At 39.2% G+C, this 121,896-nt stretch overlaps 2 protein-coding genes across 4 annotated transcripts; both read left to right on the top strand.

Annotated features, from left to right (window-relative positions):
- The first annotated feature begins 64,739 nt into the window (after positions 1–64,739).
- GPR149 (G protein-coupled receptor 149) lies at positions 64,740–93,942 on the top strand. Of its 3 annotated transcripts, XM_052804116.1 has the most exons (6): positions 64,740–66,203; positions 67,232–67,424; positions 70,376–70,929; positions 92,155–92,253; positions 92,390–92,469; positions 92,603–93,942. In XM_052804116.1, the coding sequence occupies exons 1-6, from the start codon at positions 65,235–65,237 to the stop codon at positions 92,628–92,630; spliced, it is 1,923 nt and encodes a 640-aa protein (XP_052660076.1). In that variant the 5' UTR covers positions 64,740–65,234; the 3' UTR covers positions 92,631–93,942. The 3 variants fall into 3 exon arrangements, with proteins under 3 accessions (XP_052660076.1, XP_052660075.1, XP_052660074.1); XM_052804115.1 differs by having other exon boundaries at positions 92,155–92,469; XM_052804114.1 differs by having other exon boundaries at positions 92,155–93,942.
- A 5,240-nt stretch (positions 93,943–99,182) lies between these two features.
- DHX36 (DEAH-box helicase 36) lies at positions 99,183–121,323 on the top strand. Its single transcript, XM_052804112.1, has 25 exons — positions 99,183–99,446; positions 99,740–99,861; positions 100,688–100,889; positions 101,601–101,639; positions 102,901–103,071; positions 103,993–104,072; positions 105,071–105,145; positions 105,282–105,448; positions 106,035–106,116; positions 106,599–106,739; positions 109,187–109,289; positions 110,879–110,966; positions 111,854–111,909; positions 112,011–112,075; positions 112,577–112,720; positions 113,375–113,492; positions 114,129–114,227; positions 115,233–115,406; positions 115,692–115,778; positions 116,450–116,533; positions 116,635–116,734; positions 116,821–116,911; positions 118,534–118,654; positions 119,216–119,368; positions 120,411–121,323. The coding sequence occupies exons 1-25, from the start codon at positions 99,183–99,185 to the stop codon at positions 120,594–120,596; spliced, it is 3,012 nt and encodes a 1,003-aa protein (XP_052660072.1). The 3' UTR covers positions 120,597–121,323.
- Positions 121,324–121,896: the final 573 nt, after the last annotated feature.

The raw sequence follows: 121,896 nt of genomic DNA on the forward strand, positions 1-121,896 counted from the left end.
TTTCAAATCTCTTCAATTTGAGAGAACTCCTCGTCAGTGCTTTAGGATTCTTTTATGGCTAGGTTAAAGCACATGCAGAAATTTCCAAGGTTTTATTAGAAAGAATTGCTTGTTTCCATAAAGAAGTGTAAAAGAAGTAACACAGTGGCCTAAAAGTAGATGAGAGACCGTAAGTTTCCTTGTTAAAAATAATGAACACACTGAATCATTACGAAAGCCTATGTAAGTTCATAAAGTTGAGATTAGACAAGAAAAATGCTTGCTGAATCACAGTGGCAAGTACTTCATCTCTCCAGAGGTCGGGGATATTTTAAAAAGAATAGTGTTTTTTCCTCCTTATTAAAACCATGTTCTCTGTGTTGCTGCTTATGCTGAGTCCTTTCTGACAGCATTCAGTTTCTTCCATGCAATAAGAAACTATTATATGTTGTGGAATGTAAGGCCTCATAGAGGTTATCAGTCTTTACCTGCATGACTGATGAAGTGTAAGAATATCCAGATTTCTTTCCATATGAAAAACTATTTAATTCATATTTACCTGTGTCAAAAAATCCTCTCAATGCTGCTGGTCATGTGGAGATCTCCTCAGGTACAAAGGCAACATCCTGTTCAGCAGAATTATGTATGATGCATAGCATTAACTGCAGCTGATGTGCAGTAATGAACATGAAGACACAAGCAGGATTATCAGTTATTATCTGTGTAATCACAGAAGAGGCAGGAAAAGCTCTGCTCTATTCAAGGTGGTGTTGAGAGGCAAGGTGCTTGGTCTGCCTTTAACTTTATTGTTGCAGTTCTGTCTTCTAACTTCTGCAATTTGCAACTAATGTTTTAGTTAGGAAGAATGTTAATGTGACAACATGTCCTCTTTTGGTGAGGAAAAGGTGATGTGAAGCAAACAGCTGTTAAAAATATTTTGATAGAGATCATGTCAGTAGATTTAACCTGTCAGACAAGACTTAATCTCTGAATGAAAACTTGAGGGTCCAAGCCAAAAACCTTCTGCTTTGAGGCACCATTTCCTTGCTGTTACGGTTTTATGCTTAACACTTATTATCTGCTGCCGTCAACAACTCGCCAACCTAAAAAAATTTAAGCTTCTAAGAGCAAGAATTGTGACCCCAGATCCAACCTGGATCCAAGCATTTTATGTATCCCATGTGTTAATCCCACCACACAGAGAGGTTTCTTTATAGTACCATGACAGGAGGTGGGAGCAGGGATGTCCAGAGTGTTGTGTTTATTCCTTCTTGGGACTCAGAAGAGCACAAAGGCAGCTAGGGGAAGCTCTATGAGATGCCTGAGAGACATAAGGCCAGGAAATATGCACATCCAGGTTTAAAGGATATGATTCTCCATTCTTCTTCCCATTCTCACAAGAGGTTCAGTTCAGGCTTAAGGTTTATGCCTGTAGCATGTGAAGCTTCTCTAAAAAGATGAGAAAAAAACATACTACTGAATAGTGGATATTGTGCCAAAAGGGTAGAAGAGACTCCATCAGACAAAGATCAGTGTGTTGCTGAAAAAAGACCTAGAAAATTACCTTTCCCATCTGCTTATCCAGAAGAATGAAAACACACCAAGAGAAACAAATAAAAAATACATGGAAAATGTTGATTTTAAACAAATTTCTTATACTATCCAGGCTTATTTCAGTTCTTGTGTATACTTGATTTTGCCACAAAACACCCTCTGTTCTGGGTTGCCAAGAGGAGGTAGTCCATCTAGAAGTTCTGGCAGTTGTACTTTGCTTTAAGAACTGAAGGACGTAAAAGGTCTCACAGACGTCTCTGGGACATCTTGATTTGAGACATACGTCCCCTGGGCATCTCTGATCTCCTGCTGAGCCCCAAAGGCAATGAGAAGCTGCTTTCCCTTGTCAGAGCCTTTGGGGATGGGGAGGGAAGAGAGGTCCTTATTGACATTGTTCTCTTGAAACAAAGGGGAGTGTATTTAAAACAAATACTTTTTTATATTGCTAAACTCCCCCAGCTGCCTTCAGAACTTGCACAATACAGGCATCTCTGATTTGGCAGACATGATTTGTTAAGGATTGACTTCACAAATTGGTTTTGTTTTGCTCTTGCTATGGGGTGAAAAGTTTGAATGCCACAATGAAACAAAAGAAAACATGCCTTCAGCCAAATTCTCGTCTCACAGCCCTGCAAACCCACTCAAGCCAACTCAGTAGCAGCAGAACTGAGAAAAAATGTTTTAACTCCACAGATGCCTGAAGTATATATATGTACTCTTGGCAGGATTAGGGAGGCAGAAAGTGGTTTTACTGATCAAAGCATGGAGAGGTCAAGCACCAGACTGAGTCTCACAACACTTCCAGAAGTTATGTGTTGCAATGCAAACAAAACCTGTGTTAGTAAATTCCCCGGCAATTTACCACCATGTCACACAACCATAGGCGGAGCTAGTGTGCTGGTCTGTTTTGTAAATAAGGTAAAAGAAAACATCATGAGATCCATTACTCAAGGTAACCTGCAATCTAATTAAATATGTCACAATAAGTGTATCATTATATCACCTCTAAGATGTAGGGGATAGGATGCAACTCAGCCTTTCCTCTTGATTTCCTTACGTGAGTTGGAACCTGAATAAATGATCTGCTTATCTGTGGATGCAGAAACATGTTGAGTGTCACATTTTTACTGATAAAGTAACCGAAAGGGAGGGTATAGGCATTGCATCTTCCAGTTACTCATCTTTGTTACAAAGAGATGAAAAAATGGCTAGGGTTAGACTCCTCAGCATCCAAAAAAAGCATTGTGTGTGGTCCCTAATCTTCCCATTCCATGCTGAGTGATTTTCCCTGCTACCTAATTTTGTATAATGAGGCTCCGAGCAATTAAATCAGTTGTTCACCCTATAGCAACCTTGTATAAGCTTGATTTTTGTTGCTTTGAAAGTTCAAGGACAGGAGTGAGAGTTGGGGGTAAAGTTCAGTGATTGTCTGAATGTCATCAACGTTATCAGTGAAGATACTGCGTGCACACAACATGGAGTAGACCCCATATGGTGATGACAAACTGACTCTGACCGCAAGGGAAACCCCCATCAGAACAGCTGAGGCCAGGCCGTCGGCTACAGGTTGAGAAATAAGTATATAAGTTCTTTCTGTTACCACTCATCTTAATTACATGTTTGGAGGTCATGAAGCATCTTACTGGGCAAAGAAACTATGCCCTGTTAAAGCATCTTTAATAAAACAGCATCTGACAGTCTTGCTGAATTTAACTTGTGTATTTGTTTTGCTTCTTGTCCTGTGTGCTGTGATGGAAACCACCGATGCATTTTGTTATTGCCTGTAGAAAAACAGTGATTCAGCCATAGCTGCTTTGACTTCTTGCTGCAACAGAGATGGAGAGGGATCTGAGTTTAAGCATGGGGTTTGTGTACAAGAAGGAAGGGAGAAATCTGACCCCAAACTGTGAGCTACAGAAAATGAGAATAATTAGGAAGATGTAGTTTTATATCTTTAGCAATAAATAACTGGCCAATTTCTTTATGGTTTGTCATTATATGCTGTCCCCAGTGATATGTGGGCACAGCACACATAAGAATAATCTGTAACACGTAAGGACAGACAGCCGTGGTACATTTCTCACTGCTAAACTAAACTAAACAGGAAAGACAAGAGATGTAAAAAACAACCCCACAGCTTTTACCTTCCTAAAGCCTCTTTTCAAAGTCAGTGAACATAAACTTTACCCTTGGACCCATGAGTTAACCCCAGCTCTGGTGGACCGTGCGAACCAGTCAGTGTGACTTGCAATTTGTGCAAAGATCATCCAATTTTTTCTATCAAGTGTTCGCATTTGTCCGAGTATTAATATGGGAAAGTAGCTCCCTCTAGTGATGAGAAGCATTCATAATTTGCATCTATCCAATGCGAATGCAGTTGAATAAGAAAAAGTTTGGAAGTTGTGACATTGATGCCACAAATGTACATACAGCTCATTCAAAGATACATTGACTTATGTAGGTTGCTTTCATGAGCTTGCTTACATGACTTGCTGAACTGGAACCGAATAGTTCACACTCTTCATTGTTAATTAGTACAGTACAACAGTGCTTATAGAATTTTAAAAATAACTTAAAATGGAATTTTAATTGTATTAACAATTGGACAAAAATATTTAATGCTTTTTGTAGTTTCTATTTTCTTGTGTTTTCATGAACTCACTTCCCTAGTTTTACTTCCTCATACTGCAGAAGAAACCAGTAAAGTTTTGCTCGTTTGCTCACTCACTGTGTTGCTGAGGTTAAAGTTGCCTATAATTAACATTCCTCTTTTTCCATGGAGCACAGAGCCTAATGTGTACTCTTAGGAGAACCATAAAACCTTTGAGGACTTTGTGCTGAAAGGTACTGGGCATTCTGCTTGGTTCCAGCAAAGCAGCTAGATGCTGCTAGATTTGTCATGTGCTTGACTTTAAGCACATAAAGAATCTGGATGTGATTAATAACAGTAATCATGGACAGAGTGGAGATCTTTTTTCCAGGATCATTTTCCCCTTAGGCAGAAAATCCTAGTTATTCTTAAAATGCCCCTTAATGTTGACATTTAGTGGCATTTATTTAAACCTCTCTGAGTCTTCAAAAATAATTTGCACAATAAGTTTCACCCCTTAAACATTTTAAGCTTGAGTCAATACCACTTGTAAGGAATATGTAAGTTTATGCCTGAAACTTTTTGGTTTTATTGTAGCTTTTTTTTCTATTTGCTTGTGTTTTTCTGCTCTAAGTCATAGTATGAACTTGGTTTTTTATAGAAATTATATTCACTCTGCATTAAATTTTAAATTCCTTCTCTTTCACATGCATAGATTTAAATGATGGTATGATTTTGTGAGAAATACTTGTATACTCTTTCTCTGTGATGAAGATGATACTTTTTGTCTTGTTTTTATCACTAGCATAACAAGAATTATGACTGCTGGTGATACATGAGGAAAAATACTCTGCTGTCAGGCCCTTTCTCAGTGTCCTGTCATGAATACTGGTGGCATTATAGCTGAAAAAAATGGCTGTCTGAAACCCACAGGAACTGATCAGTATTTAGCCTAGTTTCTTCCAATTCAAAGCATTTTTTTCATACTGTGTATATTTATTAGCAGTCCTTTAAAGCATCATTGGTCTTTGCTGTGATTGCTGCTCTATTCTTGTGGCGTGCCAGTTGATTATTTGCTGTTAAACAGCAGGAGAATATGCAGGGAAAAACATGATCAAACACCTGCTCTGGAAAATACACAGAGGAAATACTTAAATTGAGTGGACACTGAGAAAGAAGGCATTTTACCTCATACTGTGTCAAAATGTCATTTTATTTCATTATATAAAGCCAAACATAAGAAGTATGTGGTAAAATCACCATTTCTCCAGCTAACTTTTACTAATCCATCACGTGCTACTTTTTATGCTGCTGCTGAGGGAAGAGCAGCTTACACAACTTAGTGCAATGTGAAAGTCGCTTTTATCCACATCCCTTTATTTGTTTGTGTGGAAAAAACAATGTGTTTAGGCCAGCCAGTTGATCTGAGCAGCTTTTTTAGCTTGATTGCTACTTGTAATTTTTCAAAGTCGTTCCTACCCTCCAGCCCTTTGAAGTAAAAAGCTTCTTTATTGAATATGCATCTAAGCTTTGTGGCATTCACATGACTTCACAGACAGTTGTTCCATTTGTCTTGGCTGTATCATGTGAAAGGATTTTTTTAACTAGAGAGATTCAACTGCATTCAGGATGTCAGATGACCATGGTCAACTGGAAGTCTGCACTTGGAAAATTAACATGTCTCAATTAGGAACATTTTGTTAACATGACTATTAGCACTGTGTGTTTTCCAAGGTAGTTACCAACTTCAGACCTCAGTCGTGACTGGAAGATTTCATTTAAGAAAAAGCTGTCTCTAGTGAAGAAATGCACCTAACTCTCACTCTTCTCTTACTTACTCAGCCAGATCTCTTCAGCCGAATTTTACCATTTAATCATGAAAATGAATGTGAACTCCATTGTATCCAGTGGTGGTACAATACCTTACCTGGGGTTTCTGTCACCCCTACGAAGGGGTGACTAAGAGCAGAACTTGGCATTTTTAGGACAGGGCACGTGAGCAAGATCTGTTTTGTTTTGTGAGTCATACCTATTTGTTTTTCTTTGTACATACTTCTGGTGCCAGGCTTTCTGCTGAAAGCAGCTAAGTCAGAACTCAGAGACATTTAGAGTGGAAAAGTTGTATCAGTGGTATAAATTTACAGGTAATTAAGAGAGATAAAAGAAACAGAAAAGCGAGCTGGAAAATGAGCCCATATTCTGTGCCAGTAGTCCTAGCAGTGTGTGAAGAAAAGGACAAATATTGCAATAACCTGATGCTCACTAGCTACTGAACTAGGAAAGAAATAAAAAAAAAAATTAAAAAATGGCCTGTTGTTCATCTTCTCACACCTCAGCCACTACCCTGAATGTACACCATTCACCTGTAGCCCTTTTCCCTGTGCTGGAAAAGAGATAGCTCTGTAGTGCCAAAACTTGTAGACAGGTAATAGCTTAATAACAAATCCAGAGTAGTTCAAGGTTACACTTAAAGGAAAATCCTTCAGTATTCCCAATGACAACTTGCCAAATGCTTTCCTCCATCCTTAATTTTTGCCTGTTTTTTTTTATTTCCTAAGTAAATTCAGTTAATCTAAGGAGTAAGGATTCCCCTATTTTGAGAAATCTCATTGCCTCTTCCAAATGCTATTATAATTAGTTCAAGACTATCTCAAACTGTTTCCTGAGAGAAAAACTTTCTTTGGCTTCAGGCATCTTGGCTCCACTTCCCTGAAATCTTTTAACAGCATTGTATCTCTTGACAGGATACAGGTTTCTAATTGATTGCTTCGTGCATTAGTATTGCAAGATAGCAAGTCTAAAAGCCATTTTCTGGCATTACTGCATGTACTGAAGAGCTTTTTACAAAGATTGGGTTCCTTGATTCCAATGGCTGAACTTTGGCTACAAAAGTTGTTTTGATGTTCTCACTCTGCTTTTAGGGATATTATCCTATGTTTGAGAAGATAAAAATAGAACAAAACTGCTCAGTATTGTCAAGAGAAACTAAACTCAATATATCATGACTGAACAAAGCAGCAGCAAAATATGCTTATATCTCAGTAACCCTCACATGATCTCCAGCTTTTTGGCAGAGAGGTAACTGTATGCGATGAAGATTAATGTTTCTTTAATTGCTCTGTTTTAACCCTTACTTAGAAATATACTGGGCTTTCTTTTCAGAATATGGAATCAACCTTGCTGTCTGAAGTCAGTGAAATTTTATGCAAGTGAAAATGACAAGAGAGCTATGAACTATACAACCCTGAACGAGTTATAAAAAGCAACAAATAAGGTACACATGAGTAGAATGGAAGTTAAAAGTGTCATAAGAGACACTGTAAAGCTTTGATTTTCTTCCTTTTATCATACCAGAACCTGCTCTCACACACAGTAAATTCTTCTCTAATTCTGTCTGAACAATCACATTTAAAATCCCAACAAAATACAGATGTTCAGGCAGATTTGAGAATGAGAATGAGTAATGAAAATTCATTCATGTTGTCCTGTTGTAGAACAGTCAGCTTATTCTGAGTACTAGTTTTGAGCTTTAGTCAGTTCTGAGGCTTTCTAAATGAGTTTTGTTATAGGAGAAGACCACAAATACTCTTTTCATTTATGAAGTCCTTGTCATTAATAAGGGAAAAGTTTCATGCTTGTTAAGGTGCTATGAGGTCTCTTCTGAATTCAGCAGAAAGGTGTGACTTGTCAGAGGTGAGAGAAAGTGTTTAATGCTTATCGTTCAGTGAACTGAGCCTGAAATGTTTACTTTTGATTGCAGTTTCCTTTTATAAGGGATTCTTTACAGAAACTGTGGCTTTAGTCACCCACTACCCATATTGTCTGTTTCTATGTCTTCCTTGGTAGCAGTGCGTACATGTGCACGACAGCTCTACCATTTGTTGTCTTCATTCTCAGTGGCACTACAACATGCCATTTGCTGTTCTTGCCATTCCAAGCCTCTGAAGCCAATGCTGCCTATTACAAGATAGTAAGAATGGTGTACCCTCAGTTTGAGATTGCTGCTTGAGCTGCTGTGACTGTTCTGCACCTTGTTTTTGCGTTCCTGAACACTGGGGGACACTGCTTGCTTGCCTCTTTCTAGCTGCACCATTGAACACACAAGGCATATTGTTTCTCTTAAACTCAGGGACCTGAATTCATGTTTTATTCCTCCAGATGGTTCACAACTCCTAAAATTGGATTCAAAGGAGACAGAATTCTGCATAGTATGATTTTAGTTTAATCTTATTAATAAAATTAATGGATCAAAGATAGGATTAAATAATGTTGCAGTGATGCTGATGAGAGGCTAGCACTTAGTTTCCTGCAGGAAATACTACTAGAATAACTGAATTTAGCAGCCGTATACCTAGATCAGACACAGGGATGTGAGACTAAGCTGCATTTGTCACCTCTATGTATACAGTTAACCAACTGTACCGTACAACTTGTACCTACCGCATAAGGTACAAGAACTTTCTGCATAATAGAGGAGGAGACCTTGTACTTTCAGTCATTGTTGTTTTCAAACCAGACCATGCAGGAGGAGATAGCAGTTCTGTTTCTTTCAAAGGACCTTCGGGTTCTAGCTTGAAGTGCAGAGCAGCTGTGAAATGCAAAGGAGAGGAAAAGATAAGGTCTTGTGATAGTCTTGAATATGTTTTGGTATGTTAATAGGATTTAAATTACTAACCAAATGCATTGGAACCAGTTGTGTCCAAAACCTCAGATCTTTTATGTGTAGGTTTGGCTCTTCTTTTCCCCTCAGCTTGCTTAAATCATTCATGCCACCACCAACTTTTTACTATAGTTGAATTGTGTATCCACAATACGCAAATAGCCAAAGCCAAACTTGCAGGGAAGGAAATTACATATGTGTATATAAAATAGCATAAGTCTCACTGGCTGATGAATCTACCTAATCTGCCGCAGATCATGGCTTGTTTTTGTAAGAAAAAGAAAGGACACTTCTGCTTACCCTTACATAGACTGCATAAAAGCAATGCATGACTGTCAGGAACAATAGGGATTTCACCCTGCAAGAAGCAGATAGTGAATATACAGTCTCTCCCCTGTAAGACCTCACTAGAAGACAAAAGATACTCAAGAAACTGTGAGTTAAACTGAGAAGTACACCTAGGACTGCAGCTAGTACTGTCATGTTACCAAGGCTGTAGACCCATATGTCTGTATGGTTACTGAAGGTCCAAGATTTGAGCATTTGGGAAGGTTCCTTTGTTTCAAGTCCTACACAATTTTTTTATTAGATCACTCAGCATATCATTTTTATTCAAACAGAAACTGAAAGATACAGGGTTGCATGTAAATAAGCAGCTGGATTCCTACATTTTATTCAAGATAAAAGCTATTTTTAGATCAACAGTGAGTCATTGCCTATGGCATTGAGGGAAGCAAGGAAGTGGGTAATAGCATGGCTTTTATTGATACATGTTCTATGCGGTACTAAAAAGCGGAATCATCTCTCATTTGACCAGCAAACTGTGCATAATGTAAATTATATTTCTTGGATTTCTTCTCTGGAGTAAAGGGTGGATTCTGGAAAAAATGTCAACAATTAATGCATGGAAACTTTTATCTGTGTGGTATATATAGGTCCACATTGACTTCTGTTTTTCAGATGTCATGGTGGATAAAAACTCAAATGGGTTGAAGGCATAAACAGGAAACCATTGGGGATGCTACTGATTATTCGGCATGAAAAATCAGACATCTCACTTTCTTCTCAGTTGCTACCCTTCTTACAGTTCACGTGTCAATCCCTACCCATTGAATAAAGCAAGCAGTAGATTCATGGATTCTATAACCACTTTTTTTTGAAGCTTCTCAAATTGTTATATTTCATACCAGAATGAAGAAACTGAGACGTAGAATTGACTAATAAGAATTCTGTAGAGGAGCAGCTGTTAACGCTCAGCTGATATAGGAAATTATAACTTTTGTCTCCTTGTCACAAAACTAATACCAACTCTGCAACTGTGTTATGCCCACCCTGCAGAAAAAGAGCACTGTGATGCTAACATGGACTGGCATCACTTGTGTTTTCTAGTAGGAGCTCATACTCCTGCAGCCTTAAGTGTAAATCCAGTTTAAGTCTTTGCAGCTATGTTTTCCCAAGTGAGGATAAGAAATGCCTGCTTTCAAAAGATGGCTTTTGGGAATGAACAGCTGAATTTTTCCTTAATGCTTTTAAAGATTATGTTCAGGACAAGCTGATGAACTTCACATAGTTTTATCAAACTCTACCAGCTGAAAACTAAATGATTATTAAGAGATGGAGGCTCCTGACCTTAGTTGCGGTTGCAGAAGACCTGAAGAGCATGCTTCTCAAAAAAAAGTGCTATGATTCTTTGAAGACTAACCTCTCGGAACAGTTCTAAGCACCAGCTACTGAACACTGCAGTAAAACCCCTTCTGGGAGGTACATTTCTCACTGAAGACATGATATTCTAGGTGCTCCCTACACTGAAAGCCATGAAGATGTCTTACAGCACGTAGAACGAAGCGTATCACAGGACTGCAAGCAGATGCAGTGCAGGACATTAAGGGGTCTCTTAGCATTTCAGCCTCCCCCTGTCAGATGATCTGGAACATACATCACATTTAGCAGTTGTTAGAGGTTGTCAGTCTGGTCTGCAATATAAGGATAGTAAGTTTATTCTTGGGTTTAGAGAATGCAGTTTTATAGGGGCAGGGTGGGTTTTTTTCTAGGAAGACAGTTAATAAGTGAAGGATCTTTTTTTCAATTTTTCTTAGTATGTTGGGGAAAATTTAATTTTTCCGATTTACATTTTTCTGGGTAGTGAGATGGAAGGGTGCAGGCTGTAAGGATGGGAAGCAGGACTGTGCAGCAGTTTCCTCACAATGTGCAGATCTTAAGACAGCTGCTATCAGGGGAACAGTGTGAATTTCTCATTCATATCAATCCTTTTCGCATGTACATATGCCTTTCATTAAGTAGACAAGATGGATCATTACTCTTCTAGCAGGCAAAGAGTATTCTTTAAGCCCTGAGGTTGAAGACAGCGTTTGTTCATTTTTGCTATAGATGTTCCTTCTGTTGTTTTAACTGTAACTTGTTTTGCAACTTCCAGTTGCTTTGGGAAAACATCTGCCTTTTCTCTGACTTTGAAAAGACACTAGTTTTTATTCTTTCAGATTATGATATAATTGGTTCTGGAATTTGTCTTAGTTCTTTTATTTCTTTTTTGCTGCTTGAATGTCTTGTTTCTCTTAAATATTTTCATAACATTTATATAGACCAATATTTATTGCCTGCTTGTGACTGCGTTACTGCACTTGTATTAGATAGCTGACATACACCACAATAAGTTGCTGCTCTGATCATACAGTTAAGCTGAATGTTTCACCAATATTGCAGTAAAATTTGCCCTTTTTACTTGTTGACAGACTTGTTTTAGGGTAGTACAAGCTGAAATGACAATAGGTAGATTTGTTTAGATTCTATTTCTTCCCATTGTAGGCAGGGAAAGAAGGAGGGCATGGGATAATCTTATCCCAAAACTCCTGGCTGGGAAATACTTGCAGTAATTGGACAATATAAAGGATCACATCCCAACACATTTTTTCTGACCTTCATATTCTTTCCTGTTTTCTTTGCAAAACAATGACAAATAATTACTCTCAGGGAATGTTTCTGGTTTTGGAGTTAATTTGCTGTCTTTGAAATAATGAAAATTCAATTGAATCAGCCATTTCTGATACATCTCATAGAGCCAAAAGTTCAAGTCTTTTGCACGCTTTCTTGATGACACATTTTCACTGCATGTAGAATGGGAGAATTTCCTTGTGTGTTTGGACAGAATCTCTATATGTGTAGATTGTATGAAAATGTATCTCTGAAACTGCCTCATCTTTCCTGGCACCCCATTCACTCTAACTGCCTGTTAAACCGTACTCTTATTTTAGGCTGTCTTTCTCTGTCTGTACAGCACTTATTCCACACAAATGAAAATAATAACCTTCCCTATTATTATTATTCTCTTCTAGAAGGATAATTACTGACTCAGATCTTTTAAAGAAGGTATTAAAAGAAAAGCCACTTTGACCTGCTTAAAACTGTATAGTATTTCGGTTCAAACGATGTAAGACCATTAAGAACGATATAAATACACAATTACCATGGGATTGACTGCATGTCACCTGTACCTCACCTCTCCCCATGAGACAGTTCTCCTCTAATTTCCTGCCTATTCTTTCCAGAACGTGGGACAGCAGAGGCAGTAATGGTGATCTTTACAGCTGTTGTTGCCAGGGAGGGACAGCTTTCCAAGGGCTGTGTATGCATATAAACACTTCCTACTACGAGCTTTGGGGTGTTCAGTATATTCAAAGCTATTGATCAAAAAAAGAAGGGAATGACTTTCGTAATTATACACGAAGAATTTCAAATGTGCCTGTGATTTTTTTAGGGTTTATTTTGTGTATATGAAAACAACAAACAAACTGGAACGATATCTCCTCTGATGTCTTTTCCCAGCAGATACTTTGCAGCACAGTACACTCCTATCAAAAATATTGAAGAATTGCATTATTGACAGACTGCCTTATATGGTGGCACAGAATGAGCCCTAATTATCTCTTGCTTCTCCTGTGGTAAGAGATACATCATCTTACCCTGATGTCTTTGACCTGCTAATATACTTTTTCTATGTATTTAGGCATCATATCACTTGTACCAATACTATGTATGAATGGCCTATATTTTTGAAGGCTTTATTGCAGTGTTTAAATCCCTCACCTCTCACATAGCACCACAGCCCATCTTCATTATTTCTTCACCAACTTCACTGAAAGGAATATGAAAATCTTTCAGCAGCTCTGAAATATATAAAGCTGTTAGGTCTTCTTATTGCCAAGTAACACTTGGCTTAGTGTTGGACCTGAAACGTACTGAGGAGTGTCTGCAAAGTGCTAAGCGTTTGTGGGGAGGCGGGGGGCAGAATATCTGGAAAGTACTCTCCGAAGGGGTTCTTAAGACTTTCCTATTGCTGGCAAATCACACTTCAGATGCACTGTTGTATGTTGTTTTGTAGGGATGGTATGCAAATAGCTAATTCCCAGGGATATTGCTACAGTTGCTAATAGCTAGTGGTAAGGTGTTTTCTGTCAATGAATGTTGAAGCCCAAACTGCAGCCCAGCGCTTTCGCTGACTGACTGTATTAGTGCAGCACAGAGCACAACTTTATTTTGACCTGTTTGACCTCGAATTGCTACCTAAATACAAGAATTAAATTATAAAAGTGGCATACCTGTTCAAACACAATGTATGGTTTTGGTACCAGGAATGTGTTTGATGACTCAGAATAATTTCAGTGAAATTTGAGTGAGAAAATAATGTGTGCATGGGCGCTAAGCTGTGCCTTGCTCGGGCTTGAATAGTTCACAGCTTCTCAGCACTAAGATCAAAAGGAAGTAACAGATAAAAGAATGCCAATTAATTTGGGTTGGGAAAGGCCCTTCATCACCCCATCAGATGCTATCAGCATCTACTTCAGGACTGCTTCACTCTTTTATGAATACATTTACTGTGAATTTGTACATCAGAAAATAAACTATGATTCTTGGAGATGTAATTATGTTGAGTACTCTGTGGGCAGTATAACTGCAGTGGCAGGACTTGGGCTACTGTCATCTGTTAATTTTGTACTTCGTTAGATTTTTCTGCCAAGGAAGGAACCAGACATTCTACATAAATGGCTGAATGCTGAATTTATACTCCATTGCACTGCAGATAGGCCAGAATGTAGTTGCATTTTGCCATGTTGTAATTCTGAAATAACTCCAACAGGTTCTCTGTAGTTATTCTGGGTATGTGCTTAAGGTAGAATCTAATCCTGTATTTCTGCTTGATTCTGAGGAGGCTTCTCAGAGGCTGTTCTCAGAAGGCTGTAGAAGTTATTGAGCCATTGCTTAAAATTTAATTTAATCCTGAGTTCTTCTGAGCATTTCAATCTGACTAAAGACCCCAGAATTAGTCCCAACTTGCAGAGCTGCAACACTGTGCATGAACTGTGCTCTCTCTGTGTTCTTTTATTAAAGACTTGTTTTTGTGAAGAAAAAAGGTAGTAGACGAAACAAAGCAGATACCTGTTGGTATTGTGCAATGCTATATCCTTATTGTGTCCTGCAGCTTTCTTAGCTTGTCGATTTGAAAATAATACTGGTACACCCTAAAAACAATTTTAGCCACCATTCTGTGTTTGCATCTCTTTCGTATAGATAACTTCCTTGCTACAACACAGCTTGGTGTGCAATGAAGAGCACAAAATCTTTTTGGCAGGCATGTAAGCAAACATTCAAATGCCTGCACCCAGCCTCACATACACACTGGGACAGATCCTTTGCTGATTTTAATCACTGCAGTTCTGCTGACTCCTGTGGATCTTTGCAGATTGGTCAGTTTCTTACTTTAGTTTAAATAAACCTAGCACACTTTCTTTTAAGTAAAAATCTGTCACTTGGTATGCCTTTCCTATACTGATGTAAGAGCTAAGTAGCATTATTCTAGTGTCTGTTCTATTCTTAGTTCAAACCTTCCATAACATATGAATTTCCTTAGATTTTTTTATGCTAAGTGAAACATAGTTCTTCCTTTTGCATGAAAATTTGTATGTTTCTGTGTTACAGCTCCTCCTGAAGTTCTGTTAAAAAGCTACTCAGCAGTTTTTAAGTTGGCTGAAAAAATTATATGGAAGATGTTAATAAAAAATGGAGAATAGTTGCTCAGAAAGCCTGTTTCTAAAGTCCACTGTAACTGATAGAAAAGGTTTGTGTTAGCTTTAAGAAGATTTATGTTCTAAGGTTTCAACTGATTATAATTTTCATGCACAGGAGCAGGGTGAGTTTAAGGAAAAACTGTTACGAAAAGAGAAGGCTTGCTTTATCTTTGTGTGTAAGACGAACTTACAGTGTAGGGGAGTCTGCATTTGAGAGACGGCAGGAAATTCAGGATGAAAGTCACAGCCAAAGCAGCGGAGTTACTGCAAGAGCCATGGTGGATCTGGGCAAAATATTTGGCTTTGCCTGTAAAAGTTACCAATATTGGCCATCTTTGAATAAATTCACCCCAAAATTAGTGATGAGGTGTGATTTACTGGAATGATCTTTGCATCTCTAGCCTTAGTCTGACACAAATGGAGGGGACTTCTGGCCTGGTCTAAGGCCTGATCTAAAGATCCATGGGGGGCCACATTCTGTCATCATTCCTGGCTGAGCTATTTTCACTGAAAATGCCACCATAATTGACTGGCATTTTCTTACTGTACACACTTAGTCCTATTGCTGTTGTCAGTGAACAAATCTCTCCAATTCAAAGCACTACCCCATCTTCCCTTATTTCAGTCTACACTGTGAGAAGATTTGTGGATTAACTTCTTCTGATAATAATTTTTTTGATCCCACCACCATCACTTCCACATGACTCATTTTTCCAGACAACTTTTTGCCTAGGAGGGCCAGTGAGACTGCATGTGTAACTGGACTTTAAAAATGCTGAGCACATAGTAATTCCCAGATATTGCCCATTCTATTTCTCCTGTAAGTTATTGCTGGAGAAACAGAAATGCTGAATTAAGCCAGGAATGTTTCAGGATTGGATTTACTTTCTCATCTTTTATTTAATCATGATTTATGTCCCCAAATAATAAAGCTATTTTGCTTCAAATGTTTTAATCTTTAAATTAAAAGTTCATGGCATCATTTTTCACGGTTAGATTCCATCCAGGCTAGGCTGTATGAGAAAGGTCAGAAGCAAGCTTGTTTTAGTAGATGGGTAGATAACTTAAAAAATGCTTTCTGGTTGAAAATTGATTTGTAAGTCTTCTTTTCATGCTGGCACTGAATCTGGGTCAGTGCTTTTCAGACAATACTCCATCTGACTCAAAAATAATTTCCAAATTGCATACCTTTTTCATTAAACAGTGAGTTTCTAAAAAAGCTTTCTCTGGGGAAAGAGAGGGCCAAGCCTATCTTTGTAACCAGATTATTTTCACAGTTTGCTTGTAAAATGAACATTAACCAGTTAAAGCTATCAATATTTCCCTTGCTTTCCCTCCAAAAAACCCACATAGAAAGCTTTCTGTCCCTTGTACATCAGAAATGAAAGTCTAATGTTAGTTCTTCCAGTCTTCCATTAATCATGTATTTCTGATCATCTGATGAACTCACATGGGAGGCATCTTGAGCCCAAAGATGTTCTTAATGTCTTTGCTAGCATACTTCTTGTATGACTTCAGATGCTGTGGACTTTCACTGTGTTAATCCATCTCCTCCAACATCACGCATTAATGTAGTGTCTCTGGGGGGAGGAAGTAAATGTTACTGTGACAGTGATCTATCAAGAAGGGTTGTTTGTCTTTCTTGATGACTATATTGGCTGTAGTAAATATTCTCCTGTTTGCACACTGTTCATACAGTGGGAAGTTTCTAATATGCTTTTGCTTATTAGAATAAACATGGCTATAATTTGGAAATCAGAACAGATCTAGTATAACACCTATTAGGTTCATAGTTGTAAGAGCATCCATTACAGCTGAATTTTTTAAATTTTTTTTTTTTTTTTTGCAAGGCTCAGTGCTATGTATGCAAATACATGCAACTGCAGAACACAATGTGAGTTTTTAATAAATAAATGTAATTAACCAGAATTGCCCAGTGAATAGCATTATATTTTTAATAAATTACAGAATTATATCTGATATTGTCCTACTGGACCTGCTATTCATACAAGTGTATCTGCTTTACCTGCTGCCTGCTGAGCTTTCAGGCAGATGCGTATTCCCTCTAAGCTGTTATGTTCCATAAGGCAGAAGAGTTAATAATATTTTCTTTATTTGTTTTTTGTTTTAATAAAATTCATGTTTTTATAAAAGAAATAATTACATTTAATAGTGAAACATGAATAAAAATAAGATGAAAAACAACCACCTGGTCCTTCTGCCACTGAAATCAGTAAGAAAGTGAACACTAAATATTGTGGTAGTTAAGTAGTAGGCTTTCAAAATAATCTGATTTATGATCAGACAGAAGAAAAGTCACTTTTCCCAAATGAAATCAGGACTTTTCCATCACAGACTTTTTCAGGACATTGGAAACCTAACGGAGGACTTGGTATTCTGCCAGGTAAGAGAAGTGGAACTGCCTTGAAGCCTCTTAGATGAATAAAAGATATAAGATCATGCCAACTGATGGCTTTAGCATACAAAGCACAGTCCTGCTCTTCACAGAATGTTTTCCTAATGCCTTTTTCATAGGGTTCTGGTGGAATTAAGAGAGCTGTGCCATCTAGTCTGCAGTTCATGGGTATTGTAATGAATTGTGTACATGCAGCTTCTACAGGTTACATGGCATGCCTCATAGGAGCTCAGAAGTGGGTCAGTACTCTGCTCTTACAAGCACCTTGTCATATCTTTCACGAATGTACCTAGCCTTGTCTCAAAATCCGCAAAGCTTTTTTGATTCCTGTATTCTCTCGTAGTGAATGAAAGACTGTTGTAGAGCTTCCAAGAACCAGAGGCTGTCCAATTGCTGTAATAGTTACAAACCCTCTAACTTCTGACACAAATTTATGCACAGTTTAATTCACTCATTCGTCTGTGTGCTTCCATCTTTTTTATCTTATATAGAAGTATTTGGCACTGGGTTCCTCTAATGTGCATTTTAGCAGTAATACCTCCTTTCAGCCTTAATCTTGGTAGGCTTAGTAAGCCAAGCTTCTCTAGTCATCATTCATAAAGTAGGCTTTCCATGCACCTGACCATCCTATTAGCCCTTCTGTGTGTGTTCCCTTGGGAGTTAGTTGTTCTTGAATGTGGGTGATCAGAGCACTGCAGAGAGACAGTTGCCATATTGCAGCAAAACCTCTCTTCCCATCCATCCTCTAAGTTACTTTGATTTAACCTGACTCTGGTAATCATTTGTCATTTCTTGACAGTGTAACACATCGTTAACATGGAGAGTTACCCTATCGCCTCTCACCTGTCTTTGTCTCTTCTGGAGAATTCACATCCATTTGGGCCTTTGCTGAATTACCACTGTAGTTCATGCTGTTTCTATTGTCTCTGCAGTACTAGTTTCAGAACTTACCACAAATCTAATTTTTATTTGTTCAGTTCTTAGCATTTTCCTTGTCATTGCTGGTCCTCTGTGGATATTGACTACCCAAGTATGTTTTTGCATTCTCTGACAGAGGAGTTCAGTCATCTTTTTTGCCCGTTCTCAGAGCTGAATCATAGATTCGTTATTTGGTCAGAATTCTCGTTAGTCTCAGTGATATTTCTTCAGGATCGAGTCTTAAGGGCAAGGTGTTGCTAAATTTCTCATATGGGCTGTCTCCATCGGTGTCTGAAGTACATGCTGAACTGCAGTACCCCAGTCAGCAAGTGGGACAGTTCCCCATGAAAAGTCAGCACAATGAAGTTTTGGAAATATTGGAGCCCAAATGTGTTTTGTTTTGGAAACTCAGTCAACGACAGCTGGGACAGACCCTTTTTTTGTGGGAGTTTTTATCTCACGATGATCTCTGCTCATCTGACAGAATATGTTTTATTTATGAAGCATTAATTAGGCTCTCTTCCTAATGAGATGCAAATATGCTGACAAATAGGGCATGTTAATGTGAATATACAGTGCCACAGCAAGAATTATGAAATTAGTAGTGGTCCATTTTTGTCAGTAATAATTCTATTCTTACACATCTCTTAGCCTGATTAAAAGGATACCTTGCTGTTCATTCTAGTCATAAACTATTATTTGTTTAGTTTTAATATCAAATTAATAATAAATTTGAATAAAGTTAAAAGAATTTTTAAAATAGTTTCTCTGCAATTCCCAAAATATTGAAAGGGTGATGTTTTCCTGAACAGTTCAGGTCATTTGTGAGATCCTAGAATACCCTTGAAAGTACCATCACTTTTAAAGAAATAGTAGTATTATGATAATGCCTCAACTAAAAAAAACCCAAATACTAAAGCAGATACAATTGAATTGCTTCTAATAAATGCTATAAAAGTAGGCTTTCCTAATTTCCATTTACAAAGGAAAGCTTGTTCTCAGTTGTCAAGTAATCCATTGATTTCATGTGTATGCAGAGTACCAAAGTACTTCTTACTGATAAGTTGCCTCATTGGTAAGAGATGATACTTCTGTACCATTCTGCTTGCTGCTGGTTTTTAAATCAAATGTTGATGGATATGAGTTTACTTATATTGCACTGGAAACACTTTGGGGAATTATGTTTGCACTAGGTTAAAGGATTCGTGGTTTCTTTGTACTGAGCTGAGGAGTGGGGTAGTGCAGAATTACCAGCTTTTGACAAACAGCTGCGATTAGTTATGGGCTCAGTTATTGGCTCGTGTTTGGTTACTTGGATGTGCAAGTAACAGGTAAGTGCTTGCATGATTGCAGTGCTTAAAGGTGTACTTTTGCCTACTTCCCACCACCAAACAGAAGTGCTAAATGGTTCTTGCTGCTTTTTTTCTCCCAGGAGGCTGATATCTAAAAGTTTGTCTAATGTAGATATTTTAGAGAGATCACGGCTGATGTTTTTAATTGTGCGCACATCATGCTTTAGCATAGATGAATTACATTTGCTGATGTGATCTTACTCAATGGCAGCATCTAACATAAGTGATCTCACATGAGTTATCAGTGTGAACTGGATTATTGCTGTAGCTGAAGCTTGTCCATACTTAAGTTTGAAAAACTCCCAACCGTACTAATACTATTACCTACAGAACATGATAAGGCTGCAGATTTTCATATAGATGTTGTACTCTGGTTTTGGCTGGTGTCAGTTGATGGTGTTGTAGGGGGAGTTGGCTTTAGTTCTTCATCCTCTTGAATCTTCAGTGACTTTACAGCATGCTCTAAAGAATAACTCAGAAGCAGCTAGCAAATTCTGCTCAGCATCTGCTATGTGGAGGAAGCTGGCTGCATTCCTTGCCTATTCTTGCCTATTCCAATACTTCACATGGCACTTTGCGAGCTGGATTGGCTATCTGAAGAGACCTTTTATGTAGAAAGAACAGCCAAATTTTGCATCACTTTATGTGTATATACATGTATGCCCCCTTCCCTCTGTCTCATTTATAGACTTTTCAAGCCCATGTGTACTGCATGCATACCCAAGAACAAGCAGTTCAGTTGTATTAGCTGCTTGGAAAAACTTCAGTCAAATTTTTTATAATTGCAATTTGCCAGTTCACTGACATTTAAACATTTCATGGAACTGTGCAAATTCTGGTGAAAGACCACTGCGATGCAACAAGATTTCACTGAAATCCTGTGTTCCAGGCACATTTCCATTGAAACTTGTTATTCCCTGGTATGTATCCCATCCATTAGTCTGGCCTGCTGATAAAAACCTGAAATTTAGGAGATCTGGCAGCAGCATTTCCTCAGCGCTTGAGTCTTGCTGATGCTGGGCAGACCAGCAAGTTTCCCTGGCTAGAGAACAGGCACTCTGTCTTGTGAAGAATTTCAAAATACTTTTTTCCTATCTGAATTACACACACACAAAATTTGGAAATTTTAAAACTCTCCATGAAATCCTCTTCCAGTTATAATCCAGATGTAATCAAAACCATTGCACACACAAGACCTTTCCAGCGGAGATTTCTCTTGCTGAGGGTTTGATGGTAGACTTCATAGCCATTAACAGAGCCTTCACTGTTAGGGGTCTTAGACCTTAAAATAGGAACATTTTGGTATCAATTAAAATAGCTCAGTGTTGGCTATGTTATACATGGTGATAGATAAGGATTTACAGTCACAGAAACCATTAAAAATTTTTTAGTTTTGTTATTAAATGTAAAATTCAAGTGTCCTGAAAGTACCCCACAAAATTCTGCCTCTGATGCATGATTAGCAGAGGAAGTGTCCCTTAGACAGGTTGATGGCTATTGTTCTATTAATTTTTTTATTACTATTTTTCAAGAAGTTTCAAATTATAAATAAATAATAATAAAATTTATGTCCTGTTTTTTTCATACTCATCTGCTTGTTTAACTCTCTGTAAATACGGGATTGTCTTAGTTAGTCCAGATACCTCAGTATGCTCTGTGTTGTTGACCACAGCCAGAGGATTTTTTTTTTTCATGGAAATTTCAACAAGCAGGTAGCAAACAATGGGTTGAATAATTCCCTACTACTGTGAACGGACATCTGATCTTCCTAAAATGTTGTATGGATATTTTTGCTGGTCTTGAAAAGCATTTAGAAATGACTGAACTTCATGTGCATACACAGTTGTGATTAAACCATTGTCAAAACTCCTAAGTCTCCTAGTCTGTAGTCCTTAAGGGGTGGGAAGCTAGGCATGCTTCCCCAACATGGGTTGGTGTTGGCATTCAGCAAACCAGCCTACACATTTCATTGAATAAACAGGAGATGGGTTTCATCTGTACTCCCAAGCTGGCTTGGCTGTTGGGGGGGGGGCTTTGTATTTTATATTATGGTGTGAAAATCTAGACATTTCATTAAAAATCTGCATGATAGGCATGCAAAATGTCCTTTAGGCAACTTCATAGCTATTGTTCTACTGCAGACTCACCAACATTTTTGCATTTTGCTTGTCAAATTGCCTCATTGTGCGGAGTATGCATCCGGTCAGCAGGATTGGGTTCTAAACTCTTAATGATATGAAACAGGAAAGTATTTTCAATGTAAGCTGTTTTTCTGTGTAAAATTGTTGTTAAGTAAGTTCTTGGGAAGTACCTGGTTTCCATCGTAAGAATCAACTCTGCTTTTAAATTCCAAACAGAAATTTAAAAGGGGAACACAAGGTAGGTAAATCCCCAAAGTGGGAGCGGTAATACTGCTGTGTTCCTCATGGGTGTTGCACCTTGCCATGTCCTGTTGTTGCTGTCTTCTGTAGGTGGAACTCCTCAGATAAACTGTATCATACATGAAGCATTAAGATCTTAGGAACCCTATTTTTGACTCATTTTGCCAATAAGAATGTTTGGGGATTTAGCTACCATGAGTTTTTTGTTTCTTTATATTTTCTTGTGAAAAGTCAGTAACTGTATTATAAAATGGTGGTTTTCATTGATAAACTGTTTTCACCAGTAGAGTTGTCTTGGGTACATGTCAGTGTGTTTTAAATAACAGTACTGTGTTAGGTATCTAAAATGATTTTCACAAAACCATTTTGGGTCTTACAGAGGAAGGCTTAAATTTGTATGTACTAAAACCATTTAATGTCTAAGCTTAATTTCTTAGTTTCTTCATTTCTTAGTTGGAGAGGTGATCAGCACACAGAAATTAGGGCATTCAAATAGAGATGCAGCTTTTGAAAATTTGATGTTAACATACATTTGTAAAATATATGCGGTAGGTCAGACGTACCTGGTCTTAGCCTCTTACCATTTGCAGAATGTAAAGCTTTTATCTTTATTTCTTGCATTTTCATGCACAAACAGCTGTTTAATGACTCATAGATTTGTATATACTTTGATTCAAAAATCATCTGCCTTTTCTGATGGTACTCTTATGTTTGTTCACTCATAAAATCCTTTCATTAGATCACTATTGTCTCCCACATCAACTCCAATCTCTTGCCCTGTTACTGTCTGGTTTACCTTCCTCCTCATACTGCTTGACCAAACTATTCACCTGCTATTGCCTCTATCGCCATTCTGTACCTGCTAACCAGTGTCCTGGAGCCCTGAAGGCTTGTCTCCCATATTTTTCTCTTTTATCCCCACTCCTCTCCTCTCCCTCCCTCCTCCTCTCCTCACAAGAATTACAGTGTAGACAGAAGCAAACTCTGCATGCAGGATGATTTGTGTAGTTAATGTCTTAATAAGACATTTTCTTAGGACCTTTGATTCCAGAGAACTTCTTTTCTCCCTCGTCTTTAAACCTGCCTCTCCGTCCATTTTCCTGCTTCTATATGAGTGAGATAAAACTCACCTTTTTGCAGAGAGTAGCATGGACCTTGCTATATATATATAACCTTGCATATATAACCTTGTTTTCCTGCTTTTATAATACTGACGTAAAACTCATTTTTCTGTAGGGAGTAGCATGGAAAACTACTGTGTAACCTTCAGAACATGTTATTATTTCCAAGTGACTCACTTTTCCTCTTCGTTCTCTAATTCTTCTTTTCTGTACCCGTCCTCTGTTTGTTACATTTTCCTAACACTTCCCTTAATCCACGCCTGTCCTAAAAACTTCTGTGGTAATTTCAGTAGAATGGAGACACAGTAAATAATTTTTCCTGATGACTGTTAGTTCTCTCTTTTGTATAACACAATCTGTATAGTGAAGATTGGTTAGATTTTACCCCCTGTGAAAGTGCCCAGACTTTTCTCCCCAGAACCCATATGTTATTGTTCCAGATCTCATCTGTAAGGCCTGGATTCAGTCCACTTAAATCTAGGTACCTAATTAAGTGCCTAAATTAAGACCTAGGATCTCCTCATATTTTGAGTGGAAAGAGAGACAGGAACAGAATGGAAAACAAGTTATTTGGATAAATGCATTCCAACCTCTGAAGTTACAAAGGATTAATTTTAGTCCTTTATTTGAGGATTTTCATGGTTTAAAATTTTGTTGAAAAAAATAAAGTGAAAATCATTTGCCATTTTCAGATTATTATTGTGCTGCTGCTGTTTTCCAGTTACTGATCATTTTAATCTGCAATGGGACTATATTATATTATATCATTTAGGACCATGGTGTTACTCATTCAGACTTTTGCATTAGAGCTTTTTTCTCCAAGCTGCACACTGCCACTGCCAGCTCTCTCAGTCTCTCCTGCTATCTCAGGTGCTCCAGCCCCTTAATTGTCTTTGTGGCCTTGGGCTGCACCCACTCCAGTAAGTCTGTAATCTCTCTTGCACTGGGGAGCCCAGCACTGGACCCAGCACTCCAGACATCTCACCAGTGCTGGAATGGAGGGGAAGGATCATCTCCCTTGACCTGCTGGCAATGCTTTTCATAATGCAGCCCAGGCTGCTGTTGGCTGCATTTGCCATGAAGGGTGCATTGCTCATGATCTGCTTGTGGTCCACCAGCACTGCAAGGTCCTTCTCTGCAGAGCTGCTTTCCAGCTGGTCAGCCCCAGGTGTGTACCCATGCCTGGGCTTATTCCTTCCCAGATGCAGGACTTTGCGTTTTCCCTTGTTGATCTTCATGAGGTTGCTCTCTGCCCAGTACTTCAGCCTGTCAAGGTCTGTTTGAATGGCAGCACAGCCAGCTGGTGTATCAAGCACTCCTCCCAGTTTTGTATTGCCTGTGAACTTCCTGAGGGTGTAGTCTGTTCCAGGGTCTAGGTCTAATGAAGAGGTTAAACAGTATTTGCCCCAGTATTGAACCCTGGAGTACACCACTAGTGACACGCTTCCAACTGGACTTTGTGCCGCTGATCACAACCCTCTTGGTCCAGCCGTTCAGCCAATTTTCAATCCACCGTGCTGGTCACATATCTAACCTGTACTTCTCCGGTTGCTTATGAGGATGTTATGGCAAACAGTGTCAGGAAGTCAAGGTAAGCGACATCCATGGCTCTCCCTTCATCCTCCAAGCCAGTCACCTCATTGTAGAAGGCTATCAGGCTGGTCAGGCATCATTTCCCCTTTGAAAATCCATGGTGCCTGCTCCCAGTCACCTTCTTGTCCTTCATGTGGTTCAGAATGGTTTTTAGGAAGATTTTATTTGTCACCATCCAAGGGATTGAGGTGAGCGACTAGACTCAATATTGCCTTCTCTGAAGGTACGGAAAATTTTGTTTGCTATACAGCAACAAAAATTCCTAATAGATATATTTCCTGTTTATAGATTTCAGAGTGGTTGTTTTGTGGGGGTTTTTTTCTTCCATAAAAATAATTAGATATGAATGATCTAAAATATTTAAAAGCAGCAATTTGCAAGGAAGACGAATTGCTAAATGTTGAATTTTAACATTTTCTTTCTGCATTTTCAAGTGGTTTGGAAAGATTAAAAATTCATAAAGCAAAACCAAAATGAGTGAAAATGTAGTATGATGTATTGCTTTGAATAGCAGAGCTCTAAGAAAGCTGTGTTATTAATACAGCTATTTTGTCTTCACTCCATGAAATCCTAATGAAGCTTGAATGATGTGATTGAGTTTTATTAGTTACTTAGAGAAGCAACATTTCATTCAGATCAATAGGCTTAGACTATTCTCCAATATAACAGGAACAAAAGTGATCATGGCTCATATTCACTTTTATGTTCAAATTAATGAACGTCCAGGATGCTATTCCCAAAATCTTAGGTTTTTTGAAAACTGTAACAAATGTTTAGAAATTCAATGCATGCAACTACTATTTAGAACTGGATAGTGAGGTGGTATCGAAACAACCAGTTGGTCTCTCAAAGCTGGTTTAGATTACTGAAAATCTTGTTTTAATGCTTCTCATTTTCTACTTTTATAAAGATAGTCTTTATTTATTCAGAATTATTTTCTTACAGAGATTTATTTGCAGAAAATGCATGCCATAAAAAATAAGTAGTTTATAAATCCATCTGTCTTGCCAAAAATTTGTTTTGGAACATTTTAAAAAGAGAAAGTTCTTAAAACTCAACTATGCAAGGGCTGTCTTGGGCAGTGTCCACAGTTCTCTTTTCCTCAGAGCTTTCCTTTATATAAAAAAACATTTTAAAAGGGAACTTCTGACACTTCCCTCATCTCACCTTTCATGCATGTCTTTTCATTTGCTTGTTCAAGACAAGAATAAAAGAAATCTAAGATACTGGTTTCTTGCTTAGCCTGTATAATTCAATTCTCTTTCTCTAGCTGTGATTTTTAGGCTGAAAGAGGATTCTGTCCACTGCACTGTTTCACTGCTTAGTTCACGATGTCCACCAGCCACTGCTGGTGTAGTACCCTCCCAGTATAAGAGGAACGATTGGAAAACAGCATTTTTCTTGCAGTAGCACTGCAATAGCTCATATTTTTGTGTAAGTCTCTAGCAGTATTTTGATTTGTTTCCTTTTTTTTTTTAGTTTCTATCTTTTCTGATTATTTGCCCTCACAACATGAAACAGGCAGGCAAATAAAAAGGAATACCAAATCCATTATTTCATTAAAAATCTGTTTTTTTGCAAGGCCTTCCCCACTACTCCTTAGTAACTACTGAAATTGGCCTAGTGTATTTTTAGAGAGAATTAAATAACTCACTATTATTCTTTTGTTGTTTTTTTATTGTTTTAGGGATAAGATACAAAAGCTTTTGATTTTTTTGTATTATCTGTTGCTCTTCTGCAGCTTATAGCTTTTATAGGTTCACACTACAGTTTCAGATGAAGCTTAGTAAGTAGTAGTATATCTGAACAACCTATCTTCTTTCTTTTTTCTTTTTTAAGTGCACATTTGGAAAAAGGAAAAGAGAATGAAACTAATCACTGATGCACAGAGCATATGGTCAATTTTTGTTTGACAACTGGACAAACAACACAGCTGCTGCTGAAATACAGTTTTTCAGATATACTTCTATAGGAGTTTGCCATTAGACATTACAAAAAGCATTTCAAATTTCTTTTTGGGATTTCTGTATACATTCAACTTAGTATAATTTTCTGTTGGTGAATATAATGAGGGATTTTATTTTGATTTTTAAATCTGTGATAATTTTGAGCAAGATAGAAGCAGATGCTGGTTTCTGTAAAGTAACTACAATAATTATTTCTTGATTTTGTGGTATACTGGACTGGACTAAAAACAAATAAATGAAGTAGGATCCACCTTGTAATAGCATATTGTGGAATCCCAATAAATGAAACATTTTTTTAATTCTCTTTCCCCTGTTGGTCGTCTGGTCAGTGCACTTGGTTTGTCATAGTTGTTTTTCTAAAATTGAGAAATTGTTTGGGTTTTGGTTTTGTTTAGTTATCCTAGAAAATAAGGACATGATTGGTGACAACCAACACAACTTCACTAAGGGCAAATTGTGCCTGACAAATTTGGTGGCTTTCTACAATGGGGCTACAGCGTTGGTGGATAAGGGAAGAGCAACTGACATCACCTACCTGGACTTATGCAAAGCATTTGGCGCTGTCCTGCATGACATCCTTGTCTCTAAATTGGAGAGATATGGATTTGACAGATGGACCACCCAGTGGATAAGGAATTGGCTGGATGGTCACACTCAAAGACTTGCAGTCAACAGCTTGGTATCCAAGTGGAGACCAGTGATGAGTGGTGTTCCTCAGGGTCGGTATTGGGACCGGGGCAGTTTAACATCTTTGTCAGCGACATGGACAGTGGCATTGAGTGCACCCTCTGCAAGTTTGCTGACAACACCAAGCTGTGTGGTGCGGTTGACATGCTGGAGGGAAGGGATGCCATCCAGAGGGACCTGGACAGGCTTGAGAGGTGGGCCTGTGCGAACCTCATGAAGTGCAACAGGCCAAATGCAAGGTCCTGCACATGGGTCGGGGCAATCCCAAGCACAAATACAGACTGGGCGATAAGTGGATTGAGAGCATCCTTGAGGAGAAGGACTTGAGGGTGTTGGTTGACGAGAAGCTCAACATGACCTGGCAATGTGTGTTTGCAGCCCAGAAAGCCAATCAAATCCTGGGCTGCATCAAAAGAAGTGTGACCGGCAGGTCGAGGGAGGTGATTCTCCCCCTCTACTCCGCTCTCGTGAGACCCCACCTGGAGTACTGCGTTCAGCTCTGGGGCCCCCAACATAAGAAGGACATGGACCTGTTGGAGTGAGTCCAGAGGAGCGCCATGAAGATGATCAGAGGGCTGGATCACCTCTCCTATGAAGACAGGCTGAGAGAGTTTGGGTTGTTCAGCCTGGAGAAGAGAAGGCTCTGGGGACACCTTATAGCGGCCTTCCAGTACCTAAAGGGGGCCTGCAGGAAAGATGGGGAGGGACTTTTTACAAGGGCAAGTAGGGATAGGACAAGGGGTTATGGCTTTAAACTGAAAGAGGGTAGATTTAGATTAGATGTAAGGAGGAAGTTGTTTACTGTGAGGGTGGTGAGGCACTGGAACAGGTTGCCCAGAGAAGTTGTGGCTGCCCCATCCCTGGAAGTGTTCAAGGCCAGGTTGGATGGGGCTTTGAGCAACCTCATCTAGTGGAAGGTGTCCCTGCCCATGGCAGGGGGCTTGGAACTAGATGGTCTTTAAGGTCCCTTCCAACCCAAGCCATTCTATGATTCTGTGATTCTATGATTCTATCCTATCTGAGATTATGGGTTGTCCATCAGTTAAGTGAGTTTATCAAGGAACTGTTTATCAGGTACTCTGTCAAGAGTACATGCAATTATTAAGTACTCCAGAGAGTTTTGTTTTTCAGTGATGAGGTCGTAGTTATGTGTTGCTGAATGTTGACACAAAAAGGTCAAATGCTGTGGCTCCAACCAAGCAGCACGTGTAAGTAATACACAAAGGATAGCTCTGGAAGATAGAGTTACAGGGATAAAGTCAGACCTGGTATAAATGTGCAGCACGGATGGTCTTTCAGGACAAGATACCACTAAACAGTGTGTCTGCTAAAGACCACTGTCTCAGGTGTTGTCTTGATGCTAAATCATTTTACTGTATTGCCTGCATCTCGGTTATATATTCAAGAGCTGGGCCATTTCCTTTGTAGCCATGACTGTTAGAAATGCCATTTTTTTTCTTTTAGTAGAGAACTAGACTGGAGGACAGCTACCATAGATTTTCTACTGCCTGTCATCTAGGCTCCATCAGACAGTTTCTACCATTGTGTCTTGCTCCTGTGAACAAACACCCAAATGGGATGTGTGTGCAGACTCCACGGGATGAATGGGCTGGTCAAGGTGCATTTGGGGATGTGGTGGTTTCAAGATGATTACAGGATCCCTGTATTCCTAACACTGATACTCAAAGGGAAGTTAAGGTGTCCATTTCACTGAAGACTCCCTATGTCTTGCCACAGGTAGAGATAAAACACATGAATGTTCACAGGGATTCAATAAGTCCATTGGTGGTGGAGAACAGTATTCCACAGATGACTATAAAGCTTCAGAGACTAGTGGCAAATTATACTACATGTGCAAGGAGGAATGAAATGCCCTGAGGTCTCTAAAGAGGTTGTTGTAGATTAAGAAATGGGACATATTTATTTTCTTTGGAACCTGGGTCTCATCCTGGTTGCAGTATAATTAGCTTCTTTTTTAATATAAGAAAATGAGACGTAAAGTAATTCTGTGCCTGATACAGCAGCTCTTGCCATTATGTTTTGAAATTCCTGAATATTTTATATTCAGGTACAGGCAACACACTCCAAGAAAAATAATTGGATCCTTAAAAATGTGTGTACGTAAAAAGTACAGAGTAAATGCATTTACTTTTGGCTGAAATTCTGGACAGCACAGTACTTGATCCAAGGGAATGAGAAAGCTATTATCATCCATTATCTTTTTGTGCTTAAAGGCAAATTTTTCTAAGTGCTTTTCCCCTGTGTGAATGCTGATACTTTCCGTGTGAACGTAGATTTGATGTTCCTTTACAGTGGTTGTACTGCATTACCTTATGTTCTTAAACATAGGATAGGCTACAAACCATTCATGGACAGCAACTTTTGTCAGGCAGAGCAATTTCAAGATGAAAGGTTGTTAGGAGTAAAGAAAGAGTTTACGAGGAATGTAAAAGGGATTATTTACAAGAAAGTACTAGGTCTTGGAGTTCAGGAATTTTAGGGCTAAAAGCCAAACTGAGTTGGATCTGGTAAAGGAAGTGAAAAGATCTACTATGAGAGTCTATAGTCATGTAAATGAGAAGAGCATAATGGAAGAAGTGAGGCCATGACCCCAGTAGATACCAATGATAACTAACTAAATGCTTTCAGTGATGTTGAATATAGGGACAGAACAATGGTAGAACAGGAACGAAATCTAGTAATACAGTGTTGGAGAGCACACTTTCATTTGGATAGTAGGTAGGCTATAACCTGTTATAAATCTAATTCTAGGGGATTTGTCCATAACTTGTGCCATCAACTTTAAGAATACTGTAGCATACCAAGCCACGGATGATTTGCTCTGTCACTACCCGTATCAAATGATCATTGAAATTATCATATGATAATTCAATAGAAATTTAGAAGTATTTACAAATACTGAGCACTAATCACCTACCACTTACTGCTGCCTCTGATGGACTTGGTCAGCCATACCTTGTTTTCCTATTAGAGGAAGTAAACTCTTTCAGCAAGTTATGTGAAAATGGCAGTGTTTTTAAGATTAAGGGTGGAAGATACTTCTTTGAAGCCTGATACAAGGGACATTTCAGACTCCTCCTCATGTCCATCTTATGTCATTGGCACATACTGCTAATGCCATAGCACTGATGCCATTTTGTACCTTCCAAGACACTTTGGGTCCTTGCTGAGGCCCATCTTTGTTTAGCCAAAGCTTTACAAAATAAAACTTCTCTGATTTGCAATTAACATGCCACACTGCGTGAATCTTTGCTAAAATCAGTATAGCAACTATTACAATATTGTGTATTAAATTATATTGCCTACTGCTGAGTATTAACAATGTAATACTGCTTGTAACGCACAGCAATGATGTGTCACAGCTGCTCCAATATAATCAGCTCTAGATCTAGCCTTCAATGTTTTTTCTTTAATGCCACTTTTTTTTTGTAATTCAGAATTTACAGAAATCAGCATTACAAATGGTCTCAAATTGCTTTTAAAAAATGCTATTCGGTAGCATGTTCTTACTACTGTTTTATTGGTCTGTGCATATTTAAGTGAGATTAAATGTTTGATTACTTTGTGATTTTATGTCAGAATATTTATGTCAGTTTGACTTTCCTGGCACAAAAAATGCAGGGTGATGGTAATGGAAATGAACCAATTATCATTTTTGTTTCATAGTGAAGATCTGCATATGAATCACAAAAGACTTCTTCTGGTCCCATTATTTCTGTTGAAAGAGCATTTTATGAGGAGCATGAATACAATGAATAGTTTCCTAAGCAAATATATGAATTACTTTGATAAAGCAGTGTATTTGATAAATTAATAATGGACAGATTCCCTGCTGGTGAAGTGCATTGTACTGGAAGTAAATAATAAATTGCCAATGGAAGTTTAGTTTATACACCACAGTGATCTTCATACATAACCTTATCCATGGGTCTTCACCGTGTACTTAGGTTGGAATAGGTAATGGCATCCTGGAGCAGACAAGTCTCACAAATGTCAGTAATGTTTTCCCCTTTCCTCCTCCCCCATACTTGTCAGCTCCTCCATTTGCATGCTAGCACACTGCTTGTGTTATTTAACTATGATTTTTGAAACAAGGAATGAGGTTCTGCAAGAGTAATGTTTGTAAATACTGTGTGGTAAAGTTGGTAATGTGTATCTTTGCTCTGGTTTTGTGGAAGAAGTACCCTCCGTGCTGAATGGAAAGTATTGCAAGTTTAGAAGGGAAAACAAGGATTGAGACTGTGTTTTGCCAGAGATGAGTCTTTGTGTACTCTGACAGGCATTCGGGCCACATTATCATCCTCAATGTATGACTAACAAAGGAGCTTTGGGACTTTGCAGACCTAATTATGCTGAGAACTCGCTCTCCTCATATGTATTCCTGCCAAAATTTAAAGGTATAGCTGTAAATGTTTAGCATATAGGCGGTAGCTTTCATTAACAGTTGTGGTATAAAGAGCAGTGTAACATGAAGAAACTTGGCTTCCTGATGGCTGCTGCACCCCTCCTGGGCCACCACAGGGTCAGTCACTGCTCCCTTGGTGCTGTAGTTTGCTTAAGCCAGTGTCTCACAGCTGGGCTTGGGAGACAGTCCTCGTGTACTGAGAGATTGTGAGGAGCTTAACTTTGGTTTTATTTATGGAGTTCATTTTCATTTGGGAATATAAAGATTTCTTGGCGTGATTTCTTGGCCTGATGTCTTCCAACAGTCCTTACCCCTACCTGAAATGAACTCAGGGGCCCTGAGCCACGAAGTACACATGCAGTTTTACACAGATGTGTAGTACTTGCTGACGTTATTTGTTGCTGAAAGTTACACAGAAAATAATGTTGTGCTGGCGTGAATCTGTGTTCTCGCGTTATGTGAGTGTGAATCTATGCACACACACATGATCTGTGACCATGAGCTAACTTGCCACTGTAATCACTAATTGGGTGTCATAATTGTCTGGACCTGCTTAGTGCTTATTGGGGCAGGGAGAGGTATAGACAGAGGAAAGATTTTTTTTTTTTACTCTTTAGTGTCATACCTGTAGGCTGACACAGGTTTAAACATCAACTGCAAATGTGTGTATTTTTCATAACATTTGCTACTCAGATTAGAACAGCAATTCGTTAAAACAGCCACCTGGCCATAGTCACTTGCAAACTCTCTAAGAGCCAACTCATATGCTTTTCCACTCATGAATTATTGTTAATTGTTTTTGCATTAGCATAGTCATGAGCTCCATGCATCCCCAAGGATCATGTTGGCCACTGGAGTGAAGCTCTTGCTTTAATATTCACTTAAATATCAGTTGCTTTGGGAAGGCTTGCTCTGTGTTCAGTCAGATGTCCAAGATAATTATAATTTATGGATGTTCTCTTCTCTACACACGTGCAGCCCAAATTCAACACATCTGCCTCTGGCATTTATATTTTAGCATGTGTTTTCCAGTTTGATGGTGATGTCAATGCCATGCTATGCTACATGTTAGCATTACAGGCTAACATTACATGTTAATCTTCTTAAGATAAATGACATGCAAAGTGTCTTGTCTTCATCATTCATTAGAGACATCACCAAGACTTTCATATTGACAGATATATTCATGTGACACAAAGGAGATTAATATTCATTATTGTTTTGTGATTATTGGCACTTTGCAAGAGGGGTGAATATAAAACAAGCAATTGTCTTTACATTAAAGGGTAGAAAATTTTAACTGGAATTTGTTTACCTCCAGGACATAATGTAATATGTTTTGAACTGCAGCTATCCTGTAAGAAAGACTCTTGATTTGTTCTTTGATCCTTTTTCCTGCAAATTAAACTCCCAGCAGCAAATTTGGCTTCAGTCCTTCAATGCTTTGCAAAACACTATAACCAAATGCTCTGTTTCAGTGAGCTGAAAGTGAAGTATTTATTTTCAGATGGACTAGGATAATCTGGGAAAATCCATCTACCAAGGCATGACCTCTGTTTTAAAATTAAAAAAACCCGAAAAACCTTACTAGATTCCCAAGGCTGAAGGACAAAAAGTGGAGTTAATACTGAAATTAAAGGTATGGAACTATTTTTGATACAAAGCATCTTCTCATTCTCTCCTGTGGAATTTCTGTCAGTTGATTATCTCTATGCAGGGAGCAAGTGAGAGAACCATACACCACGGATATCCCATGTCAGACCTTATCTACAATTCCCAGTTCACTTCTGAACCTTTTCTGTCAGGGTGAATGGGAGAAAACTCATGCCACTCCCCCTCAACTGACACACATATGAACCTGACGCAAACCTTACAATTTCAGTTGTTATTTTACATAGTTTTTTTTTCTTCTGTTTCAGGTTTTGTTTTGTTTACCAGCGTGCTTGGATCCAGCTGTGAAGTTAGTGGGTAAGGGAATGACCATGACTGCATGAGAAAAATGATAGGGGGTTGTTGGCTTGCATGCTATATTTTAAACAGACAACAAGCCTTTGGGTGCTTCAGTATTAGCCTTTTAAATGTTGCAGTTATCTCTTCAGATTTCTCATTGCACATGGAATAACTTGGCATCTTGTTTTAAGTTTTTGACACTTACATCGTGGTTTGTGAAGAGCTCAAGAACAAATCAAGAACAGCATGTCTTCATTAGATTGTGGTGTGGCAGCTGTTAGCCCAGATCATCTGTGGCTTAAATGAGGAATGGGTTTACTGAAAGAGGGTAGCTATGGTCCTTTACCCGTTCACTAGCACTAACTTGCATATGCTGATACCTGTGTGCTGTCGTCATTTAAACTGGGCTGCATCTACCTGTGTGCATTATGTTCCTTTGCTGGACTGTGATGTAAATGGTACATCAGGCTAACCTTGTGATGATATTATGAGTGCACAAATTTATTTTTTACCTGCTGGATGGTAAGCAGCTAACTTTCTGAGGCAAAAGCTTTAGTGCCCATACAATTATTTATTGTTACCCATGTATCATATGGATCAGAAGTGTGCTAACACAAGAAGACATAACTGACAGTGCCCCACAGCATATATTTGTGTGTATATAACTATACAGTTTATGTGTGTGTGTTTGTTGGGGTATTTTTAGGACATATGGAGCCACTTCATGTTTGTGTACAAATATTTTAAAGCAGTTTATGCAAGATCAAGTATGATTTAGGTACCAGTGAGGTCTGCTGGATTTTTCTGTCAAAATCCACATTTTAGAAGTTACTGATATTTAGCATCAATTTTTTTTTAATGGGAGCTAAACAGATAGACATTTAGGATTCGTACTACATCTGTAAGTGAACTTGACGATGCTAAATGCTAAAATATATTCTGTGATTAAACAGTTTGCAGTTACCATTGTCACGGTGACCTTTGCTGTCCTCCTTATTCAAATCTAGCAGTAGGTAAAGGGTGTAACAATTCTAAGAATCTGAGGAGAATAAAAAAAGCTCATAAATATTTCACTGAAGAGTCATGAAATGAAAACACATAGTTACTTTCATAAATTCTCTTATCAGTAGGCAAAATGGAAGTGCCAGCCACCACTGGATTCTTAAAGCAACGTGTTCATCTTTTCATTGCTTTTGCCATAAAAATTGCTGCACTAATCCATTTCAATAATGTAGAAACAGCAGTCATTTTCCTTTATAAGCACAATTAGAGAGATGCATTAAAAGCCTGGTCCCAGTGGAAGCAAAACTTAAGGTAATGATCAGCAGAGCTTTGCTACACGGGGTCTGCATGATCAAGTAGTTCACAGTAAAGCAGAATTCTTATAATATTTTTAAAGACTATAGTAACTGACTTTGCACTCATTTGAGAAAGTTAGAAGGAGCTTTTTATGTTACCAGGTAGCTGGAAAGCCAGTGGCCTCATCTCCAAATGCAGACATACAGTACTGCCTTCAAGCTACAGGCACGTAAGTGCAGTAATTTTATTGGTGTTCTTTTGTGAAAATTTTGTACTGTTGACAGAAATAGCGGAAAGATTAAGAAAAGCTGAAGAAAAAAGGGCTTTGAGGAGGCACTATTCAGTGTAAGAGAAGCTCAGGGGGATCTTGTCAGTATGTATAAGTAGTTGATGGGAGGGAGAAAAGAAGGACCCTGGCCCTTCTCAGTGGTGTCCAGCAAAAGAACAAGAGGCAATTGGGCACAAGTTTATTCCAGACCTGACTGGACAAGCAAGGCCTTCCTCTAGGTCACCCTGCTTAAATGTGAGTGAAAAGTAATTGATTGAGAAAAAGGCTTTTGGGGGATGGACCCTGACACTGGCAGACATTTTCTTGTAGAAGAGGATTAGATAATAATTTTTGTTTGAACAGATTTTTTTAAAAAAGACTTGTTTTCATTGAACAAGGAAACATGCCAAATTTGACTGGCTACCAGTTTTCCCAGGTGCCTATTGCTGAAGGCTAGAGGTAGTCAGTGAGCAATAACAAAGTGTTGCCTTAAGATTTTTGTTCTATTTTAATTAAAATAGAGGACTGAAGGAGGCTGAGCATTGTCAAGGAAATACGAACTTGAATACTATCTCCTCAAAATACTTACGATAGCAGATAGTACGCTGTTAGGGGCTCTAAGACCAGTGATTTCTTTACTGTTAAAAAGGCTTGTGGCAGGTCTTTCAGAGGCATTGGTACATGATACATTAAAGTAATAACAGAAACTGATTCAGAAGGCAGCTCAATTTAAGAACACTGTGCCGACTGAATGTTTGTCAGTTACCTGGTTGAGTACAGTCACAGGAGTGAATAATACAAAATCTGTAATAAAAGTACTGGTAAAACTGTCAGGAAAACAAAATCATCACTCCTTTTCCTAGAAGAAAAATCTCTTTTCTGTCTTGTAAGGCTTGTTTTATGTCATTTATGAGAAAGAAAGGCCCATTTTGCCATCTAATGCAGCTTGCACCAAATAAGTTTTAATTTTCTCTAGACCATTAATTTTTTTTGCAGATCCTAACAACCTCAGAGACTCTAGCAGAAAAGGCTTTTGACAAGATACTGAAAATGGTGTTATCTAACTTAGGCTGTGAATGAAGGACCATATGATAGCCATGGTGATAATTTTTTCCAGAATTTTCCAAGCAGTGATGAAGCTTGTGCTTTAGCAAGGGCTAACAAAACACAGCTCAAAGAAAGAAGGGGAAGAGCACACTAAAATCAAAGCACACTGTGATTTTTAAATGATTTGAATTCACCTGCCAAACTTATCTTTACATAATTATGTTCATTTAATAACTGACATTTAAGTAAAAGCTTTAGTTACTTATTCTAATATGAAGGATCCAGATTAGTTAAGATTTTTCCCCAAAGCACATTTTCCAAGGATTTCCCAGGATATATCGTGTCTCGCCCTAATGGGAATCCTAGACACACAGGGTGCGTACTGTCTGCTAATAGCAGTCCTCAGGCCACCTGTGAGACCGCGTCTGGAGGGTTGCAACATGCGTGGAGAAGAGTGTGACCTTGGGCACCCTCTGGGCACACAGGCCTCCTGGGCATCTCCTCGCCTGGTGTGCTGGTGGTGCTTGCACAGGCAGGCAGCGGCCAAGCAGTCGTGACTTGGAGGGGAGGGAGCGCGTACAAGTGCCGCAGGGACCCCCTTGGAGTGCTGTACAGGCAAAACCCACTGTCTGTAGTCTGGTATACCTCCCTTACATTTGAGGTGGAAAATAATTTTTTCTAAAACATTGTTTTGGATTTATGCATCTAATTCCCCTAGCTTTTAAAGAATCCTGTTTCCCTCCAGCTGCCTCTCAGGTGGTGTTCAGCTGTTCTGCTATAGCTAGGCTTGCTGTGTATCCAAGAAGCACAACTCTGAGTTTGTATCTTACGCTGATGTTTACTTTACCTTAACCCAGCTGAATGCAGCAGAACATACATGACTTAAGCTCCCTAAAAACATTGCATTAAGCTAATGATGCAGTTATGACTAAATCCTAAAGGAGCTCTTTACTAGTTATGGTTAAACTGGTTTATTGATCAGTTCATTATTTTGGAGTATGTTGTATAATTCAGCTAAGTAGTTCTTACCAAGGACTTACAAGCCGTTGAAATGTTTTATTTAAAATCTCTGATCAAAGCTAAGCTTTGGGATGAAATGAGGTTTTTGGGGAAGGGGAGCAGTATTTTGCTAGTTCATCTACTTAATTTTTTCTGAACATATTTTGGGTACATTCTGAGGTATTTTTTACATTTCCATCTTTGGTCTTGATGCAATAGTTTCGCATCAGAGGAGACTTTTTTTTTAGAAGGAAGGTGAATGTGAGAACTCAGTGGAGTTTTCTGGATGATGCTGCTATGTGCTGTTCATATTCTTGGAATGAAGCAGGGCTGAGCATATGCCAGGTATGTCAAGTGCCGTACAAATTATCCCTTGAAGTTATGTCTGCCTTGACTGGTTTAAATGTTTAGCTTGAACATCAATCATAGATTGTACAAGGGGGCCTTTTCTTTTATATTTGGAGAATCCATAAGATATACCACGCTTTGTACAGCTCTCAGCAAAGATGAGAGTGTGTTTTACCATAAAAGCACATCTGTGTCTTGTTCAGGGATCTGTGGGGAGATGTACAGCCCTCCCTGCAATGCAATAAGTATAGATTACAAGAATGACTTCCAACATGGATGCTACCTCTTTTCTGGGTCATATTTTTTTTCTGCTAACTAAAAAAGTTCCCATTAGTTATCTTTGTCATCATCTAGATCATCTTTTCATACTTTAAAGTTAACAATTTCCTTCACTTTTTAAATGCATCATCTTAAAATACTTTAGCTCTATATCTTTGTGTAAGCTCTGGCCAGAAGGAAGGAGCATGCTGCCATTTCTGGTGAAGGGAAACCGTCTGGCATCCACAGATCCAGGGCTGAGATAGCAGTGAGAGAAGAGTCTTAAAAAGACAACTTGGGCTCTGAAGTCTCCTTTCCAGTCTCCTTATTTGAACTCTGACCTCACCTGCAAGCCTTTCGATCAGGGGCTGTGGGGGGATTTATCAACAGTGTTATTCTCTTGGAACAGGTCTGGAGCTGGTGAGCAGAGATCACCTTCTGCCTAACAGGTCTATGCAGATCTGAGTTTGTGCATAGATAGAGAAAAACATAACATTCATTCTCTGTGTGCCAAATATCACATGAACTAGACCTGGTCCTTAACAAAAAAGCAAGAATCAGGTATTCATGTGCTATTATTTTGCATCAGTGAAGTTAGTAATAAAAGAAATGCAGACAAGTAAAAGCAATGACTTTGGTATGTTTTGTAAGGAGGATACTTGACATGACAGTGGGGTTGCTCTTTTGGGCCCAGCCCTGGCAGAGCTGCAGATATAGCTCAGGGATATTCTGCCTGCTTTGACATTTGGCTCCCTATCTTCCATTGCCTTTCCTTTCCTCCCAGCATGCCTCACACCCACAAGATTACTTTGTAAGAATACAGTGAGAAGACACTAAAATTAAGACTCTACCTCCAGCCAGTAGGTCTGACAGTAACCTAATTTTCAAGGACCAATGCATCTGGCAGCATCTGTGCATGTAGTTCTGGGCAAAAAAGGTTCCAAGTGATTAAAAATAATACCACCCCACCCCCCCCACCTGCAAAAAGTCAAGTCCTGTTTCCACAGTGGAGAATCAAAGCTTCATTGTTTCATGGATATTCACTCACTTGGTATGAGAATTGAAATTATGTTGCACAGCACATAGACATAGTTGGTGACTGATCAAGACTGAGAACCTTTGATGATAAAGAACAATATACACATTTTGAATATACATTTTGAGTACCATAGTCAAAACTGCCCACAGCATAGGAGTAAACTGAGCAAAAAGTGCTAAACAAATCTCACAAGTAAGTAAATATAAGAGAAAAAATGCTTTTCTGCTGACAGACAAGTGGAGCTCTTCAGGCATGATCTTAACATTGTTCTAGGCCTTAATTTCTCTCATTCTTCATCTGGCCTAGTTGGCTTCGTGCTCTCTGGGGAAGTGGTACGTCTCTTGTGATGTGTTTGTTCAGTTCTCACTGGAGTGGGTCCCAGACCTCATTTCAGGCTTCTGGAGTTACTGTTACTAGAAGTAGTCATCATCTTGGGCTTTGAGTGAATAGTTTTCTAGTTTATCTCTCAGGTTAATAATTGTAAGCTAAAGAAAGTTTCATATTTGCATTCATTTTTGCATACATAGCAATGAAGTTAAATTTAGTCCTGCTTTAAAAAAAGACCAAAAATACTATATAAGCATACAAATCAGGCTGTTTTTTGAAGCTCAGTAAACATAAAGGAAGCAGCATTTTAATCAAAACGAAGAACTGCATCCTAATCACATCTCAGCACATGTATATTTCATAAGTACGTTTTCTGCAAAGCAAATACGTTATAAGGGATTGCTGTTACACAGTTTCTGATCTCCTTAGCTTTTTCATCACAAACTAGACTGTTGCTGCATAAACTAATGATAATGTGATCCATATTTTTTAATTTATGTGGAAAATAGTCTAGTAAAATAAAACATTTTTTATTTTTTGGTGTTATTTTCTCTTGTCATTTTTCAACCAATAAATCAAATCTTTTCTGTTCAGTTTAGTGGTGTGACTTTGAAACAAGTCCTTGTTTGTACCTTTAGTTACTACAAACAGGCTGATTTCTGAGGATGAGATAGCACTATGTGACAGATAAAAGGAAAAATGGGAGAAAACAAAGCTTTGTATCTCGTGTTACACAGAGTAATTAGGGAAGACAAGTCTTGCTTTGACATAGACTCTCCATTGAACTACATAGTAGCCATGTGTGTGTAGAGGGCAGGATTGATCTAAAGCTAACATTTGACATGCTGTAGTGGAAAACTTTAAAAAGGCAGAAAGGGACAATTGTCAGAGGCGTTCTAAAAACTCTGGGAAGGCCCAGCCAGTAAATGCATTCAAACTATGGAATACATACATTGTGTGCTGACCAAGTGCAGATAGGCCATGACATCACCTCCTACAGCTTCTGATCTTTTAGAAATGGGTATCAGTCCTGACATCTGCTCTTTGAAATTTTCCTTGTGTCCTAAAAAGAAATGGGAATAGGCTGTAATGCATGTTTTTAAGGTACGTCTTTGAGAAAATCCACAATTCCCCTCATGCACAGGCTTGTTAGAAATATACACACCTCAGGTGTTTTTACTTCCAAGTAATATCTTACAGGCAAAGAGCAGCAACCAATTTTCTTAGCAGCGCTAAGAAATGGATGCTCTGGTTACCTGTCTCTTAACATCTCTGTTGTTTGTCTGCTCTTTCCAACTGAAACTGAGCCATCAGTAGTTGTTTCTTCCTGAAGCCTTCTTAAAACCTTTGCTATGAATAGGTGCTTATTTAGTATTTAGAAGAAAAGAAATGAAATATTTTTCATCTGTCTATTTTGTTGTGGGACCAGAACACACCAGATACAGGGCTACTAAAACATTTCAAGAAACCTACATGAGATTCTAAGGAGAGACAGTGTATATTTGCTTGAGGTCTAATGCTCATTACTTAACAGTCAGTTAGATTTTTACAACAATAGTAAATTTCCTAAAAATGAGGCTAGGCCCTCTCAGATTAGTGAAGTCAGGTCAGATTCACTGGGCAGTTTAGATACAAAATAATTTGCAAGCTAGGAAGTGGAGGTTAAGGAGTAGCAGAGTTGTTGGAGAGGAGAAATGCATTTCCCAGAGGCTGGTGGTTGGAGCACTGAGCAGGTAGCAGAGGGTGTTTGTGTACTCTTCTGTATCTGCTTGGGTGGGTCTGAGCCCACATCCTTCAGCACTAGGCTGTGGAGCATCCGAGTCTGCTGGCAACTCTGAACCTCTCCAGCTAAGCCAGCCTGAGGATGGATATGACCCTGCATCACCGTCTCCCACAGTTACGGACTGCCTAACCCATCCTGCTGCTCGGTGAGCCTTCAACTGTGAGTGGTCTTCCCAGCCATTTCGTTGGAGTGGTTCTACTTTGTATGGCACAGATGGAAACTGAGATGAAGAAAAAGGATGGCTTTACAGCCCGGTGATTCAGACGTTCACCTGGGAAAGTGGGCACCTGTATTCCACTGCTGCCTAAAATACCTTTCAGTATTTGAGGATAAGGACTCTTGTAAAATCAGCTTTGGGAGAATTTGTGGTCTACCATTATAATCTGTGCTGTGGCTTTACTGGCTGGACCCCTGGAAGGTACCAGACTATTGCATGAGTACTGAAACAGTTATGACTGGACTTAAAAATGGAAAAGAGAAGTGAAGAGTTATTAATGATACATGTAGAAAGTCAATATTCATTTACCTAAATCCCCTCTAGTATAATAATTATGATCTGGTAAAAGAACAAACCCCATGCTACCCTGTGTAGCCAAATTTTATCCTTTGTATTAAGTATATGGGAAAACTTTGTCAAACAAATTTAGAGTAGCTGAAAAATTTGCGTTGCTTCTGATTTAGGTGTCGTTTTCCCAAGTAAGTTATTTTTAAAACTCCATTTCTTTTTCACTACACGTCTGATAATATTTCTTCACATACAAAAGGCAACACTGTGGTCTTGGTGTCCTGAAATCTTCAGTTACAAGTTCAATTACCTTGGAACATCATTTCATTCTAAATTAGCTATCAGAGACAAGAAGATGCCCATTTCCAACCGCTCAATGAGACTACCTGAGTGGTCTACAAAACACAGTAAAAAACAATAGTAATCTTGCATTTATTGACTCTTTCCTACATTAGTTTAGTGGTTTTTAATAAGTGGCTGTTAAATTGATCAGTGTTCTGTACGCTATGGAGTCTGAAGTAGTAGGTGATGAATGAGGGCAGCTGGAAATGGGGCAAATCAAATACCTTCTATAACTGAATTGACAAAAGGCCAAATCCCACAGTTTATTAGACTAGAAAAAACCTTGGGTTTCTACCAAGCTACTAGAAGGAGCTTTGTCTACCATTTTCATTGCTGAACAGAGAAGATGAGGTAGAAATAAGCAGTACTAAGTGCATGGCTGGCAATCACACATCAGCCAGATCCTTGTGCTGGCATTGACTAGCCCTCAGAGTACCTGACTTTGCATTTTGACTCTGACAAATTAAATAACCTTAATATGATTCTGCCACTTTCTCTGAATAAAAAACCAAAACAAAACCCCCCCAAAACTTTCAGGAAGTAACTCCTTGAAATTGAAAGCTCTGAGTTACCAAAAGCCTGGGTATGGATCGCAATGTGAAATACTATGCTCCGAGAGATTCATTAAGCTTTGTTAGCATGCTGCAGAGTCTTACATTAAGGAGATGATCTAGTGCTTTCTCAATGTCTTAAGTCTCACTAGGTTGTATTATAATAAATAAAAAAAGTAAAAAGAGCCTGACGAAAACACTAAAGTGAAACCAGGAGAAGTTATAGTAACTAACCGTTTTTCCTTATTGTAATGCAGTTATGTGTTTCTTTGCTCTCGTCTTGTGTTGCTGTCTTGCTGAGGTTCTTTTTCTCTTTGTTATGTGAATGAATTTGTCCAAAACTTTCTTTACAAACTTTTACTTTACAGACTTTCTTTACTTGTAGGTAAGGTGCTGTTTCATTCTTAAAACAGACTGAGACATCACCCCATTGCTGCATGAAGAAAGAAGTTTCAGACATAGGGCATGACATACCAATGAAGGGTACCTGCTTACAGAACATGTCAGGAACCTGAAATATGCCATACTCGTCTTAGGACGTAGATACTCACTATGGGTTCTTTCATCTTTCTCTACTTGTTCAAAGCCTTCAGCTTTGGTACTTGCTTCAGCAGTGAATGGGTGATTGCAGTTGTGTTTCTCTCATCTGCCCTCAAATGGTTTTCCTTGAAAATACTCCTCCAGTTGTCACCCACACTGCCGACAGATTTTTTTCCTCTTTAGACACTTCACGGATGGAAAAATATTTTCAGTTTGATAAAAAATGGAAAGCTCTAAATTCCAGCTAACACTTTTGTTGTTGCTTCACATTCCTTTGATTTTTTGGTGACGTCCTGTTGACTGTGATTAAAGAGGATTTCCCCCCTCTTTTACCTTTCTCACAAAAACATTACTGATTGATGTAGATGAGAGGACTGTAATATTTCAAAGCTTGCTACTGGTACACCTGCCTCCTGGTGTGAAGCACAGTGCAGCTGCCTGAGGCTGGGAACTGTGTATGGCTCCAGCCTTTGCCCAGTGGAAAAATGAATTTAGAAAAGACACTTAGGTCTTGGGGTTCACTGTGTTACATCGCAGGACTCTCCAGTTATTCCTGGGCTTTTAAAGACAACTCCTGTGATTTTGTTTCAAGTTCTGCATTAAAGCACTGTAATTAAATAAGACTACCAAAATTTTCTTGAGTTTAACTAATGTTGTATTCATGTCCTTTTGCCAGTTTGGTATCATAATAACACTCTAAGTCAGAGAAATATCTGAGTAAGCTTCAAATCCACAGTGTAAAGTCCCTGCAATAAGCTTGAATTTTTCTGGTTTTATCCTCTTAACTCAGTCATGCTTTTACGAAACCTGACTAACTTGAATATTTTTCTTGTTTATCCACATTAGAAAATCATGTTTACTAATATAAATCTCGTACTTTTTCCTTACAGTTTCTTTAAACAAGTATGAGGATTAGGAAAAACTGTCTCCTTTTTGTGGAATGGTTAATTTTTGGTATGGTTGTCATACAGTTTAATTTCATCAGTAGGAGAGAACTGTATTCCTCTTCCCTGATGCACATATGCAGAAGTCTCAACCCTGCAATCTGTACTGAAATTAGTAACCTTGTTTATTTAAAGAAAAGAATTCAGTAGGGGTGGCAGCATGGTTCCTGCATCCAGGGTTGCAGAATAAGGCTATAAATCATTTTACCCAATTTCTCTTTCTAGAATTGTATGTAGTGCATGATGTTGGATTGTAGTATTGTAATATTTTGTTGTAAGTTGATCTAATTGAAGAGGAATGTTACCAGTTACTGACCAAAGGTAACTGCAGGGTCTCTTTGTACAGATGAGTGTGTTTAAATTATGATAAGGTTGTTCAGTGTCATGAAATATAGGTTGTGGTGAATTGGAATGTGGAAAACAGGGCAAGAGAAGAAAAGGTAAACAGGATACATAGAGGCAGAGAGAGAACAGAAGAGGTGAAAAGGTAAAAAAGTATCGGGAAACAAAATAAAAAGGAAGAGAACTAGATGAGTGGGAAAATGAAATGGAGGAGTGACACCAAAAGTCATTCTGAAGTGAGTAATGGAAAAATCTATGAGCAAACCACTGTAAAAAGATGAAAGCAAGAAAGTGGAAGGAAAAAAAAGTCTATTAGTATATAAGGCCAAGAATAGGATATTTTCTTCTTCCTGTTTCCTTTCCTGTTATCATCCCTATCTGCTAAAGGTTCCTCTTACTATGTTGTGATGTCTTCTGTTTCTTTTTTCTCTATCCTCCTTGTATACTGTCTTCTAAGAACACTCAAAGCCGCGTTTGATCAAGGCAGATAGCTGACAGCAGCTTTTTCACTGCACAGTAGTGCTGGGAAAACAGCTGATTTTTAAACCTTTTTTATTCCAGTTCAAAGACTGTTTATATTCATAACAGAAATAGAAAAAGAGCTAGCATTGTCTTTCAGTTAAATCATGAAGAAATAGAATCCTCAGTCTTTTCACTGAAAAAAAATGTTAATGCGTATTTTACTTTTTATGTTGCCAACTTTGACTTAAAACAGAAAAGGCTTTAATTGAAAATATGTGTAAGAGGAATTGATGCTGCCTGGTCTGTTTCCTTGGGAAATGTAGTGCTTACATTAAGCTCTTACTAATCCCAGTGACTACCTGTATGACATTATAAATGATACTTTAGCAGCGAGATCTGGTCTAATGCCTTCTAGAACAGAAGAATCATGTGAAAGTAGGGAATGAGCTATCTGACTTAGGGAAAGACCTGAGGAAATTGTAAGACTGCTCTAGTTTTGTGGCTTGAAAGAAAAAAAAAAACTAAAAAAGGGTATCTTTGTTTTCTGATCGTCACACGTTTGCTGGGCTGCATTAGGAGTGTCACAGCAGGTCGAGGGAGGTGATCCTTCCCCTCTGCTCAGCACTGCTGAGGCCACGCCTGGAGGACTGTGTCCAGTGCTGGGCTCCCCAGTATAAGAGAGACATGGGCATACTGGAGAGAGTCCAGTGAAGGGCTGCTGAAGAGAGCTGGGACTGTTCAGCCTGGAGCAGAGAAGGCTCAGGGAGGTCCTACCAATGTGTATAAAGACCTGCAGGGAGGGTGCAAAGAGGACCGAGCCAAGCTCTTTCAGTGGTGCCCTGCAACAGGACCAGAGGCGATGGGCATACACTGGCACACAGGAGGTTCCCTCTGAACATCAGGAAACACTTTTTCACTGTGAGGGTGACCAAACACTGGCACAGGTTGCCCAGGGAGGTGGTGGAGTCTCCATCTTGGAGATACTCAGAAGCCATCAGGACATGGTCCTGGGCATCTGGCTCTGGGTGACCCTGCTTGAGCAGGGGGCTTGGACCAGATGGACCCCAGAGGTCCCTTCCAACCTCAACCAGTCTCTGATTCCTGGGTGTGAATGTCATCTGCTGTGGCTTTAAGTAAAAGGTCTTAAAAGTTTTACTGATCATTCACGTTAAAACTAAATTAAGAAACAGATGATGAGCCTGACCTTGAGTCAGTTCTTATGTTAATTACAGTGTATTTTGTTTCTGTTTCAATCCAAAAAACCCTGTTGTGTACTTACTGAAGAGACACACAATGAGCAGCCAGTGAAAGTCATTGTTTTTCCTCATTAGATCTGAATGACTGTTTGCACATAGACAACTGAATGGGAGGAATTTTTTCATATTCCTTCAGAATTATTTTAGCAAACCAAAATTAACAGCAAAATGCATATGAGGAAAGCAAACTGCTGTCAATATATGAGGGGCCTTTAAGCAATTTCTTGCATACCACTAACCCTCAGACTGGGTTATTTATAATATAGCAACCAAACCTCAACATTTAAGGCATAATTGAGTGAAAATCAATCTATGGGAAACTGCATGGCCCAAGGGACTTTCTAGATGGATATATCCTTTTTAAATTCCATGTATTTGCCGGAGAGTTTTCCCAGGTTGCTACTGCCTTACAGTCAATATTATGACTTTATCTTGTATGTTTTCTTACTGAAAAGAAATTAAGTAGGGTAACCTAAATTTAATGCATTCTGAATAAGTGTTTGCATAGAAGTGACTATGGTTTTGAACAAATAGACTTTTTTTCCCCTATTATTACTCTTTCTAGATATTTGTACTGATTACTGTTTCTAAATATTTGTAGTGATCTAATTCACAGGCTTTTGGTAAATGATTTCACCAAATATGGTTTGTGTAAAATAACTCTTGGAAAAAAAAAATCTTGGTATTCATTAAGCATTAGAGTGTTATGATAATGCTTTGTGGAATCTATGATAGGATCATACTGTGCTGTATATTTACAAACAGGTAGAAAAAATACACTCTGATTTCTTTAATCTCAAAAATTTGAGTTATCTTATGAAGTAGACTAACTGCTACAAAGCCACAGGCTACACAACCATAAGAACTTGACTGCTTAGAGCTTATTAATGATACTAGATTTTCAGTAGTATCAAATAAGTGCCTGTTGGTGTAGGAAGAATAATCTTTCTGCCTACAGACTGAAAAAATCTGTGATCAAATTAAACTTCCTTCTAAGCAAAATGTAGTAGTCAAGTAGTTGAAAATTATAGATTTATGGATTGGTGTTTAATCAGTTATTGTTTCCATGGTGGTTGAAACAGTTTTTTAAATGACTAGTGAGCATGCTATACTACATGGAAGCTTTCTGGTTGTCTCGGATGGATATTTTGTCTTAATACCTTCAGGGAAAAGAGTAGCAAACATACAGCGGTGAGAAATAAAGAACTATTCCATTCCCAGAATGACCGCTGGTTGACGCCTTTATGGTATTTGCAGAGCACAAGCACTTGGGTCCATCTTTGGCAACCAGGTTAATGCTCACATGAGACCACACTGGGCACTGAGCTTACTTGGAGGAATAGGTGTTCTCTCTCTCGCACCTGGAGATAATATGCAAGAACCTTATTGCATTTTGTGTCAGATATGAAAGGAAGCAGCAGAATCTTTAAGTACATACATAATACATACATTCCAGAAACATAATGAACTCCAGACATCTGCCATAAATTGGGATGTTAATCTGAGAATTTGTGACATGAATCAGAGGACATGAGTGAACAAGGTATGGAAAACACTTTAAAAAGAAATGGACAATTCTCCAGAGATTAGATTTGACATCTGAAAACTCTTGGTGATCATTTAATACAAGGGAAGAAATGAGAAACTATAACAGCTGAATGTATAAAAAAGCTATTTCTGTAATATCAGGTAATGTAAGTGTTTATGGCATGATTGAGTGAAAATCAGTCTTGTGAGTCTATGTGGTTCAAGGGTCTTGTAGGTTGAAAGTGATACTGATTAGTCCTGATGATACAGATGGTCACACTGTTATCTTCTGTTGCATGTTCATTTATTACCTATATAAAATTTAATAGGAAGTGAAAGACATAGTTTAATACCTGGTAGATAGCTTGATATCAGTTTTCTGAAAAGCACTGTCAGTACTGATGGCTTCAGGAGAAAAAGCAAAGATATGAATAAATGCTAATGATAACTACTCTCCACCTACTCTTAGGTGCTGACCCTCCAACAGTTCCCTCTCCTTATCTCATCAGAAATTAGATCTTCCATCACTGTGCAGGGTCAGGAAAATAAAAGTCAAGGTTTCTTCTGCTGTTGGCAGAATAGCAAATTATGATGGTTTCCATAGCACACTAATCGTGTTGTGAACTACAGAAAATCGTGTGCTGTTATTGCAGGCTACCACCGCTCTTAGATGCACTTGGAATGTTAAAAGAGCCTATGGTCGAAGAGCCGATCTGGTATTCTTGGGGTCACAGTGCCTGCTTAACAGGAGAGAACCTTGGGTTCAAGTACTTTGGACAGGTGGAGCAGCCAGACTGTAATGATAGTTGCTGGCCTGCTGCACTCCTGTAGTCTTGAATTATCAGTCTTATGTTAATGATTCTGCTCTGATTTTTAGTGATCATGTACCGTCAGCAATGTGTAGATGCTTACTTGACGAAATGTCAGCTTCTCTAGTGTCTCAGAAGGAGGATATGGTTTTCTGTAAGATGCCAGGAATGGACCCAAATCACTGAACATTTCTGAGATGAAAAGTAGTATTCACCAGAAGAAGTTCTGTTATACACCTTGAAGTGCTTTGCTTTCCTACTAATTTCCTATTTTCTTTCATACTAATAGGAAGGGTTGTAGTGGTTTTTCTCCTCAGAACATAGCTAGACATTCTTGCAGAAATTGAATTTGATGGAGTTACCAGAACCTAAGAACCTGATCCATACTTTGTTATATGTTTTTTACTGGATAGTGATAAATAAACTCAGTTATTTTATGGACTTTACTGAGCAAATCCCCATGTGTTTCACTGAGACATACACCATACGTGTTCATTTGTAAATCTGAAACACACACAGGAATGCAGAGCATAGCAGAGAGAAGTACTTTTGGCTTGTGATTCCAATCATGAATGTGTTCAATTTTTCCATTAAAATTATCCACTGAGGGTTTAAAAACTGCTGAGAATGCAAGACTGAGTGTGGAGGGAATCGAGATGATTTATTCCTATGTTATTATTAAATAAGTCAACCAGAAATCTGCTCACTTTACACCTGATTAATATGCCGCACACTGTGACTAAGTGTGCTTATTTAACCACACCTGTTTGCACTAGGAGAGGATGACTCATTTATACTGAGATGTGACCTTTCCAAGCTAATCACAAATGTCTGTTCACTAGAAAAATACATGGGTTATGTGCATTTTTAGTATGTGTTTCCTGGCTCTTTTGAGTGTCATATGGTAGAAAAAATACTGACAATAGCTTAAAGCGATTTGTGTACTCCTTCTGTGCCCGGGAACCATGGCAAAGCGATTGGGATTTGGAGCACCTAAATGAGAGGCCTGCATTTAAATTCCTGTGGTGGCCAGTTGCATGAGTACACTTTTGGTGTATAAATGCAGACTTTGGATTTTTCAGCCCTTTGTGCCTGATGCTTCCCCAGTGAGCCAGGGTAATAGAACAGAGTGCCCAGTTTTTGCAGTAACTTAATGGGAGATATTTCAGACTTCTGCTGCAGTTCAAAACAGCCCAGCTGGGACTTCTGGGCTTGGTTTATGGCTGTCCTCTCCAGGACCTCTGCGCGTAGTTCAGGGGAAGTGAGCTGGCATCAGCTCAGCCTGCTGCAGTGTTTTCCCTTGTATTGCCAGATGAGCTGCACCGAAATACGCTGTACTGATCTCAAGCCAGTGTAGGGGGAGTGTCGTGTTCCCAGTTATGGTTGTTATACCAATAGCTACATTAATGAAAACTCAGCCTTGCCCTATGAATACATAGTGAAGTTTTTCATCAGTCCCAGGGGGTAAGATAAATATATGAATTGAAAAGATTCAGTGTTTCAAAATAATCTAACATTGCTCTCAAGCACTTTTTCTTTTCTCTTTCTCTGAAACCTTAATCTCTAAGAGGAGCGATGCATGGTTTCCATCTAGCCTGATAAAGGAAGATTTTATGTCAAGGCTTCCCATAGTATCTTAGTATCTTGCTGACACACTATGTCCAGTTTATGTTGGCATTAAGCCTGGATTCTGCAGTCTCTTTATCACATTTTCAGTCTCAGAAATTGCAGATCAGAGAGGCTGGACCTCACTGCGTTTGAAAGGCTGTTTTCTAAGTGTGATTTTATCTTGTTCGGGAGTTTTCCATTCAGAATCTCATTAAAATATTCATGTGTTCTTTCTCTTGACTAGAATCATTACGAAAATACTTGATGCCCAGTGGTGTAGCTCTGCACTTCCCTTCTTGCTGCATCTTTTATTATTCCACGTATTCCTAATCTGATAATTTTTTTACTTCTGTAAATTAGCAGTTTAAAATACCATTACTGGGAAAGATCAAACTGCAATATCAAAGAAGAAAGCTTCATTATGAGTGTGCTGAAAATTATAGGAAACATTTATACCTTTGTTGTCTTGTTTTTCTTGGAATTATGATATCTGTAATTTGGTAATAAACATGGAGTTTTAAAAGCCTGCTGGGCTTTCCTGGCTCATATTTCACCAAAGTTGATAAACAAAAACTCCCTGCTTCAGCATGTACAGAATTGAGCCAAAAAAGGAATTATGACAAAGACGGTGGAACTTCCAATCCCAAGATTTAATTTCTTTTCATTTATTAGCTTTCTGACTTGTATAAACAAAAGTATTTTGCTTTGAGCAAGGCAGAGAAATAAAAGCAACTCTTCGCTTACGCCATCGTCTGGAGGACACCATGGAAGTATGCAATTTTGTATTCTAGACGTTGTGGTTTAGCTACATAAGTAAGTTGTAACATTCAAGGAGGTGATTTCTTACCTGAGACTGGCACTGAAAATCCTCACGATGAACCTTCCAAGATTTGTGTGCAGATATTCTGCAGCATGGAATGGAACTGGAAGTTTTTAGAATTTCTTACATGTGAGATGTAACATGTCCTTAGGGCTTATTGTAACTGGGGCTGAGCTTAGTATAGTACTGAAACATTTGTAAGAAACCTTCTTTAATTACTTCCAGTTTACTCTTAGAAAAACAGCTTGCAGAATCAGCCTGTAACTTGGAGCATGCATTTGGAAATACCTGCTCCTCCTTTTACAATGCAAAAGAGTTTATTTAATAATTATATGGATTTAGGGTATAGTTTTATTGCCTATACAATGTCTTGTCATTGTCCTTGCCAAACTGAATTCTACATAGACTGTTGAAATTTGTTTCAATTACTGAAAATGTAAAATATTACAATAGATTTCAAGGCTGAATTAAAACATCTATGTAACCTATGGTTTTGTGAACTGGTGGTAAAACTATCCTGTTAGTTTAGTCAGACTATTTTAAAGCCTCTGAAGCTCCTTTAGTATTCTTTATCTTGTACTCATTATTCAGTAGTTATATGCCGGACTTTGTAGTTTGTTTACAGTAACTATCATTCATTATTTAGGTTTATTGCTGTGTTGTGAATTCTAATATAAGGTGTACTATTTTCAAAAGGATATAAGTGGTGTAGGATCCTGTTGCCTTTTTTCCCCTGTATTTTTTATACAACTTTATTTTAAAGTCACTCAGATACCTTTTAAAATACCACATCAGATATTAAAACTACATAATAAAGTAGTCAGTTCTTCAGTGTCATCTCCTGTTAAGTTTGTTAATTTTCTTATTGAAGTAGTCTAAGTAGATGACCTTCATTCACATGTTTATATTGTTTCAGCTAGTGCAGTCTGATGAAAACAGCTGGATTACTGTGCTGAAGTAAACAAATTGTTTGTGTCCCTACAAATGAAGAGGATCTCAAGAAATATAGATATATTTGTGCCTCAGAGATATAAATGTGTATTTTTGCAGATTCAAAAACTAGTCTGAACTGTTAGGCGGTTCTCGGTGCCTCATTCATTGCAAGTACTGTGAGCAACAAGACTAACGAGATCTGACTGGTAGTGGTTACTGTCAGTGTCTTTTGCAAAAGAAGAAGGATCTGTTATGATTTTGTAGCCGCCTTTGCTGTAATGAATTTTTACTAGGATTCTTGAATGGCATTTAGCATACTCTGTCATGGCCCACACTTTCTGCAGGTATTGTAGGATTTAAAATGACACCCTCGTTACATACATTTTTAGGATGCTTTATATGCGATATAAATTGACTTGGTGAATACACTGGTGGCCTTAATTTCCTGTGTCACTGGGATTATGAGCTTCCAGGGAAGCAAGGATACTGGCTGCTTGTCTTGTATTCTATACTTTAATTTCCAATGGGACGTAGTTGTGCTTGCCACCTAGAAATGAGCTCTGTGAGTAGAGCCCCATGCTGACACCAATGTGTCATGTCTTGCAACAGGAACAGCTCCTTAGAGCTGGGCCAAATGAGGGTTGGAAATGTCAGAGCAGGTAGCTGTCTTGTCCCTCATTGGTGTAGGGTTCCTGCACATGGCTTGCTTAAACATCTTCTTAAATCATTAAATCATTACCCAGTCCACTGAAGTACTTGTCATAGCTATTAATTGCCCTGCTGCATTCCACAGAGAGTCTCTCAAGCCCCATGAGAGCTGGCAGGCTTCTAAAATCCCTGTAAAAACAAGAAATACGAAAACAAGGGGTTCTGTATGCTCACTTGGATGGGCACTTCTGGGAACCCAGGTGTCACAAGGAGTTTGGTTTGATTTTGTTTTGCTTTAGGGAGCTGGAGAGCCTGTCTTTGCTCCTCATGAGTAACCTCATGGAAATACTTGAAATTACTTACATGAGCAGCAAGTAAGAACAGGTTTTGCCTTATGGTTTTGTGTTAACACTGTGTCTCTTAAGAATCCTGTCACATTCATTAACATTCATCTATATGCTATGGTCTTTGTGCCTTCGCCTTACTGTATAAACAGGTCCTAAGAGCTTTTTCCCTGTGTTTTATTAACAAAGGGAGGAAAACAAATAATAAAAGAGAAAACTTTTACTGACTGTTAGATAAAATTATATATTATAATATGGTAAAATGTGGCATATCTGGCAAATGATACGTTGCAACAAGCAAGAAGCATTGGTATTTGTCACCTACCCTGTTAGATTAATGTATATGTATAGCATTCTGTGTTAGAATATACAAGCCTGAGCCAATAGTTAATGCCAGTCTTTCTTAAAAACTCTCTGAACAAATACATGCAGTAAGCTAAACCTTTCCTTCCTTGCTGACTGAGTTAGGGCATAGTCACTTTGTGTACAATGGGCAGCGTCTAGCAAAATTGGACCCTTACCCTAGTAGCTACGGTAATTCAAATTAGTAAAAAAAGAATAAATTCATGATATCAGGGCTCCACGTGCTGCTATGACTTTGTTGTGGTTCAAAACTTTGCCTTAAATAATTATCAGAAATGGAGGAGGAAGGCGGTGGCGAAGAGGACAGGAAAGGAAGAGGTAGAACACAAGAGTGTTCCAGGCTAGTCCAGATACCGGTCATTAGAGCACTTTTCTGAGAGGTGGATAGCCCAGGTTCTGCTCTTTTCATACATTTTATTATTATGTAGCAAAATAGTATATAAAGCACATTGCAGGATAGATATTAACAGGTATCCAGTGAATAATTTGGTAATAATATAGACATAAATAAGTTTAATCTTTGTTACTAAAGAAACACATTTTGTATGTATCTGAAAAATACCTTAACTTCCTGCTTTTATTATAATGTGCTAGATGCCACATCTTCCATGTTACTTACCTAACCATAAAGTTAATGAGTAAATGTGTAAACTGTAAATAGGACTTAGCAGGTGTGTGACAAATTTTGAAAATTAGTCCATATTTATTTAGATATACAAACGAGGACTTCAGATTTTACATTTACTTGAAAACATTGGTGACTGTTTGGTGTTAATTCAGTTAAGTTAAATTTGGAAAGTTAAAGGCTTACCCCTTTTTAATTCTACAGTTCAACATTTGAATAGTTTTGTACATAAAATTCTAAATGATCTCATTAATTTCACTGAGATATTGTGGCCTGTCTTGAGGGCTGTTTCACTGGCTTGGATTATTTTGTGCATGTTAATGGCAAGTGACTTGCCATTTAGACACCATTCAATTAGTACAATTAAAGTAAAAGTAACTTTCCCAGAACACTTCTGAACCTCCACTATGAATTTGCCAACAACTAATATAGCTTATCCAGTTGGAAAGGACAGATGAGTATTTAAGTCTTCTATTAATCATGGCATTTTACATAGCTAAGTAAAGATAATGAAACTTCTTTTCCTTGGTCTCTCTTCCTTACATCTCTCCTTAAAGAAAAACATATATTAACAAGTTTATGCAAGCTGAAAGGACTTAAACTGTGGTGTTAAGAGGTAAAGGTGATGATGTAGGAGAAAATCTGGGGTGATGTGATTTTGTGGAGGATTTAATTCTCAGGGAAACATTGGCCCTTTTAAAATGTCTATCATACAGCTGAGAGAGTAAGGCTGACAAATTGAAAAGGTTAGTAATCTAATGACTCAGTGTTTTCCCAACATCAAGAGTAATTATCAGCTGAGAAGTTCAAAAGACTAACCCTGAACTCCTTTGCTGATGATGTCAATAGAAAATTGAAAAACCTTCAATTCCTTGCATCCACAGATACTTTAATGGAGGCTGCATTCATCCATTGTGACTGCTTTCACCTCTAGGTAGCTCTCCAAAGTAAGAGAGCTCACTGACAATCACACTTATATAGAGTTTTCTCAGTTGGGATATTTTGCTTTTTTAGACATCCCTATAAACTTATTTTTTCTTAAGCAGGTCTGTTGTTGAAAATTTTGTAGGAAAGGCTGGCTTGAAGAGTAAATACCATTGTTAAAGCTGATGGAATAGTTTTCAAATAGATTATGAAAAGCAATATAATTGCTTTGAAAAATGTGATATGAAAGTTCTCTACCTTTCTACAAACTCTAGCTGCAGAAAGGATGATAGACCTTCATCCAAAGCTTGCTGAAATCAATGGGAAACTAACAGGCTTTGGCCACATTCTCCCTTTGGTATGAATTGGTACACAAGTCCAAATTAATTTCTGACTTGACTTTATAAATTTGACTGGAGCTGTCATAGGTAACTATTTAAGTCTCTATTTTAGTGTTGTCGGTTAAAACATTTTGCAAGCTATTCCTTGCAAGAATGAAAAGAAAGGGGAATATTTGTGATGTATTGAGCTAGGTTTTTTAAAATCATGCTACATAAATAACATACATAAAACCCAAAAACAGTAAAGAGGAGGAAATACAAGTTACATCCATAGCAATGGAAATAGTTTTAGGTGTAACTTGTGATAACTTCTCAATGAGGAGAAATCATCTCTGAATACAAGGACATACACAACTTGCAGTGGCTCCAGTGGGGCAAGGAACAAGCTTTGAGCCCGTCTCTGCTTGTCACTTACAACTTCTGTCAGACTGATTAAATGTTTCCATGAGCTCAGGTCTGCTGCTGACTCACTCTGCTGTAACTGTTACGTGTCACTGGAAGCTGCACAGATCATCTGGGAATCCACACTGACAACCCTCTTGTTTTGAAAGTTGCATCTGGTTAGCATAATATATTTAGTTTCTTTGCTGGTGATCAGTTTATTTAAATTATTCAGTATTACTGCTTTTAAAATGAAAGATGAGTTTCTTTGTCAAAAATATATGGAAGTACTCCATGACTGCTTCTACCAAAATCACAACCTCAGCCAGAATATTTCTTTAAAAGGTTGAGCATACATCTTAGGTCACTTAAAGTTCAGCTTAGCGGGGTGCAACACAGCATGGCACAGAGTTTTGTCTTAAATTTGTAGGTGCTTGTAAATCAGAAAACCAGCGAACAGCCTAGTGCCTTTTTTCATACCATGAGCATCCCTTCCTCCGACAACATGTGGGAGTTAGACTTTACTGTGGAGAGTGGTGACACTGACTGTGCCAGGGCGTTTCATCAAGGCACAGAATCCCAGAAGAGTTGCGGCTGGCAGGCAGCCCTGGAGCTCCCCCATCCCACCCCTGCTCAGGCAGGGTCAGCAACAGCAGGCTGCCCGGGGCTGTGTCCCATCGGGAAGTGTATATCTCTGAGGATGGAGATCCACAGGCCTTTTATAGGCCTGCAGAAAGCTGACTGTATAAAGGACATGAGTCTGTATCTGTCCTTTGTCAGTATTGTGTGAAATTTGTCATAATCTTCTTTGAAATTATTTCGAGGTTCATGAAGATTTGATTATTTTTTTTTCCCTCTCTTCTAAAATGCAATATTCATATTGGGGGTAAAAAAAGAAGAACATTTTTCTTACTCTGTTCCAAGACTGAACACAGAAAGTATCAGACATCTCACAAGAGAGATGGATTTTATGGTAACTCTGGCATTATTTTTCAGATCCCATATATTGATATAACTTGGTCTGACTTTAAATAACTAACGGAGTTACTGGCTGAATCCAGACAAACTCTGAAAATTTTGAGGCTCAGTAATCATCATGCATAGGGGGAAACAGTTCCGAATGACCTTCCACTTTTCATTATGTCTTTATGCAGAGGATATCTCAGAAGTTGGTGGGAAAATGCCCTGCTATCTCAAAACTGGGTGTCTGATCCTTTTCCATACATTTCTTTTTCTCTGATTTCTCCTCAGTGCCAAAATACATTCTTCATAGATTTTATAAAACAACAACTGTCAGATCTTTTAGGTCACAATACAGAAGCTTTCTGCCCCTGTGTTGGAAACTCATCCTCTAGTTAGAAATGGCCTCAGAACCTCGTGAGCAGTTGACAAAAATAAGAGTTTGTTATGAAAACTAAGTAATGATTAATGTCTTTACAGGAGACCAATGTGTGTGTTTCGCTTCTTGTCAGTGTAACACAGGCTGTTACAGTACTAATTCAGCCCTTACTTGTGTGAAAAATAACCTTATTGAGAACCACTAGGTCCCTGTTACGTAAATACTCACAAATTATATTGAACTGACTGGAGAGGGAAATGGGTTTTGGGAGGAATGTATGGTTTTTTCTTCAATAATGCATTTTCTTAAGCTCAACTAGTAAAGGTTTTTTACCAGTGCCCATCTTAGTTTACTTAGTTTGTGCAAATATATGAGATGATAACCAAACATCAGATTATACTGTGTGGTTTAAAAGGGAAGGTCTTCTATGTGACCTGAATTTTGAGCTGATAGTTACAGATAAAGGCACTCAGGCAATTCCCAGCACCTGCAAAGCAAACTGTTGATGCTGTTGCTGCTCTGGGGGTAGGATCAGCCCAATGTTGGCATGTTAAAATTGGTGGTAGTTTTGATAGGCTATGGGGAATATTCCTGAGGAGTGAAAGTAACACAAGATAGCTTTGGGGTTTAACTGTTTGTGTTTTAGCAAAGGTTTTGTGGAACTCCTGGGGGAAGAACGATAGTGTCCATTACCCAGAATGTTAATGCTGTGCAGAAACACCAGAGCTAGAGATGGGTAACCAGCACAGCAAGATGTAACTGTCTTGGCAGAGTGCAAAATAGTGTAGCCGCCTTGCTTTGTGTATCTGAGGGAGCTGACAGAGAGAAAGCCCAAGTGTCCCTTCATGTTGCATTGCCTCATGATCTGGTGACCTTTGGCCTCGCATAGTGGTTTTTATAAATACTTTACAGACAAAAATCCAATTACTGAAAAGTGAAGTTTGTTTAGAAGAATCTGAAACTGAAAAGCATCATAATCTGAAGTGAACATTTCCTTTCTCAAACATGTACCACCTAGCGAGAGATATTTGGAACGTACAACTGATTTCTTTTGTAATCTGCAGTATTCCTTCCTTGCCATTCTCCAGATTTGATGAAAACACTGTCCTTTTGATGAGCTCATACTTCAATTAAACGTCTCCATCAAAAAAAAAAAATTCTTCCGTAAGAATAAAGATTTCATTTTGTATTCCAGTATCCTCTTCTACTACCTTTTTCACCCTTTCCAATACAAACTCAGTCATCCTTTACATCAGCAAAGCTAACAGACCTTTTTACTGTCACTCAAAATTAATTAGCAGCCCCATCTTTGTTCAGTACTGGAAAAACACTTCAAAAACACATGCACATTTGGTTACCCTTTGGGGAAGAAGTTAGAGGCTATGGCTATGTTATGGAGTGTGATTTTTAGGGTCTCCAGAACACAGCTATCACAGAAGGCAGTGGCTAGAGCCAGCACATGCATTCTCAGCCCATATGACTTTTCATGTCTTTTCAAATTTATTAAATCTGTGGAAAAGAAACATTTAGTGTTTTTTTCAATGGTCTTACAGAATATCTGAAATCCACTGAATTTGCTTTATCTGCTGTATTTGTTTTACAATATCAGTTGTGGGTTTTTTCAGCTTTACCCCAGACTCTCTTTTTTCCTATTTTTCCAAAATTTTCAATGCTTCAAGTCAGAATAGAAGTCTTCCTAAGGAACTCCCAGGAAAATCGCTACACTCTAAGCCACAGGAGCCTTCCCTAATGGGTGAGCTTAAGAAATTTCCCTGCAGAGTCTTTCTTTCTCATTCAGGCTGGTGAAAGGCTGCCATCTTCCTGCAGAGCTGCTCCTCTCCTTGGAGCTGCTCCTCGCCTTGGGGCTCCTCCTCTGGGAAAGAGCAGCACGTTTCTGCTACTCTGCTTATTTGGAGAAGGAATACTAGTCTGCTGCACAAAAATCATCTCTTCCTTTCAAGTAAAGACCCTTAAAGTCTCTGTAACATATGTGGAGAATAGACAGGATTCCCTTTTTTTTTAGAAAAAAGATGTTTTCTTTGATTTTACATGTGGTAAGCTGTGTCCTATGCTTTGCCCACATTCTTTGGGTATCATTTATGATAGCATTTATATTTGAGGTTTCAGGGTAAAGCAACACTTAAAACACTGGCTTCCTTGCAAAAATATTTGGTGAATAATAGTATCTTTCCAAGAAACGAGTCAGTGCTAGAAAGAGAATAGTTTTGTTGGTACAGGTAAAAGCAAATAACCAGCAAATACAAGTTCTTAGACCTCTAGAGGCAGAATTTGGTTCCAGAGCTTTCAATCTTCACTCATTAAAACTCGATTTCATCCTAACTCCTGGGGCTGAATTTCCTGGTCTGCTCATTCAGCCTTCCTTGAAGGTGAGTGGGAGAGAATATGATGAGGAAGTAATGATGGAAAGAGAAATGAAGGGCTAAGGCAACCCACTGCAGAGCTCTTGAGACTATACAGGAGGCAGTGAAATGTGCAAACTGTATTACAAACGGCTCTTGCGGTCATTAATTTTATTACTATTGGAGAAAGTTCTACATATACAGCTGATTTTCCTGCTGCTTCCAGATGGGGTCATAGCTGGGTCACTCAAAGGCATATGCTTTCTTCCTTTTCTTTTTCCCCTCCTTTCAGAAAGGAATAATTGTTTCTTCCCAGCTGTTTGGATTCTTCAGTTAACTCTCTCAGTGCAGTTTTCCACAGGAGTGTGGTATTACTGCTGCCCAGCTCCTGGTAGATTGCACAACATTTGCTTTTTCTCCAATATGCTACATACATTTTGCAGCGTCTAAAATAGGAGTGATTACCGAGCACAATGTTACATTTACTGGATTTGTTCAGTGATTAGGTATGATCGTGCTAATACAGCTGCATTACGGGTGTTCTACTACTAGTAGAGCTGCGCAGCAAAATTAAAAGCATTCATATCATGCTGTTCCATGAATTATATTCATAGCCTGCTGTGCTCTCTATTAGAAAGCAAACAGTTACTGTGAGGAGGTGTACTGAAGAATTGCCTCCCTGCTAGCTGTCTGTCTCCTCCTATCAATTTGGTGAGCCAGGGGCTGCTGAATAAAAGTGACATTGTGAAGTGTCTTGTCTCAAGAGAGCAATTATGCCACACCTAGCAGAATGTCTTACTCTCCATGTTATCTAGAACTGAGCTTCTCTCCACTTTGGTAGCTGCAGATTTTACTACCATCTCTCTGCCTTGCCATCCGCTGGAGAAATAACACCTTCCTGACTAGAACTGACCCTTTCTCCTCCTTGTATACTCTGCATACTTAATACCTCTTTCCTCTCAGCATTGCCATCCTGGAATTATTATTTTATAATTGCTTGTTTCTCTTCTAGTTGGTCCCACTTTGGATGTTTCCTGAATAACAGCACATAATCATCTCTGTTAGTGTGCATACAGTGCAACCCAGATGGATTCATTCTCATCTCTCAGCCATCTTGTTTATTGCCAGCCTCACTGAAGTGCTGGCATGGTTTTCATTTCCCATTGGCATGCTTTTTATAGGCTTCTGAACGTCTTGCGGAAAGATGCACACCATGATTATACCTCACCCAGTGGACACTTTCGGGTTTACTGACTTTTAGCTCCATTTGTCTCTTACTAATTCTGTAATTCTCCAAAAACGTTCCGTTCATTGCAGTCTCGGTTTACTGTCTATATTTACAGCATGGAAGCAAAAACCTAAAGCTAGGGAGCTCTGACACTGGGCACTGCTTAATACTGGCCCATCTGCTCAGAGAGGCACTTCCTCACGGAGGGACAGGCTGTGACGTGCTACTGCGAGTAACGATAACCCGTTGGTTTCAAAAGGAGCATCTGCACAGCTAGGTTCTGTTTTGCTTGAGTTAAAGCCGGTGCAGTCTAGCCCATAATGAGCACATAAGTTAAATCATATTTTTAGGTTTAATGGAATTACTCATGATTTACATTGCTCTAATTGCTCCAAATCAGTAAGCACCCTTTTCCTACAGCACAGCAGTACAGCTGCAGCGGAAATGGATTAAGTATAAGAGTATCTGCCTTTTATTAGAAGCTACCATTGATTTAATTCATCTGAGTCAAATAACTAGATGAAATAATTAGCTGCAGTTTAACTGTCTTGTATCTGAAAGTGATGTCTGAGTCCAATAGACCAAAAATGATCATTTAGTTCGACATCTTTTAAAAAGTCTGTTAAAAAGTTCTAGAAAAAAATAAAACATTTTCTTTCACATGCTGTTGAGGAGTAAATTACAAAGACATTTATGGAGTTTTACATATATACATTTGTGCCTGGCACAGAGGTTATATCACCTTCTGAAATGAAATATTTGTACAGCTGCTGTAATAACCTTGTCTCTCTTGAGTGACAAAAGGAAGCAAAACCATAAGTCAAAGCTTAGCTTAGTGCAAGGTGTGAAAATAAAATGTGACTCATACACTAAATAGGATGAATTTTTAATACCCTGTTTATTGGTTGTATTTTATGAATGGTGAATATTTGATTCTCTTTACAAGCATTTCTGAATTGTTACATGCAATGTGTCTCTTAGAAATCCCTTCGTGGACTGTCAAGTAGTGCTGACTCTTCCTTTAAAGAGACATCGTTGTGCAGTGCTGTTCGAAATGAGGCCAGAGAGGAGATTTCCATGCCTAATGTATTTTCTCTGTGTGATCATTCCTTAGCAGAAAGAATTCACACCCAGATAAAGAATATATACTTATATTGCAGAGGACAGTATTTGTATTAGGAACCTCCCATAATTCAGGAGGCTAAATGCGGAGAAGAAAGGGAATAGGTAGTAAGGATCTTAATCTACAAATTCATGCCTTCATTTAGACAGTCCAAACCAAGGACACAGCAGCAGACAAAGGTGTCTTTTTCTTTCTCTTGGTTTCTGCAAGATCATTACCCGTGGCTTTTTGGCAGTGCTGTATTATTCCATTCTAGCATTGTTTCTTTAGAAAATTTGGGAGAAGGTGGGTTATGATGACACTGTCTACCTCTCTTCTGGCTTACCTGTCCTTGCCACCCCCTGGCGTAGTTGAGTCTGTTCACGAATTTCAGGGAAATTTGGGAGTGAAATGACAATTGCAAAGGTAGTGTTCCTGTAAGTTTTGAAAGAATGCAATATAAACTCATCCTTTAGAAGAGATCAAAGAATCTAATTCAGATTCATTTGCCCCAGCCAATAGAGAAGTTTCAGAGCTTAGACCTTACTGGGCATGCAAGTCAACTACCTGGAGACACAGCTGTGTGGAAAATCATGCTTCTCTTTGTAAAGTTGTTATTTCTTACTACAACCGAATTCTGCCTTTAGTCTTAAGATGAAACTGATCTTTCTGTACATGTTTTATTGGAATTTATCAGTCATGTTAAAAAAAGATAAATAAGAAGGGAAGCTGCTTGAATTCATCGCTCCTAAGACCTTCATTTTATAACTATGAAATGACCAGAGGAAAGAACATTTCACCGTATTGTAATTTATGGTAAAAGCTGCCACAGAGAATGGCAAGTTGCAGTTCATATAATAAAATACATTCTGTGGGAAGATAAACTGAAGTGAGCAATATGTCATCTGCCTTAAATGGGCATGGCGATAAATAAAAGTGACTTTCTTCTTAAAAACACTGACGAGCATTTCATTCCAAATACAAATGGAAGGCACAGAATGGACTGCTCTTATCAAAGTTTCCAGAAAGCTACAGAGAGGCATAGAGGCTGTATATGCACAGCCAATAAAGCAAGGTCAGTAGAGTATGTGAAGAGGGTTGTACTGAGGGAACTTTCAGAAAATTTGTGGTTGATATCTGCCATCAGGGCTATTGGACATCCAGTGTGGGTATAATGACTCAGGATACAGGTGAAAAATTTTCTGAAGTAGGGAAAATAAATTTCCCAAGCATCATTAAAATTGTTTCTAAACACCCAACAGTAATGTAGCAAGAGCAAATGAAGATGACACAGGCAATGGAAACAGGGAATTTAGGAATGAAGGTAACTGATCACATATCAGGAAGCACTAAGACATGCCAGAGTGAATGAAGCTGGTTTCCCACAGTTTAGCATCCAGGTTAATTGAAATTTCAGCTGAAGCTTTCTTTATGGTTGGAGTATTTATAAAGCCTCTGCTTTGTGTTCACTAGTTTCTAGTGAAGAAGAGGGAACTCTGCTGCAGCCTGCTGTGATCTGTCTCCTCTGATTGGCTGCTCATTTTCGTAAAACTTGTCAGAAATTAATAGCTTTGACACCATCAGACTGAGATGAAAAAGATCATTTTGTCAAAACGAATTGAGGGATGGGGAGTGGAAGAGAGAGACATGCGCACGCATATATCCACACTCAGGCACTGTGGTCATGTGTTTCCTGAGGAAGCCAGGCTAAAAAATAAAGGTCCAAACAAGGGTGAATGATGCTTCTTTCTCTTCTTATCTCTTGACTGTACTTCTGACCAGGCTTACACTGTTAATCTTAAGATTTAGAACACTGTCCTTAATTTAAAGTTGACTTGCGGGGGCAGAGGTGACTGTGATTTGTAAATAGAAGGAAATGAGCCCTGGCCTTTAGCTGGCACAGCACAGATTAACAATCAATAGTCCAGCAGGACAGATAAATCACAAAAGCCAAGTCAAATCCTGTACAGTTAAAGGCCAAATGGATGGTCCAGATCCAGGACCGTGCCTTGCGTGGAAGGCAGGGTGGATGCTCCTCTCTTTTGCAAATTTCTGACATGAGGGTTGACAGTTGGTGCTGATAAATAATGCAGAATCCTCAAAAGAGAGGCAGCTGCGATGTGAAAGGGAGAATGGAGAGGCAAAGGCTCCTGGTCAGGCTGCATAGGAGGAGCGTGGCTTTACAACAGGTCCTGCAATGAGGACAGTTCTATGGCTGTATGGGGCACATGGGGTTGACTGGAAGACCTAGCCTGGTTTAGGGCATCAGCCTTCCCAGTGCCATGGCAGGGCAGCTTGAAAATTGGAAATGAAGGAGGGGTTATTCAGATAAGTTGTCATTGCCCTTAGCTCTGATCCTTGTATTGTGGGCTCTTGTCACACAATACAGCTGTGGCCCTGCGTTCTCTTTCAGTGCCTGTCCCGTTTGGGGCACAATTGAGAATTGCTGCCTCCAACCCTGCCCTGCCCTGGCAGGAGGGAAAAAAACACTTGAGCAATCCAGCTGTTGGCTTGACACAGCTAATGCATTTCAAAGTGGGTGGAATCGAGCAAGGATCAGGTTGTTAATAACACAGATTTCTAACTGAGTGGATTTGTAATGTTACCCAGACTAGCAAGTAATTCCAGCAGCCTTACAACATCACCCTTAATCAGAAAATATTTGTCCCGCATCCCATCGCATATTTGAACTCAAAGTGGTGCCAAGAAGAAAAGAGAGGCAGAGTCCTCCAAGAAGATTGAATTGAACCTATCTGTCCACTTAACATCCGAGTGTTGAAAATTTTGTCAGCTTTTAAGTTTCACCAGTATTGCACTTTCTCAAGAGAAAACATTCATAACGTGCCAAAATGCACTTGGCTGTGATCCTATCCATGTATTCAGCTAGAGCAGATAGTCAGCATTTGATGCGGGTCAGATTTGAATCACGCAGGGAATGAAAGTTTTATAAACCCCAGACTGAGCTGAGATACCACATAGGCAGGCAACACCTGGCTCAGATGAATGGCATTTACCTGTCATTAATGAAAGGTTGTCACTATGTAGCTGTACGGTTAGCATCCATGTGCAGTGTATGTACATACACACGCACACTTGCAGTGGGAGTAGGAATACAAAAAGGCAGAGCAGGCACACCCCTTCTGTTTCATCTTCATAAAAGGCTCCTGCGGCTTTTCCCCTTGCTAAGCTTGGAGTACAGAAGTACGAAAGAATAAAAGCAGCGCTCTAGCTCATGATGCACAGCCCTGGAGCAGCCATGGGCTTTACGGGAATGACATTTACAGCTGACATCAGATCTGAGTATTTGCATTGGATTTCAGTGTCAGCATTGGAGGTGTGGCTTAGCAGGGACACTGTTTCAGTCTTCTGATCCAGCTAAGAGGCAGCTCCGGCTGAGAAGATACTCACTCCCCTCGTCTCTGCTATCCTGCTTGCATCTGACTCCTCCCTCCTGCAGCTCAGAACAGCGCAGGGTGAATCCAACAGCCTCTCATTTCTACTATGTTTCTCCCCGAGCTACTAGAGCTTGAACATACCTGATATTCTGCCTTCGTTTCACCTGAACTCGTGAGTAAGGCACGTTGCCTGATATCTGTCAAAAGTGAATGGCATGTTATTACCTGAAGAGCCTAAATTAACCGTCTTCCAGTACTGAAGGGATTATGAAGAACTGGATTTTTTTCAGCACCTTTGATACTTCATTGTTGCCTGAATTTTCGAGAGCATGAGTTGTCTGGTTATCAAGGGTGCTTTCACCTGAATATTTCTTCATCGGATGCCACAAAAGAGAGTCTAGGTTAACAAAGAAACTTGTGATGTGGAGCTAACTGTTCTGGTTTCAGCTAGTGAAAACTTGCAGAGTCAGTGAGAAGGCAAAGAAAAAAATTTGCCAAGGACGATGTCGGTAACGCCTAGTAATTTGTCACTCAATGGGACAAGCTTCTTCGCTGAAAATCATAGCATTATGGATAAGCCTAGCGAGCAGAGAACTTTGAATGTCTTTCTATTCTGCTTGACTTTCATCATTGCATTCACAGCACTTCTGGGCAGCATTTATTCACTAGTTTCCCTGCTGAAAATGCAAAACAAATCCACGGTTTCAATGATTGTGACCTCTTTGTCAATAGATGATTTGATCAGCATCGTGCCAGTGATTATTTTCATGCTCACCCAGTGGTCAAGTGATGTCCTCCCCCAGCCTCTGTGCACTACCTCAGCGCTTATATATTTATTCCAGGGCATTTCTAGCAACCTGAAAGGGTCTCTTATAGTTTCTTACAACTTCTACACCATCAATAAAACGGAGACAATGAGCTGCAGCACTTCGAAGCGACAAGTGAGCATGGTATGGGCCATTCTTACCATTTGGATTGTCAGTTTGCTGATCTGCATTTTGCCTCTCTGTGGTTGGGGCAAGTACATCCCCACCTCCTGGGGTTGCTTCACCGACTGTGCCAGTTCCTATATCTTGTTTTTATTTATTGTCTACTCGCTGTGCTTTTGCCTCCTCACAGTGCTGTCTGTTCCTCTAACTTACCAGCTGTTGTGCTCAGATGAGCAACAGCTATTACACATTGATTACCAGGAAATCTCTCGAGGCTACATCACCCCTGGAACACCTGCAGGCTGCAGTACTGCTACCCCATCTCTGTCACCGGTGGACCCTGTGGATAAAACCCTGAAGCATTTCCAAAACACGTGTCCAAGCTCGGAGGCAGTTTTTAGGAAAGGTGTGGCTGAGAGCGGTGCACTCGAGCCCCGTTGCGTGCACAGCATACAGAGCAGGAGCTTCACGGTGGGCTTTGCCCAGAAACGATTCTCGCTGATTCTTGCATTGACAAAAGTCATTCTCTGGCTTCCAATGATGGTAAATTGTCAGATTGCTTTACTTTCTAATGTTTACTTACATTTAAATGGGATGTGAGTTGGTGTGCCATGTATTGAAACAGATGAGCAGTAGCCATTGCAATTATTCCTTACAGTATAGTTTGTGCCAGCAAAAGTCCTTTAAAGCAGGTCTCTGTCACTACATGAATTTAACTGGCTTTCAGCAGGTTTGGCAGAGCCTGATTCATCAGTATGTTACTCTATCATCACATCATTTCTATCACCTGAATACAGGGATGAATAAGGTCCACCCTGTTGTATTGCCAGCTGTCTGACAAGCATTTGTTCAGCATTATGGGGGTCTGTGAATTGTACTAAGCTAGCTCTTCTGCCCCGCCTCACAGCTGTGAGTCACGTCCTTTGCCAGACTGGTTAAAAAATAGGAGTTTGTTAGAAAAATGAGGTTTGCTTGCATCTCTGTAATCTCTGTAGTACTGGGGGCAGGGGGAGGGAGTGCTGTCCGTGTGCATGCACTACTATATTTGGGAACAGTTACATTCATGTATAATTAGAAAGGAGTCTGCTGAGAACACGGAACATGGGTCTGGGGCAGTGTTATCCCAGTCCCCGGGATGTGTACAGAGTCAGCACCTGAGCTTCTCTCAAGGGAAAGAGAGCATTACAGAGCATCTGCAGTGCAGCCCTCTGTGGTGCTAAGTTCTCTCCTGTTCCCCACCAGGAGTTGGGGTTCCTCAATACCATGCAGGAGAGACTGCGCTAGCAGTGCCTTCTAAGTTGCTTGGATTGCGAGTTGCTTGTTTTAATGGTGCTCAGATGTCTATATTTAGCTTAAGCAAGGGTTTTTCTGAGAAATGCAGAATGAAGAGAGTCTCTTGTCAGTGTATTTTCTCTACTCTCTGTTAGAAACAAAATTGTTAGGCTCAGCAAACATTAATGACAACCTGTGTCTTTTACTTGTGTCATATTAATGGTGAGATGTTCTGTTTATTCCTGGAAGTATCTCATGTGCCTGAAGCAATTTAAATTTCAAAATGCTCTGCCTTTCAGATACAAATGGTTGTCCAGCACATCACTGGTTTTCAAAGCCTTTCATTTGAGATGCTTAGCTTCCTGCTGACTTTGCTGGCTGCCACAGTCACACCAGTATTTGTCCTGTCAGAACACTGGATCCACCTGCCCTGTGGCTGCATCATTAATTGCAGGAGGGATTCTTATGCAGTGTCTTCAGAAGAACTCAAAAGTAAGTATGGAGGGGTGACACGCAGCTGGAATGTATCTTGTAGTAAACAGGATAGGAAGTTAGTGTCAGTAGCAGTACTTTGTACTGCTTGAAATAATTTACGTGAATTATACAGACATTATTCAGAACAGTAAATGAGACTCACAACATTAATGCGAGACAGCTGGAGGGAAATAGTGGATGCTGAGGCACAGAAGCTTGGCTGATTTTCCCAGGTCGCTGTCAGATCTTTTAGCAGATTCTGATGGACTCTGAATCCCAATTTTGCTCTCCTTTCCTACCCTGGGAAAGATCTATCTACCAAAATCTGACTTCTACTAATCAAATACATGGAACATGCTAAACATGTTTAACGTCGTGGGGGAAAAAACCATGCTAATTGCGAGCAAATTATAAGGAGAGGAGCTATTGTTTGTACACCTGTGCCGTAGCTACTAACCAGAAATCACAGCAACACCAATAAGCAAAGAGCGAAGGACATGATTTATGGGAGGGGCCTGTATCTCAGTGTGTTCATGCCGCTTGTTGAAAGCTGAGGAACTCCTACACAGTTTTTGCCTAAAAATATTTCCCTGCATGTTTATAAAGTTTACCTTGGTGTAACAGAGGATGCCAGACCTTCACTGGTAACCTTCCTGGAATCTTCTAAAGCCCTGTTTTTCTCTGGGCCTCCATGTAAAACCAGCTGGAGGAATCCCTGCACACGCTGACTGCCACAGCCTGTCTCCTGCAGTTACACGACTTTTGTTCTTTTCATAAAGAACTTGATCATGTGGTAATACTCAGTCAGAGAAACAGAAGAAGAAGAAATACAGCAATCACTCCATGAACTTACTGCTAGTGAAAAACACATTTAGGCTTCTGTGAACATGAATAACATCATCATATTTGTGGCTAAAAGACTGCATAATGCTTTCCTGTAAATTTCCTGGCCACGGTTACTTATGAAATACATGAACATCGGAGACTGAGGTATCTGCACAGAGGGACTGCATTTTGAATTACAAATGAAAATACGTTTCCAGTGTTAGTCTGAGAGAAGTGTTTCTTATTTAAATGTTTTATTGAAGCTTATTATACCTACTAATATAAGTTTAGTATCTTTATTAGTGATGAATTTACATTAATTACACACAAATGTATGAATTTATGTTCATACATGCTTGCTTTTTGGGACAACTGAAAATGCATGAACTTAAAAAAATTCAGCTATTCAACAGTAGGTAATTATGGAAAGTTTGAAGGATAGAAATCTGCCACAGGATATTAAATACATCTGTATCTGTTAGATGTCTGTTAACATATAATACATATGTTCCAGTAAAAATATAGTAAGGAAGTGTACAAGGAGGGAGGATAGAGCAATAGTTGATTTTTTAATTTACATTCATAATTATTATCAAGAATAACTTAACAGAAAAATAATTTCAATTTCCTATTTATAATACTGCAATTATATTAGTATATAAAAATAATAGATTTATGCATTAATCTTTCAGAAGTGAGAGTTGCAGTGCTAGAGTTTGATACAGTTGTCCCTTGAGGCCTGGTCCAAGGGGAATTGAAAGTGCTGGCAAGTTTTATTTAGAAAGTTAGGAATAGAATAGAATAGAATAGAACAGAACAGAATCGTTCAGTTGGAAGGGACCTACAAGGATCATCTAGTCCAACTGCAAAAGTTAAGAGCTAAATACTTCTGAGGATCTGGGTGTTGTTTCCCATTCTCTGGAGTTAAAGTCCTCTGACATCAGTGGGTGAATTCCTGACATTCACTGCATGTTTAGGGAGAAAGAAGCTCCTGAATCCTAGAGAAAAGCCATTCTCATTCATGGCTTTCACTTGCTTTGAACACATTCTCCAAGTGCAGAATGGCTTGTGCTGCAATTGATGGCGTTTTAACTGCTTTCCCAGAGAGGATGACTGCAGTTCATCACGAAGGCAGTTTATTTCAGATGTATTTGATAATGCTATTTACAGAGATAAATGTACAGCAGATGGAAAAGTAGCAGTTACAAAATCATTTAAAGTAAATCTGTGACTTCTAGATATTTGTACTGAAGACTATTCTCAAGTTTTAATGTAATGACTGCTGAGGTCAGAATTTCACCCACAATTAAATATGATCTAGTAAGCACACAAACTGTTGAATAGAAACAGAGATTGTATAAATGTATCCCCATACCTTTTATTTTATAATTTAGCATGAAAGGTTTGGTGGGAAGATGATTTCATTACTTAAATAAAAGGCACTTCTTTAGTTACTACATAATGTAAGATGAAAAGGGAGAGTATGAAGAATCTCAGGTGATTTGTGTTAGAAGGGAGGAAGAATGAAAGGGTATAAGTAATGATTGAGAATTTTTATTTAATTGTTCAATCACTGTGTAAGATTAGTTGGAGCACTGAATTTAGAATGGAGAATATAAAAAAATTTCATTGTGTAAATACTTCAAATATTTATTTTTTTATTGTAGAATTCTGTTTTTCTTGCTTGACTATTGATATCAAAGGTTAGTTATAGATTCTTAGGAATATTTTATCATTTTGTACATTTTTTCACCTTCAGGAATATAGCTGAAACAGGCTGTGAAAAAAAAAAGAGTATGACAAAATTTAAATTTTTTCTTCTTGTGTATATCCGACAAAATATCATATATTGTAGTGGTTTTGAAAATGGCAGATAATCTACCAGTTTCTGGGAATCCGGTAATCCATTAATTTTGGAATGTATAATTTCTGAATTCATTAAGAAGGCAGTATAATAACATACTATCTGCAAAGTCTTTCTTCTCAACAATTCATTCTTTTTATGGATAGAAAATTGTCTGTTTCGAGCAGTAGTTAAACAATTTATTCCATGTTTCAGAATGTCATTTTCACTGCGAGTGTAACCTCATTTATCTTCTTGGTTTTGACTCTTCCAATGTGACATTTCTTTCCTTTCCCCTTAGCCAAACGTAGGGGTTTCGAATTCAACCTGTCGTTCCAGCAAGGTTATGGAATCTACAAAATATCCCGCGAAAACCACCACCGCCACGACGGTGGCGGTAAATCTACGTCCTGTCACAACCTGGTGAGCTACGGCTGCGGTAACGCGGACGAACCTCGGAGAGGAAGCGACGATCCCCCCCGCTGTGGCAAGGCGGACTTCAGCACCACGGCCCCGGCGGACAGCTCCCGGGACGCCCCGGCGGGCGCCGCGGCCGCGCCGGCCCCGGGCCAGGAGGGGAGCACCGACCGCCGCCTCCTTCCCGACAAACCGGGAACCGACCGCCTCCTGCCCGACCAACCGGGAACGCACCGCCTCCTTCTTCCTGACAAACCGGGAGCCCACCGCCTCCTTCCTGGCAAACCGGGAACCGCGAGAAGAGAAGAGATCAGAAACTTTGAGAAGTTGACCTTTTCTGAGGGACCAGAAAGGAGGCTGTCTCATGAGGAAAGCCATAAACCTGAACTCGCAGACTGGGAATGGTGCAGGAGCAAATCCGAGAGGACCCCTCGGCAGGTAAAATATGAATTTGCCCTTATTTTTTTCTGATAATAAGAATTACCTTACCAAAAAATAAGAATAATTTTCACTACATTGAAATTACTATTAGTCCTATTGGTAGTGTAGTTACTTTTAGTAAAAATCATGCTCAGCATTGTATATTTTAGTAACCACGCACCTATTTGCAGATTCTGATCCTGCAATAATTTCTCACTTGTCTTCTCAGTCATAGGTTTTTAATTATTATTAACTATTTTGTGTGCACCTGCATGATCTGTATATGGTAAGAATTCAGTATGAATTATGTTAATTCATCTTAATGAATAGGAATTTTCTCTCCCAAAGACTCCAAAAGATTATATTTTCAAGAGTATTTCCAAGCATCTGGTGACTTTTTTTGTCATGCTTATGTTTTGGGTAGGGGAAAAAAGAGGACTGCAAAACCAAACATGAATGGTAAGTCCACAGAGAAATGCAGATTTCAATCTGGGCATAAAGATTCGTATTAGAATCAAACAAAAAGATTCCAAGTATTATATTGTTCATCCCTTTCCTTTAGATTGTGGACAGTTATTGGCAAGAAGAAATTCTGAGAAATGTGTTAGTTTGCAGGAGCTCTGAGGGAAAAATGAAGGTGGAGTCTTAATACATTAGCGCTTCAATTGAAAGACTTGTTAAAGGTGTCTGTAACCTCAGCTTGTGTAGTTCTTTGCACAGAGGTTCTGATTCTGCTCTCTCACATTTGCTGTGCACTGTACTGAATCCAACAGCTTTTCACAGCTTGGGAGAAAGGGAATATCAAAAACCATAGGCTTTAAGGACATGCCATCTAAAATTACTAGAGAGCACTCCAATCTTTCTGTATAACTCTTTCACCTAAAGAGGCGTCGTATTGAATGTACCACCATTGCCACAAAAGCTGGGGTTTGCTTTTGGTTATCACATTGCAGGACTAAGGTCTGTTCCAAGTGCAGACTACTCATTTGCCTATTCCTTGCTGTGCTGATAATGGCATATCAAGGACAGCAGGATCACCGATTTCCTCAGCTTAGAGGCATTTTGATTCTGCCATGACAAACCTTGTTAGTGCGCATACTGGGAGGGTCTGCACTGACTTCTGGCTAGGGTTGGGTTCAACACTAAGGAAGAGCTGTGAGAGAGAGTTGCCCAAAACTGCTACTTGTAGAATGGCAGACTGAAATTGGATCCAGCAAAAGGACAGCTATTATCTCATGTAAGAACGTGGACTTCAAGGAGAACTGCCAAGCTTTACTATTATTTTCTATAATCAGTGTTTAAGGGACAAAATTTCACAACTGCGGGTGGAATGCCCTTAATGGAAGAAGGGAAAGATTGTTAGCCATTCCTTGTCAACTGTCTATTAAGCGGGCAATGAGTATGAGGATTTTCTGTCTCCTGAAAATTCATGATTATGAACCAAAGGCCAAATGCTGGTATGAGGCACCAGGTGAGCCTGCAGTGTGATATCTGTAGTGGAAATTGAAATGAGCAACAAGTGTTTATTCCTGTGGAATTTACATGCTGCTTTCGTCACATACTGGACTCTAAAAAGCATCTCAGAGTGGCCTAAGGAGTGAAAAGAGGTAGTACTGTATCATGCAATTATCTGTTCCTTCTGTGTGCACCTTTCCCGTGCTATGGCATTTATGCTCCAGTACACAATTTTGGTCTGCGTAGTGTATATAATGGTCTTCTGGCAGCATAGATGTATAGCCATTTTCAGCATAAACCAGGGCAGTTCTGTGTACGTATAAGTACAGTTTTCATGTTTTATATAAGACACAGTCATAGGTTCATATTGCTGCTGTAAATTGACTCTGAGACAACTTAAAATGTCAATTCTGCCTGCTCACCTTTGGAAGTTTCCCTTGGCGGAATCCAAAAGGAGCCAGTATTGGCTTTCAATTTATTATGCATGAGCAACCAAGAAACACATGCAGAAGGACAAAACCAAAGAACATTGAAGTATTTTAAAAAATATTTTATTACTATTTGAGTAATAAATAATAATACTATTTGAGGTTGAGTTTTCATTTTATTTGATTAAATTTCAGGAGCTTTTGTAGTATGTGGCAAAATTACTGCTTTTCTTCTATATTTGCACAGTGAGAAGTTCATATCGGACAAAGGAAAAGCATATCTTCAGTTTTTCTCTAGGATTGTGACATTGAGAGAAAACAAGAGTGTGTATCTCTCTTCTAAGGAATAAACAAAAACTTAAATGAAAACTTAAATGCTCAGGAGGATGATTTTATATTTGGGGAAAGCTGTTTCTTGTGTCATATGGAAGCAGTTACTCTCCCACTGTCCTTCAGTGGTCACAGAAACTAAAGTATCAGTTGCCTGTTAGTGTCTCCATTGAAATAAGCAGAAGTCTCTGTAAATCTGAGAAACACGCTTCCAGGTGATGTAGTGACATGCTTATGCCCTATTCAAGGACAACGGAAGCTGGTCGATAATTTTCCTGGAAGGCTTAGTTTTTTCCCAAGCTATCCTGCCAATGTTTGGAAGGGCAAACTTGCATTAAGAAAGTTGAATGTTAAGGTCCAAATGGGAGGGAAGGACTTGACCTTGCCTGGGTTATGAGAACCATGTCTTCTGGAGCGCATGCTGCCTGGGCTAAGTGAGATTGTCATGCTTTTTTAGCATTTCCTGCAGAACCACGGCTTCTGTTAATCTTTCCAACGTGTCACTTCAGTGAACTCCACAGTCAGTACAGTCTCTCCTTGTTTATTTGAATTCCGATACCTGCTGATACCTAGAACCCCAGTCTTCCTCCCACCGCAACCCTGAGGTGATGCAGGAGGCAGGAATTTGGGCACGATGAAGTCAGAAGCCAAAGCCAGTCTGCCTGTCTGAGTGTTAACTAAACTCTGAGGGTTTGAGTGTGCACTGTGGAATTCAGTAGACATTGGGCATTATAATCAGTGGGAGTGGGGTAAGGGCCTGTGTGAAGTCCACAAGACAGGAGCTGCAGAAGGCCTTAGGGTGGAAAGGACTTCTGGAAGTCACCTAATCCAACCTCCTGCTCCAAGCAGGACTGACTTCAAAGCTAGATCAACTTGCTCTCGACCTTTGGCACATACATAGATAAGATGTATAAGATGTATTTTATATCTAAATAAGGGAGTCCCCTCTCCCTCTGATAAACACAAGTTTATCATTTGAGTCAAAGTAGGAATTTGTTTGATATTTCAAATTTGACTGATCATCCCTTTCATGAAAAAGCACATGTTCACTCTGTTGCAGTGTGCAGTGATGAACTACTGTGTTTGTGGGCAAAAGTAAATGGTGACTCAACCTGGTTTTATCTACTAGTTCTTGCTAGCCTCGTGCGCCATGTATAGTTTGATTAATAAAGTCGGTATATCACTAGGTTCATCATTAACTGTGGCTCTCCTTGCAGTAGTTTTCAGATGGTGTTTAAAATTAAATAAATTCTTCTTCCCATCTCCTGTCGTTGCCATTTCAAATTGCTAGACCTGTGACTTCCATTACAGCAGGTACGAGCATCTCTTTGTGAAGCAGCTGGCAACGACTGCATGAGGATGGCTTTATGTGCCCTGAGGCTTTATATGTCACTTTTGGACATACTTCTTCACTACTTGCATTACAAGGAATCCCAATTCATCCTTCCCTGACATTTTCCAAGTTATAACCTGGTGTGCAGCTGCCAGGCATTAAGGCTCCTATGGTCTAAAAGTTCAAGGCTTCTGAGTTACAGATCTCACTGTTTCTGACATTCAGCATGAGTTTCCAGAGCTTCACAGCACTGACATTTGCTTTGCTGCTGAAAAAGGGCAGAATATGAAACTCCAGCAAGTGTTGTAAAAATAACTTTAATGCATTTCTCAGATGTATGTTGGATGAAAGATCAATTTGGACCAAACATTAAATAAGTTGAAAGCCATCCCTTTTATATATCCTGTCTGGAAGTCCCTAGGTATCTAAGAAAAGTCACTTTCTCCACATCACTCTCCATTTCTCACCTTTGTTAAAAAAGGAGTATTTCCCTAGCATTTATTGGCCGTGTACTTCTGCTTAATTTGTCAATTAAGCTAGCCAACTGGGGAGAAGGTACCAAACCTTACAAAGAAATGGATGATTATCCTAATAGGATAAAAGTTCCTCATCTTCAGTACTTTCAGACTATAAATGCTTGATCACAGAAATAAATATAGATGTTCTTATTAGAGTACTTCCAGGGTTCTTTTCAATAAGCAGAACTTGTAATAACTTACAGTAGGAGGAAGAATAGCAATTACGCATGGATTTTCAGCTTAGCTGTTAAGTGATGCAGTAAATGTGTCCTTACATGCTGAATTTCCACATAGCAAAGGGCATAGATGCTCGACATGAGAACTTGAGAAAAACATAATCTCAGTCCTGCACATACTTGTTGAAAATGGACAGTGAGTTGTCTTATAGAAAACTAGAATGCATTGTTCTTACATTAAAATTCTTCTGTCATTTCTGTTGTACTACGTGGTTTGAAAGCTTTTGAAATTAAGACCTCCCGTGATAGCCCTGAGAGCAGCCGGGTCGGGGTGCTACATTTCTCTGATGCTGTTATTGGGGTTCCCCCTCCTGTCGTTGTGCCTTTGTGCTCTTGCATGTTCATGGAGAGGATCTTTTACTCACACAACCAAACAATTTGCAGTTCTGCAGCAAAATGGAGAGCATTGCAGTAATCAAATCTAGAAAATTCCATGTTGATTGAAGTTACAGTTGGGAGAACTACAGTCAACTTCAGCCAGGTATTGAAGAAATCATTGTGAGAGTTGCTGCTGCTGAATGAGTAATACAATGTGCATTGCTGTAGCTGACGGGTGTCCCATTTGGAATAAAACCTGCTTTGCCAAGTGCAGTAAGCCAGAACATTTTGGTCAGGGCCAAAAAGGTGTAATAGTCTCATCCTGATCTCCAAAGAGCAGCTAGCCAGGCACACAGATTTTTCACAGAGGACAAGTATTTCTTAGCAGCAGGACAAGTAAACCCTTTACAATATAATCCTACTGCTTCCATCAGTGCATCAGCGTTGTTTCTGCTGCGCAGATGAAGCACCAAGTAACTGCCTCGGTGTTTGCCTAGTGCTGGCCACAGCATTTTCCTGTACTGTGCAGGTCAGCAGAAATCAGCTGGGTGTCACCAGCTTTCTAAGGGCCTGTTGTCATGCCTTTTTATTAATCCTTCTCATAGCCACTTTGCAGATTGAACAGGAGAGGAGAGAGAAAAGGGAGATGAGATGTAGTGTGCAAATAAAAGCAGGCTTGAACAAGCATCGTTTCATGAAAGAATAATTGCCCAAAGTTTCTCTGAGAAAGCTCAGGAGGAAAAGAAGCGACATACTGGAGAACAGTCCAGCCTGAGTGTGCTGTGGTCCAGAAACAAACCCAGCACACATCCTGCTCAGGGTACCTGCAGCAGCAGTTTTATCCTTTACAGGGTCACCTACTACTTCAGCCCTTCAAATGGCCCAAGTTATGTGGGACACAATTTGGCGTGAGGAAGTTGTTGGCACAAGTGGCAGTGATGAGAATCAGAGCGGGTTGTGCAGAATGGTCTGAGCACCATTTCAGTAGAGGGATGGGTATGGGGGGAAAGGAAAGGCAAGGAGGACTTCTCCCACAAAAGAGAGCACATCCATGCTCATGTTTTATTTGAGGGACCTGTCTGAAACACAGAGACATGTCACTCTATGTTATTTTTAAAAGCCATGAAATCAATAAAAGGCAAACTGTTAACTTGAAATAAATTCTGCTTTCTCTGTAGATCCTGTTACTTAGTGTTGCTTATGTAAGGAAACGTAATTAGGATGTATACTTCTGCCACAGATCATGTCAAGGCCATGTTGAATTCCCGAGTTCATAGCAGTGAGTGAGATATTTACTGGCATTGATTTATAAAATTGACATTGTTTAAAGAAAACTGTGTGTGTGCACGCATGTTGATTTGTATGAGGCTGGTTAATGAGTTATGCTATTTTTGTAGGTATCTGTAATGATCTGGAGGTAGAAATACCTTAATCTGGTAACATTGAAATGATGATGCTACTCGGCAGATGCAGTGCAGCTGCATTCCATTCAGTGCACTTTGTCAGCACATTGCTTCTGAGAGGGTAGCAGGGATTGCACCAGCCGTCTGTTGCTTTGCAAGTTGTGTTACCAGAGAACTGGTGATGAGATCTTGCAGCTGTTAGTTTTGTGCTTCTGCTTACTCAGAGCTGGGGTAAAACAGAGAAAAGCAGGATGGGAAAGAGAAAGCTCAGTCACATGCATTGAATGTAGTTTAGAGTGAAAGGGCTTTATGTCTACTCTGACAATAACCACTCTCCAAAGCCACTGAAGTAGTGCTGGTCAAATGCAATACAATTCAAGAAAGATCCATCTTCTTTTAGCCTTCTTTTTTTTCATTTACTATATACCCTTTTTTTTTTTTTTTTGGCATTCACTAATTTTTTCCAGTTCTTCACCCAGTGTTGTGCTATTAGCCAGTTTTAGTGACTGTATGGTGGCTGCTCTTCAAGCTTTTAACAGACCACAAAAAAAAGTTACCGCAAAAGCAGGGTATGAAGCGTTCTGTTTTTCATTTCCAGAAACATCCATACATTCAAACTGTGTTTTCCCTTCTACTTAGCAACAAAACCTCTGATTATTTTGCAATACATCTGTTATAAGCTCTGCCTGTACTGGCAGTACTTCAAACTTCTCTGCAGATTTTTGCAGGCTGCCATCAAAAAGAATTGACCTAATCTCATGGAAATTAGTTGGTCCCTTGCCTGATCATAGACACTGCTGCTCTCACTGAGAGTTGATCCTAGTTCTGGACTTAAAAAAAATCGTGTTATATTAGGAGTTGATGTAGTGGGTTGAGTTCCACAGGCAGCTCCTCTACCCCTGCGGCTTTATGCTGCTGACAATCTGCTGGTTTCTTCTGAAACCCAGATGCATGCAATGCAAACACCGTGAGGTACTAAAACTGGAGGTCTAGGCTCCTGGAACTGCGGTGTCTCTAATAACGTTCCCTCTGCCAGGGAGGAAAACGATGTGTGAAGCAGCAGTCACTCTGCAGTGACCAGTTCTCCTCTTCTCTGCTCATTATTCTGCTGGCTCCCATGCCTGGAGGGCCTAGGGGAAGGAACCCCAGGCTGAACTGAAGATGGGAGTCTGCTTGCTCGGCCAGTACTGAATCCTCTTGAGAATATAGAGGGAAAATGGAATTCAGCTCTGTCCTGCATATCATCTGGATAAACTCTACTGAGCTTCCCACAAGTCAAGTTGGGGCAAAATGCACGTATAGCCCAGCGGTACTACAAGCTGCTGCTGGCTGCGATCTCCGGTCACAGCACAGTTATAATATCCAGCAAAACTAAAGTTTTATATGGCTTTGAATGACAGCAGATCCTTTGTCTGCCAGTTGCTTGGTTAGAGACAGTTTTGTCTTTGCTTTCTGGAAGGAGCCCAACACCAGTGCCACAAAAAGCCCGTAGAGATGCAATGTTTGCTTGTTACTTTTTTTGTCGTATGGGCTGGCAGTTCATTGGGTGGAGTAGGAAGCATGTCTGATCAGATGAAGCTGAGCCTGAGGCAGACTTTCAGAGTTTCCCTGCCAGGACTTCAGTGCTGCAGCTGAAGGGTGGCTGGAGCTGGGATGGGGTGGGGGCCATGGGGGCTGGTACAGCCTTTCTATGCCATAGGAGGGAGGACACATACAAGAGGAGGTACTAGGAAGGAAAGGGAAGATACAGCTGCTCTCTTAGGCTACTGCAGTAAATCCATCCTTGGAACTCCGTTTATAAATGCTTCTATCTGTACTATATCACAGTCCTAAAGAAATGCAACCATTTCCTTGGGTTGTGTTTGGCCTTTCTTTTAATTTTCTTTTATTTTCATAGCCAGAGCCTGATACATTGCTCCACTGTAGAAGTACTGCAAGTGGCAGTACATTCGTTTCAGTGGAACAAAACCTGATGACAGCTGAAGGGGGACATCACAACGTAGCTCCCCTGTGACTGAGAAGCAAGTGGAAGGAGCAACATGGCATAAATGTAAAGCACATTAATGAAGACATATATTTCTTTAATACTGGTTTACATATTATAAGACTTTGGATTGATGTATCTTCCTGCTTGTCAGTATATGAAGAGAAATGTCACCTATTCCACCCCTCCCTGCAAGCTCCTTCCTACCATGTCATGTCCACTTTTCTCTTTTCTTTCTTTAGCACTTTCCAGTAAATTTACTCAGCCCTTTCACCTAAAAGCTGTGGTTTTGCCTCTGTTTCAACCCAGGGAAAATGAGCGCAAAAATAAAGCTTCCATAAATCTTGTCTTGCTGCAAAGCTAGCACATGGCAGTGGCTGTGCTGATGAAATGAAGGCAGAGGTGGGTGCAGTGCTGTGTACTAAATTGCAGTGTTTACAGGCAAAAATATCCTTTTGGGCTGCATCCTGAAGGTAGGGACATAGCTGTGTTTTTCCCATTATCACTAATGGAAGTCAAAAGGCTGAACCACACACCATGCCCTGGAAACGTGCCCCCTTATGTTTCTGCCCTACAAAGCCATCTTGTGCATTTCCCCCCAGCTCTGCTTCTATAGCAGGAGGTGTTCAGAGATGTTAAATGGTTATGGCCATCATGCTGATGGTCATACATGCTATTCTCTCAGTAACAAAGAAATGTTAATTTCCCTATTTTGCTACCCACAAACTTACAGTGTGTGTTGGGCAGATTGGCCCAGCGGCCCATACCACTTCTTAATATTAAAAAAAAGCCTCTGCGGCAAAGAACTTGCTGAAATCTTACTGGATTTTGGGTGATGATTTCCATCTCGTTTGAAGGTGGTTTGCACTGCTTGGTAAGGGTAAGGATCCAGTGAAAGGCTTTGCATCTCTGATAAAAAATTAACGGAGTAAGGAACTAGAACTGCTGGTCTCAGTGTTAGGTCAGGTACAGTAGGAAATAGTGTCTGGTGTTCTAGTATGACCCAACCATTCAGTTGCACTGTGATTAAGAATTAAAATGTGAAAACCTGTGTGCTTGGCTAAAACTTGGTCAACCACCTTGACAAAAGATAATTAGTTTCAGCTGAATGGAAATTGGCCGGCATTGAGGACTCTGTGGTTTGAGATTTAAACCTTGCCAATAACAACTGGAACTGGATCCTTGTGGATATGACTTTGCTGATTTTAAGGTTATCTGATTCACACAGTGGGATAAAGGCATAAGGATTTAATAGTTAAACACACAATCCTGCAATTACTGTGGAGGTGGTCCTCACTGACAGCCTCTTTACACACTGTACAAGAGATGAGAGTTGCAGGCTGACTTGCTGACTGCATGTCAGCAGTAGAGGCATGATACTGGAATAGTGTTAAAAAGTACAGCTTCCCCTGATAACTAACCTCTTACCTCAGGTAGTAAACTGGCGTTGGCTTTGGAAATTGGAAAGTCAGAAGCAGATGTGGGTAGGTTACCTTTAGCAACTCAAACTTTATCAAAATGGGGAAACAAATCCAACCATGTTTTACTAAAGTTTGTAAATAGCAAGGTTAGTCAACGGTGGGTCTGATCCAAAGCATCCCAAGTCCAAACATCCCAGCTTTTAGTCAGGTAAATATTCCATTATATTTAGTGGGGCTTTGTAACAGTCTGTGCAAAGCTTTCATTTGAAAAACTGCTGGTATTTCCCATGTCTGATGCCAGCAACCACTCCAGCACTTCAGGGGAAGGTAACTCTTAGCAGGACTGAATATTTTTCAATGCTGTCTGCTGAGAGGAGGAATAGCGCATGCTGGCTGGCCTGCACTGCTCGCTTGCCTGAAGTGATTCAGGGAAACAAGGGATAAGAAGTCTCTCCCTACATTACTTTTTTTCCACCCTCTGAGCAACAAGTGATACTTGCAGAAGGCTGCCCATTTTAATTTGTATTGTGAAACCAGTATTTTTTATTCTGTTATTTTCAGACCTTAAATAAGCAGTAAGAAAGGTATCAATTACTTTGATTTAGCTTTTTGAAGAGTAGGGTGCCAGACAATATATGTGATGCCTTTGATTTTCTGTTGAAGCTATGTGCTACTTGGAAGATGGCACTACCTTGGAGTGATAGTAATGATGCTGTAGCTGGTTGTCTCGTCATCGTCTGTTCTGTGAGTAAAGAGTTACTCCATCAAAGTGATTTCTGTGGAATAAAAGTGACATGAAAGGAGAATGAGGCAGCGGGTTTTATTTAATACCCATCTAGCCTAGCTATAATTGAGAGGGAGAGAAAAAATGGTACTTGTCATTTCTAACTCTTGCTTAGCTGCATTTTTGAAAGATACCTTTAACATTTCATAAAATACCAGTGTATCTCCCTTTCCTAAAGAGATTGAGTGTAAATATGTCATGTATTTTTTTGCCTATACTTAAGTGCCTTCAGGCAACAGAAATCTCCCAGGCTTGCAATATGTTACAGGCTTTCTGATTATTTTTCTTCTTTGACTTTATACCTTATCTATGGGTTGCCTCAAGCAAACTCTTTCAAGAGGCTCTCTGTATGCAACCTATTTATGCGCCCTGCAAAGAGAAAGAGAGGGAGGCTGTGTAAATTTTTTCACTTAGGAGTCGTCAGCCCTGTATATCTGGATGTCTGTGGTTTGAAGGTTTTTTAGCAGTGATAAATACACAGGATCTTTCTCACTCCAGGAAAGTTCTAAACATTCTAGTAAACACCAGGCACAGCATAGAAGCTGAGTTACGAATGGACTTGAAGATTGTATTTGCTTTCCATTGGCCTATACAACTGTACTGATGCTAATCTGCTGTGATGTTCTCATCTGGTCTCTTCCTGCAAGTGGTGTTCCCTTGGTTAGAAAATCAATGTAGCATTTCACCATCATCTTCTAACTTTGCTCCAAGTGGGACAAAGTGGTGCAGTCCTTGCGATGCTTGCTGACTCTCTGCTTGCAGTTAAACTGCAATTGGCACTCTGTTGAATTGCACAAACAGGAGAAATACTGACAGTAGAAACATTTGCCCGGGAGGGCAAGGCTGAATATAGGCAAGCTCCTAGCACTTCCCTCGTGCTGGCACCCGTGTGAAGCAGCTAGCTTCCTATGGCTGCTGTTTATTCTGTCTGGATCAGATCTGTTGCTTAAACAGGTTTTTATGAATGCTAGGTACAAGTATACATGCATGCATGGACTAGAGGAAAGAAATAAAAAACTGGGCTGTGGAGAAATAATGAGGATAAATAAGCCTTGTGGAGCTGACTAGTGACACTGTATGTCAGAGACTCTTACAGGAATCAGTCCTGCAAAGAGCTGCCACTGATTGGTATCAATGTTCCTTTTCTGAGAGAACAGACAATGCTACAAACAAAATCAATATCACACTGACCAAGGGATCCTTGTACATTGGCCCTAATGCCACTTAATGGAATAGGAGTTACAAAAGCAGTGCAATTTAGACACCTTCCAATAAAGCCATTACATTCTAGGCTGATATATTCTCTATTTTTAAAGTCTTGTGCTATTCTTCAATGTATTTTTCTTCATTATATTTTCCTAGTAAGCAAAAGCACCATTTCAGTTTAACTTTACAATAACCTGCAGCTCAGCAGAAAGCCTGTTAGTATGATGCTTGCAAATGAACTCAGAACTTTTTTCCAGGACTGGCAGTACACATGTCAAATAAACTTCACCAAATCTGATGAACAGGGTAAGGCCCAGTTTTGCAGCTATTACAAAAAAAGAGAATGAATGTCAGCAGACCATCCCCTGTGCAGAGTGACCGCCTCCTGGTAGCAGGGTGATGGAGAGAGCTCGATCAGACATCCCAAGCTCTGATTTCTGTACCCACCACATGCTGCCCGATAGACCTCTTCTCTCTTCTGCAATACTAACCTTCTTCAGACAGTTAATAATGCAATCAGCCCTGTCAGTCAAGACCATAAGAAATAGTTTTCAAACATTCATGGCTGGAAAGCTTTGGCAGATACATATAACTATGCAAAAGCCCTGTTCTTCAGAGTGTGTTATGTAGATTGCAGAGTTACACCTTTCTAAAGCAGGAAATTTCAGTTCTGTGGACACTAACACAGCTTTAATTGTGGTCCAGTTGACCTGTGTCTGTGCACTGGAGATGCAGGGGTAGAGCTATCTCTACAGCTAGGAGCGAGGTGGTTGCCTCAGTGCAGTGCTAGGCTCATTGTTCTGCTTTTAAAACCTCAGGTAGCTTCTCCGCCCACCTCTCCGTATGAACACAGGTGTACACATAGACCATGACCTTGACCTTCACTTGCATGGTTAGTTGTTGCCCACATTCACTGTACCACATGAGGAAACCACACAAGATAGAAATACAAGAGCCAGAATTAATTTGCCCAGGTAGCCACAGTGCTGGCAGTCTAATACTTTCAAGTGCATGACTTCACATTTTAAATGTTCCTCTAGTGTAGATTTTTAATATCTCTGTTTCTTGCACATACCCCAAATATTTATCTTCATGCAAATAATTAAAACTACACTGAAATTTTAATTCTGCGCACTCTTTCCTACCTGAAAGTGCAAATAAATTATTAGAAGTTGTCGTAAATATTTCACGCTGTGTTGTGAGAACAAACGCACAGAATTACATAAGGACCAAGTCTGTACTTGTTCCAAAAATCTTATTAAAAATAGCAAACATACAAATCAAAACAGACGTGCATTTTCCCAGTTGTTTTTGAAAGATCAGTTTAGGATGTGAGACAGGTGTCCTGAAGGCAAGTAGTTTGGTGAAAGCTAGACATAGCAGCAAATCCCATCAGGCAAGCCTGTTTCCATACTGAAGAGAGTTGTTTCTTGTAAAATCAGCTATTCTGTCTGTGAGGAAGACTATTTAAATATAATAGATTTGAAACAGCAAATCTTTACATGAAAATATAGATTGTTTGTAATAATTTTAGCGTAAGTAGGTGCAGAGCATCTGAACTTCTGTAGGACAGCAGCAACTAGAAATGACGGAGAGGCTGAAGCTCATGACAGATGACTCCCATGAAGGCCAGCAGTCAGGAGAGCCCTGGACTCATCTGAATGGCCTTAAAGCCGTCCACCTTCTGAGCTTCTATCTGTGCTGCACCCATACTGCAGGGGGTCACTAAAGGTGCCATATTAATTATTTGTGGAATATTAAAGGGCTTTCTGTTGAGCTCATTTACTTCACCCCACACAACTGACTACAGAAGTTCTGGTATGTGGATGGAAGTATTCTTACCTTGGATGCCTCTGTTGCACTTTCTGTTACTAATTTGCTCTAAATAAGGGTCTGTCCACATCGGCCAGGCCAATGACAAATACTGGGCTTCAGGTCATCTGAGGTGAGCTTGTCTATTCTTGTGTTATTCTATACCCTATTAGCTCTAAATTTACTGCAGTCAGCCTCTCAAAGGGCAAATCATTGCAGTAATTAATTTTACTGCATCTAATTTTTATTTTTAGGGAATTGGAAGACTAAGCCTCTATTTTAAAATAAACAGAAAACACATTGTCTCTGGAAAGAAACATCGGGATCATTACTGGAAGCATTCTAAAAATAGAACTTTTCAGCTAGAGCTGTATTCCACCAAAGTAATTAGGAATGCAAACTCATTAGAGCTTTATTTAGATTGCTAATATTTCTTTTTGGGAACGCAGCATGGCCCAGTGGAATTAGCATTGGACTGGGACGCAGCAAAACCTGCCGTCTGTTCTGGTCTCTACCACTGTGCCATTCTGTAGGCTTGGGAGAGTCACTCTTTGTCCTGGGACCTCACATCAGAGCTCTCCTACCTTTTCTAGAGATGAGATACACACTCTAGTATGATCTTTACTTCACTGTAACACTAATGTAACACCTATCTTATTATTCCAGGGCCTGTGATTCATGACATTTGAAAATTAGGAATCATGAGGGAGAGTCTACAAACTACCTTGTGCTTGAGTCCGTTTCCCAGACACAGGCATGTAGAACCAGTTGAGATGCCTTAGGGTGTCCCACTTGGCCTCCAGCTGCTGCTTCAGGAGGCTGTAGGTCTCCCATTAGTCCTCTGTTATATTTGAAAGTTTTTTGAGGATATCCCAAATCCTCTATGGCATCTCTGATGGCATTAGACAACCATGTCTGGGCAACTAGTTCAAACTTAAAATGTGTGAGTACGCAGCCTTCTTGCAGAGTCAGCAAGGGTAGCTCCTAAATTAGGTGTACTGGAGTATCTTCCAAACAAATTTTCCTCTTCCCCTTGAGCACGTAGGAATTCCAGGCTCTTAGGCATTTCCTTTCTTCCACCAGTTAACCTTTTTTCTCCACTGGCCTTTACCATATTGCAACAGCAATTTATTGTCTTTGAAATGAAACTGATCTGCGAGCTACCTGAGCCACCATTCAGCTCTGAACAGTTTATCTTTGCTTTCAGTTGCTAACAAGCATTGCCTAGCTAAGAATCCACTTCTGGAACAGAGTCAGCTTTGTTCTCAGGAGATGAAGTATTAAATGATAACCGTGTTTGGGGAATGGAGCTGTTCATGCTTTCCTTTCCCTGCTGTGCAGTCATCCGCTCCCTGAAACAAAAAATTACCAGGAAATCCTGGGAAGTGTGTGCTTATCCAGACTGGATGATGGTCTCTGCAGGTGCTAAGCACTGGAGAACTAGGACCACTGAGCTTAAGATACTTGTAACAGGATGAATCCAGTTACACTTAATATAAAATGCGAAAATATGTAGAAATGTTTGATACTTGAAATATTAATACCTTAGCCTTAAAGAATTTTCTAGGCTTCCTCTAGCAGAATAAATTCTTGACCACTTGTAAACTAGAGTTTTAAATTATTTTTACCATCACATGTAAATACATCAGAAACAGTATTCAAAGTTGATTGCAGTCATACATTCCCGACTTTTCTGTAAGCGCCCAGCTCTGCAAATTGCTGATCAGCTCCTGCGGACACTAAAGGGAAGCAGAGGGAATGCCGTACGCCCTTTGGAGGCACTTACCAGCATACAGAATGAGGCTCTGCTTTGGCAAGTGATGAAATTAAAATTTTCTTCAAGTATACTTGCAGCTTAATACCCCTTTATTAATATTTCACAAAAGTATAAGTATTTCATGGCAAACCAGGTAGAAGAGGGTGTTTTGCTTTGGTTTCTGCCAGTTTGGAAGGAGAAATACAATAACAGATTCTGTAAAAGTTACCTTCCCCTTTCCTGCCCTTCCCCCTCAAAAAAGCCATAGGGATCAAAAACTTATTTTCTGTGCAGGGAAGGCTGTGTAGTTTCTAGGTTCCATAAATGGCCGTAGTAGGATCATTTAAAAACTCTCAGTCAGATGGCTCTTGGTGGGCCCTTTCTCACTGCTTTGAGCATTTCCAAATTGAAACCTCTCTGCCAGGACCTATTGCCCAGCCGCTGTGGAGCTCAGTTACATCCTCTGCAGAGGCTGAAGCCTCCCCTATGTGACAATATCCTCCCTGGTGAACCTGCCTCAAACTCTGCTCAGGCAGCCGGAACAGAACAGGGGAGCCTGGTTTAAAACTACAGTGATTATGAGGAAGGTTTGCCTCATAGCAACAACAACTACTTTCTGTCTTCTGTGAAATCTGAAAGGTGGATAATTTAATTTAATAATGAAAGCATTTGCTTTATCAATTATGCAGAGATTTCTCTGCTCAGAATGCATCAGCACTCCTTAAGGAACAAGTACATTCGTGATTTATTTCATTGTAATTTTTTGTCTTTGCTTGTGAAATATGCATGTGCTGGTACATGTAGTTCTCCAGTGAAATCCCTGTCCCAGATTCTAACAGACAGAATAGCCTCCAGCCATCTCGGGCAGGAGCTGCACAGGGGGTATGCCTTGTGGTAGGACGTGATAGAAATAAACACTCTCCACAAAAAGTAAAACTAGGCAAGGGAAGGGCCAGCTCCTGTTGGCAGGAGCTCATGGCAAGCATCACGGCAGTAGAGATCCTGCAGCGTTCCGGCATGATGAAATGCGTGTGGATATATATTAAGCAACTTTGAAAATTACCTACTTGCTGTTTCTGTGATGCAAACCTGCAGAAAACAGTCCTCCAGAGGGATAGCTCAGATTTAGTGCTAGGCTGCAACTTTTATGAGACCTGGCAGGTATTTTGTGGTATTCAATTAAAGCTGGCCTCAGCATAAAGATAGTGATTTTGGCTTGCAGAATGTTTTGGTTGGAGAATGCCATGATTTTTTAAATTGAAACATTTGAGCATTTCCAAATTGAAACCTTTCAATCCTACCAGAAATTAAGAAATTAATTGTAAAAAGGTAAATATTTTATATACATATGTGTGTGTAAAATGAATAAATAAATACTTATATGTATTTATGCATGTGTGCAGGCAGAGAAAAAGTATCTCTAAGTGGATATAAGAACCAGAACAGACTTAATTTTAAATCTGTTGTGTTCAAGCAGATAAGTGTCTGATCCTTCCTTCACCTCTCCTAGCTGCGAGTGAGTAAGGTCTCAGAAAGACAAGTCTTCACTTCACAGGATCAGAATCGTTGATAGCAAGGCTGCCTTGTCCTGTGTAGTTGCCATGGATGCCAAACTGGTATGGGATGCATGAGAGTTAGAAAGCATGCACATCAGCTGTGGGGTGTCTTTGTGATAATACTACAAATCCTGGTATAAGTAATTCTGATAAAACAAACACAGTACTGGAGTTGTAGAAAAATTTCTACATTTTATTTAGGAGTAATGATAGTTTTATCTGTGTGTCTAATACACTGCAAAACTGCTGAGACACAAAACCTGCAAAACGGCACTTTGAAAAGATAGGGTTTTCTTTTATTTCACAAAGCTCTTTTACCTTTATGCTAGTGCCTGATTCCTGCATGCATTGTCAGGATACCATCAAAACATTGCCTTTCTGAAGAAGATCCAAGAAACAAGTGGCTGTAAGTTTTCTGTCCGTTCTTAAAAACATCTGTGTAGAAGTGCTTTAAAAAGAGAACACATAGCATAAATTGTGTGGGAAGAGTTAATGTGTGTATTTCTTTTAGAAACTAGTTTTTCTTTTAAATACAGGAATACCAAGTGTGTGGGCAAAAGAGCGTGGAAAGAGCCTGGTGGAGCAGTACCCTTTCAAAAAGCATTTTGGGCCCAGGCTGTGGAGAGTGAGATGGCAGATGTTCAGAAACAGCACAGTGGACCTCTTTCTATTTTCACTGAAGTAAAAATGAATCATAACCCTTTTACAACTGTGGATGCTCTTGTTCATGCTGAAATAACGCAGAGATGAGAAACAGGAACCTGGATGGATGAACTGAAGGCCACTGTTAAGCATTACTCAAATTGCTTCCTATTCCTATTGCTTTAGAATTAAATTGCATTGTAAGGCTTAAAATCAGAAAGCTGAACTGTAGGTAACAATGGGAGTGGAAGATAAAATACTTCTTCAGAGGATGCACCAGTATAGTCTGGTTTACTAGTAGATTGCTATTTATTGCCATGGATGTGTCATAAGAAGCAAAAATGGATATTTAATAATGATATCAAGGACAAGATAAGGGTCACATTCTGTTTGCATTAATAGTAATTTATACTGAAAGTAATTGCAGTAATAATCAATTTTACCTGGCTATACATAAAACCAGAGAAATGCATTCTTCCATCTTTTGGGTTAACAGTGGTTTTATTTATAGCATTTTTCTGTTGGGCTGCTTGACTCCAGAGCAAAGCTTGCAAAGCAAGCACAAGGTGGGTGACAGCTCTGAACCCAGGAGGGAGTCTGGCTGTGGTGTTTGGTGCCCTGTGCATCGCTAACGAGCTGAGGGGCCAGATCCAGTTCTTGGTCGCTAGCCGCTTTCTGGCTCTGGTGCAGAGTCCTTTCAGGTACTCTAGCTGGAGAGGAACAGTCACCATCTGTGGCCGCAGCATCTCCCCTCCAGCGTGGAGCACAGAAGTCTTCCTGGGGCTGTGGCACTTTCAGGCCAGCCAAGGTAGTGCTAGTTCCCCTCAGCACTCAGTGAATTTACAGTTCAGCGGCTCTGATATCTCTCGCCTTCCCCTGTCATGAAATTCCAGGGTTTGATTTAATTTTTGATAAACTCTGCTTAAGTTCTGTAGTGTCATGAAAATGCTGCTTATTTTTTTTCAGTAATTAGTTGGACTTTTTTAAACTTTGAACATTTTGCATTGTTGATGAATAGGCTTGTTTCTCACACATGTACTTCGTCAAAGCTTGCAGTTAATAGTGTAGTTTCCTTGCAACTTGGTTGCTGCACTGAGGGAGTTTATTCTGTGATTTGAAAGCTGCTTCCTGCGAGGGCAGCAGTTACTAGGCAGGCGTCTGTCACAGTCATGAGTGCATGGCATTATGATGCACGGTTTGCAAAGAGACAAATGGATTCTCTACTTGTAGAAACAGGTGAAGGTGTCTGTAATTGAACAATATTTCTACCGGAATTGGTCTAGTGGAAAATGACGTAGTTTACTGGCTTCCTGGTTAGTGACTGGGAAGTGGCATAGAAGACTTGGCATATCCTTTTCACTTCTAAAAGTAAATACTGATTTCTCAACAGAAAACAGACTTTCGGAAAGAGCCACTAAATCTGTGGTCATTGGAAAATTTCTCATTCTCCACAACTGGAGTATTCATTCCAGTGAGTGAGGATTACTCATTCTCCCTTCAGGTGCCTCAGACATATCCTCCATCTTCTTGACGTTCAGTCTGACAAATACATGGTCTTTCATTAAGTAGAACGTAAACCTGCACTGAAGGAATCAGTTCTTATTTAACTTTTTTTTTCATACTCTTTAGATGTCTTTCTGTATAATCTAAGTGGTGTTTTAGACTGTTCTTCAGATTCTGAGCTTGATTAACAGCCAGAAATGCAGACACTCCTAACGGACCCTGCAAAGGACTTTAGTGTTGATTGCAGAAACTAGTAAGGAGGCTGGAAACAGAACTGTAGGGCTTGTCTCCAACAGAAACACCATTCTAAATGTGCGTTACCAAAATTGGTAGGTATCCGGGCTCTATCTATTGCAACATCCAAGACGCTAACCTTGTGTCTGTGCTGCTAGAATAGTAGGCTTTGCCCACTTGATCTTACCCAGAGCTGGATTTCTTGCTCTGTCCTCTCATGACATTAGGAAGCACCCGGGATGGAAGACAAGTGGACAAGAGCTTCCTCAACCTGAGAAAACAGTTATTCTCACATCTCTCCTTCCCTGGAGGAGTGATCCTAATCATTAATTGCTACAGAAAATGTAAGTGCCAACACCTAACTGCTTTAAAAAAAACCTCCCTCGTCATTGCTTTGAAACAAAGGCTGCTGGTGCTTACTTTTAGGAGAGCTACCATTGAGGGAGCCCCTGTACCCGCCATGGCTCTGTACTCGAACAGCAGCAGCCGGGAGCTGGCAGTGAGCTGCTGTCATCTAACATTCACCAATCTAGGACCTTTGGCGGCTTGATGCACAGCACGATAGCTGCCTCTGTAACTGCACATTGGAAAAACACTCGAGGACCATTTTTCTCTGACAAATCTATTAAGGAGACTAATACAACTTTGATTTCCTTCCAGCAGGGCAAGCCAGCTCCTAGGGTTTTGTCAGGCAAATTCCTTTGTCAAAGGACCACATTAAGTCACAGTCTGGCAAGATTTTTCTACGCAATGAAACCTAATTTCCTCTTCATGCTTTTTAGTGAAGGTGAGGTAATGTGGCACTTGATTTAGCTGTGTGGTTGTAAAGTTGTGCCTAATTCCATAAAACTCTCATCACAACAGCTTCCTTTAGCAATCAGCAAATAATTGCCCTTCCCAGCTCCCTATGAACAATTTCACCTTTCCAATCGGTATCCTAAACCTCTCTGTTTTTACTCACTTTCTCAATTTTACTAGAAAGGCAACATTAATCGGAATTGGTCCAAGTGGAAGGGGTCCTTTCAGTGCTGAAATAATGCTAGCACTTCTCCATACTGCCAATTATTAGACCTGGTCTTTCTGTCACTCCTCCTTTTCTTCCTCTCTCTCTATTCACACAGTTTGCACAAGACAAATCAGTATCCAGGAGGACAATATTGGAGCTTCTGCTTCCGAGGGTGAGCTCAGGGCATCCCCCTGTAACTTGCCTGGGAAAGACTGGTCCTTTCCAAAGCCCAGGGTTTCTGTGGTTTGTCTCTTGGTTGCAGGTAGATTAAGCACAACACTCACAAACGAAGAGGCATATCCTGCTCTTCTAGACAGCTGTCTCCCTCTCTCATCTTAGCCCTCCCTTGCATGGACAGGAAGAAATGTGAGTGCTATCCAAACTCCTTAAATGCCTCAGACTTACACATCCTGATAAATCAGCCATCTGTCATTTTTTCACCTCATGCATTGATTGCCGTAATGTTGTTTCTTATTCCCAAATCATCCAGAAAGTTAAATGCTACTAAGGAGGGTCTCTGTGCATGTGTTAGTGTGTGTGTATAGAGGAAGGACAGGGGAGGCTGAGGTTTGGGCTGGTGATTTGCCCTGCCAGGCAGCAGCAGCAGGAGGTAGGAAGGAGTGATTGGGAGGGGTAGGAGTGGTGCTGTAAATCCTTATTATAGATTTCAAACTGACACCATTGAATGAATGTTATTTCCACTATAAAAATAAAATGCACAAAAGAGTTCCTTGAATAATATCTGACAAGTTGTTTTAGAAAGTTCAGCTTGGTAGCTAAGCCATCTAACTTTAGGCACCTAATTTAAGTTAAGACTAATTAAGACAGGGTGCCCAAGGGAGACAGATGTTGTCACTGTAGGTTCCTGGTTTTGAACAGTCCTCTGGTGTCATTTCTGTCCTTTTGGTCACTGTATGAGAAACTTTAGGAGATCAGTATCTTGATCTGATTGAAGCAGAGTGAAAACACTTTCAGAAGTGCCTGTGAGTACTAGCTAGAGAGGTGCCTGCTAGTGCTGGCATCTCGTTGTGGACTGGCTGCAATGAAACATTAAGTGTAGACTATTCTAATAAAGTGTGAGTGTCCATAAACTAGCTGAGTCACAGTCACTTGGGACTTCACTTTTTATACTAAAGTGTATCATTATAAAACACTTCTTTCTACTCTTTAAAGTCATAAATACCAGGTTTCTAAAATACTGCAAGGAAAAGTCTACAACAGTAAAATAAGTTAACAAACTAAGCATAATTGTTTTATTTATAATGGAATCTAACTTCAAAAATTAGCATTAGAAAAGGTCATTCTTTCTCTTTTTCAGCGATCAGGTGGGGCCTTAGCTATCCCTCTGTGTGCATTTCAAGGAACTGTATCTCTTCAGGCACCCACGGGAAAAACTCTCTCTTTATCTACATATGAGGTAAGCACTGAAGGGCAAAAAATAACACCCACGTCAAAGAAAATTGAAGTATATCGATCTAAAAGTGTTGGTCATGAGCCAAACCCAGAGGAGTCTCCTAATACGTTTGCTGACACAAGTGTTAAAATTCATTTAGAGGTACTTGAAATTTGTGACAATGAAGAGGCCCTGGATACTGTGTCAATCATCAGTAATATCAGCCAGTCCTCCACACAGGTAAGGTCTCCATCCTTACGTTATTCACGGAAGGAAAACAGGTTTGTCTCATGTGATTTAGGGGAAACTGCTTCCTACTCCCTCTTCATACCATCAAACAATCCTGACAGCGATATTAACATATCAATTCCAGACACTGTCGAAGCTCATCGGCAGAATAGTAAAAAGCAGCATATGGAAAGAAGTGGTTATCAGGAAGAAATACAAATGTTGAATAAAGCTTACAGAAAACGAGAAGAAGATGGCAACAGCAATTAAAAGGCATTTAATCTAGACATTTAAACTGATTTGACAGACATTGGTCCTCTTGACTCAAGTTACCCTAGCAAATACAATGTCAACTGTTTTTTCCTAACATATAAATTAATTTTATTTGGGTACACTGTTAAATAGATTAAAACTTCTAATGATATATGAATGGGATAACAAATATTTAAGTGCTTTACAGCTTTGCGTAGTGAATTTCAAGTTATTTATATATCTATCTATTTGAGGAATGTGTGTCTAAAAGGAATCCTAAATAAAGTCTTAAAACCCAGCTTTGGTTGCTTGTTGGCACTGGGTGATCTGTCTGTGGGAACCTGTGGAAAATGAGGGAGCAGCTCCACAGGTGTGAACTTACAACAGTTTTGGCTGACTTGCAATTCTGCTCTTACTGATGTGCCCAACTTGAAACATTTGTCTGAAAAAATGTAGCCCAAACCTAAGACTAGCTCATTTAGTTGACTAAGTAGAGGATTAAAAGATATGTAAATGGTTTAATTTTCTACTGCTCTATACATGCTTCATATGTAATACCTATGTAAGTGGCCATTGTATAGACCTTTGAATGTGGGTGGCTGAAATGTAAGCATGCACATTCTGTAAATATGACATTGTGAAACTTATGAGTGTTCTCATGGTTGACACTTCTTTGATCAAATGTGACAAATGTTGCTTAATTTTATGCCAGTTAGTCTGAAGAGTCCCCTTTTTTGCCTCCATGATCTCTTACCAAGTTAAGAAGTTTCCCAGCCTTACAGAATATTTGCAACTGCATCCAGATAAAGGCAGCATTTGAAATGTTTGAAGAGCTAGGATGTCAAAATTAATTTGAATAATTCTTCATGTCAGAGTTGTCCCAAGCAAGGAATAGTTTTACAACGTTGTCTTCCTCCTCAAGGCCCACGTGAAGCTAATACTTTTCTCAACACAACCACGAGAGTGGGTGTAGCTTGCAGATGGTTGCAGGAGTCCCACTGGCTCACAGAAAGAATGCTACTGTTTTTTCTGCCATATGTATTCTGTCAGTAAACCTGTCATCACTCCTCTTTGGATGGACCCTCATGCTTTAGATCTGAGTCAGGAGCTTGGGGTTACAACTGATTTGTGACTCCTCAGGAGAGGGGAAATGAGCTATTCAAGGTGGCCAAACTTAGAGACTGAGCTTAGACATCAACCTCAAGAGAGTGGTCTGGTTACCTAAATCAGGTCCCAACCCGTATCACCCTCAGGAGGAGCTCATTGCTCTATTGACTTATAAGGAACCTAGAACTAAGTCTAAAGCCAACCTAGAACCAGCGAGTACTCTAATTTGTGTCAAATTCAGACAAGCCAAGGCGGAAACAGTGAATGGAGTCCTCAAGTCTTATATTAAATATGCTGCATATGCTTGAAATGCTAGTGCATTTTGACCAAGACCTCTTTCTCTGGGCGTTGGTCATTCATTTCAGTTAAACAGAGGTAAATATACTCTCAGGACTTTCAGCAGTTTGATTAAAAATTACACTGCTTCTTTAAGGAATGGATTTAATTTCCAGTGGTATGCATGACAACATAATCATTTAGGTGTCTGCAGTCACACTGTTGTCCACTCAGTGGGAACACGCAAGGCAAAATAAGCACAACCCTATTCAGGATTCCTTTATGGGTTATGAACAGACAGAGCAAAAGGGCCAAATACTGCATCTCTTTGCACTCAGCATTCGATACAGAGGCATGAAAACAAGCAGACGACTTGCCTTCTCACTTCATCAACATAAATCAGGCCTGCCATCACTATCAGTGGGGCTGTGCTGGTGTGGTCGAAGACTGCAGGTTGCTGTGACGGAGGTGGATCACTCTGCAAGTTGTGCTTTCCATGTGCTGCCTTTCCAAGATGAAAACAAGGGCTCTTGTAAGATTGCCTCAAGGCTCTTAGTTCCACTAAGATGCTATGTTATATTTCAGATTTAACAAGAAACTACAGTAGAAGGAACAATCAGTGGTAAGTCTATCGAATAAATCTATATCGATACATGTAGAGAAGAGACACATTCTGCTGTCTCTGAGTACGTTGCTTTTCTTTGTGTTCTGTAGAAGGAATGCAGAAAGTATCTTCATAGCAACAGACACACTCAATCCAGATAAAGGTAGCAAAGTTGTGATGGAGGATGCAGTTCATCACAACTGTAGTTTGGTCAGGTGTTCTGTTTTCCCTGGAAGTGATTTGGACTATGTTAATAAGATTATGTGCTGATGTGTTAATCTCTGTTGGATGTATTTACAAAGGGTTAAAATTTGGAGACATTAAAATTCTGCATAGACGTGACCCAGAGCTTGACCTAATTGTAGAGTGTTGTCTTGCTGCTGTAATAAAATACAGGTAATGAATCTGTAAATTTGATAATGTACAAATGTCCGATTATTTTATTTTTTGCTCTGAATGACTCACATCATTAAACAATTTAAAGTGTCTGAAAACCCAAGTTGTAATTATTGAATAGATATCAGCTCCTTGCACAACGCACCAGAAAACTTGCTGTTTGAGAAAATTTGCTCCTGTTTTTTTTATTCACATAAGTGTTAAGGTGTCTTCATTTATAATTTGGACTTAATTTTTAAAACAATTCTTTTATAAGAGTTTTTAAGGAAATTTTTTTTCTTCCTCCTCTGTTGTTTTTCCACTGTCTGACCTTTTAATGTATTTCAGTCACAGCTTGACATTTGAGGGCAAAGTGTCAATGACCATTTGAAGGTGACTTGAAAGAGACCTCATCTCTGTTCAGACACCACGGCAACTGACTGAAAAAAAAACCCTTGGAAAATGTGACTTGAATCAGCGCCCAGGCTTCCCCTGCTCTTAGGACGTGGGTTGTTGAATAATGCAAAGGATAAAAAACAAGAAACTGGGAAATAATTTTGAGATAATCTTCGGTAAGCAGTGTATCCAGTGGGTTGGAGTTTCCTTACAGTGGCACTCATGTACACTGAGAATAACATTACATTAACAGAGTGACAAGAAAAATAAATCTGTAATATGCAGGGCCAGGCCCAAGAACCCCAAATGCCTCAAAGGATTGTGCTTCTTGAAACAAAAGATATAGCCAGGTGCTGAAATTTAAATTTTCTATACTAATCTTGATAGAAAATATATCTTACAGCATCATACTATTTCAAAATACAGTAATTTCATAAAAAATGATAAATGTTACTTATACGTTATTTTACCTTTATAGATTTGGGGTTGATGCATAGATTCTAGAATATGATTTCACTTCCCAGTATGTATCATTATAAGTGAGTGTTATGTTCCTCTCTCTTAATGAATTCTGCAGATTTCAGTGTCTCAGAGCAGAATAAATTCTGCTTTTCTATACTCCAGCAACAGCTCCTATAAGAATTGCAATACCCACATCTGTATACTCCTGTATGTTCTACACTCTATGTTTTATAAAACAAACTAATTTTAAAGACCTTCAGTCCCTGCACAAACAATCTTTACTCATGGAGACAGTCCTATTGACTGCAGTACTGCTAGTGTGCAGTAGCAAGATTTACTCACTGGATTGAGAGCTGTAACGTGGGATCCTCTTTTAGTCTCCCCCTTCTCAGTGTTTACCTGATCTGTTTTGTGTTTCTTCATTAGGAATTTGACTTCAAGGAATTTCACTTCAAAGTACTGAAAGGAGAACACCGTCTTCTGTCCTCTTTGAGAGCATGCTGCTGCGTAGAGACCATTATGTGCAGATGCATTACTTTACATCATGATAGTGTGCTACTGAAGTGGATGAAAACTGACAGTGAACAGTGGTTAAAAGGAGTTGAAAAGGCCCAGTAATAGGCAAACCAGTGAGATGATTTCAAGAAATGTATCTTTTCATACATATTAGAAAATTATCTTTACATGAATAGATGCACATTTACTATCTTTCCAACATCTAAATCTACAAATCTACTAAAAATATTTGAATTTGTAATGTTTTCTTTAGAATGTGTGGGGGTTTTGCAGTGTTAAAAAAGACATGGCTGAAATGCAGTAGCTACATGCATGCATATGGAAATCTCCTCTTGCACTAAAATCCCGTTTATTTCCAATGCGTGCCCTGCTTAGGTGTCCAAATACACTATCATGGGGAGATACTGGATCAAACAGAATGAATCTGTTGAACTCACCCAAGTGATTCAAGGTAACCCTAGAACATTTTTCTTCAGTAATTTTAAGGAGATACAACAGACGAAACCAGCTTTCTGACAGCTTACTTAGGCATGCAGAACCTAACACGAGATGGAACGGTGTGTCTAAGTCAAGAGGCATCTGAGAGTGTGGCCACACACATTGCTGACGGGGTACATACCATAAGCCCTGGCTGGTGGTACGTGTTACAGATGGTCACCAGGGGCCCTTTCATTCCAGGCTTTGCTAGTTTCAAATTAGTATCAGACACTTCTCCTGTCCTGGTGTATCTAAATAACAGAACTAGAGATAATAATCGCCCCAATTTATATTCACCTACAGGCTAAAGAGGGCCCAGAAGGCAAGCTGGTTTGTGTGTGGTTAATGTTGTGCCACTGACATGGAAGTTCATACCTGAGCAGCAGGATGTGTTTTCCCATCTAATATCCTACCCCCGCCACCCTTTTGGAAGGACTTGTGTTGTTCTCCCTCGTTTGGCCTGTATAGGTATGCCAGTGACCTCTTTCAACAGGGGATCTTTTAACATTTCCTAGATTTCTGAGAATTTTGTGCTAATTTTCTTTGGCTCTTTTTTACTCCCTAGTTGGTTGTCACTGTGAGGCTTTTGGAGAATGCTCTGCAGTTATTGTTAGTTTATGGAGGATGATAAGTGCAAGAAGTCATGGAGTGTGCTTCCCTACTCTGCATTAAGCCACAGATGCAGGATGAGGAGAGGAGAAGTAAGGAAGAAGTAGATTTCCTCCTAGATTTCTCATTTCTCTCCCACGCTCCTTCCTGTAATTTGCCTTTCAGATGATCTTCCTCAGTACCCTCCAGCCCTTGTACTCTCTGTTCTTGGTCCCCTCCTTTTCCCTCTTTTCTCTGGGTAACCTCACCCAGAGTTCAGCTACTTGCTGTGGTGATGACTCAGAGATCTTGCTCTGTATTCCTTACTGGTCTCTTTATTCAAATTAAAATCCAAGCTTCTCTGAGATGTCCTCATACCTGAAATTGGGTATAGCTAAAAAAAGACCACATGATGTTTCTTGCACGAACCCTCCTGTGCAAGACTGTGGCATGATGCTGTGCCATTTGGTAGATGTACAGATTAGCTCTGGGTGAGTTGGTGGATCCATACAGGACACTGCGGTGCACCACGGGTCTCATCTCCAGCGTGGTGCAGTTTTGTCCTTGGAAGAACGGGCCCCGTCAGCCATCTTCCACCTACTGCCATGATCACTAAGAAGAGCTCCAGTGGCTGCCTTGTCATTCAGGTCCATCACCTGAGGTGTCCGAGTAAAAGAATACAGATGTATGCTATGGTAGGTCATTGTGATTTTGGTTTGCATGTTTTAAGGCCATGGAAATAAGCATTTCTTTAAGCACGGAAAAGGACGAGCCTAGCAGCAAGACAAGTGGATGCTTGGATGCAGAAAGCATTTTGTGAGGGGAAAGGAAAAAGAAAATGCAGATCTTTAACTGGAGCACCTAGTTCTTATTTCTTTACATATCCAGCTGCTGGGCGTTGTTGGACTAACTGTAGGGAAACTGTAGGCAGAGAAAAAAAGAGAAAATTGTTTACTTTGAAAGCAGCAGTCCCTTTACCTGAAAGAAGTGTGAAAATCAGTGCATAACATTGTATTTCAGAGATCCGAATGCTAGCAATTTTTAAACAAATGTAATCATACCAGCAAGGAAGAAAAGGCAAAAGAATATGTAAAGAAGCGAGATTGAAGAAGCATTTATAGCTGCACAGTGGTATTCAAGGAAACAAAAAGAACAGTAATTAACCGTTGAAAGAGTAATAATTCTGTGAATAATTTAATTTAAAAGGTTTAGTTTCACACTCCGGAGAACTTGGACAAAGTATACCACGTGCAGCAGCAGTCAGCCAGCAGACCCAGAACGGGTACCTATGTAAATATGTGTATTCTACTTAAAAAAGAAACAACAGGAACACCCGTCTGGTACACAGAAAGGGTCGTAACCCCACAGGTAATGGTGGAGACCAACCTTTAACGTTTCCTTAAAATCTTGCCTCGGAAAGGGACCTCAGAACTTAGACGTGGAGATGGAAACGAGAAGAGATATTCGTGCAGGGTGCACCTGAGTGACATACCGCCGTGATTAGGTCGCCTCATTTAATCGCTGTGGCGCTTCGCTCCCCGCCGTGCTTCGAACGAGCGCTGCCGCCCTGACCTCGGCCTGCTGGCGGCCGGGGACGCGAACCGGCGGCCCTGGCAGCGGGGGCGGGGCGGGGCGTGATGGGGCGGGGCGGCGGGCGGAAGTGAGGCAGCGGATGAGGCGGAGGGCGGCGGCGGTGCTGGGAGCCGGTTGCCGGGCGGCCATGAGCTACGAGCACCGCCGCGACTGGGGCCGGGGCCGGGGCCGCGGCGGCGATGGCGGGTCTTCCTCCTCCTCCGCTGCCGCGGGGGGACACGGGGGCCGCGGCGGCGGCGGCGGCGGGCGGGGCCGCCACCCCAGCCACCTCAAGGGCCGCGAGATCGGGCTGTGGTACGCGCGGAAGCAGGGCCAGAAGAGCAAGGAGACGGACCGGCAGCAGGTGAGGGGCGGCCGCGGGCTCTGCCCCGCCGGCCCGCTTCGGGGGCAGGGGCCCCGCGTGTGTGGGGGGGTGCGTGGGGGGGTGCGGGTGTCGGAGACGTCTACTTCGTGAAATGTTTTGCCTGGCAGGATGGAAAAGAGGTGTTCGCCTCTGCGCCTTGAAATGCCTCGTCAGGAGCAACTTAAAAAGAAGTTTCTGATCGTGCCGAAGAGTCTCGCTAGTTTGATACCTAAGTAAGACGTGCTGAGTACACGGTGATGAAAATTGTACTTTTTTTTTTTTTTTTTTACTAGAGAGCTGTTGTGCGTATGGATGAACGCAGGGAGGAGCAAATTGTGCAGCTGTTGAATACTGTCCAAACTAAAAATGAAAAGGAGCAAGAAGCCATGTCCTGGTGGTCTGGGGATGAAGAAGGGTAAAAAGAAACGATTACTAATCTTTTTATTTACTTGAATGGAACAAAATTCCCACAAACTGGTAGGAAGATGTATCAGAAAATATTTACGTTTAGCGAGTGAATTAGCTTAACAAATGAACTCAATTTTCTTGACATGTATTGTCATACTGAAATGGTTGTAACCGTTGCTGTAAAACTCTTTTGCAGGTTATTGTTGAGTTTGGGCTGTTAAATTTTTACTTAAAATTGTAAAATCCTGTAACTGATCTCCAGGCCTACTAGAGTAGATATATGGAATTTTTCAGCTCCCCTGGCCTCTGGAATTACTCTTCCAGAGTGGCATTTGACTTTGTTTTTCAGTTATTCTGCACTCTTAGAATGTTTTCTTGGCCTCTGTGAAATAGCGTCCGTTCTTAACACTTAAAGGATTTTAAGTAATAGCAGTGAAATGGGCTGCCAGGTGTGTTACTCTGAGTCCACTGAAATGAGGTGTTTGGGTCTCCATTTTGCTGAATGATCCAATTACAGGGCAGTGGTTCTGACAGCCGGTTAAGCAGTAATTCTCTGGAGATGTTTTGTTGCTTTGTTAGTTTTGCTTTGATACAAAAGAGCATGTTACATTTCTAGATACGGATGTAAAATTTTTCATGGCTGGTGGTTTTCAGACTTTAATTGTCTTAATGGTGTACGCCATATTCTCATCAGCTGATGGTCAAGTAACTCGTGGATGTAACGTCTCAAAAACAGATTTAAGGTTTGCCTTGAATGGTTCAGTGTACACTTCGCAGCGGCCAAGCACATCTTGGATAATCTTTGAAGTTTCTGTTCCCTGCACTTATTTCAGACCTACTCCAGAACAGCCTGCAAAAGTGAAAACAGATACTGAAAAAGCTCCTGTAAGACAGAGACCAGTCTTGGAAAAAACATTTCTTGATCGGGATGTGGAATATCTCTTTGAAAAAAATGAGCAAGATACTGATTTAGATGAGCAACTTAAAGAAGACTTAAGAAAGAAGAAATCTGATCCTAGATATATTGAAATGCAGGTACTTTTCCATGTGTTAAGTAGAAAGCTTTTAATTGGATTTTATCTTTTTTTTTTTTTTTTTTTTAATTAAACTAACCTGAAAACATAACTTCCTGCAATTTATTTACTAGGAAGTTGTCATGACGTTACTTTTGCTAAAAATTACCTTCAGAATTTACAAAATGCATACCTATCAATAGGAGAGAGATTAAAAAACAGACTTTCAGTGGCAATTTCTGGTTGCATAAAATCTCAAATTTTAAGCTTGCGCATTGTTTAATTGGCTGGGTTTTTCCATTTGTTCTTTAATGGGTTGTATCCCTGTCTTTATGTCTAAAACTGAAAGCACAAAAATGGGCTCTTAAGGAATTGCATCTTAAAAACGTAGTTTATGTTGTTCTAATAGCCGTATATAAAGTTGACAAATAAAATAGTCTTACCATGACCAGGCAGTTCTCCCTTTGATGCAAGGCCATAGTCTTACAACTGTATGGACGTACATTTTCATGTACTGAACTGTTGGATTTAAATATTTTTGCTAAATTTAATGAAACTGAAAACATTCGTGGAATTAAACTTATTTCTAGTGGACCTGTGTTTATATAAGTATTAGCTGAACAGTTTGTCCTGTTATTTCTCAGTTTAGCCTAGATCACAGATGAAATGTGTTATATTACTTAGTGTTGAAAAGGTGTTTAAAGATACGTACTATTACTTTGTTTTTCCCCAGAGATTCCGAGAGAAACTCCCTTCATACGGGATGAGACAGGTAAATGTGTATTTAATTTGAAAGAATATGTGTTTCTGTTGCTCCGTTGTAAAATAGGAGAAAACAGATGTGTAACTGGGACTAGGTGGAAATCTTTGTTGCCTTTTACGAAGGTGCTGAAGCCTCCCAAGTTCTGATGCTGAGTTTGACTTCTTTCCAGAAAGTAGCTCAGCTTTACTGCTTCATATGGACAGTTACTCTGGGGCTATATCCAGTTTTATCAGTAGGGGCAGCGTTATTCATGGAAATGGTTTTGAATGCTAGATATGTTTAAGTAATATTTATTTTTTTTTAAGTATAGGTCTTTTCTTCTTTCTCTGCCAGTTAAACTTTTATATTGTTCCTGGTTACTTGGATTTTATATAGAGTAATTGACCACTACATAAATTGTCATGCTTTCTTATAGATATAAAATTGTGGACATTGATTGAATGCTTGCCCAATTTAGAATTTAATATAATGCAGATTAAACATTTTTCTTTTTTAATCACAGACTTTATGGCTGTACTCCTGGCCATTACTGCCATTAATTTCCCAGTCAGAATATAAAGTCAATGATAGCATGGGTTATTATTAATTGATGTTAATTCTTCATTTGATGTCACCTGTATGAATCAGATATTACGAGTATTCTGTTATGTTTTCTTTTGCAGGTTCAGTGAATGATTAGCGAGCTTCCTTTCTAAAGTTAATGTATTCGTAATAATGTTGTCCCTCCTGTTAGTGTTTGTTTCTCAAAATAGTTATAATCCCCTTTACAATCCTTTGGATTGGGAGGTGGAGGCTGGAAGTGTAAGAAATCTGTTCCTGTCAGTATAAGAAATGTTAAAATATTGTGCTGAAAATCTTCAGTTAGTATAGTCTTGGAGTCCAAAAGGGAAAAATGCTTGTTTTCAGTCACCAAAGATATACAGAAAGCAAGTAGGAAGGAGAAAAGTTTAACAATGTATTTCAGGCTTTCGTTTTAGTTATTTTATGTTATTTTCATGCTGGTTCTTAAGTATTTAAAACTAGTATTCAGAATTGTGATGCTTTAAACCTTACACGTATGAAGTGCAAATGTGCAGAAGTTACTTCTGTGTGGTTTAAACTAAACTTTTTTTTTTTAGTATTACAAGAAACAGATGAATATCTGTTTCTTTAGTTGCTATGACGCTTTCTTCTAAGTTCACCGCACAGTAGCAGAGAATTGTCAACATCCTCCTAAAATCTGTTTTGAACAATAATACAATAAATGTTTTTTTTTTTTGTTTGGAAACAGGAACTTGTAAACCTTATAAACAATAATCGAGTAACTGTGATAAGTGGTGAAACTGGTTGTGGAAAGACAACCCAAGTTACACAGTTCATCTTGGATGATTACATAGAGCGAGGGAAAGGGTCTATGTGCAGGATTGTTTGTACTCAGCCTAGGAGGATCAGTGCTATTTCGGTAAGTGCCATTTTGACAAACTGAGTAACTTATTTCTTGTGGTTATTTTTTTTCCCAATAAATCAGAGGAAAAATTACTGCCTTACTCAGAATCATTGAAGGAAAATATATTTCTTAGTGGGCCTAGGATCCATGGGCAAGCTTATGAACTGAGTGTACAATCTGCTAGATTATTTGAAGTTAAGATCTTGAAGAAATTCCAAATGACTAGATGGGTACTGTGCACCTCTCAAAGAAACTGCTCTGCTGTCACATGTACTGATACTAAATTTAAAGCTCAAGAGAAGTATTCAGCTTGTAGTGGACAGTGAAGATGGCTTTTTGTGTGTTTGTTTTCAGCCGTCTTAGATTCTGTTGCAAATAACAATTTTGTTAATATATACTAATTAGATATTTCATTTTGTCGTTAATAGAGTACTGGCACTGCAAGCCTCATTCTTCCCTGAATTTAATCATGGTATATATCTGTGGTTTTAATGGATTTGGGCAGTGCAAATGTGAGTTAAGGTAAACACTAATCTTGTGTCAGGCCCTTTAGAGGTATATTAATGAGCAAGAAAGAATTTGGCTTTTAAGTGCACAGTAATTATTCTTGATAGTTAAGTGTCAAATGATTATAGAACCTTACTTCCCATGACAAAAAGCTCACCCTGCTGAAAGGATGAGTGTATTGCTAATGCCTAACTGGTTGTGTTCCTTTAAAATATGTCCTGGGTTGCAAACTTATTCTTGGGTTGCTGACAGGAAACACGGTCCTCAGTGGAAGAGAAAAAGTGATTTTCAGGGTGTTTCTTTGTTGTTTACATAACATCTTGGTTCTAGGTTATTTCCTGCTGATGAGTACCTAAGTCATAGCTCAGCCTTGTGGGATTTTTAAAATTTTCTTTAATACACTATTTTGATTTTATTTATTTTTCTAAGGTGGCTGAGAGAGTTGCTGCTGAAAGGGCAGAAGCATGTGGTAATGGCAAGAGCACAGGATACCAAATTCGTCTACAGAGGTAAGAGAGGCTCCCTTGGCAGTTTTTGTGGATTCACGTAAAGTAGTATCTATTGTTGTTCAAGCAAGAAAATTTGAAAAATAGTTCTGAACATAGGTGACTGCTTTCATTCTGATTTTTTCTCCAAAAGGAATTCCTGTGAAGAGCTGGTGTAGGGAATAAGGTTTTTGAAATTTAGCAAAAAGTTTGAGTGTGATTATTGTATTTTATGCAGCGTGTATCAATGGCTAGCACCAAGTTGTACTTTGTTTAGTAAGTCCTTTTTTCAGCTCTTCTAAAAGGTTCTGCTATAGACAGAGATAAAATTGATGTCCCTAATCCATGAATTTCAAGGAAAAATGGAAATGCTAAAGGAGAGAATGCTATAAGCCATATTTCTGTAGAAAACTGTGTATTTGCTACACTTAACCTGTTGAGTAATCTCACTGGGATCAGGTAATAAAGTTAGGTGCATTGACAAGGGTTCATAGACCTAGTGCCGTAGAGCAAAAGCTATTACATTTGGAGTCATCTGTAATTTAAAAAAAATACCTGAAATGTTACCAGCAAAGAATGGAATCTCAATTATCGTTGAAGAAAAACTGCTGGTGAGAGATGACAGCTTAGTCCTTTCAGCATTTTGAGTTTATAGAATCTCATTTATATTTTTCTTTACTATTTAATCAAGAATGTAATACTGCTGTATATTTAGCTGTCATCTGTGCTGAACTTAAATAGCTGCCAGAGTTTGGGGTCAGCAGATCAACGTGCAAATGACGAAAAATGTCTGGGAAGCCAGGGCTTCTGTCAGATTACAAGCAGTTCATTCCCCATCAACAAAAATGCTGCAACAGTGGCCTAATTCCTTGTTCCTCCAATTGAACTGTAAGTGAGCAAGTTAGAGAATGAGACATACTTCATAATGTCTATAATGACTATCTGCATTTTGATTTTAAGCTTTTAAAGTACTTTGTAAAATACAGAAGAGAACTGAAGCATTCTTAATGTATCTCTTTCAGTCGGTTACCAAGGAAACAAGGTTCAATTTTATACTGTACCACAGGAATTGTCCTACAGTGGCTCCAGTCAGATAAGTAAGTTTTCTTGTTTAATAAGAAACTGAATACAATTATGAAATGAATTGACTACTGAGCTTTTTCTAATAGTCTCATCTCTGTTTTTTTAATTTTGCTAAAAACAAATGTTTAACTTCCTGCTTTTCTATTTTAGGCACTTGTCCAGCATTAGTCATGTAGTCCTTGATGAAATTCATGAAAGAAATCTTCAGTCAGATGTCTTAATGAGCATTATTAAAGATCTTTTGAATATTCGTTTGGATTTGAAAGTAATACTAATGAGTGCTACTTTAAATGCAGAGAAGTTTTCGGAGTATTTTGGTAGGTGAAATGCTTCCTATGAATGTTTCTCTTGAGTGATTTAGGCTTCTGCAGTATAATGCAGTTCTCAAATTTTAGGATTGATTTTTATTAATAGGCATAATGACTTCAATTTTACAGGTAGTTGCCAGCTGCTGGAGATGCTTACTCCCTTAGTTTTAGCTCATCATGAGTATGTGTTGCTTCTATATTTGCTTTTCAGACATATCATGGAAACACTATCTCCAGAGTGTTTTCATATTAAATATTTACTAATATTTACTGTATTTTAGAATTCTTGGTGTGAGTGGGCAACCAGATTGAAGCCTTTAGTTGTTCAGTCTTCCAGCTTTATCCTGTAGCTGGAACCAGATGATCATGCTGCAGAACAATATGCTGCTTGCTACCTATGTTTTTTTTATTCAGCAACTTTATTTGGAATTGAATTTGGCATCTTCTGTGAAAATTTCAAAATAAACAAACAGAAAAACCCTATATAGACTTGGCAACTGTATTGCAAAAATAGTGAAGAATGTTTATTGCCTCTATTATTTCAGTACAGTATTTTATTTGCCGTTTAAAAACAGAGTTATGCCTTCCTCGACAGATAATTGTCCAATGATTCACATACCTGGGTTCACTTTCCCTGTGGTGGAGTATCTTCTCGAAGACGTAATTGAGAAGTTGAGGTAAGTGTATTTTCTGAACACCAGTATGGATAGTATTTTGGGGGTTTTTGCTTAGTATGTCTTTTCAAAGATTATCTTGGTATAAATAACCTGTGGAAGAATTAGCTGTGTTTAACAGAAAACCTTTCAAGGAAAGGTTAGTAGCTTTTACAGTAATTAAAAATGGCACATAGCTACCTGGAAATGTTGTCTTGAGGAGGAAAAAAAACCTTGTCTGTCTTTTGGAATTTTTAGGGTACTAAATTGAGCTAGTCTTTCTGTTTGTTCAGACTTTTTTTTTTTTTCCTACATGTTCTCATGCTTGCTAGACATGGTACCTGTTTTTATAAGTGAGATTTCTTTCAGAAAATAAATTTAAGAATCTTATTTACATGGTATAGCTAAAGCATGACATATTGTCCATAGTTTGGAAAACTACTATGTAGCTGGCTTTAAATTACTTAGTTTCAAAATTTAATTATGTTTGTTATTTAAATTTAAAGGTATACTCCAGAGAACACAGACCGTCGGCCACGGTGGAAGAAAGGCTTCATGCAAGGACATGTAAGCAGACCAGAAAAAGAAGAGAAAGAGGAAATCTACAGGGAACGGTGGCCAGACTACTTAAGGCAGCTGCGGGGCAGGTTGTTCTCAAGTTACTCTTTGTGTTAAGTTTTTAGACACTTCTTAACTAAGAAACATAACTTAGTGCTGCATTCTATTACTGTGCTTTTATTAATGATGTGATAATTGGTACTGTGGAAAACAGTAATGATGGAGTTGCCAGTACAGTTGGCTGGCAACCACTGAAGTGCTTTAGAGTTGTCACAGAGGATTTGCTTCCTTTGCATGTGCAAACTGTAAGAGAACTACAGCTGTCAAGTTGCTTGCTATTGATGTAGGTATTGTCCATTACAGTCTTCAGCATAACATTAGGCTTCTTGAGCTTTGGCCATTAGTTCTCTTCTGATGAATTCTCCCCTTCTTCAGTCTTTTTCTTTGGGAGAGATCTCACAGTATTTTAGTTTCATAGTCAACATAAGACAAAACGTGCTGGTTTAAAAAAACAAAACAAAACCCCCCAACAAAACAAAACAAAAAAACCCACCACAGCCTTTTCCTCAGAATATTTTAATATTCCTCTAGAGTGGTTTAAAACCAAGCTAAATAATTTTGCCTTTTGAGCCCCTAGTAGAGATTGTCCACTTGAAACATTCTTTTGATTGCTAGCATTTGACTACTTTGGTAATCTGGATAAGTTGATTAATTGGCTAGCCTGGCTGATTTATTTCAAGAATAGCATCTTCCTGTTTTTTCTCCTGTCTTATTTGTCCTCTGCAGTTTGGGACTGTCTATATATCCAGCTTGGTAACGATAATGAATATAGGTGTGTCGTGGTTTAACCCCAGCCAGCAACTAAGCACCACGCAGCTGCTCGCTCACTTCCCCCCCCACCCAGTGGGATGGGGGAGAGAATCAGGAAAAGAAGTAAAGCTTGTGGATTGAGATAAGAATGGTTTAATAGAACAGAAAAGAAGAAACTAATAACGATAACACTAATAAAATGACAATAGGAATAATAAAAGAACTGTAATATACAAGTGATGCACAATGCAATTGCTCACCACCCGCCAACCGATGCCCAGTTAGTCCGGGAGCGGTGATACCCAGTTTATATATACTAAACGTGATGTCACATGGTATGGAATACCCCTTTGGCCAGTTTGGGTCAGCTGTCCTGGCTGTGTCCCCTCCCAACTTCTTGTGCCCCTCCAGCCTTCTTGCTGGCTGGACATCAGAAGCTGAAAAATCCTTGACTTTAGACTAAACATTACTTAGCAACAACTGAAAACATCAGTGTGTTATCAACATTCTTCTCATACCGAACTCAAAACCATAGCACTATACCAGCTGCTAGGAAGACAGTTAGCTCTATCCCAGCTGAAACCAGGACAAGGTGGCTCAGTTTTATTTCTCTTTTCTAAGGGGAAAGTCCTCAGTGCTGTACCTCTGGCCTATCCCATGCTCTGCTCATCCCATTTGTACTCCTCCTTCCCTTTCCCACCCAGTCTTTTGAACCAATCGGCAATTCTTTCTATAGTGTTAGCTTTCATGAAATCAAAGGGCTGAACAGGTGAGATGCCTCCTCTGCTCACTGTGAGTGAGAGATAAATTAAAGGGTAAACGCAGCTTGCTTAGGTCCTAGCTAATCCATGAGGAGGAGAGAGATCATGTAAATACTTCAGATGCAGTTCAGTCATAACATGGTAATTCTTAAACTTGCTATTATCAGTTTAGAATAGTATGTCGTGGTTTAACCCCAGCCAGCAGCTAAGTACCATGTAGCTGTTCACTCACCTCCCTCGCAGTGGGATGGGGGACAGTATCGGAAGGGGAAAAGTAAGAAAACTTGTGGGTTGAGATAAAGACAGTTAGTTTAATAGGTAAAGCAAAAGGTGCGCACGCAAGCAAAGCAAAACAAGGAATTCATTCACCACTTCCCATGGGCAGACAGGTGTTCATCCATCTCCAGGAAAGCAGGGCTCCATCATGTGTGATGGTTACTTTGGAAGACAAACACCATCACTCTGAACATGTACCCCCCCTTCCTTTTCTTCCCCCAGCTTTATATACTGAGCATGATGTCATATGGTGTGGAAAATCCCTTTGGTCAGTTTGGCTTAGCTGTCCCAGCTGTGTCCCCTCCCAACTTCTTGTGCCCCCCCCTCCTTCCCCCCCCGCCTGCTTGCTGGTGGGGTGGGGTGAGAAGCAGAAAAGGCCTTGGCTCTGTGTAAGCACTGCTCAGCAATAACTAACGCATCCCTGTGTTATCAACACTGTTTTCAGCAAAAAACATAGCCCTATACTAGCTAGTATGAAGAAAATTAACTCTATCCCAGCCAAAACGAGCACATAGCACTAAACCAAATCTTGAGAGTACACTGGAGATACAGTAATTGAACAGACAAAGAAATAAATTGATCAGCAGTGGGTACATAGATGTGTGATTGCAGAGCCTTATAACAGAAACACAAGTGTGTGACTTTGTATGTTAGTAAGTTAATAATATGTATGCTTTCAATGCCTGTAGGTATTCAGCAAGTACTATAGATGCTTTGGAAATGATGGATGATGACAAGGTCGACCTTGACCTTATAGCAGCACTTATCAGACACATCGTTTTGGAAGAAGAGGTACACTTCTGTCTCCTATCATCACATTTTAATGATGTGGCTGAATTGTGATCAGTGGCTGTTGGGAATGTCGGAGCTGATAGTTAGTTTGGCTTATCATACAGATATAAAGAAGAATAAATTTTTGTTTTGCTCTTCTGAGAAGTAGTCTAGCAGCTTTAAATATCAAATTACTATTTAAGCCCTGAGTTTAGAATGTGGTTAGTTACAGTGTTTATTGAAATGATGGGATAGAATCCATGTTTAAAGGGGAGCACATATCTAAGCATTTTCTTGAATAGGGGTTGTGGGTATTAATGAGAACTATATACCTAGGAAACTTGGAAAACTTACAAATACGTTTGATACACTCATCTATGGTCCCTTCTGAGCAAGGGAGCTGAATTCTTTCACTGACAGTAGGGATTGTCTTGTAAACAAAATGGGATAGATACCTGAAGATTTGGGTGCCATTTTGATTCAGATTGCTGCATTTTTTTCTTTTGGGTAAGCTTTTAAATAAGCTTTCAAATTAATTATACATCTTAGTTATTTCATGTAAAGTAATATAATTACAATTTAGATTTTAACTTTTAGTTCTTTCTGTGACTGTGTTTGTCAAAGGTAGTAGTCTTTGTAGTAAAAGTTATGTTTTGTGAAACAGCTGTAGAAAACTGTCCAAAAAGCTCTTTGGTGTACAGCTGAATCTCTGTTCTTAATTCCTCAGCAATGGGAGGGAGAGGGCAAAAGCAAAACTTAGAATTGATGTTCACTGCCTGATACCTACACTGTGCAGTTAGCTTTAATGTTTTTTCTGCCTGAGTAGTCTAAACATGACTTAGATGCAGCAAAGACTGAATTTTTATACAGCCCAGCAAAAGTCTAGTCACATTTACCAAACACACAGCTAGGAGACTCTTCTAACTTTCAGCTTGTCAAGATTAGTAGTTAATACAGCTGCATTAATAGTTATCCTCAAATGTGCCTTACCTTGTTATTCAGTAATAACATCATCAGAATATTAATATCAGAAGGATCCTTTGCCTGAAACAGTGACAAGCATGAAGTAAGAATAACTTCTGTTACCATAGGTATAATGTATGTAGGTTGTCATAACCTGAAGTAATATATTTGTTTCTGTGTTCAAAAACATCTGTGGAAGAGCTGATACCTTGGCTGATTCCTTAAAGAGAATTTTGATTATTAAGAATATCAAATAACTTAATATTTCAGTTGATAGATCATTTAAGCTGGGTATAATGAGGATGAGTTGCTGTTTCCTATTTTGTTCTTCCTGTGTTGAAAATTGTACACTAGTTTCTCTCTGTTTTATTTGCAGCTCAAATTCTTCTAGTGTTGACATGGCTGTGTTTAAAACACTGCAGGGGAAAAATGTTTAAAATCAAATTTTTATTTATTAAGTTCAGATAAACATATGTAGCTAAGTCTTTTATAGAAAACAATCTTATAAATGTTGTTCCAAATTTGAGTCAATGAGGTTTCAAATATCACATATCCAGCATGTGCATTAGTGTGGAAGTAGCTGGTTCTTTGCGTAGCATGTAATTTATTCTAACCTCTTTTCCCTTCACTCCCTCTTTTATATATAGGATGGTGCAATTCTAGTGTTTCTTCCAGGCTGGGACAACATTAGCACTTTGCATGATCTCTTGATGTCACAAGTCATGTTTAAGTCAGGTAAAACCAAAATTTTACATGGGAATTCTAGCAGTAGCGTTAGTGGCAAACTCTTAATTTTTGCATGTGATTGCTGGTATTGCACTGGATTTTTTTTTCCTTCCTCATCTCTCCTCTCAAAATGATTGCAGTGTGTTCAGTATTTTTTGTATTTCTGTGGTATCTTTCATTTGCTAATGATAATAACTCATTTTCCTCAGTGTAGGAGTGAACAATCTGGAAAAGAATCTCAGACCTGCATCTTTTTCCTTTTGTCCTTTCTTGTAGCTATGATAACTTCCATCCAAAACTAAACTCTTTCTTCATTCTGTGTTCATTTTCTCTTTTATTGATCCTTCAGCAGCTTCTGTCTAGTGCTTTGCTGGTAGTTCTTTTAAATCCTATTTATTCCTTGAAGCTTTATTAATAGGACACTAAAATACTCTATGCCTATTGGATACACTTTAATTTGTCCTGTTTGCATAGCTCATTTTCATCTAACTTGTCTAACTATGCTATTGACTATTCAGGTAGTTGTCTTGCAGTTCATGTTGTGTACCTTCCATAGATAAAGAATTTCAATTTATTGAAAGATTGAGGATGTTGTCAGTTTATTAAACTTGATAAATTATTAAATAATTTGAGAATTTGAAAATTAAATATAAATTACTGTACATAACTTCATATATTTTCTTAAACTTGTCAAGTCATCATAGCATAATAAAAAAAATTCCCTTATACCTTTTTACTTTAGAAATTGCCATTATGATACATACACCTGTGAATTCAGAATAAGAAACAGTAGACTTAACTTGCAGCATATTTTCTCTATTCTGCATAGTTGATTTTCCTGTAAAATTAAAGTTTCTGTGCTTACACCATATCTTTTACTGATTCTTAATTTTCAGATAGGTTTATTATCATACCTTTACATTCATTGATGCCTACTGTTAACCAGACTCAGGTATGCTTTCCTTTTATTGCAATATTTCACAACTACAACAAAAAAAATTAAGCATATGTTTGGTTTTGGCAAACATATAAATGGGCCATGGATAATTACAGGTTTTTAAGAAGACCCCGCCAGGAGTAAGGAAAATCGTGATTGCTACCAACATTGCAGAGACTAGGTAAATAGCTAGCTATACAGACCAAAAAAACCTATACAATTAGTAACATAAGTGAAATTGATAATTTAAATTGTAAACCTGTTTAATGTTTCCAAAAATACATGTTTTCATGTTTACCATTCATTTATAACACTATCTTTAGAAATGTTTATAGACTAAACAGGAGTTTGCCTTTAATTGTTTTAAACAATTAAAACATGGATATAATGACTCACCTTTGTTGTACATGATAAATCTGAGCTGCCTATCCTCTCTGCAGACTTCATAACCCCATGTGGTGACTTCTGCCAGACCTAGGAGAATAAATCAAGCTCTTTCTTGAACTGCTTAGTAACGTAATTCTTAATGAAATTCCAAACACAGATTTTTTTTTTTTTTATTGTTGGCTCACAGTTTGGGAGGGGATAAAGAGAGGCTAAACCCCTTTCAGATCCTAGGTCAAGCTTGCAAAGATATGAAGAGTTGCATTTTTTTTCCTTTTTTTTTTTTTTTTTTTAACAGCATTACAATAGATGACGTCGTGTTTGTTATAGATGGTGGAAAAATAAAGGAAACTCACTTTGACACACAGAACAACATTAGCACAATGGCAGCAGAGTGGGTTAGTAAAGCTAATGCCAAGCAGAGGAAAGGTCGAGCAGGAAGGTAAGAATAATGGGGAAAGTTAGAAAGGTTTTGTGGTGTTAAGTTTCCATCAGTCTTGGAGCACATGCTGCTGAAGATACTACTTTGTTATTCATATGTTCAGCAGCAGATGCTAGCACAACTGTCTCTTGTTCTTATGGAAAGAATGGTTTCTTTGTCTTTCTAGGAAACTGACTTAACTTGTGCTGCATTTAACTCATGAGTTTCCCTCCTTATAGAAGAATAAGTCCTGCATTTTTTTAAATGTTTTGTTGGTAGTGTTTGCCCTCACACCTGATTTATGAGGCTATGATACATTAAAGTGAAAATTGCCTACAAATTAATATCACTTAGCCACATACCAAATTTTTTTGAAATTTCTCTCCCTCTCAAAATACCTTGTGGAATATTTTCTCTCTTGTTCAGACTTACAGTTCTTCTCTGGTCTCTTCATTACTCCTTTCGAGCAGTTGATAGGAGGTTTCTGTGTTCTGCATGCCTTTTCTCTTCTTGATGGGTCTGTGTTTCAGAAAGCTGAAATGGCTTTTACAATTGAATATGCTTCAGTTCTAATTCTTTGATGTGTTTTGGAAAGCGGTTTATAAGCAAACACAATCATCATGTCACGGTGTCATAGGGAAAAAAAAATACAATTGTTTACTTGAATAATTCCAGAGTTCAGCCAGGCCACTGTTATCATCTGTACAATGGACTACGTGCTAGCCTTTTAGATGATTATCAGCTACCAGAGATCTTGAGGACACCTTTGGAAGAGCTCTGTTTACAAATCAAGGTAACCATATGAATCTTCAAACATATTTATAATCTACTTTTCCATTGGAATAAGAGGTTGAGAGATTAAGTTAATGCAACTGTGAGCCTAAGGTTGTCTTCAAGTCAAAATTCAGTTACACCAGAGGCACAATATATTTAGATAATAATTGCAGCAACTTTTGAAAAATGCATACTTGTATCTAGATGCATCAAACCCAGGAAAAATAGGATTGTCTAGTATAAATAAAAGCTGAAGTCTGGACTGTGCTTCCCTCCCTGTCCCCCAAATGTCATTCAGTCAGAGGAGCTTCAGTGAGAATGTCAGTGAGTCAAGGGATATGATGTCTTAAAAGAATTTTACTAAAAAGTAGTTTTAGAACTGACATGAGTTTCCTTTTTGGCAGTTTGTATTGAATTCCTTATGTGTGCGTGAGGAATACCATGTGTATGCATACTGAATGAAGAATAGGTCCTTATGTTTCAAATTTCATCATTAATACATTTTTATTTTTGTCCTTAGTTCTTAATTAGTGAAATTCTAACTGAAGCTGTGAATTATTCACTTTTTTAATTCGGGTGGTTACTGCTTACTAATTTTAGATAGCCATCTTTCTCCAATTGCTGAGGTTTTTGGTTTGGTTTTGTTTCCTTTCAGATTCTAAAGCTTGGTGGAATTGCTTATTTTCTGAGCAAACTAATGGATCCACCATCTCGTGATGCTGTAATGTTGGCTATAAATCATCTAATGGAGCTGGTAAAGTACTGCTTAATGTACACGCAAGGAAAAATTTGTTTAGAACCATGTTATTGCGTTGTTTGTTGTCAGACAGTTCTGATTGTACAGGTCTAGACATTTGCAACCCCTTATGGTATTGTGTAGACCCTTTATATATCTTCACTGAACAGAGGAAATAATTTCACATAATACACGGTATTCGTGGGCTGCATAGAGTAGTTCCTGAGGAACTTTCTAAATGACTCACAACATACTCATGCACCTCGCATTTGTTCCCTACAGATACTTATTTAACTCACTGCTTCTCTACCACCCTGCTCATGGCTGCATCCACCAAGCCTTCCTATCCCAGTCAGATTAGTGAAGAGTTTCAGATACTTTCTCTGTGGGCAAATAAGGCATATAGGAGAAACATCTTGTATGTCATTGCCCCTTTGAGTGCTGGGGAAGGAGAGGTTAACGACACATTTGTACTACTGATTTCTTGCACTGGTAGTATTTGTACAAATCAATTGTAGCAATAAACTGAAACATCTGACTTAGTTGAAGGGCAGTATTTAGACTGATGGCATGATTCTATAAGTGTTTCGATTAAAGTTAGAATTCAGCTGTACATTTGGTGTTCTGTGACAGTGCTGTGTAGTAGTAAAGGGTAGAGTAAATAAAAACAGAAGTGATACTGAGGGTAAGATACAAGTCTAAAAATAAGCTTGATCAGGAGAATAGGAAGACCCTGAAGTGTTAATAGTTCTTCATACTTTCATCCAGAAAGACACTGAGCCCTAATAAACCACTTGAAACACAATTAAAGATGGCTGCAGTTTTCTCGGATCTAATTGAACATTTCTATTTCTCCATAACTTGCTTGATCACTTTGCTACCATACCTTATTATAGCTAGTTGCATTCTCCAGCTGTTAGGCTTTCCTTTGTTCTCTAGGTATACTAGTGGCTATTCTGAGGAAATCCTCCCCATTTCAAATACTGTGTTTATTTTTTTCCTTTTTTGTTTTTCTTCTGACAGAATGCTTTGGACAGACAAGAAGAACTGACTCCACTAGGTGTCCATTTAGCACGATTACCAGTTGAACCACATATTGGAAAGATGATCCTCTTTGGAGCTTTATTCTGCTGCTTGGATCCAGTACTTACAATTGCAGCTAGCCTCAGCTTCAAAGACCCTTTTGTCATTCCTCTGGTAAAGTTTCTAAGAGGAGAATTGCACATAAGATTTTAAGAATCTCAGAAGGATATTGGGACTTACTGAGATGTTATAGTTATTATTTTCATGTTAATTACATTTTTATTAGTAAAAGATTGCCTTCACCTACTATGAAGTATTGTCTTTGCCTACAGAATATTGGAAGTAGCTTTAATTTTTATGTATGCAGCATATGAAGTATTGCTGTATATGTACCTTAATTAGGAAAAAGAGAACTGTCATGTCAGTCATGAATATTTTATAGGTTCTAATTATTCATAGGGCAAAGAGAAAGTAGCGGATGCAAGAAGAAAGGAACTGTCAAAGAACACTAAAAGTGATCATCTAACTGTGGTGAATGCTTTCACGGTAGGCTTGTTTTAATGTTTTGTAGGGTTTTTTTTTTCTTCTAGAATTTTAATTTGAGCAATATGGATTATTCTAAAGAAGAAACTGGTCAGTTTATGCTCTGAAGTACTTCTTTCTTGGCTTCTACAGAAACATAAAACCAAATTAATTTTCACCCTTCTAGTGTTGAGGAATCTTGTCTTCAGGCTCAATAACCTAATTTCTTGTGGATAAGTCTACAAAAGAGACAAATAAACCATAATGTTATAGTTACCTTACTGAAGTAATTAATTTTTGCCCTTCTGGCCTCTACAAGAGGCTGAAGCTGTCTTCAAAAGTGTTGGAGACTTAGCTGTATAGTGTTGGGGTGAGAAGAAGAGGAAATAAATGGCCTGGAATGCAGTTTCTACCCAGGACTGTTAATAGCAACAAATTAAGTTCTGGTAAACTTAGCTAGATTTCACTCCTCACCATGGAAAAAGGAAGTTTTTGTTTAAAAATGTTGTAAAGTTGTGGTTTTCTGCTCTGTGCTGCATATACATAAACAAAGAGATCAAAGGATTTACTTTCTCTCTTGTAGAGAAAAATGTAACTATATTGTTTGTTGACAACAAACAATAGTTTTTGCTGTCCATAATTTTTTAGTATGTGTTCACTTAGAAACACCTTTGAACTACGGTTTTCACTTTTAGGGCTGGGAAGAGACTCGGCGTCGTGGTTTCAGAACTGAGAAAGACTATTGCTGGGAATATTTCCTGTCTTCAAATACACTCCAGGTAACATGCTGACAGTTTAAAAAAAAGGATCATGTCTGTGGGGAAAAGGGGAGGAGCCTTTTGCACAGCATCATTCTGGGATAATTTTTGTTGTTTCCTAGATGCTGCATAACATGAAAGGACAGTTTGCTGAGCATCTCCTTGCAGCTGGATTTGTGAATAGCAGAGACCCCAAGGATCCCAAATCTAATACCAACTCAGGTAAACAGTGGAAGGAAATGGAAAATTTCTGATAGCTGAAATCTCAGTTTGCAGAACTGCGTTATTTACTTTGCTGTCTTCTACAGATAATGAGAAGTTGCTCAAAGCGGTCATCTGTGCTGGCTTATATCCAAAAGTTGCAAAGATCCGGCCAAGTTTCAGCAAAAAGAGAAAAATGTGAGGGTTTGTTGGTTTGTATTCAAGGTGTTTTCTGCATTAGGTAGTTTGGTGAGGTGAAGCAATGGCTTGAGTGCATGAATGAATCTATAGCTCAAGTCAGTTGTGGGTTACTTCATTTGAGAAGGGTAGGTGAGAGGATGGGATTGTTGATCTTCACTTTAACATTTGGATACCTGTGAAATAATTTGTGTGACCTTATCATGCCATGGATAATGTTACAATATATCAGTAACACTGCTGCTAAAGGAGCCCTACCATTATCTGTGATCTACAGCAGCAGCTGAAACACTGTCCTCTCTTACTGTTTGGCAAGATAGAACCCAGAAATTCTGGTCTGTTGATTTATCGCTACTTATATTATCAGACTATTTATTTTTATTAACCGTTACTCACAGTAACGGTATACTCATCAGGATATAGACAACCTTCTTTATGGACCTGATTTAAAACAGAATGAGGTGTTGAACATTTGGATTGATTTTTCTGGGTGTATAATGCAGAAACAGCAAACTATAGGAGCAAGCATTGTGTCTATAATTAAAAAAACAAGCAAAAAAACCCTTGACTGATCACTTCTATGAAAGGAGTAAGAACATGCAGTCAAAATTATACTTTACGTTGCATAATTTAGACCTGTCTGTAGCTGACACTGCTAGTCAGTTGCTAGTCCCTTTTAAAGCGAGTCCAGTGTGCTCGATGCAGTAAAGTTTGCAAACCTGATGCAAGTTATTGTGTCGCTGTATCTTTGCCGCATGGTGGAGCTAGGTGTAAGCCAGCTGCCCAGGAAGGCTCAATTTTTTGATCCACTAAGCAAGGGATTTGTTACACTAACCACTTTGCTGCAGAGCCTCTCCCAGGCTGCCGGTTTCTGTTTCAAAACACTGAACTTCATGTTTTGCAACATACTTCTGCACACAGGGAGTAGAGAGCTCAGTGATCCACACCCAAAGAATTACATCTCTGAAATGTGAGAAAGAGAACAGTTGTGCTTCATACATACTGTGCTTGGTTTCTGCTTTTTATTGTTTGATGGCATGATTATGTTAGAAGGGAAATGTGATTTTGGGGAGTAAGTATAACCAAAGCAGTTGAATGTTATCCCTTGAGTAAAATTTGTTCAAAGGCACGTGGTACAAATAGAGGTTCACCACTCTAGACTGGTTGACAGAGGTATAGCTAGTCCCTTGTTTCACACTGACACTGCTTAATGGTGAGCAAAAAATTCAGATACGTAAGTTCCTTATGTGGTGTTTCCAAGAAATTGCTTGAAATTTGGCTTATGTAACCAAATTCAGTAATTTGGCATTCTTCTTCCAAATGAAGGACTCCACTTGTTTTTTCTACTTGAGACAATAACAGGTTTTATTAAGAGAGTAAATTTGACCCCAAAAAATCAAACTTCTTAAATGCAGAGAGAGAGATGTCTAAAAATTTGTACTATAGATTCAGTTGTAATCTTTTGGGAAAGGAGTTAAAATTTCTTTGAACATCCTTGTACATTCAGAGTTTAGTATGCTAGTGGAGAACTGGAGGGGCTTTTTAACTTAGGACATGACTATACTAAACTTTCAAGATTGTATTTCAATCCTAAAACAAAAACTTTTTTTTTTCCTTCTAAGGGTGAAAGTTTGCACCAAGACAGATGGAACAGTTAATATTCATCCGAAATCAGTTAATGTGGAAGAAACGGAGTTCCATTATAACTGGCTTGTGTACCATTTGAAGATGAGAACTAGCAGTGTATGTGAAGGGTTTATATTTGTGGAATTTATTTTTGTGGCTCTCTCTAATAAGGTTGGATCAAGGTTCAAAGGCAATGTGAACAGTGCCTTTGTTTTGAAGCCTTCCTGTCTTGGGTCATTCCTTTTATATGCCATCAGATTATGTTCTTTGTGATACTGGTGGTATTGTTCCACAAATAACTAACTACTGGGGGGTTTTGTGGTTGGTTGGGGGGGGGGGGGGTTAAGGTTCTGGCAATAACAGGTGTAACTTTTTTTTAATTTCAGTCCAGTGTACACATCTCAATATGCTGAAATTTTTTGTTTTCCTCTGATTGTTATGGGGTAGTTGGTTTGATTTCAGCACTTTGTGTGAAGGACTGCATTTGGGACCATTTTTGCCCCTGTTCAATCTGATTTCATGTAACTTTTCCAACTGAGTTGCTTCATGTATGTCTTGCAAATTTATGAATGACTCTGAATAATGATCTTCTGGAATTCTGTTTTTAGTTTCATTAAGGGTTACTGATGTCACTTAAGATGTTTTGAAGGGTGATTGGACAGTTTTGTCTTCTTGCAGATTTACTTGTATGATTGTACAGAGGTCTCTCCGTATTGTCTCTTGTTCTTTGGAGGAGATATATCCATTCAGAAGGATAAAGATCAGGATACCATCGCTGTGGATGAATGGATTGTTTTCCAGTCTCCGGCAAGAATAGCGCACTTAGTTAAGGTGACTATCTTTAATAATAATAATGTATGTGGAAGACTTAATATAACACTGATTCTTCTTAGAGATTTCTGTATTAGGTATTACTGTGTACCTACTGATTTATCACTATAGGGAGATAATAATGTTTTAAATGCATTCCCAGTAAGCAGTTCAAGTACACAAAGTAAACAAAAGAGATCTAGTGAAGGTGTGTAGATGAATGCAAGTTAAAAAGCAGTACTAAAAATAACATTCTGAACAGTCTGCATCACATGGTAAACTGGGCAGAAGTAAACAGTAATGTACTCCTTTATGTTTGGCCTTAGGAGTAGGCAGTCAGACTTACTTATTTTTTTGTTTCCAGTGTAATAGCTTGGCTGATGAGAATGAGGCTGTGTGCCTATTGAGCATCGGGAGCATGGGCTTGATGTTCTTGTTCAGCTGGTGCAGCCTCTGAAAAATTCATGGGGATATTGAAAAACTGTAGAAGCTTCAGAGAAGAGTTGTAGGGTGGATTTAAAGAATTTATAAACATGTCTTACAGTAAGATATTTGAAGTACTTAATCTCTGTAGTTTTCCATAGCAGAAGCTGTAGGATGACTTTGATCAGTCCATGAAATGTCCACATGGATATGGAAACATGAGGATGAGACTTTTCAGCTGGCAGTAGTAAGTTCCAGTGGAAGGAGGAGCTGAATAGAGCTCTGTTTAATATTAGATCCTAGAAATCATATGTCTTTTTTTTTAAACCCAAATATTTTTAATCCTGAAATAGCCAGCTAATGGATGTATATAGGCTGTTAAAGGCCATCATATCCAGAGATGGTCATCTGTCATAAAAGGTAAAACTACTAGTTTCTGAGAAGCAGCTTTTGATCCTGAAAATAGCAATGTTGAAGTGAATTGATAGGAGAACAGCAGGTGTGAAGATTAGGAGAACAGAGGGCCTAAGGGTTTGAACTTAACTGTAGTAACATTGTTGTGTGTAGCTCTAATTGCCTGTCTCTTTTCTTTTCTTTTTTCTTTTCTTTTTTTTTTCTTCATTCCAAAAACTCTTTCCAGAACTTAAGACAAGAGCTTGATGATCTTCTACAAGAAAAAATAGAAAACCCACATCCTGTGGACTGGAATGATGTTAAATCCAGGGAGACAGCAGTACTGACAGCTATTATAGACTTAATCACAACACAGGAGAATGAAAGTGCCAGAAACTATGCTCCACGATTCCAGAGTGAACGCTATAGTTGACACACTTTCATCTGTATCGATAAAGCCAACATACTCACCTTGTTTTGTTTTTTATAGCATTTATTTAGCTAGAGGAAAAACTTTTTTAGGGTAAGCTGCTAATTCCCTCATACTGAAGAGCAGTTATTTCAAAATAGTTGGTAATATCTGTATATGCATGGTATTCTGTGTTCAGTGTAGCTTTTTAAATGAGAAATGCAATGCTAGCAATGTTAGTTGATGTATGGTTCTTGTCCTGCTGTAGCTTTTTTTTTTCCCCCCATCAGGTAACAGATATTCAAAAAACCTGCTAAAATACTGCTTAATAATACTTACTGTTCTTGCTACTGCTAGAAACATCTCAAAAGACTTTTTTTTTTTTATTGGGTGTGGTAATTATACTTACTGTGTTATTCCAGCTGTGCAGCAGTCTTCTCACCAACACTTCCACAGAAGGTAATTATAGCTTAATTAAACTAAACTTGAAAACACTTGGTAAATTTGTACTGTGGGAGGAAACAGTCTTCAGAAATATTCTCTTCTGCCTTTCATCCCATTCAATTAATCTTTATTTTCTGTGCCCATAAGTCATCAGTACTGACTAAAATTTCAGACTACAGGAAGCATGGTTAGATAGAAGTCATGGTGGAATACACTTTAAGGTTTCATTGCATTCTAACTTTTTTTTTAAAAACAGCCCATGTATGGGTTATATTATTACATTAAAAGTCTTTTCTTTAAAGTGTTATTTCATCTGTTCTTTGTTCTTAATGTTTTGAATGTCATTCTGTTTTGAATGCTTCCAACTATGTAAGAACATTGTTTAGGATTTCAAGTAGGGTGACTAGTTTGAGAAATACTGTATGATCAAATTGCAGTTTCCTTTAAAGCCTGGGGGCTGGATTTGGGGTTGGGCTCTGTTCCCCACTGCTGGGACCAGGGGCAGGAGATGGAGCTAAAACTGATGAAGGGTGTTCAGCTAGGCACTGAAAAGTGCTGGTAGTTCACTTTGCAGCCGTAGCTATAGTTATTTCTAGGATTATCCTCAAGGAACAAAGCTCTTGTGTGTTGTTTGCCTGGAAATGTAACGCCTTCTCCCTTCTTGGGGTTTGGTTTTGTTTCTTGTGCTTTGCAAAAGTGATCCTGACCAACAGGCTCGGGAGGCTTTATGAGCCTTATTCTGAAGAAAACAGAACTGCTCAGGTGAAACTAATTTTTTTTTTTTTCGTACAGCAGTAAGCCTAACTTAGTGATTGGACCGTGCTTTCCATCGGGTTAACGAGGAGTGGAGGATGCCAAGCTCATTATGCAACACAGCTGC

Source organism: Harpia harpyja, chromosome 12, assembly GCF_026419915.1.
Source record: "Harpia harpyja isolate bHarHar1 chromosome 12, bHarHar1 primary haplotype, whole genome shotgun sequence".
NCBI lineage: Eukaryota > Metazoa > Chordata > Aves > Accipitriformes > Accipitridae > Harpia > Harpia harpyja.

What these genes read in the sequence shown, in the direction of transcription:
- GPR149 (XM_052804114.1), top strand. Translation starts at nt 65,235, where the DNA reads ATGTCGGTAACGCCTAGTAATTTGTCACTCAATGGGACAAGCTTCTTC. An exon ending in TTCTCTGGCTTCCAATGATG is followed by an intron (nt 66,204 to 67,231) that starts GTAAATTGTCAG and finishes TCTGCCTTTCAG; the next exon opens with ATACAAATGGTTGTCCAGCA. An exon ending in CCGAGAGGACCCCTCGGCAG is followed by an intron (nt 70,930 to 92,154) that starts GTAAAATATGAA and finishes TCTCTTTTTCAG; the next exon opens with CGATCAGGTGGGGCCTTAGC.
- DHX36 (XM_052804112.1), top strand. Translation starts at nt 99,183, where the DNA reads ATGAGGCGGAGGGCGGCGGCGGTGCTGGGAGCCGGTTGCCGGGCGGCC. An exon ending in CTACTGTTAACCAGACTCAG is followed by an intron (nt 111,910 to 112,010) that starts GTATGCTTTCCT and finishes GGATAATTACAG; the next exon opens with GTTTTTAAGAAGACCCCGCC. An exon ending in TTCAGCAAAAAGAGAAAAAT is followed by an intron (nt 116,912 to 118,533) that starts GTGAGGGTTTGT and finishes TTTCCTTCTAAG; the next exon opens with GGTGAAAGTTTGCACCAAGA.